The 135,575-nt window shown below is 38.5% G+C and overlaps 9 protein-coding genes and 2 long non-coding RNA genes across 18 annotated transcripts; 5 read left to right on the forward strand and 6 right to left on the reverse strand.

The window, feature by feature from the left end:
* Positions 1–529: 529 nt before the first annotated feature.
* On the forward strand, positions 530–3,141 carry LOC148699787 (uncharacterized). The gene is made up of 3 exons (XR_015973965.2): positions 530–985; positions 1,091–2,362; positions 3,004–3,141. It is a non-coding gene; the product is annotated as an uncharacterized LOC148699787 (long non-coding RNA).
* On the reverse strand, positions 1,735–16,245 carry LOC103717824 (MLO-like protein 9). 3 transcript variants are annotated; one of them, XM_008806358.5, is made up of 15 exons: positions 15,483–16,245; positions 14,374–14,431; positions 13,874–14,115; positions 12,476–12,592; positions 12,266–12,326; positions 11,548–11,636; positions 11,077–11,151; positions 10,910–10,998; positions 7,641–7,690; positions 7,514–7,554; positions 7,261–7,434; positions 3,908–3,943; positions 3,733–3,800; positions 2,590–2,650; positions 1,735–2,289 (listed from the first exon to the last, which is right to left on the reverse strand). In XM_008806358.5, the coding sequence occupies exons 1-15, from the start codon at positions 15,618–15,620 to the stop codon at positions 1,912–1,914; spliced, it is 1,677 nt and encodes a 558-aa protein (XP_008804580.3). In that variant the 5' UTR covers positions 15,621–16,245; the 3' UTR covers positions 1,735–1,911. The 3 variants fall into 3 exon arrangements, with proteins under 3 accessions (XP_008804580.3, XP_008804596.2, XP_026664792.2); XM_026808991.4 differs by lacking the exons at positions 1,735–2,289; positions 2,590–2,650 and adding an exon at positions 3,141–3,347 and having other exon boundaries at positions 15,483–15,845; XM_008806374.5 differs by lacking the exons at positions 3,733–3,800; positions 3,908–3,943 and having other exon boundaries at positions 15,483–15,845.
* An 8,245-nt stretch (positions 16,246–24,490) lies between these two features.
* Positions 24,491–30,014, forward strand: LOC103717732 (protein PIN-LIKES 7-like). Of its 3 annotated transcripts, none has more exons than XM_088712940.2 (11): positions 24,491–24,507; positions 26,702–26,941; positions 27,032–27,111; positions 27,306–27,430; positions 27,563–27,684; positions 27,819–28,034; positions 28,327–28,446; positions 28,571–28,671; positions 28,824–28,876; positions 28,979–29,164; positions 29,473–30,014. In XM_088712940.2, exons 2-11 carry the CDS (start codon positions 26,807–26,809, stop codon positions 29,595–29,597), a joined length of 1,263 nt encoding a protein of 420 aa, XP_088569066.2. In that variant the 5' UTR covers positions 24,491–24,507; positions 26,702–26,806; the 3' UTR covers positions 29,598–30,014. The 3 variants fall into 3 exon arrangements, with proteins under 3 accessions (XP_088569066.2, XP_008804451.4, XP_089783780.1); XM_008806229.6 differs by lacking the exon at positions 24,491–24,507 and adding an exon at positions 25,270–25,566; XM_089927654.1 differs by lacking the exon at positions 24,491–24,507 and having other exon boundaries at positions 26,671–26,941.
* Positions 30,015–32,634: 2,620 nt separating this feature from the next.
* On the reverse strand, positions 32,635–34,956 carry LOC149751152 (uncharacterized). Its single transcript, XR_016398597.1, has 2 exons — positions 34,818–34,956; positions 32,635–32,832 (listed from the first exon to the last, which is right to left on the reverse strand). It is a non-coding gene; the product is annotated as an uncharacterized LOC149751152 (long non-coding RNA).
* Positions 34,957–35,921: 965 nt separating this feature from the next.
* On the reverse strand, positions 35,922–44,326 carry LOC103717756 (glutamate receptor 3.1-like). 2 transcript variants are annotated; one of them, XM_008806262.6, is made up of 7 exons: positions 44,003–44,326; positions 42,893–43,191; positions 41,443–42,791; positions 41,053–41,330; positions 40,485–40,516; positions 39,988–40,394; positions 35,922–36,639 (listed from the first exon to the last, which is right to left on the reverse strand). In XM_008806262.6, exons 2-7 carry the CDS (start codon positions 43,152–43,154, stop codon positions 36,217–36,219), a joined length of 2,751 nt encoding a protein of 916 aa, XP_008804484.4. In that variant the 5' UTR covers positions 43,155–43,191; positions 44,003–44,326; the 3' UTR covers positions 35,922–36,216. The 2 variants fall into 2 exon arrangements, with proteins under 2 accessions (XP_008804484.4, XP_008804475.4); XM_008806253.6 differs by having other exon boundaries at positions 35,982–36,639; positions 43,983–44,165.
* Positions 44,327–51,022: 6,696 nt separating this feature from the next.
* On the forward strand, positions 51,023–55,647 carry LOC103717718 (putative phospholipase A2 homolog 1). 2 transcript variants are annotated; one of them, XM_089927902.1, is made up of 5 exons: positions 51,023–51,693; positions 51,779–51,838; positions 51,960–52,079; positions 55,034–55,184; positions 55,291–55,647. In XM_089927902.1, exons 1-5 carry the CDS (start codon positions 51,474–51,476, stop codon positions 55,469–55,471), a joined length of 732 nt encoding a protein of 243 aa, XP_089784028.1. In that variant the 5' UTR covers positions 51,023–51,473; the 3' UTR covers positions 55,472–55,647. The 2 variants fall into 2 exon arrangements, with proteins under 2 accessions (XP_089784028.1, XP_008804440.4); XM_008806218.6 differs by having other exon boundaries at positions 51,533–51,693; positions 51,799–51,838.
* Positions 55,648–58,594: 2,947 nt separating this feature from the next.
* Positions 58,595–74,384, forward strand: LOC103717710 (uncharacterized). The gene is made up of 3 exons (XM_039115075.3): positions 58,595–61,923; positions 70,752–73,973; positions 74,101–74,384. Exons 1-2 carry the CDS (start codon positions 58,863–58,865, stop codon positions 73,934–73,936), a joined length of 6,246 nt encoding a protein of 2,081 aa, XP_038971003.3. The 5' UTR covers positions 58,595–58,862; the 3' UTR covers positions 73,937–73,973; positions 74,101–74,384.
* Positions 74,385–77,112: 2,728 nt separating this feature from the next.
* LOC120104242 (phytoene synthase 1, chloroplastic-like) lies at positions 77,113–78,821 on the reverse strand. The gene is made up of 4 exons (XM_089927689.1): positions 78,644–78,821; positions 78,385–78,551; positions 77,437–77,670; positions 77,113–77,127 (listed from the first exon to the last, which is right to left on the reverse strand). Exons 1-4 carry the CDS (start codon positions 78,819–78,821, stop codon positions 77,113–77,115), a joined length of 594 nt encoding a protein of 197 aa, XP_089783815.1.
* An 11,633-nt stretch (positions 78,822–90,454) lies between these two features.
* LOC103717704 (myb family transcription factor MOF1-like) lies at positions 90,455–98,313 on the reverse strand. The gene is made up of 7 exons (XM_008806186.5): positions 98,175–98,313; positions 93,333–93,498; positions 93,087–93,163; positions 92,965–93,001; positions 92,044–92,191; positions 91,694–91,931; positions 90,455–90,849 (listed from the first exon to the last, which is right to left on the reverse strand). The coding sequence occupies exons 2-7, from the start codon at positions 93,457–93,459 to the stop codon at positions 90,529–90,531; spliced, it is 948 nt and encodes a 315-aa protein (XP_008804408.2). The 5' UTR covers positions 93,460–93,498; positions 98,175–98,313; the 3' UTR covers positions 90,455–90,528.
* A 15,901-nt stretch (positions 98,314–114,214) lies between these two features.
* LOC103717693 (protein argonaute 1A-like) lies at positions 114,215–126,041 on the forward strand. Of its 2 annotated transcripts, XM_008806176.5 has the most exons (23): positions 114,215–114,409; positions 117,866–118,566; positions 118,658–118,866; positions 118,963–119,112; positions 119,203–119,336; positions 120,613–120,722; positions 121,098–121,204; positions 121,329–121,467; positions 121,627–121,743; positions 122,677–122,784; positions 122,906–122,977; positions 123,272–123,394; positions 123,513–123,678; positions 123,854–123,975; positions 124,057–124,194; positions 124,313–124,455; positions 124,572–124,634; positions 124,706–124,769; positions 124,867–125,002; positions 125,160–125,233; positions 125,354–125,448; positions 125,535–125,566; positions 125,675–126,041. In XM_008806176.5, exons 2-23 carry the CDS (start codon positions 117,874–117,876, stop codon positions 125,887–125,889), a joined length of 3,210 nt encoding a protein of 1,069 aa, XP_008804398.1. In that variant the 5' UTR covers positions 114,215–114,409; positions 117,866–117,873; the 3' UTR covers positions 125,890–126,041. The 2 variants fall into 2 exon arrangements, with proteins under 2 accessions (XP_008804398.1, XP_088568742.1); XM_088712616.1 differs by having other exon boundaries at positions 114,220–114,409; positions 118,658–119,112.
* Positions 126,042–126,298: 257 nt separating this feature from the next.
* On the reverse strand, positions 126,299–130,836 carry LOC103717684 (sucrose synthase 7-like). Its single transcript, XM_039115077.3, has 17 exons — positions 130,554–130,836; positions 130,306–130,438; positions 130,061–130,215; positions 129,778–129,970; positions 129,560–129,678; positions 129,244–129,460; positions 129,068–129,163; positions 128,790–128,963; positions 128,577–128,693; positions 128,253–128,419; positions 127,940–128,164; positions 127,479–127,800; positions 127,138–127,382; positions 126,912–127,050; positions 126,736–126,824; positions 126,629–126,652; positions 126,299–126,519 (listed from the first exon to the last, which is right to left on the reverse strand). Exons 1-17 carry the CDS (start codon positions 130,655–130,657, stop codon positions 126,456–126,458), a joined length of 2,583 nt encoding a protein of 860 aa, XP_038971005.3. The 5' UTR covers positions 130,658–130,836; the 3' UTR covers positions 126,299–126,455.
* Positions 130,837–135,575: the final 4,739 nt, after the last annotated feature.

Genomic DNA, 135,575 nt, shown 5'->3' on the forward strand with positions numbered 1-135,575 from the left:
CACCCATTTCTATCGAAACAGAAATGCATTAATACGACTCACTAGTGCTAGCATACGCATAAAACTATTGTGCGGAAAATCTTTATAGAACAATAATGCGGACATTTTCACCTAATATGTCCTGGAAAGTGGAAAAGCGGCTAACTTTGGTGCGGTCACCACGCATAAAAGTTATATGCAGACGTAAATCGGCATTAAGTATAACGGAACAGTTTTCTCCAAGATAGGGCATGAGTGTACGGAAGCCCGCATATAGTTTATATGCGGGTCAAATCCGTGTAGAAAACTATATGGGGCCGTTCGTCTAAAACTGTCCTGGGAAAACTGCTCCCAGTGAGGTGGCTCCGCATAAACATACTATGCGGACGCAAATCCGCACAAAAATAACGGAACTGTCGTTTACAAGATGGTGAACCAGTGTACGGATGTCAGCATATAGGTTATATACGGAAGTAATTCCGCATAGAAAGGTATATGCGGATCTACGCACTTCAGATCTACACAGGGAAGCAGAAGCTTATACCGTGGTAGCGAAAGCAGTTGGCAAGCTGGTTTCTTTCTACGCGTGCAGCCGCTCCGCATATCCTAATCATCCGGCGGCCGTGCCGGATCTCCGGCGAACTCCACCTCCCTCACTGCTGTCGTCCTCGCTTGCCAGGATGCAATATTCTCAGGCTCTCTGCCTGTGAGAAGAGTGGTAGGCAGCGAAGCACGACATCTATTCGATGGAATGCTGAAGAGAGACATAGTCTTTTTGATTTCGACGGTCTCGCGTCTTATACCAAGCGGCATTCAAAAATGAGGGACGAGGTTGAGACGAAGAACGAGAGGAGAATCATAGTGACACCAAGACCGAACCTAGTCATGCTTTGGATCGAACTTTGCAGCGGTGGCAACTCCCCATCTCAGACGTGCTGAGAAGTCTTGTTTCTTTCTTCCACTTGGTCAGTCAGGGACACAAGACTTTGTATTATACTAAAGAGAGGTTTCAGCTCTTATTATCTTATTCCATTCAAATTGATATGTCCCACTATATTAATCTCTATAAATTCAATATTTAGTTTGTAACATTTATATATTTTTTCTGTAGGTATAGGTATCTTAATTACTAAACAAGTCATTCAGCCAATCATCACTAAAGAAGAACAGGGGCAAGGTGATTCCACCAATCATTATCACAAAAGAATGCAGGCAAAGAACCTAACATCGATGCTTATAATGTTAATGCTGCAGAAGATTTAAGATCCGAGCTCATAAGAAACAAAACTTTTTAGCAAGGGAATTTCCCCAGCTAATGGCTCGGTGCTGTCAACAAAAAAAGTTATCAGGCAAGGAATGTATGTGAAAATTGATTCTATTTACTTTAGCCAGCTGGTGGCTGAGCCAGTGAATCAATATCTCAAGGTTGTGGACATGCTAATTTGTATTTCCCCTTAATGTTTGTAAATTTAAGCCTAAAAAGAAAGCTGATCAACAAGATCATGGACAACTCGTAATCAGCCACACCTTTGATGCCAGGCCTATCAGCCACCACAACCATATCTCTTTGTCGAACAAATTGAGGATACCGATTTCCTTGAAGTCTCAACCCTTTTTCCAGTTTAGTCAGTTATGCTCTTTTTATCTGCACATCAATGGTAGGGTTGAACTTCCTAATGGCTGCCCAACCTTACCCTTCTGAGCTAGTTTTGTATGGCAAACACCTAGGATTTCAATTGATTATACTCAGACAGATTAAACTACCAAAGAATCTCTCCAATTCAACTTCAAAATTCTGTGAAATGTATTCTATTACACCAGTCAGTATGTCCAAATAAATACACATTTCTCTTACAAGCATCAAACACCAAAACTTATCTAACAAATCATAGGAAACCTAGAAAGCACAAAATCACTGTATTACATGCACCATTATGGATCCGTAAGATTTACCAATGAGAACTCATCTTGCTTGCCGTTCTGATGGTGTTCGGTTGATCCAGTTAGCAGGTCAGTATTATTTACAGTTGAAACCATGGTGGTGGTTGATGACGAGTACAGTGCTTCAGCTTTAGCAGCTAATGCATCTGGGTCTGAGTACTGCCTCCTCCCAGAAGGAGTTAGGGAGATGCTCCTCATAGTTTTGCAGGCTGGATTTTGGCTTGCTCTTGGACTTGTAGATGGGGACCTCGAGGGGGAGTTTGGTGAGTTCTTTGGTGGGTTCTTCTTCTTCACTGCCTCGTGGTGCCATTTCTTGAGGGCCTTGGATGTCTGCTCATCGAAAATGGACTTCTTCATGTGGGAACCCATCTGGAGCAAGAAGAAAATGTTCCATGTCAGAATTTAAAGCCTTCATTGTTTCTGAGATGTGCATTTAACAATGGTATTGCTTAACATGCAGACTACTTCATTTTCATCAGATTAACTCTGTTAAAGCAATAGTTAATATCTTCATGAGCAACCCACATGAAGAACGATAGTAAATTGCCAGTTTCTCCTTCAACCATTTCATGAATTTAAGTAGGAGAATGTATATACTTAGTATATGGTATCCAGCCATTCCTGAAATTGAAAAATGATACAAGGAAAAATAAATGTATAAAAGAATACCTGAGATACAAGTGCATAAAGAGGAAGCGTAACGTAGCTGCATACAAATTGAACTCCCACTCTGCACAAAACCCCCAAAACAATCATAATTCAACAATATGCAGACTCAGCAGGCCACACCTTACCTTGCTGCTGTACATGTCAATATCATGCCTATCATCACAGGAAGCATCTTATAATCATTTGTTTAACACATCTAAATCCTTCATATGGTTTAAATACTTGCTATTTAGACCAGAGTCTGACCCTTACTCAGGCTGGCTACGAAATTTTATGAATATATCCAACTATCTTAATCTAATTTATAACACTCCATTGTTTACCAATGTCACGAGCTTGTTTCCTATTCCACATTACATTGTTCAGCATGACATTTGTTCTAACAGATTTTTGCTTTATGTTCATTTTCTACAGAAAATGGATCTTACAGCTCGAGGTTACAAAAGTTGTTACTACCGAATCTTTCTGCTAAGTTTCAAAGTGCACACACTGACACAAGAACCATGCAGTGGTTAATCAGTGCATAGAGGATTCACCCACCCTCTCTAATTCAATTATAAACACTAAAAATATCTCAGGTATCTTTTATCTTACAGAGCCTTACTAACTTGAGCATATTGGTAGGCCAAAGACATCAACATCAAGTTTATTGAGCCACAATCATAAATAGATAACTTGTTGCGCTTTATTTCTGAGAGACAAGATAAAGCCAGCTGCTCTTTTTAAGCATCTGAAGCATCCTATGTGCCCGCAGGTACCTACATGCATTAAATACAGTCACAAATACACACAAGCACACAAACTCTATGAAATGACCTACATGCATTAATGAGTAGTGCTAAATAGTCATTGAATGTTAGTGAAAATATTCTTTTCAAGTATTCCATTAAGATAATACTTAGAACATCCTTTTAAAATTGCTGGACACTCTATTATATAATTCCGAATTATATTATTTATGCAAACACCAAATAAATAAAACTTATAGATGTTTCTAAAATTATACAATGACAAGTCATTCTGTATTAGCAGTCCCATATAAAGCAAACAATTGCTTTATCCTTCAGGAGAAAAATGGCAACTAAAATAAAGTTTAAGTTCAATTATGGCCAGGGAAAAGAAAAACATTTGTATCAAACTTACCCAAGACACACTCTTACAGCGATGACCTTATTATTTTCATGGAAGCAGGAATTCAACCCAAACTCATACTGCCAAGGACAGATTGAGCATTAGCTTGAAGAAAGCTAAAGTAAATATAATAATCACCACATGCAAAACGGAGAAACACTAAAAAAGTGAGGAAGCAAAGCCTTACCCAAATCCAAAGAAAATATATTAATTCGAATGCATTCTGCATCAATGTAAAAAAGGACACACTTCAAATGCTTTTCGAAGACATTATAACAAATTTATCAAAATGCTTTTCAATTCATCTCATAGGCAAAAAAAAAAAAGGTTAGGACAACAGTGTATTCACTGAAGAAATAGTATCAAAGTTAAGGTCTGATTTATATGATGGAAAGCGATTAAAATTTGTTTCTTCAATATTTCCTTTAACCTATAGGACATCAGAGTTAAAGCATATTTTATTTACAATGTTTGCATTAGAGTTCAGTAGAGATAATTAACATAGTAGCTTGTAAAAGCAAATAAATATCAAACTCATAATATACATCTTTGTACTTGCGCAAAAACCCAGTCTTAAGTATGAACATATATGGATTGCATAGCCAGAAGTTTGCATATCTACACAGACACCTTTTAACTTGGTATCATGCTCATAGGGCAAGTTCTTTGTAATCACATGCCACCTGTATAATACGCTTAAGAAATGTTATCCACCCCCCTACTCAATGTTTATGGTATCGGAGTACAGTCCCAATATTTTTAACCTTACAATCAAACAAGGAGACTAACCACAGAAGATCTTTTCGTCTACTACCAAGTTCCACCATCTGATTACAATGCCATTTCCATCTTTGTTTATATTCTGCAGATTCACCTCTGGAATTTCTTCATAAACAAGCAAATCATAGGTGCTCTATTCGGTTTGTAAGCCTAATCGGAGCACTAGCTAAATGTGAAGCTAAGACAATCCAGGGGGACCAGATTTGAAGGCCAATCTTTAGCAAGTATTTTAAGTTGATCCAATAACAGATAGCAAAATCCAATTACTTCATATAACAATGGACCACTAACAGTAGGTGGATCAAAGGCTAAAATCTGAAAAATGAGGAGATGAAAGATACCCTGATTGCTCTGTCAAGCAGAAATACATCAAAGCTGACTCAAGAAAAGTGAGATGCAAAACAGGAACAACAGACATGGTTAGTGTCTCACCTTGAATAAGCCTAAGTGGGAAAGAGTACCCAAGGAAAGCTCTGATGGAGAAGCCTGAACTCTGAAGACAAGTAAGATGATGTAGGGTCTAAAGAAACTAAGGAGAATATAAGGGCTTCTTTGGCTAGATCCAGTGGGATAGGGTAGGATTGGAGTGCTAGGTGAAGGGAGGGAATGGGAAAGGAGGAAGGGAGGGCTGGATGTTAGGCAGTCCGCTCCCTGGGTATCAAGAAAAAGATGACTCTCGAAGACTTTTTTGTTTTCTTTTGATCCTGTGGGACCCTATTTTCTCCTGTCCTGCTCTCGCGCTCCCTCCCTTCCTTCCCCACACTCTCTCTCTAGCCGATCCTACCAAATCCAGCAAGAAGTTCCGAAACAGGTCCTAAAAGGGAAAAATTAGCAGAGGGAGTTCAGGAATGGGGTGAGATGAACTTGAAGAGGTACACTGAATTGAGTTGCAGAATCAGCTGAAAATGAATATTGCGAAAGTAGGTGCCAAAACTGTGTAAACATACAAAAGCATTATAAAACCCAGAAAAATTTAAAAAAATGCAATGAGATATGAATACCAAGGGAGAAATTAAAATTTAATGGGGTAAAGAAACAAAATTAGCTCGAATAAGTGAGAAGATCATACAACATGTACATTTATTATTTCTACAGCTAGAAAACAATAGGATTGACTAAAAGACGTCAAAGTTTCCAAGTCCAAAAACAAAAATCAAATCATGGCTAATTATTTCCCACGTTTTCACTTTTCGGTTTTCTCCTTCGTCGTAATGTGAATTCCAAAAATCTAATGCCTTAAGTAACGTATTCCTCATCAATTTGATAACGTAAACACCTTTGTATTACACCATGCTATTGTAAACATTTGCTGTAAGGATGCATGAAATCAAGAAAAAATCCCAAGTTTATACCCTCAGGATCTATAAGTAATGACGAAAAATCAAGAAAAAATCCCAAGTTTATACTCTCAGAATCTATAAGTAACGAAGAAAAGTTAAAAGAAAGACTTTCAACCACTATATATCCATCAAGAAGTGGTTTGAATTGTTATAATCTAGCAAGTTTCAAATGCAACCATAACTGGAGTCTTGGATCTGAAAACTAAACCAAAACACTATGGTATTGATCTAGTGGCAAGGCTTGTCCAACAATCAGACAGCAATATGTCATCAGTTTTTAAAGATGGTCAATGATATCTATCTGACAAAATACATGATTTTTAGTTTCTAAGCATTTTTACTACTGTTTACGCCCCATCTCAACAACTTAGCTAGAGACCGTGAGTAAACACGATGTGGATAAGGTTTGACAAGGTAAAAGCAGATGGAAATCATGCAACCCTTGCTGGGCGAGATAAGGTCTGGCCATGATAAACCTTACCGATGGTGGTACAGACCAAAGAGGTAAAATTCAGCCATGATGCTGATGAGCTGGACGATAGCTCAATTACAATACAAGGTGTATTTAGTTGGATGGCTAGCAAAAGTAGACCGAGGTGACCAAATCGACTCCTAAGATATTTCCAAAGTGTAGAAGACCATATTATGGCCAAATAAAAGAGAGATGGCCAATATAAAACGTCTGAGTAGATCAAGACCGAAAAGATAGGATTATCGGCCTGACAGTTGATGCAAAATAACTATGCTAACGAACATACATAGTGGGAGAATGGCTGGTGTCAATTACCAGAACCGCCAGAAGTAGAGGCCCGATGTAAGTAGCAACCGTCAAAATGGGCAATTATTATCTTTTAGTAAAATAAGTGGAATTGTACTTTGTAAGACACTTCGACAATTCAAATCAATGTATTTTATCTTATTTTAGCTTACTAGTAGCTTTCTATCTTAAAATAGTGTTAACCTAGATTTCTACTACTATAGCTCAAGCTACATTACTATCCCTATCCAGATCCATCTTCTTCAAATGGTGGTGTGATGGTAGTGAAAGTCCTTGAAGGTCAAGGCACTAAGACCCACGCTACTCTCGTATATCCTCCTTTCGATCATTATATTTCCAGCTGCTCTAAGGTGGCATGCCCGCACATATGGCTACCCCTTGCCATCTGATTTATGCAAACAAGTTTTCTAGCATACCCATCCCCTTGGATGGTGCCATACAAATACTATGGATCATGATCAGTAGTATGGACTTTCAATTTGGATGCTCCATTATTTATTTTGGACTTGAGAGGAGAAGATACCCTCTCCTCTCTAGAAGAGCAAAGTCCACACTCTCTCATAAATATATGTATGTGTATGTATGTATGTAATGTGATGAGTAGAAACAAAACTTAGAAAACATAGGAGATGAATCATGTACCTGAAATAATGTAAAATGAATTAGAAACAGAACAAGCTGAGGACGACCAAACCAAAAATGATGGTCACTGAGGTGCACAAGAGGAATTCCCTGAATCACTGCATGTCTCTCTTGGATTTCAACAGCCATTCTTGTGATGATAGCCTGCAGCTTTGTCCCAATTGCCAATATTATCTGCATAAACAATCACATGATAAGAAAACTGGGTCTATGGAAAATGGGGAAAATCAATTTTATTCATTAAGTTCCTTACAATCAGGGGCATAACGGAAATGATGAACATTGTGTGCCATCCTGTGAGCAAAATAACGTTGTTAATGCAAAAAACTGAAATATATGTGGGTCAATAAAGATGATTAAACACTCTGAGAGTGACTCACCCTTGACATTAAAAAGTAAAAAGAGCACAGCAGAACCCCACAAAACATGACTGCTCAGACATAAGAAGAAACAGGTTAATATTCACAGACCAAGACAAACCTTAGTGAAGATTTATGACCAAGAAATACGAAGAAAGAAGAATCCAGAGACTAAGCAAAACAAGTAAATAGAACCATAAGCATCTTAATTTTGTAACAGCAAAAGACAATGTATCTCTTGTTGAACGCAAAGAATGCTGCAACTATGAAAGATATCATTGTGTTTGCTGCTTGCTTCATAGAAAGTAAGCACGAGCTTATAACCAACAGTCCAACATCCATTGCAATTGGATAAATGTTTTCAGAACATGACGAGATTTGAAGAAAATGAAACTAGCAAATGCTACATGACATGAAAATTGAGACATGACCTCGAGGTTAAAGAGCTATTTGTCACTAACATATTTGACGTATTCATACAAGTATGACCATATATTCCAATTACATTAGTTTGGACAGATCACACTTCGCATTGTATCAATTTACAGAGATCATAGTCTTCGCAATTCAGAATGGCTGAAAAAGATCAATAAATCTCAAAGTGAGATGAGACAGGTACTTCGTGATTGGTTATGGTTAAAAATTTGATAGCACGTGTTGTCTTAAAAAAAATTCTTGATGATGAGTTTAAGAGAGATGGAAGAGTTCAAAAAAATGTGTGTGTGGGTAAGAGAGGGGTTTTAAGGAGAGGATCTAATCAACCTATGGACCAGCACAGCACTTGGGTCTCTACCACGGTCAAGTGGGTGGTCCACTCCCCAGCCAAAGACCAAACCATAGGCAAAGATGACAAACAAGAGATTTCGAGCATATTGGTTCATTTATTTATTTTATCTTGCTGAATGTATGTGAAGCTGATATATCTTAAGCATTCCAGGCTTCACTTTTTTATCCCTAAGCTCCTATCAATTGACATGTGGCTGAAGATGCAATTTAAGACCCTGAAGCTATGCATGTGTGACTACAACACCTTCATTTTCATTTTATTAAATTTTTACTTAACAAACTTCAAGTTCACAGAGTCAGCTGCAGAACTTTAGAATTCCAGGATGTCTCCAAATGTTAAGTTTCCATAACGGGTCAGATTTTTATTTATTAAGTTAGAAAATTGCTAGAACAGTGAATAGCTTTCATTTCACACTAAAACGAAAAATCATATATCTTGTACTAAATAACAAGGTTTATAGTACAGGTTTCGGTACCTGTACAAGTACCCAACTGATATAGTATTGGTACAGTCTGGTTCTTGGTACCAACACTCAGTATGAGTGGTGTACCAAGCATCAGTTCCCTATCACTGAGTTGGAAAGCCCGCAATAGACCGGCATTGTTTGGTGCTAAAAACCATTCTAAATATTATGTCCTAACTTCACTTAATTTACTGATAGGTTTTGGGTGTGATTAGAGTGAGTAGTTTACCTATGATTAGAGTGACCATCAACATATGAGGTACAAAATTTTAGTAACTTCTGCCCTAAGTCCTTAGCCTACTATTGTAAGATGCATGCCCCATGAATGTGGTATTTCCTCTTCAAATCCTCTGTTTTCTTTTTTGATCAAAAAAATCACCATTTCCTTCTTCCTCCTCTTGTATTATTTCTCTTCAATATTCACTCTAAGCCTTCTTTAATGACCCCAGGGTAAAGCTTGATGGTTATGGTTATTCTCTATAAATCTTCTATATTTCTTGTCTAGCTGTTTCTTTTCTTCAACATTTTATCATCTTTGGGAACTGAGACCAGCTATAGATAAACTGGTATATGCCCCTTAAATAGGACCTTGAGGTTCATTTGCGAGTATAGAAGACCCAGGTTCTTGAAGCATAACATGGTAGCAAATTATCATTTCATTCTTGTTGTGTTGGTTTCGTCTCTTTTTGAAAGCAGACAAGCATAGACGACATATCTCTAGTTTTACCTTTCCAATTGTCTTGAATTCACATGGATCTTATAGTGTACAATGTGGCATTGAACACGCCAGAGTAGCAGGCCAGCAGAGGCTGCTGTGAATGAATAGTTCATTTTCAAACCTCATCTGCCATGATGATATGTGCAAAGTATCTAAAGATTAAATGGAGACTAAAGGTCTTTTTATGTTTCTTGTGCTATATAGTTGACATATTTAATTCCCTAGCCTCCATGGAGGCTTACGGTGGTCTTGTGAATCTGCAGATCGTGCCCTCTACTCTGTCACAAAAGGAGCTTGTTGTATTTCCTCGTAATATTTCCTTTTTGTGTGGACTCAGAGATTGCTGCATAGCCGATAGGGCTGCTATCCCTGATTAAATAGATGGAAATTTATGGGGAGGGAGGCAGGGAAGAAGGATAAGTATCTCAATTCTTCTCTCAAAATGGTGGCTTTATGTCTATGATGGGGCTGGAATGATGTCGCAACCTGAGTTGATTTGTGTAAGAATAAGGCAATATTAGCTACAGTATGATGAGACTTTATAAAAGGGAAACTTTGGATGTCAAAGAAATTGTATATTCTGATAATCATATGAAAGGAGTGTTCAAGTACATCTGCAAAATACATAAAATACAAGAACAGAAGCAATAATGAGTATATTGGTACACCAGGCGGACACTTCGAGTAGTAATTAATGTAGATGTGCGGGTTATGTAAAACCATGAAAAGCGTTCTCCAAAGTTGCAAGAAGTCTCCCGTGTCAATGAGTCTTCTTTTCTCCTTGACATAATCTTACTGACTAATCATAGTGAGTTAACTGATGCAAATTTATGAAAATTACAAGGTGCATTCTCCTGTCAACAGTTCTCTCTTCTCCTTGTATATCAACTGATAGACTAATTCTAATGAAAGACCAACTCCTCCTAGTGAATAATGGTCATGGTGAAAGAGGTAGAAATTGACTAGGTTGTGGTGGCTGAGATTAAGGTTGTGAAAATGTTGGTGGCCACAGAAGGTAAAACAAAATAAGAGAAAATCATTCTTACTCTTGAAGTTCTTTTCATGCTGAGACAAGAACACAGGTTGATGCAATTATGGAATTATTAGACATAACAGTCTAGGAATACCACTATCAGGTGCTATTTGAATAGCAGAACTAACCATAGCAGTAAAAGTAGAAATATAAGTAAAAAAGAACAGTTTCTTCCAGCATGGATGATGTGAATAATAAAAAATCACTCTACTTCTTTGGTGCGGTGAAACATGATAGACCTGTCTTACTACATGAGTTGATAAGGACTGCAAATGATATCTTCATGTACCTGATTCCCACAATGATTTTGAAGTCATCCTCTAGTGACCTCTTTATGTACTTTTGAAAATCAAACTTGCTGCCAGGAGCTAAATGAACCTAGAAAAATTATATAGTCAACAAAGTTCACAACAACTTCTCTTGAAATATTTACATTTCTCAGTTGAGAAAACTCACGGTGATGAAACCGTGGCGCATGGCCAAGTAATCAGCCTTACGGACAGATCTGAAAAATTGACGAAAGAAGCTCACCTGCAAGAGATGGACAATACAAGATGCCACAAACACAGTATCAAGAAAAATATGCACACTTAAATGCAAAAGATGAGCTGCTGAATCAATTTAAACAAGTGCTTATTTGTTGCTTGTACCATCTAAGCAAAACGTCATGGATTTTAGGTATCTAAACACAAGCATTTTTGCTAAATCATAAGGAAGAAACTTCAGATGCAAGAATATTTGCACAGAGGTCATTTTTAAGTCTGCAATGTGGAATCCATGAGGATACAAGAGTAGGTATTAGAAACTTGTGATATGTTGTGTTATAGTGCAGGTATGTTGGTATCTATAAAATAGCATGACCAAAACTAACATAAATGCAGTATAAATGCTTTTCTGACAAACTTAAAATAACAAAACATATCTTACTGCATAAAATAAGATGGGGCTCCTATTCCAGAAACTTGCATGTTGTCTCACAAAAGATATCTCATGAGTTAATCTGAATCTTGAAGGATCTGCATTGTTTAAACACGATAAATGAAGCCATAGTGAGTAAAAAAAAATGATGAAAAAAGTAAAGGATGAAATCTCAAAGCCTGGAAAAGTAATAACTACGTTCAAACAAATTACACTATAAATAGCCAAAATCCTACTCATTTTGACTGTAGCTAACATGTTAACTGTAGTTAGCCATTTTATTGGTTACAAATCAACTTTGATAAAGAAGTAGAAGAAAGCATAAAAATAAGAAAAGATGGCTAACATTCAAAGTCAATGAAGTCTCATTAGTGCTGATCGGCCAAGCTGGGAGTGAATTATATATGAACAACAACATTCTGAATTGAGAATGTGGAGCAATCTTAGCTAGGCTAGCAAGAGCCGAGAGACCAGTAATTACTGAAAGAAATTCCATTCAAATGGTAAAACCAAGAACATGATATAAGTAGCACATAAAGTAATTTCATACTGCTCTGATATGTTATCGACTAAGATTTCTGGCTAACCAAAGTTTAGCTTAAACTTAGGATACACCCTCAGCTGGCCCAATAAGATTTCAGGACTCAGTTTACTATTTAGTGTAAAGGAAGCTACCCTATAGAATATCTAATGAAAGAATGAGACATAGCAAGATGCAACAAAATACCATTGAAGAATTCATAATCTGTGGATAAAGTTTCCTTCTCCCACTCCTTCCACCTGCGGATCTACAAAAAAAAGAGGTTGTTCATCAAGCAACAATATATACTTCTTCATTAAATACTTTTAGTGTAGGTGCATATTTGAAGCAACACACATTATAGAGGTGAATGAAACCAACACCACAAAGTAACAATATACTCAAGTTCCTACAAACCTTCGCTCTTCCCAAGGCCATTGTAACAACACTACTTAATACATGAAAGACTGCCAAGAAAAATATGAATATGTGCAACTGATGCAGTCCATTTGTCGAAATAAGTGGTACCTTTCCCTGTGTATAGAAAGCACAAAGAAACACAAAAAAGGCAGAAAATAAATAAGTCAATTTGCAGTGCATTGAAAAGAAATCCAAAGTTTTGAGCAATATATAACTAAAATGGCCTAAGCAACAAATTAATATAAACAAAAAAAAGTAGGTGCAGTCTTCCAAAAATGTTGAAAAAAGACATTGCATGAAATTTTTCAGCTAGTTATGTACTTGACAACAATGAAATCAGGTGAAAAAGTGCAGAGAGTTAATCATCAAAAGAAGGCTAGAAAGTTTCAATATGAGCTCCAGCTCGTTGTCATGATAGCAAATGCCAAGAAACTATATCATCCACAACATGCAGCTACATAAAGATATGCAACTACATGATAAGCCAGATTCAATGGAGTAATCTTACCAATTCTGGATTGCCATCTAGAACAGGGGAAAGGCAGGATCCTGTGATTGGGGAATTCTTTCAAATGTGTCCCACAATCAGCAACTGCCATGACTCGTAATTGCTAAAAGTGGACTCTCATGGTGAAAGATGTTCCTTGGAAATGTCAATTCATGAACAAGGGCCTGTATAAGGTCTTGAATTATTCATCCCATGTTACTTGCCCCATGCAGCTAACCTTCTACTTTCTGTTTTTTTCTGTAATTTCCTAGTCAGAGATTTTGCATTATGAGTAGGGAACGATATAACATTATGGCATCCTCACTTGCTGTCTATTCTTTTTCATCTCAGCTTTCATTATTAACCTATCAGTGATGGTGATGCAGTGCACTATAGCCTGTGGTTAACCTACTGATAAAGTTCAAGAGACAGGTGATGAGAAGGTACACTATCATTTATTTTTCTAACAAACTGCAGATTAAATATTTGTTCCATAATTTACTCAGCATATTTCAAGGCAGACATCAGGATACGTTACAAGGTCCTATCCTGACAATATTCCATCCTTGTCAGAAATTCTGTTGACACCTGTATATTCGAGTTTATAAAGCATTAATATGTATTCTGGTTGGCCATTCAAAAGGTGGAAAGAACATAAAAAAGCACAATCACGATAACCTATGGAGACAAATATTGGCCAAGGGAGGAAAAATCTTTTGAATTTTTCATAAAATATGGAGTGGAAACAGGAATCCCCATCAAACTTCATAAAGATGGCAATATCTTGTGTTTTTTTATGGAGTGGCATTTGTACATGTTTTCACCAACAGACCCAATTTAGTTCTAAAAATCAGCAAAACCAAAAGCAATTCAAGTTTATAAGCACAGCATTGTGTTAATTTACTCACTTGGGGACACCTAGAAACAGATGAAGCCTCACTTAAGAACCTATGCTTTGGATATAAATCCATTATTGCATCCCACAAAAGCCTCCTGTGATGACCACCCTCTGCTAATTCTGCCTCTACTTGATCCTCGTCGAGCTGGCATGGTAACATGGTATCCGCAGCTTTTTCTGGTATGCAAATCTTGGAAATGTAGTTTTGTCCAAATGTCAGCAGTAAGGAGATGAAACCAAGAATCATCAACTCTGCATGAATTGCCAAACAATGGAGACATAAATTAGCAAGATATCTATAGAAACTATAAACGGTGTGTGATGCTGTTCGCAAATACGCTTCAAAAAGAGGCCACAAAGAAATCAAAGAGGAACAAGCTTTAGTAACCAATGAATGATGATTACAACTCAGAAAATATAATAGTATGAGCTACAGTAAAAGAAAATTCAAGTTTAAGGAGGAAATTCAAGTTCATCTAATTAGAAAGGTTATACACTCTTAGCTCATACCAGCTTTAACTTTCTCTAGAGCTTCAAACAGAGCTTTCTTGCGTCTCTCTCTAAACCACTGCAATTGAAATACAGGTCAACAGTGAAGAAATATTCCAACTATGCCAACAAAAGAATACAAAACAAATAAGTCCTAGCAAACCAAAAGCATTGATCTTTCCTACTAAGACCAAACAAAGATTGGCATGATGCTCTACAATACATGTGATCCATGAAGAGATATAATCATGACTGTGATAGAAGAGAGAGAATTGAAGTTGGTAGAACAAAAAATTGAGAGCAATCGATACATAAAAAGTGGAATTTTTTTTAAATATTAAACACTGTTTACCTAAAACAAATATATACAAAGAACCATTATGTAAACCACAAACTAACCAAAAGAAAACCATGAAAAGAAAAACAGTCGGCAAAAAGCAATAGAACATCAGATTATAGAGGTTATATATTTCCCTTATTGCTCCAGAAGAACAGAGAAAATTCAAGAAAAGTGGGAAAACTTTTTTTTAGAGAAAGATGGACAAATACATCAGAAAACCTGGGAAAACTTTTAAAAGATGAAAGGAAAAAACATTTGTCATTATTATCTTTAATCTAGAAAACCTAAAACTCTTAATAGATACAAAATGGAGAAAAGAAGAGCAAATTTTATCTGATAAATAACAAATTAGAAAATTACCCGCACAATATGAGGATACCAGCAAAAAAAAAAACACAAATTTAGAAAAACGGTCCCTTCCTTCAGGAACCCACGTTAGGAAACGCAAAAGATACAGAACGAATTCAAGTAAACTAGAAACACGTTTCGAACAATTAAAAATTGAATCTTCATTGAATGTTTGCACACCAAGCCCCAAAAAATTCAAGAATCCACGTTAAAACCCCCCCCAAAAAGATCCAGAACAAATTCAAATAAAATAGAAACATATTTCAGAAAAGTTAAAAAAATCGGATCTTTATTTTAAATGCGCTAACCAAACCCCACAAAATTCAAGAACCAGAACAAAACCAACACAGAAGGAAACCAATGTCGTCCTCCCCATCGAAAATCCATTCCAGAAACAAATAGAAAGCCATAAAAGACCAAGAAGCAAAAGGTGGCGGATTACTTCTCCAATGTGATGGAGAACCTTCTCCAAAAGAATGGAGATTATAATGATAATGGAGCAGACGGAGGCGACGGCCCACGTCGGTGTCTGGTCGAGCTCTCTCGGAGGCGCTCCTCCTCCACCTCCTCCCCCAGCCATTGCCACCACCTCGTGGCACCACCCAAAGGAAAAGAACAGAGAAAAAAAAAAAGATAGAGATGAGAGGAAGAAAAGAACGACAAATGGCTCAGCGAGAGCGAAGGTACAAATCTCCGAGCCGGAAATTCTTGGAAAGAAAAATCTTTTTCCTTTAATGAAGGGTTGGGAGACAGACTCCCAGGGCCTGTAACGGTACGAGGGAAATTATGCCAATTAATAACGAACAAGATAATGGTATAAGAGACGTTTAATTAAAGCCCAAAACAGAGGTGTCAGTCACGTATATCGGGGTTTGATATCATCCTGAAAGATCAGAACAGGGTCATGTTTATACATAGTTAGAGCACGCATCCTACAAAGTTTGGAGAATTTTTTGGCAATAAATGCTTGATGTTCACAAGCTGATCATAAATTAGGTTTGTGAGTAAAATATGGTCCCAATGAAATAAGATTAGTTGCAAGATGCATAATTAAATTAAATCATGCTTTTTTGATGATCGACTTAAAGGTAAAGAAACACTATTAGAAAACTGAGAATGTAGGTCCATGTTTATTGAGTAAATCAATATGGTCTAAAATTCAAATATTAAGATTTGCATCCACTTTTCATGCTAATTTGGGCCATGCTTAAGTTAGACTCAGATGTATTATATACCTAGCTAGACCTAGATGGAGAGATGCTTGCAAAGTGAATTAAAGAATTGTCCACTATTTTGGCTATTGCAAGAAATTAATCTTGTCTCAAGAAGTAGTATTTATGATATTAAACGAGAAAGTCTGAACAGGATATAGGAGCAAAACTATTAAAACTTCAAAAAGCCATAACATCTGTTGGTGCTTTTTTCTCCCTTCTCCTTAGGATGGGAACAGAAAGGAGAGATTGGATGGGAGGTTGTGTGCCAGCCGACTAAGGTTGGAGGATTGGAAGTGCAATCCTTGGTGGTGAGGCGTGAGGCTCTAGCGGCGCGTCACATAGCTAGATTTATGCTAGAGCTTAATAGCTTGTGGTCCTCATTGATGAGGGCCAAGTATGGAGCTTTGATGCCTGGGACACGGGCAGAATGGCACCACTCACCGGTTTGGAGGAAAATGTGTGCCAGAGCCATGTTAGTGCTTCCGGAGATTAGATGGTCCATTGGGGACGGACGTTTGATTGATATTTTGGCAGACAGTTGGGTGACTGAGCAGCCGATCAGTCGTCTGTCGACCTTGGTGGACTTGGCGAGATTGGATGGATACAGAGTCTGTGATCTATTGGACCCTGCTGAGGGTCAGGGGAGGGAGGGGCTGATTCGGGAGGCTTTCAGAGAGCAGTTGACAGAGTTGGTTCTGGCTCTACCGGTTCCATCTCGGGAGGAGTCTGACAGGCTAGTGTGGAGGCCATCGGGCCGGATGCAAGTACGAACCAGATATCTTCTTCCTCTGTTTAGCAGGGAGTCAGGCCGGCAGATTGAGGGAGGATGGATTTCGAGGATGCGGGTTCACCCGCGTGTGGCGCTCTTCATCTGAAAGGTGGCATGGGGATGCCTACCCACCATAAGTTTGCTAGCCCGGTGAGTGCGGGTCATGCAGTGATGTGTGGTGTGCACGGAGATGGAGGAGACCATTGTCATGTTTTTTACAGTGCTCTAGGGCGAGAGAGACATGGAGCAGATCACCAGCCCCCTTGCCCCAGTCGGTGGAGTCAGCATAGGACTTGATTCTTTTATTGAGAGTATCTATTCGGAGCCACAGATTCTGAGAGGAGGGCATCTTCAGAGCATACCCGGCTTATCATATTTGGTTGGACAGGAATGCTGGCATATTTGAGGGTAGGAGGCTATCACCGAGGATGATGGTTGACAGAGCTATACTGCAGTCGGGGGAGGATACTGCAGCTTCCGCGATGTTCACTGCTGAGATGGCCAAGAACATCTGGGGCACTTTATCCGCTATCACAACACCCAGGTTCGCCCTCGTTTCTTAGGTGCCCCCATCCCTTGATCATCTCAAAGTGAATTTCGACAGAAGAATGTCGGTAGATGATATATCTGGGGGTGTTGGATTTGTGATCAGAGATTCTTGGGGCAGGCTGGTGGCAGCCGGGGGTCAGCGCACACCGGGACTCACAGTTGTAGGGGCAGAGCTTCGGGCTGCATGGTAGGAGTTGTCATATGCGAGGAGGGTACTCGGTGCCGAGTGGGTGCTTCTTGAGGGGGATTCTTCTGTGGTGATTGACTGGATCCGAGGTGTGGATAGATATGGTGATGGCCATCCCCTCATTAGAGAGACTCGGAGACTGGCTTAGGAGTTGGGTGGTTTCCAAATAGTACACGTATTTCAGAAGGCGAACAGGGCAGCAGACTGGGTCGCCTCCTTCGTCGTCCGATACTCTGGGGAGTTCCTCGGGACATCTATAGGAGTTATTCCCTCCTCTCTGTACTCTTTACTTTTTCATGATCTCGCAGAATGTACACACTTTAAAGCTATATAATTTGCCGTTTTTATCAAAAAAAAAAAAAAAAAAAGGAGAGCATGCCACTTGACATGACTGGATAAATGCGCAGCCGCCAATCTCCAAACTAGAAAGAGGATAGATAACAATGGATCCTACTTTTTTTATTTTCAAAAACTTTTGCTATCAGGAAGCCGTCTTCTTGGGGAAGGGAGCGGTGACTAAGATCTACAAACTATGAACTAAGAGCTACGGATAAAAACAGTAAAGATTAATCGAAAAGATAAACTGATAAAGATAAACTAGTAGTTGATTCCATGAGTGAATGAAGGGCCTTTTTCCATGATTATAATTTAATAGTTTTACCTGCTTTCCTTCATTGCTAGACAATTATTTTCTCCCAATATTGACATCTATCTCTACCGATAATTGCTACTTTGTCTACTTTCTTCTGATGGTTACTACAGTCGATTTTACCCATTTGTCCTACAACAGTTACTGTTCTTGAGCAGCAAAGTACTGGCCGGGGCTGATAGAAAAGATCTCATGAGGAAGTTGCCAAAATTCATATATGACAAGGAAAAGGATTTGGAGGTAATTCATATTGTCTGTACAGGGAGATATTTTCTTTTTCCGCTGCAATTGCATGTTTTTATCATTGTTTCTTCCTTTTTGCATCAGGCAATTGTTATGACATGTTTTTCCACTAATCTCTAATATATCTTTTCCTGTACCTTTTTTAAAGTAGACTGTAATTATCATAGCTGTTTTAAATTTTAAAACTTTTAGATCATGATTCGAATTCTTTGCAATTAATTCTGTTCCTCTCAGTTTGTTCTTCTTTTCTTGTCTCCTGAATAGAATTATTCAAAACTTGTGCCTTTCATTATTGTTTTCACACTAAATATACGACAAGACATTCTATGCCCATATTCTCTGCTTTATCATTCCCTAGCTGACGGATGATGGGCTTTATCATCAAAGATTTCTAATTAAGGCCGGAAGGAGCTTACTTAATCACTTGCGTTACAACTCGCCTCGTGCACTTGCTCTATTTATAACTCTTACAACCGTGGCCTCTTCCCCACTATCAACACTTTCATTGTGATTGGCTTGGAATCACCCATACCCCTGCACTGCTTATTTTGACTGGTTTAACACTTTGTTCTTGTTATTAGTAGTGCTGCTCCTTGTTTTCAAATACAAGATTACTTTTGTCATATGATGTTTTTAAGCATTCTCTTTGCACCTTAGGGCTCGTTTGGTTCGCGGGAAAAGAAGGGGGGAAAGTGTGGTCAACGGGAAAGTAATGAAATGCCTCTTGTTTGGTTGGAGTTTTCAAAGGAGAGAGAAGGGAAAGTTGTATTTCCATGGAAATGTGATTCCCACATTTCATGGGAAAGTCTTTCCCATGAGAAACATGGGAAAGTTACTTTCCCATGAGGTGGGAATCACTCCATTTTTACTTTTTTCCAAAAAGTCCCTTCAGCATTAAAGAAGCATTAAAGAGGCATTAAAAACCTAATTTTTATTAAGGGCATAATAGGAATTATATATAACTTTCCTAGGAAAGTGGATGGCCAACCAAACATAAGCACCTTGGAAATTTGTCACTTTCCCATGGTCAACCAAACATGCCAAAAGTACTTTCCTAGGCATCCTCTTCCTAGGAATTTGTTTCCCAGGAATCATATTCCTAGAAAAGAAAATGCTTCCCGTGAACCAAACGAGCCCTTACTGTGTTGTTCGCTAACCACTTTAAAAGTGCTATTATTGAGTTTTACTGTCATTGGACTCCATTTGTCTCTAGTTAATGAGGAGACATGCCTGTGAAGATATGTTATGAAGCATCATATATCCTCTCTTAATTTGGTTTCTTGGTCAGCTATAAGTTTCTACTGAAGCCTCCTCCAGTCTTTCCACATTATGCTTGATCTGACTAATTCTTAGGCCTTATATCTTGGTCATTCCTCTTCTGTAATTTCGTTAAGCTAGCGATTTCTTCAAAATATTGTAACTCAAGGGACTTCATCCTGAAAATTAGTGGTTGATTTGTTTTACATGCACAAAGAGGGAAAAGCTCAACCCCTGCTTTGTTGGGGACACTAAAATCAGAAGACATTAGTCTCATAGCAATTGTCTCCCAAGATTATTGATTTATTCATGCAATAAAGCAATGCCAGTGGTATATAAGAATGTAATAATCTCTATTGGGTTGCATACCATAAGATTTGCCGTATCGGTCAATACGATACCATATCAGGCATACCATATCATACCGATACCGAATCAGTATGCAATCTTGTACTATGCTGAATCTCTACTGGTATGTAAACTTAATATAGGAATTATTTGCTTTTCATTTTGCCTATAAATTCTGACCTAATGAGCCAGGCTTCTTTCATTCATTCCTTCATCTTGATCTAATTTGTTGCTTATTTATGAGCTGTCCTAACAATGTAATCTGATTGGTGAACTTCAGAAGACCCAAAAGATAGTGGCAGAGAAGATTGAGCAGCTGAACTCAGCTACAGATGATGTTTCTTCTCAGCTCCGAGCACATGATGATCCAAATGGGGTGGCTGTGACATCTGATGAAGTTGAAGCTGCAATTTAAAGTCAACCTGGTAACATGTTAGTTTGGCGCATTTACCTTCAATGTTTTGACTTAATAGAACTTGGATCTGTAAGCCTTCCGTTCTGCAGTATTTCTTAGCAAAAATGTTCAGGAAGCTACTTGACGAACTAGAAATAATATTCATTGATTACATGCAAGTCACAGTGTTGATATGTCTGATATGTGAGATGGAGAACACATTTTAGGAGCTAATCTTTGCAAATGCCACAATGCTATCAAAATCAAGGAGTAAAGCCAAAGACACGAACAGCGTGTCATAGCTTTTCTAATTTTTTATCGCTATTCCCCATCCCATTTTGCAGTTTTCAACTTCCAGCTTACATTCAGGAATCTTAAGCCATTTCAAGTACCGTGTCCCAACTTTGTTTCTCACCATATCCTGTATATTTCCGAGGTGAGAGAGGTTTCCTACAAGCATCTTTACTCTTTCAACCAATCAAATGGGAGGGCTGACGTCAACGTTAGAAATGCGTATACAAGATTACTTTAGATTATGCTGTCTATGAGCCTTTGCAGAGGTTAGCTCTTTGGAAAACTAATATTCATTTGTAGGGTTGGTGTTTTCAAGTACTGTATTATTGTTTTATAGGCCTCGTTTGGACTGTGGGAACAAAAATCATATGGGGTGGGCACTGACGAAAAAAATAGAGGCTGAGATTCCTATTTTACCATATTTTTTCTAGTGCTTATTTTAAAGAAGAAACTTAAAAGACAAAATTTTCTACTAATAGAGATGTCAATTATATGATTAAAAAGAAAAAGATCCAAAGAAGAAAAGGAAATTGCGCATAGCATCCTCCTTCTACCTTGTCAAACCTCTCTATCTTGCTTTCATCAAGCCATCATTTATGTCTGTGAGGTCTTCCTTCTTCTTTTTGTGTTCCTTTCTACTTTAAATCTCTCTCTTTTTCGGGATCTTTGCATATAAGAGTCTATCAAATCTAAAGAATGGTATGTATATAATTTCTTATGTTAGAAATTGTGTATCGATATTGATAAACATCATCTTCGGAAAGTTGTGCATTGATTTACTTAGAGGTGCATATTGGCTTGCTAGTGTACTGGTAAAAAGCATGTTGTAGAAAATATATATCAATTTATCTAGAGACATGTTGGATCATTGCGAGGTATGTAAAAAAAAACTTAAAGTATTTATCAGAAAATTGACGAGTGCATGTCATCTGGCCATATAATGTGTATTGATGAACATGATATTCAGAAAAACGACTGTATCAATTTGCTTGGAGATATATATTGAGTTGCTAGATAATTAATTTGCTAAATGTATATTATCTGTCCATATATTATGTATCGGTGAATATCATGTTTTCGAAATTATATATTGATTTATCTAAAAATATACTTATAACTAATTTGTTGGTGTGTTTTATGGCCATATAGTATTTACTTTTTTTTTTAATTATAAGATTCGCAACTCTTTTAGTAGGAGGAGCTTTTGATTTTTAGATTACTTTCTTAATATAGGCAAAAAAAATATGGTAAAATAGGGGGCTTGCCACGTATTTTCCTTTCTTGCGCTCGTCTCATATAATTTTTGTTCGACTGTAGGCCCTCTTTAGAACCTTTCAATGTGGTTGGTTGAGGTGGAGCAATCCTAAAGGAGCCTCCTTTGTTGAAAAAAAGAGAGGAAAAGGAAAGAAAAAAAAAGTGACGTGTAAACGCCAAACAAATGATGTATTAAAAGTTTCCGTTTTCCTGGAATTCGTGATGGGTGATGGGTATGTTCCACCAACCAATATCTTTGCAGCTGCCCGTATTCATTCTTGTGAAATAGATACGATCGATGACACGTTATCTATCTATAGATCGAGGCTCAGGCGTCACCACGGTGGCAGGATCATATCGTTAACCTGGCACAAGAGATCTCCAAAATGAATTCCAAATGGCATCATATATACAATATTAGCTGATCTGAAACGTGCAAACTGCGACCATTTCGTTAGATCATGGTTGGCATCTTGGACCAGGGTGTAGTCAACGCTACATTATGCCTCAAATAGCACTTTTGATTTGACCCATCCCAAGATGTTAGGATTGGGACCAGCAATAGTGGTCTCATTTCCGTAATGAACTCCGGATCATGATCTATATCTACGCTCTCCACGATGGGGAAGCAATTCAAATGAACGTCAGCAATCTTCGAGCGTTCTTTGCAATTAGATCATTCTGAATTCAAGTGATCAACAAGTCCTAGTCAAGATGGTTAGAATCCTTAAATTGTTAGCTGACTTTGGAAGTATGTATTTCCATTATGATGTTTTTTATTTTTTTGCGTGTGCGCGTGTTACTACAATATTGTAAGAAACATTGAATACCAATTTGTGTTTCACATTCTCATCTTGCTTGCGTCCCGTCCTCTCATAGCCGTGAAGCGGGTCAATTTTGTCTGCTGTTGGAGACCAGAAGGCTCAATTGATCACAAACGTCATCCAATTATTATTATTATTATTTTTTTTTGAGAGATGTCAAGCATGCCATCCAACGTTGATTTTGAAATATAATTTGGTGCGTATCTTAACGCAAATAAAAACGTCGGCAGCAACTAGAGGCTTACTATTCTCGCAGACCTCGCAGCCTCCTGATCATTGGTCCAGGTGGCAAGGCAAGGCCACGTGTAGTCCCACATGGACCACCAGGTATGGGGTCCACAGGCAGTGATAGGAACTCAGCCTCATGTCCGCATCACCAACCGCTGGAAACTTTTCACACAGTTGCAGCTTATTCGTCATGGCTGACACAATGCTAGCTGTCACCACTCAGTATGATTAATTTAAGGAGAAGCAGACGAAGATGGCCATCTAATCTTTAGCAAAAAAAAAAAAAAAAAAAAAGGCCATCTAACGCCACGAGGAGTTGAGACAAGCGGACAAGCATAGGGGGGAAGGTTTGCCACGTAACCAGACTTTTGCCTTTTGGGCGGCCGCATGAAGGATATGAGCCACGTTCTTGGCATCCCTTCTTAACCTCGCGACAGCAGTCAACTTTCCAAGTCATTAAAACGATCATAATGTAATGTAAGAAAATCCTAAAAATTTACAACAAATATATATATATATATATATAATAAATAAAATAGAGGTTTTTGTGCAGAGCTCTTCAACCACTTAATGATATGGTTAATATAATCTTTATTTTTGATGATAAATAAAAATATTTTGTTTATTCTATTTCATTATATAACTTATTAATTATTGTACATATTATATAATCACCGCATCAACCTATATATTAATAATATTATTAATACCACTGTTATTTTAGAAAATAATTAGATTTTATATCTATTATATTCTATGATATTTGTGTTATCTATTATATATTATATTTTAGGAATGAGTGAAGAAAAAGAGAAAAAACTGTACTCATGCTGCGGTGTGGTTTATATGCTAGTTATTTTTCTATAACCATGTCCAATTTTATCATAAGTTTATTTTTCGTCATGAAAGCTATGTTATTAACCGTCTAATGAAAAATTATATAAGAGATCACCAAAAAAAGAAATATATATAAAATTACGTTACATCACAAATGGCACATGATCCAAAATACAAGTCCTGTAAGGTGGGAGGAAGCAGCTACGCCTGAGTAACTCGGAGGCTAGGTGAATGAATCCAACATGAAAAGGACACGGTGACTTTACGGCATACCTTTGGGAATATAAAAAGCCAAGCAGCTGTTGGAAGGATTTTTTACAAAATAACATGCCACTGAGGGAAAGAGATTCAACGGTTCTTCTGGTCTATCGAGAGGGACACAACTTATCAATTCCAGACACCGAATCTACAAAAATTGCAGTATTTTTCATGTCCATCTCCAATTTTGTTGGACAAGGCTTAATTTCCTGCTCTTACATAAAAATTTTGATATAGCTGCTCGCGGAAGATACTATCTTTTGGATAGATGCAAATATTTTCCAAACCAAGCTTGATGTACTCAATCGAAGTTGAAATGCCTTAGCTTAGGTGTTGCTTTTCTTTGATATGACACCAGATATAAGAATCTTATGTGGTAGGTCATTGGCCTTTGCATAAAAGATTTTTTGCTTGTGTATCCAGGTAGATCATGGGGTGATATCCGGTGGATCCTGCAAAACACTATACCTTTTAACTCATGGACAGTAGATAAAGCATCATGGATCGCAATACACAATGATCCTAGCAATGATCCATGAGATATATAACAATATAGGAATATGGCAGCTCTAACATCAACTCGATTCATTTAATGTCTTGAGCCTATTTAATAACCATACATGCATATTAACAATTCTTTTATCGTGCAATGGAAATGGATTGGTGTAGTTTATAGAATTTGTTGCCATCTAATTGATTGGGACCAGGTTCCATCTTTTGCATAAAAATAGGGTTTATCTTTGTTTGCACAAAACCACCATCGGATCACCCATCACAAAGATCTTAAAGCACTTCTCCATCATACATCTATGTGCACGAATCTCCCACAAGGATACACTCCTGACTCACTATCTATTTATCTTTAAGAAATTTAAGAGAATAATTAAAGCCCATTAAAGGAGTTTCTATTTATGTTTTCCATCCATGGTAAAGGTTTGACTCAATCTCTCGTCTATCTTCTGGCTGGCGAATCTGTTGACTCGTGGAGAAAAGGCTGGCAGGCTGCTTGTGTCCGGAACCGGCGACGGTGAAACCTCTCCATATAAAACGCCGCGTATTCCTCCCGAACATATCTGTCCTCTCCCGCGCTTCTCCATCTTTGTCTCCTATTACATTTTTTTTCCTTCTCTCTCTCATCTAATCCTTCTCTTTTCCTCCTCCTCCTCCTCCTCCGCGTTTTCTTCGATATATATCTCCGTCGTTCTACGTACCAGCTTCGAGGTCAGTCTCTCTCTCTCTCTCTCTCTCTGCCTCTCTCTCTGGTTCTCTGGTGTTTGGATTCCTTGGAGTTACCAAAAGCCAATGCTATGGCTTCATGGATTCAGATTTTTTCTTTTTTAAGAATCTTTTGAGAAAGATTTTTTATTATTATTATTTTCAAAAAAGATTTCTTCTTCATTTCCATGTTCCTCAATTGTATTAAATTGTGGTTACCAACGATATGAACATGATTTCTATTTTTATGACGTTTTCATTTAAAGAACGCATCGATTACCTTCTCTTATGACCTCATGGATCTCTATCTCTTTCTTCTTCTTTTTTTTGTTTGGTTTTTTCTGTTGCAATTTTCTCCCCTGGAGCAGTGTGGGGCATATATTTGTAAAGGATGTTTTGCAGTCATGGATACCATTCTTGCATCTTTAGCAAGCCTATAGGAAGCGCTTTTTCTTGAATCTTGATTCCTAGCTTGGTGGAAGAATCACACCCAAGAAACGACCTCCCGCCCCAAGTTGTAGCCAAATCATGCTCTAGAAGGAACCCAGCTAAAGTAATTTAATTAACAGTTTAACTTTACCAGGACCCTATCATTTGCTGTTATGTAGACCAGTGATAAGAATAACATTCAATATTGATTACTAAGCTGGGCCAAACACAATCAATTTATATTGGTGTTTGGTCTCAAGTTGTTGCATGACAATTAAAAGTTCTACCAAACCTCTGTCAACAAATTTATACAGAAGTAAATCAGAGATTATCTTATGTTACTCTATGTAAATTAAAAAGATAGATAATATAGAAACTAGAATAGGTAGGTCATGCTAACAATGGGATTTCAGAGATTGCATTGCCACACCTCAGTTAATACATTGCTATCAGTTTGATCTCTGTGCATGCTGAAGGATATATTGGATATCATCTTGATTACTGCCTATTCCATTGGCTATTAGATTTGTTGTCTGAATTTCTAAACTATATTAACGATTAAGGTTATATTCAGCCATACATTGAGTATCCTTTACCTTAACAAGATCATGACAGCCTCTTTTTTTCCACGCCAAAGAAAAAGAAGTATGTTAAAGAGATATTGGCTGAGCAATTGTTGGAACTCAACGGAGACAATTAACCATTTTGACAGGATATCCTTGATCTTCTAGCAGTCAACTGCCATAAAGATTGAGCTAAGACTGAGCATACAACAGCATCATAGCATTTAGAGTACAAATCGCAGAGAAGGAAGAAGATGGGGTTCTTGTCTCTGTTTCTGCTGGCATCTGAACCAATCATTCAAGTCCTACTCATTGGCTCTCTTGGAGCATATCTTGCGAGTGGTTACAGCAATATATTGACAGCATCTGCCCGGAAAGACATGAACAGGGTTTGATTATTAACCGACACTGGCCTACTTTCTGTGAATCTTGATCGAATATTTTGCAATTTCAGCTCATCTGCTTCAATAATGCAACAGGTTGTGTTTGCTGTCTTCACACCAGCTCTCATGTTTGCTAGCCTAGCCAAGACTGTCACGCTCAAAGACATCATCTCTTGGTAGGTGTTTCATGCTCCCTAATCTGGAAGCTGTTGTTAGATAGAACATGCATGCAGCACATTTTTCTTGTCACAAACCCAAGTTCTCTAGGATTTTTAAGTCAAGAGTGTGCACTTCAGTATGCAATATGATCTAGAGAGTCATTTATCAGACATTTTATGAACTAATGCATAAATTTCTTTCTCCTCTTAAGGTGGTTCATGCCTATCAACATTGGGATCACATTCTTAGTTGGTGGGATCCTTGGATGGATAACTGTGAAGATCTTGAGACCACCACGCCATCTCGAGAACCTTGTCATCGCTACCTGCTCTGCTGGTAATTTTTTGTAACTAAGTTTTAAAATTTAGATCATTTTAGTTTCTCTTCCTATCTCCATCTCTCTATATATGTGGTTGTATGGTTCTAAGGTCTTTCCTTATAATCTGATCTCCCACTGTCACAACGTAGGAAACTTGGGCAATCTTCTTTTGATAATTGTCCCAGCAGTTTGTGACGAGGAAGGCAATCCATTTGGGCAGCACAGTATTTGCAGGTCCCGGGGGCTCTCCTATGTGTCTTTCTCCATGGCGGTAAAGTGATTTTTACTAAATATAATGGCTTGCAACAGTGATGCAGCACTAAACTTTATGACAATGTATGGAAAAAATTTAGAGCTTCATTTCCTTCTCCTAAGCTCTAGTAGTGTTGTTCTATATTTATGCAGCTTGGAGGATTCTACATATGGACATATACCTACAGTCTTATGAAGAAGGCCGGTGGCCTGTATCACAAGATCCAGATGACGAATCATGGGGTCCCAGAGATAGAGGGTAAGGATTCAAATGTGAGCTTTCCCAACGTAGAGGAGGGTGAAGGAGCTTCCAGTGATTCCTTGCTTCCACCAGCCAAATCAATGGAAGAAACAGCGGAAAACCAAATTGTAAGTCACACTCTTCAATGTCTTGGAAATTATGTCACTTGAGGTGTTCAAGTTCAGGTTTCCTTTAGAAGTTTAAATCATTTATATGTCCAGATTACAGTTTAAATCCATGCAATCGGTATATTTTAACTTTCCATGGCGCAAATATTACTGAAAATCAAAAGCTGAACCAGTAGAGGAAACAGTTGTGCACTAAGAGAAGGACCTCTAAATCCTGCAGAGAGAAAAAGGAGCTCCAGATTTAGGCAAAACAATTCTCTTTTTAAGCAGTTCAATTTATGTTGCCATGCAGGCAGCCCCTCTCTTATCCAGTGGAAACCTAAGTGGCAACAAGGTTAGCTTCTGGGAAAAGCTCAAAAAAACCATATACCAAATTGTTGAGGAGTTAATGGCGCCTCCAACTCTTGCAGCGGTATGTTCTCATAAACAACTCATTTTTCAGGTTTAGTCAGTAGCATAGGATAAGATAAATGGGTAAATCTATATATGCTAACTAAGCACACTGAATGGAATAACTAATTCTTTATTTGTCTCAGATTATAGGCTTCATCGTTGGTGCAATAACATGGTTGAAATCATTAATTATCGGAGAGCAGGCCCCTCTTCGTGTTATCCAAGATTCACTCGAAATATTAGGGTGAGAATTGCCTAGTGCTTCTTTGTATGCTTTAATGATATGCATTGTTAATTATTCTTAATCATCAGTTGATACAACCCTTTGTTGCTGTTTCTTTTTATATATATGTTATTTCATGAAGTTCATTCTTTTGGTTTATTTCTTTCATTCAGAAATGGCACAATACCTAGCATCACCCTTATTCTAGGTGGAAACTTGACACAAGGTAAACCTACATAACATAAACTATGTGATCTCAAGACTCACTAAATTCACTTTTTCTTGGCATACATTCTATAATATTTATTTCTTACATGTCTGAAAGCAGGGTTTGGCAAGTCACTCTTAAGGCATGTGGTTATTCTAGCAATTATCTGTGTGAGGTATGTGATCCTTCCCATCATCGGGATTGGGGTTGTCAAAGCAGCATACGAAGTTGGATTTCTGCCACATGATCCGTTGTACCGTTACGTGCTAATGATACAGTTTACTCTCCCACCTGCCATGAATATTGGTAAAATTTTCAAAATTCCTTCTTCTTCTTCTCCCTCTTTTGCCTGTTAAATTTGATTGTTTATCAAGAATGGACTGATCCAACAATGAAGCCAACCCCATAAAAAAAGAACAAGGGTTTGATAGGATAATTGTAACTACTGAGTCTAAACTGTCAATTGGCTAATAAAAAAAAAAGTCCTTAAAAGCTTGATTATTGGATGAAGATAGTTTTTCTTTTTATTCTAATGCAAAATTGGAGCAATATCTTAAGTCAGTAATTGGTATTAAGACCAGAACTCTTACTTCTGATGATAAAATTTATTGCAGGTACAATGGCTCAACTGTTTCATGTTGGTCAGCAGGAGTGCTCTGTTATCTTCCTATGGACTTACTTAGCTGCAGCTGTCTCACTTACAGTCTGGTCAACAGTCTTCATGTGGATCTTAGCTTAGACTAATCAATTATTACATTGATGACAACCTTTCCATGCCCTGAGGGTTCTTGGGTGGAAGAATAAATTCAAGAGCCTCATTCTTTCATCAATGCCTATAAACAAGTTTTCATTGTTTGCGGTAGGAAAAAGGAAGATCATTTTTGGCAACTTATAATGAACCGAGATTGTCCCTCATAACCTTCTGCTAGCAACCAAAGGTTATTCCAAGTATCGGGACCTAGATAATTATAGTACTGGCAGTCTCCCTCCTCTCTTAAAGAAAACAAAAGTTAAGCTTATGTTTGAAGCAATGGCTTTTTGAATTTAAACTAGGGATGCCTACAAGAAGTTTGTCATTCTTTTTTGTATATCAAACTCTCAATCGCATATTTATATTGCATTCTTAAATATTTTATATAATTCATGGTTCCTTCCCCATCTAGTCCTTTGAATTCTTTAATATATTTTGCTGAACATATGGGAGAAACGCTCACAAATATTTATCTATGATTTATTTTTTTCGACATGGCTGGAGTACATTATCTGTACGTGGGATTAAAGCAAGCTCAATTTTTGTTATAAGAATGGCACTAATAATCCCGATTTTACAAAGTAAGAGGATATTGGAAGCATACGCAGGATGTATGTAAATTTGCTAGTATATGTGTCCCAAAAAATATACGAAGATGAAGGTGCAAAAGTTGGGAAACAACAGAAATGCAGGTTCTGTTACAATAAGCGGAATTGTTGTAGATAACTTTAAATCACTGCTTATGTAGAATTGCAATTTGTAAGAGCACAAAGTTTATTTCCGTCTTTTTTTTAAAAAAAAAATGAATTGGTAGTTCATGGCGTAAGAGTAATCATACCATCTACATAATTATTCATGATGATGTTTAAGACAGTATAGGGAAGTTATTTCTCCTATACGTACTGATGATCACTCCTTTTGCCTCTCCAATAATAAACTTGATGAGGAGTTGCTTAAGGGTTTCCTTCATAGCCACAAGAAATGAGACATGAACCTTTCTCGTAGAGCTTATTTACTTATACAATGTGACAGAGCCCTAGAACGAAATTTTATAAATATGACTTGTTGGTAGACCACCTGAAGCTTCCAAACCTAAAGCATATGGTTTCTAACATATTGCAGCATCTGTGACAGCCGTTTGATTTCATTAATGAAGTTGAAACATCTTGAGAGGACTGTCTGGGGGACCCTTAAATCAGCATGGAACCTATAAACATGGTTCACTTTGCTAACGCATATCGAACCAAAAAAAAGCGTAGTTTTAACCTATCTCCATATATTCATGGTGTTTATTATTCTCAAAAAATATCAATGGTGCTGATACTTGGCATGTCGGCGGACCATAAACCTTAGAGAAAAGGTGAATGGAACGGCATTGAATAACGACATGTACAGTATCAGCCATGCTAACTGCTTTGCCAAGAAGGAGTCAAACCCTGAGATGGTGTAAGTGGACTCCAACCTGGTGTGGAGTTGAAACACCGACAGCTCCTAAGACAGCAAATTTCTGGCATGTATGAGATGTTTGATTGCTGTCTATCACCTCGTTTCTGCTAAAAAATATGTTGCTATCAACCATTTATAAGCCCTGTGGTTCTGACAAGCTAATTGCAAAAAAATTTGAAGGTTTTAACGAGTATGAAACAATGCATCCAATCCCCTGTTGAATTTAAATTCTTATAGTCCAGCATATGATGTCCAATGCTAGCACACCATCACAAGCGGTTAAACGCCTAATTAACTTGTACCAAAAATGGTAGGATGACTGCCTGTACAAATTCTAAAATACTTTGAGCTACATTTTCATTTCATCTCATACCTCTTATATCATTCCATAAATAACAATTAAAAGTAATAAATTATTTAATATAAAAATAATATAATTTAAGCTTGATAGATCGAAAAATGAGCTAAGTCCTACTTGCATGCACCCAAGTGCCGAATAATTACTTTTTCTAAAGTGAGACTTCATACGTTTGATTTGTCAAGAAAGTGAATGCTGGAGAATTATAGTTTGAAATTTCTTACCATGAGAACTGGCTGGAAGTAATATAATGCAGTCAATCTAATTTCACTAATATGCTTGAGATATGAGGTGGAGTCGTCTATGGATCACGTGCTATTCCAGTGTGATCAAGCCGTGCGAATGTGGAGACCGCCAGAAGCTCTATATCAGTCTAGCTCCTTTATCCAGGCGCTTAAGAGGTGGTCTGATATGCCTCAGACCCGATATGTGATTATCAAGACAACTTATGTTGCCTATCATATTTGGCTGGTCATGAACGTTTGAATATTCGAAGAGAGCAACTCCACACCTAGACTTGTCATAGAGAGGGCCCAAGTGAGGGCCCAAGTGCAAACTACAAAAATCACTCATACGGGTACATCAAGCAAACCACTGACAACTCAAAACACCTAGAACTCTACCTCTACTCATGTAGCGTCTCAGACGGTGTACATCACCTAAGAGCTCCTATCCTTAAGCTTCTTCAAGGTCAACTTTGATGGATGTGTTTTGGATGGCGGCAGAAAGGGTGGTGCGAATTTCGTGATCAAAAATCCGAATTCTAGAGTGGTGGCAGCCAGAGAAAGTCTGATCTTCGACATCTCAGTTCCCAAAGCAAAGCTGAGGGCAGCTTGAGCAGATGTGTCATGCTCGGCATATATTGTGGGCCAATGCCATCATGCTCGAAGATGACTCGGCTACAATGATCAACTGGATCCAAGAGTATCCTGGCATAGTTGGGGGACACCACCCCTACTCCGAAGCATCTGGGGCATGATGATTGGTGACGTTATCTTCAAGGCAGAGCATGTCTTTATGAAGGCCAACGGAGCTGCGAACTGGGTGGCCTCCTTTGTGACGAATCACTCTAAGGGATTCTTTGGATTAGTAAGAAGGAGTTGCCTCAGGCGCTCCATGGCTTGTTGTATTTTGATCTTTTTGGATGTATTCATACTAGATTGATGTGAGTAGTCCGATGTAGCAAAAAAAAAAAAAAAAAGCCATCCAAACACAAGTATCACAAGCAACTACCCATGATAATAAACTAATGATCAACTCAGAATCTATTGGTGCCTCATCAGGTATTGGTGGTTGCATATCAGATGGGGTGCCCCTCACTAACACCCACTCATCATTATTGATTATCCTGTTTTTGCAGCAATTGGCCAACATTAAATCAATGGGCCATCCAATAACTACAGCCTCTAGGCATAATACCTGCATCAAAATATAATCAGTCATGGTCTACCAAATCTTTCAATACATATGCATAGGGAATGATAAATAATATACTACTATGGCTTTGTGCACCAACAGAAACTAAATCATGGCTTCGCAAAAAAAATTCTTCTCTTTAGTACTCCAAGGACAAGTTTTGTTTAGATAAATTTGGTGTAGATTATTTACAGAATAATTTCTACATACATATCGATCTCTTTAGAGCTACTAGATTCATGGATTACTAAAGAAAACACTGCTGTTGCACTATTGGAAATTATCCATGAAGTTAACAAATAATCACTAATTTTTGCAATTGTCACAAGTGAAACGCCCTTGATCATCCATATGACAGACATCAATATGTGTTGATATTTTTTCTTATTTGTTTTTTCGCTTCTGTTCTTTGGTTTTTGTGGCCAGAATCTTGACAAAAGCTTTTTGCTGTTTCTGTTACTGTTGCTTAATCTTTCCCATCATGCCAAGTACCACAATTTCTAGAATTCTAATAACTTTGTCACCTAAATACGCAGAATTTCTCGTAAATTGCTGTTTCCGTAAAACCTCACCCGTGTGAAGTGTGTGGTAGAAAGACTTTTCTTTATCAAAATATAATTAATTCTCATAGCAGGTTTTGTTATCCATATCTAGTTGGAAAACAGAAACCTGTAATCAACAGGTTAGGTGTGATCCCTCAATCTTCTCCATTTCAACATGACTAATCTATAGACAAGTTTTGTGTTATGTTCTTCTTTTCATTTCTTTTTTGAAAAAAATATAATGTTCTGTGTTATGTTGTTCTTTTCATTTCTTTTTTGAAAAAATATTGTTCTATTATATACTTGGACTTAGTTACATAAGGATTGATAATGACACATTGATCATTCTAACTTTAAAAAACTTTAATCACATTTGCATAATAACTAACAGCCACGTCTTAAAGACTTAAACTAGTAACATTTTTGAGCTGCTATGATATGTTCAAAAACCACATTCCCAAAAAATTGTCTATAGTTAATTCAGTGGGAACTGACCTTATATGGAGAGGCTTGGTTTAAAATAAGGTTCTTATCTTAACGTAAACTATTACCATCAGGCGTCAATTATAAGTTTGCTATGTTAGGCATATGTATTTGTAGTTATTTTTGACTTACCTGTTATAATTCAGCATAGGAATTCTGAGTATAAATATATGACTACAATTTTTATGAGTAATTAAAAAGTTTTTACCAGAATTTGGATACGGTTTGGGTTTAAATTTTCATTAAAAATCAAATTCAGGTCTAATACAAATATATCTTAAGATGTTTGGAGTTACTAAATACTGGCTGAATATGATTTGGGGCATAATATCCATCATTTACAGTATTATGTCTCACTGAGCTAAGTTTCTATTCTTCTATATTAGAATTATTTGTTACCCTCCAACCCTGATATCTTACCTTTCTGTTCTTTCTTTTGCCCAACAAATGCGAAGGTGTATTTTGATGGTAGATGAATTCATATTTATCAGAACACAGCCAATGGCTGGAGCCTGAAAAACGAGTTTTTCCCCCAATTGATCTCAAGATCAATATCTATTTTCTTCAGTTCATCTAGGCAACCATGTGGCCCTTCATTAATTTTCTTCAATTATACGAGAACATTCATGTAACCATGAACACAATTCATCAATGCAGCATCACATATAATTCCAAAAAAAATGGAAAGAAGTAAGAAATCGAGTAAAAGCTGGAATTCCGTCTCTTTTTTTGCCTGTTTAAATTTTTTTTTGACGTACATATACGCAAAATGCCTGGAAAAACCCTTTTTTTAAGGGAAGAAAACTATTTTTTTATCCCGGAAACCCTAGAAATCGATTAAAGAGAGCGAGAACACGTATACTCCTAAAGATCCATCTAAATCTGGGCATTCATTACCAAGAATATCACAAATCCGAGAATCAACATCAAAGAAATTAGAGATCTTTAAAGAGAGAAAAAAACCTTAATTGTTTTTAGGGTTCTTAGCCGTTATCTCTGAGGGATTTTTGAGAGGAGATTTGAGGACCGTGACGAAGGGGAAGGCGCTGACGAGCAACCACAGGGCACGGGAGAGCAGGGAGAAGACGCCAGCGAGTAGGAGACATCGGATCAGAAGAGATTGAGAGACGAGCGCAGATAGTGAGCTTTTTTCCCCTCTTGTGGCGATGAGATGATCAAGAGCCTTCGAGCGGGAACGGCCGGGGTTGTATCTTTCGCGCAAAAGAAGAATTCACCTTCCTTCGCACGATTCACCGTTGGATCTCGCAATTGTCGCTTCCAGATTTGTGCACGGCGCAATCCAATGGTCGACATTGCGAAAGAGGATCAGAAAACGGGAGCGCGCGCTACCGGCGGACTTCAGCCGAACTGGGTTTGGGGGACCACTTCGCGCATCCAAATAACCGAACTGCCACCCGGTTGGGTGCCACCGAAAATGCCCTAAATCTCCAAGTTGATACCTGTCTGAAGTTTACCTAAGCCTAAGCTGGATTCATTTTGCACCAAGAAAATTTTTTAAAGTGAACACAAGTTGCTTTCAAAGGACTTGCTCAACCCATTACTCTGTGGGGTCATGAAAGCATTAGCTGAAATCAGTGGATACTGGATAGGGATGTAATATCATCTTTGTGATCTAGCAGACATATTCTTTTTCTGCACTTTACTCTCTAGTTTTCAGATCGCGCACCCACCACACCTACCAACATGCTTGAATTTTGAATTTTAACCAGGCATGGTGCAACAAACATAGAATTGAAACAAGGAAACAATTCTTATACGTAAGTCAAGCATATTTAGCTTACAATAGTGCTTCTCCTACCCATCCAGTGGCCTGAGACCAGAGAGTTGGTGGACAAGAGCCTGCTGATATCAGCTTAATACTTGCCTGCTGCCATAGTTGATCTCGTATAGGAGTACTTCGAAGAAGAGGGAGCAGTTGAAGCTTACCAGCATACACGTTGTTCGATGTATATAGATGAACTTGAAACCTCAGAAGCATGATAACATAATAAAGTGCTCCGACTTAAGACAGCAACATTTATATGCAACAAAATACAGAGACTATCATGATTCTAGAGGAATTTTCTAATTGAAAACTATATGTGGCAGCCATCATTAGTGTACAGGTTTTCAATCGAAAATTTGTATCGGGACTGATATATTGATTAATCATTTATAGTATCCGTGTTACAACAGAACTACTGCCGGTTATTCTCCTTTAGCTAGTGCTTACTTTCCAAAGATCGGTTATTCTCCTTTAGCTAGAGCTTACTTTCCAAAGAAACTCTGTACTACACAATTGTGATCACAGAGTAGCGGTTGTACCATTGAAGATTATATATCAAGGGCTAACATGCTGAGACTAGCTTTCAATGTCAGCAGTTCCATTGTCTGTCGTCTTCTGCATCTGCCGCCGCTTGGACCTATTCTTCACGTCTTCTTCCTTATCATCAACAAAAGATAGAAACCTATGGAGACTACGGCCTGATCTTGAGTTTCCTTGACTTGAGGGCTCTGCTTCACCTTCGGATGCATGCTGGAGATATTGGCGTAGCATAAGCATGAAGAATATGAAGAGAGCAAGAAAGCATGCCACTCCACATATGAGAAACAAGCCCCAGAAGCTGTTCAGATGGAGCCGATCAGAGTCAAGCTCATCAGTTGCAGTACTGCATGTCCCTGTTGTTAGCCACTTGTCATGGATCCTTTGGAGATCCCCATTCTCGGACAGCGAAAGAATGGCAGTTGACAGATCCACAGCTAAAGGGGAGTCCCTTGGGAATATCTGAAATAGAGTAATTAGCATGTCAGGAAAGAGTTAGGACAAATTGTTGCATCATGTGACTCAAGAAGCAGCAGACTTTGAGAAATAAACTATGAAGAGGTCTGATGGCATAAGGGGATAGAAATAAACATACTCTTCTGAGTTAGGGAAAGAATCTAAATTACAAGATGACCTATCTTCATTTCATAATACAGATAAACCTTGTAAAGTTCAGAAACTATTCTAGAAGAATGAAATTTATGCAGATGCAAGAATGCTAACCCAATAAGCCGAACTATTGTTATATTTTTACATATCCAGTGAGTTTGAAATGCTTATTTTCTTTCTTCCTTGCGAACAGGTGAGGCACCCAAAAAGAAGAAAAAGAAGATGTGTCTCCCGCGAAATGTTCAAGAGTTGAGGCACCATCAACTCACTCACAATACACCATGGGACACAGCGGGTTTTGAACATGTGCAAGCTTTGGCAATGTTTCTAGGTACTCTGGTGAGATATTTTTCTGGTAAGATTTAGCTGGTATGAATGCTTTGTTGTTTGTATGGATGTTACATGCTGCTTTTGTTTTTGTGTAGTATCGGGTTTCAGGTTGGATCTCTATGTTTTTATGTTATGGGGGACCTGGGTGGCTTTTGCTGTTGGTTGGGTAGCGCATGAGGTTGGTTGTTAGCTTCATTGGCCAAGGGCCCACCTTTGTGCTTGTTTCAGGAATATCTGAATCCTTGTAGAAGATTTCCCTGCTAATGTTCTTTGGGTGTCTGTTTCAACCCCTTCCTGGTACGCATTTCATTATTTAAACAAAATGCAAAGTGGGTTTGCACCACTTTATGCTCGTCTTTTCATGAAAAATAAGGAAAAGGAAAGAAATTCACCTAGACACCTACTATAAACAGTAGCATAGGATTGTAAAACTAAGATGGCAGTTAGCACCAAGAGCTAGTATGGAAATGATCAGTTGCTTCCTGATTAGTAACTGTCTCAGATTTTCCAAATGATAAGGTACACATGTACCATCATCTTCATTGGGGGGAAATTCAGAACACAGCTTCAAAAGAAAATTCTTTGGTGCACAACATCAGTAATTATATCTCCTTGTATATTAATGCATCTTTAGTAGAGAATTGATGTACATACCAATAAGAAGTTGCTTTTGATTTCTTTTCAATCTTATCAAAATTTTCTGTTATCAGTTTTCCTCATACAACTCGCAATCTTAAGATGGAGATTTTTCTACTTCGCATGCATAGGCAGGGTGGGGTGGGTTAATTGTTGGGGGCCTGGCTGCCAAACTTTGTTCCATCAGTTCAAACTTGGGTTTACGAATTCCACTTCATCATTATTTGCTACCTGACATTGTAACTAACTTTCTGAAATCCAAAGTGCACAATCTTGGTACCGAGTACCGTATCAGTACCTTACTGGTTCAGTATGGTACAGTCGGTACAGTATGGTACGCACTCCATCTTGAAATAGCCTCCAAGGCTCCAACCATTTTTTTTTATCACTTTTTATCTCAATATGTCTCTGTATGGATTGGTACATAAGTCAGTACACCTCAGTATGCCTTGGTATAGGGCGGTATGGACCAGTACAAGATGGTACAAGATATGTACCGACCCAAACTTGAGTTTCACAGGTTCCCATCCGATATAGTATGGTACACCCCGTACTAGGCAATATGGAGCTGTATGGCAAACTATGCTGAAACCCATCAATCCATGATCACCAGTCACATCTAAATTCTCCTCCTTCTGCTCCTTTTGAACCCTTTAAACTAGGTCTTGGTGCCATACCTAGTGGGCCAAACTTATAATTGATGGTTCAATATTTGGATTTTCCATTAGTATTGCAGTCTCTTCATGTTCTGCACTAAGATTTGGCTCCTCGTCTTCCCACAAGTCCACCTCAACATGCAGGTCTTCATCTGTTTTTTCATTCCCTTCTCAAGGAAGTTCTGCATCTCATTATATCCCAACACCTAGATATACAATGCACAGCCTTTCTAGTATCTGAAAAATGAATATCTAAGCCTCACTATCATGCAGACTGCAAGAACTATTTCACGACATTAACGTCAGTGATTTAAAAGATGAACCTACATGTTATATCTCAACTATATGGAAGGACAAAGTCTCATCTCTAGATCTCTTTAAGTTACATCTGGAGTATTCTTTTATGACTCAAAGTTTGAAATCCTTCTTTAAAAAATTTTCACTGTGACATAAGATTAGCAGTCATCCACCGACTGACACTCTTAAGTCCTGCAAACAATATAGTTCCATGTCTCCTTTAATATCACTATAAATTTATGAAAAGGATAAGGTACTGCCAATCTTAGTACCAAACCATGATGTAAGTACAAAATAATGGGAGATACACCTGTCAGATTTCCCTCATCCAACTTAATAAAGAAGGCCTATTAACCATTTTCTCCAAAGCCTCTCATCTGGTCCTAAATTGACTGAATAGTAGATGGTCCATGGAGTTGGAGAAATGGTGCTCTACAAAATTTAGAAACTATAAGGATCTAGGAAGTGTTTGTATCAAATGATACAGATTTAAAACACCATTAAGATTATGTAATTTTAGTTTTTATAAGGGAATATAGCTATACTATATGATTTACAAAACTATAATAATGTTTGTAGTTGAATGCAGGAGAGCAATCATAGAATATGTTAGTAACAGTAGCTGTTTGAAACAAAGGGGTTTGGGTGTTTAGCAAAATTAGCGAGTGGGAGAACAGGAGCAAGAGTCCACTGCAAACAGAGACGCAACCATAGAAGATAAGCAGCTGGTAAGTTCTATGAAAATTTTTTACAGATTTCTTCCAAAGAACCCTTCTACTCTTTCTTTGAGCTTCACTTTCATCTTGCCCATAAAGAACACACCATCTTTTTTTTTTTTGAAGTATTAACAGGATAAATATAATCGAACAATGTCATTTTGTTTTCTTTTATTTTATTTTTTTTTCAAAATATCAAGTAGAGTGAAATTTGGCTACGACCTGACAGGTTGGGATAAGGGACAGTTAACAAACCTAGTGGCCTGCCATAATATTAACATGGCATAGATTTACTTTTTGTCAGGAATGTATAGCATAATGAATATTCAGAGTAATATTAGGTAGGAAATCCCTGAGAAGATTTTGTTTAAAGAACCTTATAGTACTCATCTATTCAATGTAATAGGGCAAAGAAAAGTAGTCAACTTTCCTACTTTGAGGAGGAAAAAGAAATCTCCGTCTTTTCCTATTTTCACCTTGATGGCATACATATTCTGAATTTGGTGCAAGAATTGAAAAGATAGAGAAGCAGTGATTTGAACCTTTAAGATACATAAGATACTTACAAATCCCCAGCCGCTTTTGGTAAATTCTGAGCCAATAATGGAAAATTTGCAATTTGCTTCTAGAAACATTTCAATATAGGGGCGCTCATCGACCACAGCAGCAACACCTCCATTGTCAGGTCCCAGTTCAAGGGCTCTAGCATACTCTTCTGGAGAACCGAGGGCTTTGAGTCTGGATCTTGAAATGTTGAGCTCCTCGACCATATAATTTTCTGCAAATGAACCCACTTGAAACCCAATAGGCTCATTAGTAGTTCTTAAGCTATCAATCCCCCTTATAGGAGACGAGAGTTGTTGCACCGTGAGGATTGAAGTCAGGCTCGCTGTGTAGCTTGATTGAATAATCAAAACCACAAAAAGCCATATTATTAGCACTGCACGCCCCAGAGTACTCACGGTATTCTCTCCTGCATGAAAAAGAATTATGGACTAACATGAATCAGATGGTAGAACTTCTTCATTTGGATGGAATAGAATTCCTAAGCAATCTAACTTACTGTGAGCAAAAAACAAAGTTGAAAAGCTGAACCTGCAACGAAAAACACAATATAAAATTATAATCAAATACAGACTGAGTAGTTCAATAAATATTAATAAGAAAGGCTGCATGTGTATAATCAACATGCTTTTTGATAAGTTAAACTCATATCCTACTACATGTTCTGACCCATGGAGAATGTGGACATATTAATAGCAGCAGCCTGAACATGTTATACCGCAATCTCCCAATTCCTTGATAAATTGGAAGATTTAGCTGGATGTTGTCTTTAAAACTAATTATCATATAATAAAATAGCATTAGCAAGTTTTGCGCCATATATTGGAATAATAACAAAAAAGTAAACATGCATGTTCTAGACAGATTAATTTATATGGTGGATAAATAGGCAAATTACATGTTACGTCCATGTAAAATTAAGTATCTAATGCTAAAAGGTAGAGATATGCTGATTATCAAAATGCCAGTGAGCAGGTTGGTCCATATGGTGGCAACTGACATAACAACACAAGAGCAGATGTTAGTGGTGTATATATATAGGTGTGCTCATTTTCCTGCGAACATACCAAAAGACAGTAGCTAGTTGTTTCCTTGGTGGACCACGGAATTCATCATTGATCCTGTGCTCAAGAATCCAAACAACTGCTCCTACAACAAGAAAGAACAACCCTGTGACACACCACATCTCCACGGTAAATGGTTGCAGGAAGGCCCAAGCATTTGAGTGATGTCTCTTAACAGGGGCCAGCACAACAAGCCCAGACTCAATATATGGCTGCGTGTAATCAACAATCTTGGTTCTATTTGTAACAATGGCAATGTCACCTACAGCAGCATCAAAGACCTAGAAAGACAAAAACCACAGAATCAGTAAAATCAACCAAGTCCATTTTTTGAATTTGCAAAGTGGCCTATATTGGCATGGTTTCACAGGAACAGTTATTTATGGGACCTACATTTGAGGCAACCATGTTTGCTAGCCCAGCATAACTAGGGTTCTCACGGCCATTCCCAAAAGGTATGAGCTTATATGGAACAGCATATGGCAGCAAGCTGACAGCAGCAGTAAACACATCAATGCAGTAGCCTTTCACTGTGCCTGTAACTGGATCTTTTGAGACAAATTGTTTATAGCTTACTCTGTTAGGAACACCAATTCTCAATTCTTTTCCACTGTTGGGGAAAACCCATCCACGAGGTTTTGTAGTCGTTTCCCCAGGCCATATAACACTGTAGAGTTGTTGATTTGCAGCAGAATGATTAGGTGGCTTTGAGTAGAGTGTTTCAGGAGGCACAACTGACAAGCCAGAATAATTTGACCAATAACCGACTGTCCGCATTCCAGTTCCTACTACATTAATGATATCATAAGCAGGATGAATGAGGTTCCCATCAGAATCAAACTGCACTTGACCAGTTATCCCTGTGAAATTTGTTTTTCGTATCTCATCCAGCAGAAGCTTCCCTCCATCGAACACACTCATTGCCTCAAGGTGTAGAGCCCCTCCCTTTACATCATGCAACCTCGAATCATTTGAAAATGAAATCCTTCCACCATCATTGAAAAATGCATCTATAGCCCGAGCTATCATCCATACAGTATCATAAGCATATAGACCATAAGAATTGAGTTGAAAGTTTCCACTGTTCTCTTTCTTGGTTAACATCCTCCACTTAGAGACTAAGGCACTCTTCCTTTTCGAATCTGGTGTGTGCTGCCGCAGTGTAAGAACTCCTTGCATTGTGCTCATGGTTTCAGGAGCAAGAGGTGCAAAAGAATCTAATCGAGAAGCAAGCCAATCTGTCGCTATCCAAACATATCCATTTCCCATCATTTCAAGAAAATGAGCCACATAGAGAACTTCAAGACCAGTGGTTGGATTCGCATGTAGAACGATAACATGAGACTCCATCAAAGCAACCTTGACCAATAATTCAGTGATGTCGCTCCTGGTGGCTTCAGGTGGCAGTGCAGCTTTATAGGAGATTCTGCAACGCCTCTCTGCAAGTTCATCACCCAAGGCAGCTATTCCATTTCTACCATAATCATCATCAAAGAACACAGCAATCACCTGTTTCCACTGGTAATATTCGAGCATTTCGGCTATAGCAGCCATCTGGAATGCATCGCTTTGGGTGGTCCGAACAAAGAAGGGAAACTGAAGGGAAGAAAGTGAAGGGTCAGTAGCAGCAAAGGATAGCATTGGAACTTGGAGCTCATTGCCAACATGACAAAGGATATGAGCAATTGTAGAACATTGCGGGCCAACAATCGCAATAATATCAACCTCCATAAATTGTAGAGCTGCAGCAGACAATTGTGTGCATAATCAAAACATTGGGCAATTTCATGAATAGAATGGTTACTTGAAAAACAGATGGAAGGTTACAGGAGGTGAGGGGTACCCTCAACGATGCCAAGGAAGCCATTGCAATTGGAATCTTGCATTGTGATAGCCAACTTCGTGCCCTGAAGAACACTTGAATCGGCATTAACATCATCCATTGCTGCATTGATGGCGACCTTTGCCGCTCTCCCAATGGTGGAGTTGAACGTGAAAACAGCTCCGATGTTTACAACAGCAGGCCTTGAGGAGACATTCCTACTGGCTTCACCTGAGATAAAACCTAAATAGAGAGCCAGCAAGGGAAGCAAAGCCAATTTCATGGTGATCCTTGCACGAGAGGAGCCCCAGTTATTCCCTCTGTTTCAAAAGTAGAACATAGCCCACCAGACAAAGAAATAAGGGGAAAAGCTCAATATTCCGGAACCATAGGCACATGTCCAACCAATTAAATTGAGAACCAGAAAACCAACATAAAAACAACCAACCGAGGGATGAAAATATATAAAACAAAAAAATTGAAACAAAAAATCGATCTTTTAACAATGGAATGGTACGCCGTACCAGCCCGGAACAGGACGGAACGTTCCGTATTATACGGATTTGATATGGATAGTGTACCGACACTCGTATGCAAAAAAAAAAAAAAAAAAAAAAAAGGTACCTATACTCAGAAGCAAATCCCACAAAATCTATCAAAGATTTGCTGTAAACTAATACCCCAAACAATTCATAAAAAAAGATGAAATTGAAAACCCAAAAGTCAGACAAGGAAACATGACATATCATCAGTTTCCCAGGGTAAATTAACAAAACAAAAACAAAAAAACTCGAATGCCTACATTTGAAAAGAATACAGAAATCATGGAAATGATGTTTTAGGCTTTAAAGCTTAAAAAAAGAAACATTTTTTCCCTTTTCAAAACTCGCCTGTCAAAAACAGGTGATTTTTGGGCAAAAGAGGGCACACCCTGCCCCAAAGATAGAGAAATCTTTGAGGATTTGAGCTCAAAAAACACTTCCAATCAGCAGAAAGATGGACCTTCCCAAACGAACCAGAGGGCATCGTCATGTGCCCCAGATACTATACATGAGTTGGGAAATCTTGATGAGAAGATAAGAGAAACCAAATCCAGCGGAGAAAAGCTTACAGGAAGAGCATTGCCCTCACTTGTTGGTTAGTGGAATGGAGAGGCTCCAAAATGGGTGGCTTTGGGTCTGCAATGACACAACGTTTGCACCTCTTATCCAGGCCGAACGCCGAAGTGGGAAAAAAAAGGAGCGCGCTGGCGTTGCTGGCGAGGAGGAAATTGGTGGGAAAAGCGGCTGGTCGCGTCTCCTTAGGGCTTGGATCGTGCTACGGGGGGGAACAGGCGGAGGGTGTCCCACCACTTACCTGCCACGTCAGTAGATACCCGGTGGGCCCTTCGTTTACTGCAATTGGTCAAGCAAGTTGTGTCACGTGGTATGTAAGAAACGGAAAGATTGATGGGCTGAAGGAAGGAATGTTAGGTCCCGGAGCCGCCTTTTGATGGCCGTCCCCAAAGCTGCTTGGCCGGGAGTTTTTGCCGGCGAGCACTGGATGCAAAGGCTAAAGAGTTCATTGCGGAGTGGGGCCCCACTTTGTGCGTCTGCTTTAGTTATTCTCGCCTGCTTTGGGTATGTTTAGATATTTTTATCTGGATTCTGGATTTGCTGAGCTGCAACGCAATGCAGCAAATGAGACAAACGTATAGGTGTGGAAATTTGGAGCTTTAGATGGATGGATGTAAGAGAGCATGAGCACTACTATTCCTCAACCCTTTTTCTCATGTATAAAGCTTGAAGGATGGAATCCAGAAGGAGGAAATATGAAATAAGAGATGACACATGAATTGATAAGCAGAAGCATGGAGATTTCGGTAGGCAAGAAGAATCATTGAGTTTTGATATTGTGTGAAAAATAATTGAATGATATGATTTTTTGAGTGATTCATGGTGAGTGTTGCATGAGAATGCTAACATGGTTCCATAAGCATGGATATCTAACTTGTGCTTGAATTTGCTGTCCGCCTTACCGTTTGACCTTTGAATTTACCATATAATGAATCTGGTGTTACCATTTTGGTGTACAAGACATGGTTGAGGGCATAAGGTATGATAAAATTCAGAATTCTTATAATTTATATATACCATGCATGAGTAGGCTAGCTCCAAATGGAGGCATAGGTGTGACAAATTCAAAGTTTATATAAAAATTTAAATAGACTAGCCAATCTAAACTAGTTAAGACTTAGTTGAGCTCATACCATTAGCTAATTATATACATGCTGACTTTGGCTACATGGATTGCTTTCTCCAATTGAAGATTTGGTTTTGTATTTAAAGTCCAAAATGGCGAGCTTGTCTAGGCATTTTTAATAGTCATGTAGCTTACAAAATGTTTTCTTATGAAAATGTCAACTAAATGTAATAGAGAATCACATCTTTATAGGATTTTTTTTTTTGATAGAATTATAGGAATTGTTTTCACTAATCCAACAAACAAGATTGAGAATTTATTGTCAATTAAGTTTCCTTCCTAGTATACAGCTAGTACTACTCAAGACTTCATGGAAAAATTACTTTCATCTAGCAGTGTAAAATTTATGAAAGTTTTGTTTGGATACAAAATAAACCCAGAAGAAGGCTTAGTTAACTAGGCTAGCTTTTCAACCACTGAATGCCACTTCCCAAATATGAAGGCATGATTCTTGAAACCAAAATAAGAAAAGGACGAGAAAAAAACATGAGGAGAAAAAGGCATTGCCTTTTAACCGGCATTTTCACAAAATGATGATTATAACATATAGATAAAGGATACCAACGATGACTTAGGCTAAAACAAAACAAACAAGTAACATTTTTAAGTTGATAAGGACATGCGACACATAACATATCTACATGGGTTTACATATATTTTTCTTTCTTTTTTAAGAAAATAATGACAACAACAACATCGTAAAATTTTCAAGAAAATAATATAAAAACACCGTCTTACAATTTGGAGTGAGAATATTTCTCCAATGCAAACATTAATTGGTAAGAGATGCCAAATGGCAGACCAAAATCTACTGTTGAAATTATTTTCATTAAAAATATTAAAATAATTTAAATCCTCTTTTAAGAAGGAGAGATTTTGATATGTCCAAAGATTTATTCTTTGAAAAAACAAAAAAAAAAATTGATCTTCTTTATTTCTCCACATTTCTTCTTTGTTATGTTTGAATCATGCCAAATTTGAAACTAGACATTTCAGTATTTACCCTTTTAACTAATTTAAAAATGAGATTGGTCCTAACGGTGTCGTGCAAATAATAAGATTGACATCAGAGTGATATCATGAAGGCACATTACGACCACCACAATCTCGTCTCTCACTATCCGGAAAAAATATTAATTATACTCTATCTTGGAACTGGAGGGTGTAATGCAACAAGCATTAGATGCTTTCTTTTTCTGGTAATCAATGTTGACGGGAATTATTGAGCATGGAATATAAAATATGATGCAATCCGCACTAGATTACATCACAATGAGTCGTCAAAATGCAACTACTTCATCATGATAGCATTTCCTTATCTCGAAATAAAGTCAAGCACCAGCATCAAAGAAATCTCTCAAGAGTTTATGCTGTCAATTTGGAGGAGCGAAATGCTCCATTAATTTGTTTCGATGATATGTGGCCCAATAGTCCCACATCGAAAAGGCTCGTTCCAGAGCCTAGGCATATGAGACGGGTGTCTCCTAATCCTGCAGACGTATTTTGGGTGGAAAATAAAACCGAAGAGGGATGAAGGACGCTTGCGTGAAGCCTTGGAACCGGACAATAACTGGCAGGAGGGCCTGTGTTCCCCCTCATGTGGCCCCCATATGGGCATTGGGTGCCTCACGTGCCCCGCGCAACGGGGGCGTGTCTGATGACACTCGAGAAAAAAAAAAGGGTTTTGATATATTTTGTATGATATTTCGGTCCCACACTTACTGGATATAATCTTCATGGTTAATACATATGTTTTTTATGAGTATTGCTATGGTTCTCAATGTCTTTTGCTTAAAAAAAAGAAATAAAATCAACCTCAAATGGCACATAGTATTCTAGGTTATTCACAAGGTCATTGACATAAATCAACAATCCCTTTGGACACCAAGATTGTAGCCCGCAGCAAGTCTCAATGGCCCTATTCCATTGTTATGATGACTGATGAGTTCCACCAAAACTATTATTAACCAATATAATACCTGACGACCATTATTTATTTTATCCTACATGATATAAGTTTTTAATATGAAAATAATTTATTATAATAGTCATTGTATAATATAACATTAATTTATTATGTTTCAAATAACTATTTGCTTAATCAAAAATTACATTCAAAAGGTAGATATTTTGAAGGAAAATTTTGAATTTATAAAATATATTTTTAGACATTATTTTTAGTGAAGAAAAAAATGTAAATGTGAAATAATAGAATTTTTTTTGTATGGTGATAGACTATCATAATATTAAAGAGATATTATACTTATTATTATCTTTATCTAATGTAACATAATGTAATGTAATGTAACATGATACAGTATGGAGTGTTTGGAAGTACTATAATAATCATTGTAATTTATATAATCACCATTAAACACTTCTTTAGGTGGTAGAAATCTCCTGTCTGCGTGAGTGACCGAGGGACGTGGTTCAAATCTACCGAGCATCGACTCGCATTTTTATCCCCGTCTATTCTTATGTCCAACGCTCCTGTCTCGGACTGCGTGGGGTGGGGTGCCAAGTGGCGGTGGGTGGTGGGCATGCAAGGTCCCTAAGCTCAATAAGGATCTAGACTTGGCCGGCTTGTTACCTTGGAAGTCATCTTCCTAAAATAATCGCATGTTGGAAGTCTGGCTCCATCAAGCGACTACAAATATTCCAAGACATCGAGGTTGAAGAGTTTGAAGATGCTGCAGCACATAACTCCCAAATGTGGGTGACAATCGAGGACAGGCGACTGTTGATGGATAGGGCTGCAAATGTGTCGGGTCGACCCATGATCCAACCCGACCTGACCCGCATAAGACTCGATCCGAATTTTAGGACCTGCGAGGCTGGGTCGGGTCCAAAATTTGGGCTCGTTCTATTTTTCGGATCGGGTCCACCCAATCTCGACCCGGATCCAATCCGGACCCGACCCGATTTATTTTAGGACACCATCATTTGGGCCTCGGAAGTTAGAGAGTGACATCATTATTTGAGCCTACTTTTTGAGTCAGGTCTGGGTTATACATGGATCCGATCCGACCCAAATGATCCGTCAGATTAAAATTTGTATGCATGGACCCGACCCGATTTTCCACCGAGCCGGATCTGGGTCTAAAATTAGGACTCAAATAAAAAATCGGATCGGAACAGGGTCACTTAAGATCCGAACCGACCCAACCTATTTACAGCCCTATTGGTGGGCAAGTTCATGGTGGGCAAGGCGACACTGAATACTGGGTGCAAACCGCCTTTTTCTCGAAAAAGACTCGGCCACAATAATTGAGTAGATCTGGAATTGGGGCTGCTCAGTCGAGAATCGGCCGTTGCTCTACGATATTCGTAGATTACTGAGGAGTGCGACTCCTATCAAGCTATGCACGTATATCAGAAGGCGAATGGTGTTGCAGATTAGATGACTTTTTTTTATGGCTCACCACTCTGGAGGCTTCATCTGGACATACCACTGGTTTGTGCCAGAGCTCTTATGTAGTATTTTATTTTCTGACTTTATTAACTACATTCACACCCGTCATATGTGGGCCCTCAAAAAAAAAAAAAAAAATCTTGTCCTCAACAATAGTAAGCAGTTTGTAGAAGCCAGCCATGATCGAAATTGGGCACAGGACTGACATTGCAGAATTTTGGAATGCCGGAGAGGATTTAAAATTTCAAGCAAAATAGAGGGAGGTTTCCTTTTGGCCTAAGAAAAAAAAAGAAGTCTGCATTAGCATGTTGTTATGCCCCAAGACACACGGCCGGGCCCCACAACGCGACCAGCTTCCGATGCATCACCGTCACCATATATTGTCAAGGGGTTGCAGATTCGAGCACCGAGACTTAATGCAGTTTTAAAAGAAGGACTCCCACGAACCAGTGGAGATAAAGCCAAATAGTCAGTGCTTCCGCGTGCTAAAGTAAAGTTGGCTAGACGTAAAGAAATATTATAACATTATCGTAAAATTTTAAACGCAACTACCACGAACCAGTGATTCCCAATGCTAAAGAAAAGGTCACAGCTTCGACGTGAAGGAAAAAGTTGGCTAGACGTAAAGAAATATTATAAGATTATCGTAAAATTTTAAACGAAACTACCGCGAACCAGTGATTCCCAATGCTGAAGAAAGGCCACAGCTTCGACGTGGAGGAAAAAGTTGGCTAGACGTAAGGAAGTAGAACTCATAGAAGGTTATTAAAAAAAAGAATTGGTAATATTTATGTAAGTCATCCACTTTAACAAGGGACTACCCGGATCTTCTGACTTACAGAAAAGCATGACAAATATAGAGTTGAAATATTTTTATATTTATTCGAGGCAACAGGTTGTTCAGAAGCAAATGTGATAAACGATAGCAACGGCGATGTGACATGATCAAAAATGGTAGTAAAGGAGAAGGAAGTGATTTGGGTTGGTTGTTTTGCTTCATCATGCTTTTCTTCATCCCCTAATGCTATGTCATTTTCAGCTCAAGTGGATCGCATACATTCACAAAATATGGATAAATATTTGGTGGACAGAAACTATGGAATCAATTCTGGCAAACTAATAGTTTTCTTTGTATTGGCATCAAATTGAAATGTTTGGTGCATCAAATTTCATGATTATGCTTCTCTATGCTCCCCGGAATATGTTTGCAGAGCATCCCATAATGTGACATTTGAAACATGCTATTGAGGAAACCTGCAATTCCATCCTTCGAGAGAAAGATTGGAGAGTTCATTAATAAATGGGGATAATTTAAAGTTATGAATTATCTACATAATCTAACCTTTGATATGATTAGTGGCAGGTGGTCGTGGTTTTTGAATCCTGTTTGAGGACCGTCGAAATATTTGAGAGCAAGTGCTATTGAAGACTTTGATATGATTGCTCTGTTATTGGAACAAGTATAATTTTGAAAAGATTTTTGTTGTGGCATCCTTAAAAGTCATGCTTGAGACATCTTATTAGATGCTTTCTGTATGCTAGCTTCAATTATCAAATCCAGCATCTGAACAAAAGCTTCCACCATGAGCTATGTGACATAAAGCAAATCTTTGAAAATTGGAGCTGGAAGGGGGAAAGAATCGCCTCCTGAGAGTATAGTCATGGTGTGATATTTATGTTATAATCTAAGCTTCAATTATTGTTTAACATTATTCGTTTCTTTCTTACCTGATCGGAAAGAGCTAGATGTAGAGGTCTTGCGGTAGATAAGATCCCAAGAACCACATCACCACAATATCCATGCACATCACATCGCAAACGTTTTAAAAAAAGCTCTCGAACAGCTGCTAGTGAGAAATTCCTTGGGCCAGCACAAGCCTAGCTTCAGGAGCAAGCTGCAAGGAATCACCCTGCATCAATCTCATGACTTAACGCTAGTTTTCTAGTGCCATTTGGCATAACAACCTTCCTAATAGCTACAAAAATATAGATTACGAATGTACCCAATAGTCGAGCACTTGCAATAATGTACCAAAAGTCGAGAACTCTTGTGCTTTGAAAAACAAAAGGGGGCTTGATTTAAATATTAGATGGTAAAATTTGGACCTGGATAATTATTATAACATGAATAGGTTTTTCTCCTTAAAAAAAAAATCATGAACATCTCGGTTGGAGTCAGTCCCATAATCATCTCTAAACAGAGGGCATGTCACATAATACGTAATAATGTTGCATTTTTTTCTCCTTCATTAACAAAAGAAATATAGAGTAAAGAAAGAAGCACCGTTTGCAAGGGTTGATATCAACTTGCATCGCATGTTCCATATTTATTCAGCTATCAACAAGAGCATGACTATAGTAAATGAAAACTTGAGAATAAATTAGTAATTCCAAAAACATAACTTGGACAGATTAATTAGAAAATTTAAATAATTGTGAATTTTTTTGTCTACGATGCATACATAAAAGGAAAAGATATAAATAATAGGCAATGCCATTGACATCAACCACAATAAAAGTACAAACGACAAAAGGATATTTATTAGCCCAAACTTGCAACTACTTCAAGTCATCTTCTACCCACATATTATTAATCCCTTTCCACCTTTACTCTCTATGCTTCAATCCTTCTCATGGCTTCTGCAATTCAGTAAAAGCGGCTGAATTCTCTAATAAACATGGAACAGTCTCGATCCACTGCTATCTTGGATGATGAAACCAACAGCAGCATGCCCATCTGCCTTGTAAGAACTTCTATTTACTTCAGTTAGGTTGACGGGAGACCAACAAATAATGGAAGAGAATGGACATGGCTTTTTCTCATAAGTTTCCATGTCTGCGAGCCAAATGTTGAGCCCATGACGCTAGCTGGGCGAACGTTGTCCCACGAGCTGGTTCTAATAAATTCCAGGTACAAACCGGGCGGGGCGGAGTACCGGAAAACGCGCTATGGTCAACTCAAAACACGCAGCGGTGACCATACCCCGTTTACCGCGAGGGAGAGCCCATGGCTGCGGCGACGGATCCCGTTCGTCGTCGTCGCGGAGGATTGGAGCGGAGAATGCCGGGCGATCCCGGACGGTCGCGCGTCTCGCCGGCTCTTGCCGTCGTCCTCCTCGTCGTCATTTTTTCCTCCTTCGTGCGCGGCGGCGCCGCTGCCAATCCCGAGGTTCCGATCATCTCGCTTCATTGAACCGAAGAGAACCATAGTTTTCACAGAACCCTAATTTATTTTTTTTCCCTGGATTTCTTAGACTTGACTTTGGCCTTGCAGGTGAGATGCAGCAGATCATGCGTCGCGCAGAATTGCAATTGTGAGTCCGTTAGGGTTAAAAATTGGATTTTTTTTGTGTGTTAAAGAAAATTTTGAATGGAAATTTCATCGACTGAGTTTTTTTTTAATCATTTTTGTTTGGTTTTTGGCAAACTTTTCAGCTATAGGCATTCGATATGGGAAGTTTTGTGGAGTGGGATGGACAGGGTGCCCTGGAGAGAAGCCCTGCGATGAACTTGACGGATGTTGCAAGGCTCACGATGAATGTGTCGAGCAAAAAGGTGGGTTCTTCAGCATTGATTCCGTGTTTCTTGAAAGAATCAACCTTAGTTATGTATGTCTGCGTTTTCATGTTTAAATTGTCTATTATTTGGAGTAATTAGTACATTTCCAATGTTTTTCGATTGGATTGTTACGAGCAAGTTGTCTCAGAACTTTGTTTTAATGGGAATGGGTTGCATGTGATCTATGTAACATGATTAGATGCTACGACCCCCTTGCAAATGCTACCAACTAGATAAGTGCTTGCTCTGATCATTGACATATGTCCACTATAAACTTAGGAAACTAATTAACAGTTTGTGGCTTATAATTTAGGGGCACATGCCACCTATTGATGCATCTGATGTCGAAACGATTGCACTGCATGAGGGGTAGTATTATGATTGTACTAGGTGGGAAGTATCTAAACCTTATTTTGTCATAATTGGCTCCTGAATATAGCTGCATGAAATAGCTATTAACCCAACTACTCACATTGCAGTTGATTCTCTTAAAGAGCTCACCTAATATAAAGTCCCAATTGCCATATTAATTGGTGAGATAGTTGCAATTGTTTGTGATGATGTGATTGGTCACAATTGTTAACCAAGAAGTTAGGCATCACGAAGGGCAGAAAAATATTGATCATTTATACTAGATCTAAATCTAGGTACCAAATGCGACTACAGTTGCTATGCGAACAGGTTACTTTGGGGTCTGGGCCAAAATACAAGCTGACCTATGATTGTTCTATCTGAACCTGACTAAACTATCGGAAGAAGCTGAGCTCCCTAGCCTGCTTTGGACTTGTTCAAGTTGAGTCTGGTTATTCTGGGTGGTTAGAGAAGGATGAAAGGAGCTCTTTTGTCATCCTAATGCCACCAATGATGGTAAAAAAAAGGCAAAGGTACTAATGAAGGGGACCGTTGCATTTCCATTGGTAGCTAATTGGAAAAAATATGGGCTAAGTACATTAGATAAGTGAAGGAACTATTGACAAGGGTGAGTTCACTACTACTATTGTGAGAAGAGAGGAAGAAAGAGTTTTTTGGAATGAAGGGAATGAAGGGAATGAGGGATTGTAAAGGAGAAAAACGATAAAATTAGTCAACTTAATGTTGATACTTTGGAATAAGTATCATGGTATATGTTTCTGTTTCCCCCCCTGGGTTATACCATGTTTATTCATATAACAGGGAGACATAGATGCTAATTCGGACCCGTGTAGAGAAGACTAAGACAATAATGATTTAAAGTTTACAAAGTAGAACATACGTGGGAGACTCTAAATGAGAATCAAGTCTCATTCAAAGTTTATGACCAAGATAGAACCACAATGTGCTCATTTTCATTATATTGAATCTATTGCAAAAAAGGACATATAGGTAAAGGCATGTAATGTAAGGTACCTTCAGGGTTAATTCGATATAAAGACTCCTTATCAGGTTGCAAATAAGTTATTCATAAAATAGAATAAGATTGCATTACTTTCTCTAGATGCCTCGAGCCAGTCTTCCACTATATCTTGTTCCTGCACTTCCCATTTTAAATTTGGTCATTTTTCTAGTGATCTGATCAAAGAACTCAACTTGGAATCAGATCTGAACCATTTTCTAATCCTTAAATGTATCTCCACGTCCTCAAAAGTATGCATCTAGTTGTCATATAACTTATCGTCCTAAAGTGAAAAATCTGTATAACCTTGAATCTCTTCTTGTCAAAGCTGAGAAATTACTGTCTTGGTAATTCCCAAATTTGATGCATCAAACATGTAGATCCTGCTTTTATTTACTGTTCCTAACTTTCGGTCCTAAAGTTTGCCTTTTTCTCTTAAAAAAAAAACTATATATGTTTTGGCTACCTGAGATACCTACGCAGCAACCTAGGTTTAGGCTTCGCTTGGGCTCCAAAATGCGAGCATGTCAGGTTTGCTTAGGAATAAGGCTGACCCCTGGACTGACTATCATGTTGCATATAATCGATGTTGACTGAAATTTCATGCCCAGTCTTACTTTGGATGGCCATTTTATATTTAATTCATGGCCCATTTATAAGTGTGTAGGAAATACGGATACCTTGAACAAAAGCAGGCCTAACTGTTAGCAGGGAATAGGGTCCTGTTTGGATGTTGGTTAGGGGGTGGTCAAGTGGTTGTAATCCACTTAACCCATAAAATGCTGTTTATGGGTTAAGCAAACAAATGGCAGTGAAACAAAGAACCAGGTGTTAAGTACCATGTAACCCCCTCGCACCTTCCCTTCCTCCCTCCCATCATCTTTGCTTAGTTTTGTGTGTAATTTTTTTCTTGTCTCATATCTGAATATTTCTAATGATTTTTATGTAGGCTCAGTGTAGTACCTTGAATGCTTCCATACTATAAAGCCCCTTGTTAGAACGTCGGTTAGCAGGGCGGAAAAAGCCTCCTGATTCTAAGATCACTTGTATCCTAATCAACTCCCTAACCTACCTTCGGTTGCTCCATGTTCTGGTAACTCTAAGTATGAAAAAATTAATTGAAATTATGAATATGTTTATCCTGTTTAGGTAAATCATTGTGGAAATTGATGAGACAATTATAAGATGGGTATGCCACACTGGTAAGATGAGAGTGAAGAGGTAACATGACCATTAAAAAACAGAAAAGGCTAGAAGGTTCCTGTAGATTAATGCTGAATCAAAATGGAGTTGGAACCAAGTATGATGAAGCTGCCCTGTGAAGAAGAACGCATACGACTGACCCAAGGCAAATCCAGGACAAAGCTTGTTGTCGATTATGTTATTACTTTTCATTGTGATGCATCCTCTCGAGACTCGAGCTGCGGCATGTGATCATTAGACATGATTGTCACTTTACTACTTGAAATATATTTATAATACTAGTTGCAGAGCATTAAAAGAACAACTTATGATGTATCATAGAATTTGCATTAGTTAGCTGGATGCTGACTCCTGTCATTGTTGGTAACTGTTTCAGGTTTGATGAGTGTGAAATGTCATGAGAAGTTCAAAAACTGCATCAGGAAGGTGAAGAAGTCCGGGAAGGATGGATTCTCTGAGGAGTGTCCTTATGAAACAGCAATACCTACTATGATACAGGGCATGGATATGGCCATCTTATTTAGCCAGTTGGGTGGCCAGCATGCCGAATTATAGTTACGTCTAAAATTTGCTACAGTCATGCAGTTTTATATTTTAACAAACCAATACCACTTTCATTGTTCACAAATCTAGTTTTTGGAGAAATGATCTGTATCCTGGCCAACCATTGCTGCTGCCAAAGATTCTACCAACCGCAGATCTGCCGTTCGTCAACATGGCGATGGTAACTCAATATCCCTCTGATGTTCAAGCCATTTTACTTGTTAGAAGATCATTTGCTTTTGCAACTCCGATTGTAAAATCCCACACATGATCATTAATCATCGATCACTACTTCGACTTTTAGTTCTCACCATATTTTTTTCATGTGAAGTGATGTAAAGGTAAATTCAACGAAATCAAGGATCTGTGCTGGTGTATAAGGCATTCATTCTTTTGTTCTTGGGCTTTACAGAAGAATCTATATCACAGTATTTATCTTAACTTTCATGAAATTCTCCGATAATTTCTTATTTTATTATTGGCTGATGGATTCATCTAGTAGTGTCTGCATGGTTGAATTTTCCACCAACTATTCTCATGGATTGTGGAAATTGTTCTTAAAGTATGAACAAATTGTTCGTTTTTCATAAATTATTCTTAAAGTGTGGACAAGTTGTTCCTGTTGAAACAAGCATGGATCATAAAAGGGTCCTATTGATAACCTTGCTCCCTCCTTTTTCATAAATTCATAACATCTGCTCTTTGTTTGGCCGAAGGATAGCCATGCTTCCTTCTTTTGATATCGTTTCATTAGTTTAGTTTAAGATGGATCTAAATGGAGATAATATAATTAGGAATTTGATAAATATAAGGAAGACACGTCTTGCTCCCAAATCAAATAACTTCTATATGAAATTCAGAGAAACACGGCTGAAACAAATACATCTAAACCTCCTATTTTTCCCCTTATTAAAAAAAAAAACAACCTATTTTTCCATATAAAGAGTGAGGATTGTATTAGAAACTTTCATATTTGTGAGGTAGAAGCATGTACTCTTAGATTTATTTATGTTTTAAATGAATAAAGATGCACATGCATGGCCAGTTGCCCGGTTGCAGCATGCACGACTAAAGCTGCAAATGGGTCGGGTCGATCCATGACCTAGCCCGACCCAACCCGTGTAGACATGACCCGATCCGAATTTTAGGACCCGCGGATCCAGGTCGGGTCCTAAAATTGGACCTGAATCATTTTTTGGATCGGGCCTGAGTTTACCGAATAGACCCAACCCAATCTGAATGGACTCAGAGAGAGAGAGAGAGAGAGAGAGAGAGAGAGAGAGAGAGAGAGAGAGAGAGAGGAGAGAAAACTCTAAGGGGAGTAGGGTTCAAGCGTGCAAGGATAGCAACAAGCATAGATTCACAGAATCCAAAGAAACCTCAGCCCGTCAGGATTCTCTCTCGATCTATTACATTGTTGATACCTCTGGTGTCTCGGTAGCTGGCTTTTTTTTTTTTCCTTCTGTTTTTCGGTTTTTGTTTCTTTTAACTTTTGAAGGGAGAAAGTGAGGGGATGCTGAACTGAATATGGGTCATGTGCCTGTTTTCTGCAATGGAATTGGATTTTGGAAGAAGGTCTGGGATTTTTTTTGTCCTCGTGAAAGGGGAGCTGGGAGACACCAAGTTCCGTCCGATCAGTCATTTAGATAAAAAATAGTGTGATATGAAATTTGGCTTGTAGACCGACTTGGTTGGTAAGTCATGGGTCATCTGTTCTGAGTGAAGGTCAATTGCACGTTTTTCAAAGTCATGGGTCACCCAGCACCTCATAATCATGATATGATCAAATTAGATTTGCCTAAATTCTTTTCCAAAAGCACAAAGAAAGTGGACCTAATTCGAACCCGAACCCAATCTGACTTGGATCCGGATCCGATCCGACCGATCTTCACTCGGGTCGGATCTGGGTTCAAAATTAAGACCCGAATAAAAAACTGAGCCGGATTGGATTCATTCAGGACTCGACCCAATCTATTTGCACCCTTATGCACGGGCATAGGGCCGCGGCTGCAGAGAAACCATCCTCAATGAATGCATGCCACGCATTCAAATACAATGAAAGGATGCAGGCAAAGGGGATCCTGTTGGCTTGTAAAATAATACTGAGGCGTGAGCCCGTGATGGCTACTCGTGGCATCCTCGTGTTAACCCGCAACGATTATCCATAATACACATGCATAAGCTAGGAGCAACTATTCATAATTTTATGTATTATTCTATGACGACTATCGTCTATCTATAGTATTCACATATAAACTCATGATGGCTATCCATAACATATATGTGTAAATCCTTATCTATCCATATCGAAATACCTCTTTCTCAACTATCAAATTATTTAATTTTATTCTCACAAAACAAAACAAAAATTTAATATTATATTTTTTGCCAAATTTTAGAGCAACCGGTATTATATTCCAAGCAACCAAAATCATAGACATTTGATACATGTGCGCAATAAAAATACATATATTTATATATTTATACCGGCAATCACACAATGAACGATGATCGCATCATGTGCAAAACCAAAAATTATATATATATATATATATATATATATATATATATATATATATATATAGGTGATTATGTACCAAGGTGTTTGCATCATATCTCAATAATTTAGGTAGCAGCCAAAAAAAAAGCTGAACAAATAAAATTCTATTGTGATATGGATAAGCTAGCTGAAAGATCGAGTTTAGGCCATTGATCGGTAGAAGACCGGCCAGAGATCTCAAATTTTCAGAATATATAAAAATAAATTGGTTAGCAAGGCTTAGCTAATTCCTTGTTTAGACTAGATAAGAGATGTATGGTGCTATTTCCAGTCGAAAATATTGTGCCAACTACACTTACCTTCGACTCAGTTTGGGGAGGAGTGATCTCGGGAGATTAAAAAGCCAAAACGCCATGATTCCACTTGTTTTGGATTAAATCCTCGTTTAACTAAAAGGAATCCGAGGGAAGATACAAAAGAAACAGGTTGGCAGCGCTGGTAAAATAAATAAATAAATAACTAAAATAGCTGGCTGGTTGGGAACCGCGTCGGGTGTTCAACGTACACAGCCGCCTAGGGACGTTGCAAGATGCATTCCTTCTCCAGTACGCAACTGAAGAAAATGGCAAATGAAGTGGGTTGTTTTTTATTATTTCCTAGCCACCTTCATGGCAAGTTCCAGGATAAAATAATGTCACAAATTTGGATTTGTTTATTTTTAAGAAATAATGATACCTTTTGTTATAATGTGTATTATCTGTATAAAATGAGTTGAACAAAGCAAATGGTGGTTGGATGAGCTGGACACAACTAATGTAAAATGTCAAATGATGATGGCATCGTAGCTCGACCTAACCATATAAAACTATTTTCTATAGACATGTTAAGGAGGCAGGGCCATGGAGACCGCTGCAACTTGCAGGGACCGTTTGTTCAAAGCATCCAACGCAAACATAAATATTGCTATCTACCAAGAATCATCCACCTACCACGTGATGGATGCCTGTTCTGTCTCCATTTTTTTTTACTCTTTTCTGTAACATTTCCGCAAGCCAAGTTGCAGGGATCTTTATACATAGGCTTTGAACGATCCGTAGTGCCTCACAGCTTTTCCTTCTTCCTGAGTGTCGAGAGTTCCGTCCCCCTCTGATAGTCTCAAAAAATGGCAATGATCCTTGATGCCTTTGTGGGAAGATCCATTGACAAGCTTTTAGAATTTATGGCGGAAGAGACATCCATGGTGCTGGGCGTGAAGGATGAGCTCAAGAAGCTTCAGAGAACGATGGAGAGGATAAGAGGCTTCCTCGAATCCGCAGAGCGGAAGAGGCATGCAGATCCGAATATCAATACGTGGATGACGGAGTTGAAAGATATCATGTATGATGCGGATGATATCATCGACCTCTGTATGATCGAGGGCGGGAAATTGTTGGAAGATGATACGTCTAAATCAGCGGTACGCCATCCCTTATCTGTATTTTCTTGCTTTAGCTGTGTCAAGTTCCGGCATGAAATTGGTAGCAAAATTAAAGAACTTAATGACAGGCTAAAAGAGATGAATGAGGATAGATCAATATTGTCTAAACTAGATCACACTGAGAAAGATGTTCGAGTGAGAGGAGTAAATCATCGCCAGACTTCTCCTATTGAGGTTGAGTCTGATATTGTAGGGACAGAAATTGAAGAGGCTGTCCAGAGTCTTGTGGAGTCGTTAATTAAAGAAGATAATAAAAAATACCGAATTTTGGGGATTGTTGGGATGGGTGGAATAGGCAAGACCACTCTTGCTTCTCACATATACAATGACGAAAGGATAAAAGAGAACTTTTCTATACGAGTATGGGCATGTGTTTCTCAGGAATTTTCGGAGACTGAATTGTTGAAAGAGATAATTAGGGGTGCAGGTGAAAATTGTGGGGAGGCTAAAACCAAGGCGGAGCTCGGAGCCCTTTTGAGCTCTGTACTTTCAAAAAGTTTCTTGATTGTGTTAGATGATGTATGGAGGACAGATGTATGGGAGGATTTGCTTAGATCTCCTCTTAAAAGTGCAAGAGCTAGCGGGAGGATAGTGATCACCACTCGAATTACAAAAGTGGCTACAGATACGACAAAAGAGATCCACAGTGTTAATAAAATGGATAATGACAATGGCTGGAAATTGCTCCGCAAGAAAGTCTGTCGAGATTATGATGATGAGGATGAGGAGGAGATCTCTAGCTTAGAAGAAATCGGGGTACAAATTGTTGAAAAATGTGACGGTCTTCCTCTTGCAATCAAGGTCATTGCAGCGGTTTTAAGGTCGAAGGATAGAAGCCCCATAGAATGGAATAAGGTTCTCAAAAGTGATGCCTGGTCCATGAGCCAACTTCATCAAGAACTCCCAGGAGCTCTATTTTTGAGTTATGAAAATTTACCATCTAATCTTAAACAGTGTTTTCTTTATTGCTCGTTGTTTCCTGAGGATTATATCATGCATCGCGATGAGCTTATTCGTTACTGGGTGGCCGAAGGTTTTATACAACCAGCACAAGAGGATACTCTTATAGAAGATCTAGCAGAGGACTGTTATAGAGAATTAATTGGGAGGAACCTTTTGCAACCATATAATGATTATGGCTGGGGTGACCTACCAGGGAATCGGTGCAAGATGCATGATCTGCTACGTTCCCTTGCTCTCTTTTTGACACGTGATGAGAGCATTTTTCTTGGTAGCGAGCAATCATCTAACATAAACCCATTGACTAAAATTCGTCGCTTGTCAATGGCAAACATGGGAGAGAGAGTAGAAGTCGCTCATGCAATAAAACAGCAAAAGTGCTTGAGGACTCTAATGCTCCGAAGCAGTCCCGAGACAAAGATGATAGAGAATGAACTTCTTGAGAGACTGCAGTTTCTACGAATCATAGCGATGAATGGCACACAAATTGAGAGGCTTCCAGATTCTGTAGGAGATCTTTTGCACCTGAGACATTTAAATCTTGATGCATCAAACATCAGATATTTACCAGAGTCTATCGGATGCCTCGTAAATCTACAGATATTGATGCTCTCGGGTTGTAGCTCCTTACATGCTCTCCCTAAGGCCATCACAAAATTGTGCAATCTAAGATGCCTTTGTCTCGGAGGAACTTCATTGAGTCATGTACCAAAGGGAATAGGCAAATTAAAACATCTTAACCATCTTCAAGGATTTGTGGTCGGCACGCAAGATGACGAGGGATGCGATCTGGAGGAGCTACAATCTCTATCCCAGCTGAGATTCCTGTCGATAATGCAGTTGCAGAGGGCACAACCAGTGGGAGCTCCGGTACTCGCAAACACCCACTCTCTAAGGACACTGATTTTGAATTATTGTCAAGAAAAAATAACGATACGAACTCTCGCTGGCAACATAATTTGTAAAGATGCACCTCAGAGAATTGACAAGATTTACAATGAGCTCTCTCTTCAATCCATCCACCTGCAAAGACTTGAGATCAATAACTTCTATGGTAGTGGATTTCCCAGCTGGATGATGTTACCTTCATTGAATGTCTCTTTTCCTAACCTGACATCCATAAGTCTCCATTATTGTACATCCTGTCCGCAGCTTCCTCCACTGGGCCTGCTGCCCCAACTGAAATTCCTTCGCATTGAGAAAGCAGATGCAATCAAATCCATCGGACCTGAATTTCTTGGCCCCCGTGCATTAGCGGCAGTAGGGACTGCATTCCTCAATCTTGAAGAGCTGGAATTTCACGGCATGAACAACTGGGAAGAATGGTCGTTTGGTATGGTGGAGGAGGTTGGTGAAGAAAGAAGAGGAGCCCCCAAGTTGCTGCCTCGTCTTAAGAAGCTGCGACTTAATTACTGTCCCAAACTCAGAGCTCTTCCAGAAGAACTACGGCATGCCACCAGTTTACAGGAATTGTTTATCGAGGATTCTGTCGAGCTAATGGAAAGGGCAGTCTACCTTCCCCCATTAAAATATCTGGAAATAGTATATTGCCCGTGGTATGCGGACGTGGGGAATCTTGATAAGTTACTGGAGCTACTCGGGCAGCATCAAAATTTAAAAAGGCTTTTTCTAGTATTAAGATTACGAGTCCTTACGGCCTTCCTCAAGGACGGCCCCTACTGGCCCATCATTCAGCGGATCCCCCACGTCAGGATCCAAGAATATCGCGGCGGCTCATATATTGAGTATACCAAGGACCCTCCCGCCTTCAAAAGCCACATGTTGTAATCAGAAGAATGAGTGGATTGATAAAGCAAGTGCCCGGAAGCATCCTCTCTTCATCGAGGTGATTTCTCCTTCCATTACTTTTTTTTTGTTGCTGTTGTTTCTATTTTTATTCACTCTAGCACCTTTAAACTGGCTACCTGTTATGTCGCTAATCTTATGGTAATCTTATCCTTTCCAGATACCACTGTTCGTGCTTCCTTCTCCAGGACAGCGGATCACTGGCTGCTCAGCATTTTCCCTATCTTTCGCTTCATGTTTCCCTCCACCCCCCGCGCATTTCGTGGTTCTGTCGTTTGATTTAAACCTTTCTATTGGGCTTTATTTTGCCTTCTGCAATTTCTGTTTCCTAGTCTTTTTGATACATCTGTAACTTCTGTTTCCTCTTGTTTTAATGACATGATCATTTGCTGGAGTGTAACTTTTCGAATTTATATGACATAAATCATCATTTCTCTCACCCTGTCTGTCTCTGATGTCTGTTTCTCCTTAATCCCGGAGGCCAACTTGAATTCCTGAATTTTGATACGAGTATTCCAGCAGAAACAGCTTAGCTTATGATTGTTTTGAGATTGAAGATGGGTCGGATTTGAAAGAGCCTGTCAATGTTACAGCAGACGGGGAATCAAATTACCTCATGTATTAGATCTTTTACTAGGCCATCAACAGTGGTGGTTTATTCCATCTGATAGGTCAGGAAACCATAGAGAAGTGATACCACTGTACGACGCTATAGATGGTCGATGGGAATGCGTTGGAAGCAAATACATGAGGAAGGATGGGCATACAAACTTGTGTGTTCATGCTTGTCCTTTGATTGCGTGTGAATGGATAAACAGCCAAAAGGTTGGAGTAGATTTGCAAACAAGCTGACGTTATGCACGGTTATCGTGACCTTAATTATTTGCAAGTCATAGAGAAAATCCCTACTCAGAAGAGGACTTCCGTTTTGCTTCGTGTTTTGCTTCTGTTCCTTTTGTTGAAGCAAGCCAATCTTAAACCTATTTCTGAGGGCCAGCAATCAAACTTTTTGAAATATAACAATAAATAGGTCAAGTATAACAATAAAAGGAACAGTAGGGAATTAATATAAGAAAAAGTACGTAGTCATAAGATGAATCCACTGATTTAAGCAAAATCAGAATTTAGTGAAGCAATCTTTCTGATCAAAATCTATTGGAGTGCCGTCAAGGTGGTAGCACAATTGGAATGGAGTTTTGTTTTCACCGGTGTGGTCTAGATTCGAAATGCACGAGCGTCGATTAAATATAGAGATCGGATGCCTCCCGCCTGAACGCGCTCGGTGGGAGCACTTCTGGTCCTCTGGTACTGAGGTAGCGCTGGAGTGACGTACTCATACGTGGGTAACCACGGGTCGGAGAGGATATGAGTGTATTGTCTACCCGCATCGAACATTCTCTGGGGGCTGCTATGCAGGTGGGGTTAATTCCCCTCCCTTCCCCCTCCTATTGTCTAGAAAAAAAAAATCTATTGGAGTTATGAAGACTTGTTGGATTTTCTGTACTGTTTTCTCAGCAGGAGAAAAGACAAAAAGCTCTGATGTCATCCAATTTTTTTCAGTAATTTAACTTGTGATACAGAGGTTTTTTTTGGAGCCCGTCCTCGTAGAGGCCGGTTATTAAGCTCGCTTTTTTGTTCTTTTTCAGTAAAACAGCAGGAACCATTGCCGACTGTCATTGATGAATTAAACAAAACCAAGAGAAGAAAAGATAAATAAAGTAGGAAGAAAGAGAAAAATAAAGGGAAGAGGATCTCTGCAGAACCCAAAATCTCATCCAAAAAAATAAAAATAAAAATTATTATTTGGATCTCCTAGCTGTGCAGATACCTAAGATCAACCTGGCAGCTTCTCGCATGATCTCACCCAAAAAAATTAGCTATATAAATATTCAAGATCTATTCAGTTTATAAGCAATGTAGAATTAAACATATGGCCCCATGGTTCTAGCAGTCTCTTCGCCCCCAACAATCCTACCATGACCACCTTTCCAAAACAAAGGAAACATATCCAACACCTTCCCAGCTACAGATGCAACAGCTATGCTCCGCCATAGCCCTTCCACGAACTTCCACCAGTGAGTACAATTTACAACAGAGCAGGAAAAAACCAAGGCAAGATGAAAGTAATCCAAAAGCACCCTAAAACTAGCTTGATCTCCCAGATTAGTCAGTGGTGTAAGTACAGTATCAGGCTTTTGCTGTGGATGTTTTCTTCTAGAACACCTAGCTGCTTGCGGCCTTTCCCTTGAAACCCTAGGCAAGTCTCCAGCCCAATCACAGATAAGTCTTCACTTTTCAAAGGTGACTGATCTGCCATAGAAGCTTAACAAAGGGACACAGCACTCCACAATTGTTCAAGAACCGAGAACAACTCCGGTCTCCCACTTCCAAGGAGCAAAATTCTTTGAAACAAATCCATCTTTAAAACAAAAACTTTCTCATCCATCTAATCTTCGATCCACCCTTTCAATCACCCAACAATTACTCAAAAGAATAACAAAAAAATCAACTTCTCTTATAGTAGAATATACCCGTCTCCATTATTATGCATGGCTATGTAGCAGCAACTAAAAAAAGGTGGAGTAAGCTGCTGCATTTTCTAATTTGAGGATGCCACTTGTGTTAATCTCCGCACTTATGTTATAAAGTTCGCTTTGGAGAAGACGGACTCATAAGCGATCCTCCATAGGCAAAACGCAGAGCCATTATCTTCTTTGCTTTGCTGACATAAGCCCTCTTTGTGAAGTTATTATAGTCATTTGCTTCAATCTCATCAAGGATCTGCTGGTACAATAACAGAGAAGCCGACACCTGCAACAAGCAATGCACGAGTGCTGTTTTTTTTTTGGGGGTCGGTTTTAAATATTAAAGGTAGAACGGTGAGTGATCTGTGGGCTACTTCCTAACTTTTATGGTGTTGGATGTAACTGGTCTATGTTTTTTACTAGTACAAGTGCCCGAAGGTAGCTCCGTTTAATGAGATAAAAGGATTCACAAGACGAGCCTCTGTAACAATGGCCACATCACAAGGATTCTTCCAAAAAAAAAAAGCTACATCACATGGTTGGTGACTAGTGTTTTGACAGTTATAGATGGCTAAGATATCATTTAACATAACTTACATCTTTTCTATTTTTATAAAATAAAAAATAAAAAAATTATTTCAATTTATTTTTCTCATTTAATTATAATATAAATATAACTGGAAATCTTAAACTGATAGGCAAAATGTTTTTTTGCTAATTGTATAAGCAATGTGAACTTGGAGCCGTTATTAAGAGGTGGAAATATGTAGATGTTCCTTAGGATAATTTATTGGCATCAAGACAAAAAGAAGTGAAATACTGAACTTCAACATTCTCAAGCCTCAAAACTTCTTTCTTTTGGCCACTAGAAAATAGGTCGAATGTCATGCGTAAGGACTCCTGACTGTCATGAGCGCCAAAGATATATGTAAGTTTTGAATTTCAGAGCTATCTAAAGCGCCTAGGAGTCGAAATGAAGGAATTTATTTATTTATTCATTTATTGTTACTTTAAGATAAGTTGAAGATCAGAATAAAGCCAAAAAAAAAACTCAAAAAAAGGATAAAAAGTTTGCTTCTATCAAAAACATTCAAAGACATGCCTGAATGTCAACAGGGAATTTTGAAACAGTCTCTGATAGAGCGGCATCAAGCGTGTCATAGGGGCGACCAGCAACAAGATCCTCCAACCTCGCTTCCCACCTATCCAGAGCTGAAGGTGTAATGTGAGAGGCATTGGGTCCATCCACAAGCTCGTCTGTCCTCCTGCACCACACTGAACATATAGTGCACTAGTGAGTTTCATTAACCATGAGTAGAAGAAACATTAAAGGTCCGATTAGTACAAGAAAATGGCAGTACAAGTCATGTAACCAGAACTAGAATTATGAACCAATTCAGAATTATTATCTATATTTTCCAACTTTCAAGCATCCCTTAACATTAAGAATAGTCATGGTTATGATTATCTAAGAACTAGCACCTTTTAACATTATGAGACAAGAATACAGAAAGGATCATTAGTTTTTCATCAGTTCAATCCGTCCAGGACTTATGTATTTAGTGCCATGTATGAAGTTCTTTGGGCCAGTAGCAGGTTCAGTTTTTTTTTTCTTTTCAAACTGGTCGTGGATTAAGATCTAAGCAAATCCTTGAAGTGGCTTCAGTAATGAGAATTTGAATAAAAATTGACTTTAACCAGCTAGACACAGCTCGAGCATGGCTCTTGGTGTTTATTTACCAAATGGTAGAGGATCGGCTGAAAGCATAGCAGCAGCAGCATGCTGCTGTTGGCTTTTGCCTCAAGCCACCCCAATCTAATTCGATGTTAAAGTTTGGGTTTTCCAGCTTGGAATCACCACTTCTTTTGCAAGTCAGGATAGCCTGACTCCAATAGCAACCCGATATACATAAAGGTAAATAAAACAAGGAGAAAATGCTCATTTTAACTTGATTCGAACATATGCAACAAATTAGTCTTAAACAGGGGAAATAATCTTGATGACCTTCAGTTGTTCTATCCTTGAATGAATATCTCGAGTTTCTAATAAAGACTTACGATTCGAGCATCATGATGTTTAAGCCTTTAGTGCTCCATAAGTTGATCCAAAAGTTCAATATATATCTTTTATTACTCGCTCTTCTTTCAAATTCTCTGAAATAAACAACAAAAGGTCACTATAACATTCATATAGACTCATGGCAATAGACTAGTTAATTTATAGCAATCAATTTCAGAATGTGCTTCAGGCTTTCAGCCTCATGGCCCAAAACCTACCATGTGCCTTTTCATACCTTTTCTTTTCCCGCATTTGTTAACAAAAGAGGTGTCTAGGCAGCAGGTTAGACAACTGGGAAGGAGTAGCTCTCCAGAAAACTGATGAAGGCTGGATTCAGATCCAGGTCTCTAGCACAAGTGTGCAAGTACTAAGAGGCTTTAGCATCAAAGGAAGCTGGCACCTTCCTTTTGTAAGCAAGAAATGGAGAATGATTGAACTACTCTGCATTACATTCATTCAACCAGTTGTAGGTTAACCTTAAAATTTTCTTAGGCATACTTTTAGGATTGATATTGTTAGAATTTTTGGGCCCTTAATGCTTGTACGTTTGCAATCTTGGTTTCGAAATTGGATTTTCCAGCTTTGCTTTTACTTGAATTTGTGTTTTCTTTTTCAAAATACTGTTATGTACGGTTTTCACATCATTGCTAATTTCCTACAGCTGTGGTTTAGGTTTCTTTTCATAAGCAAGTAAAGCAACCATAACGAACATTAATGGTTAGTCCACAGAAATTCTTGATTATCAGTGCATTTTCTGCAAACCACTTTTAGGCTGATAATTTCCTCATACGCAGTTCATCAGCCACTTTTTTGTTAGATTAATTGCATGGCTGAGGTCTCACAGGTACCTTCAGGGTTAATTCGATATAAAGAGTCCTTATCAGTTGCAAATAAATTATTCATAAAATAGAATAAGATTGCATTACTTTCTCTAGATGCCTCGAGCCAGTCTTCCACTATATCTTGTTCCTGCACTTCCCATTTTAAATTTAGTCATTTTTCTAGTTGATCTGATCAAAGAACTCAACTTGGAATCAGATCTGAACCATTTTCTAATCAGATCTCGGGAGATTAAAAAGCCAAAACGCCACGATTCCACTTGTTCTGGATTAAATCCTCGTTTAACTAAAAGAAATCCGAGGGAAGTTACAAAAGAAACAGGTTGACAGCGCTGGTAAAATAAAAAAAAAAAATAACTAAAATAGCCGGCCGGTTTGGAACCGCGTCAGGTGTTCAATGTACACAGCCGCCTCGGCCTAGGGAGGGTAAAAGTTGTGTTGCTCCCCCAGTACGCAACTCTTGTTTTTTATTATTTTCCAACCATCTTCGTGGCAAGTTTCAGGATAAAATAATGTCACAAATATGGATGAGCTGGACATAGCTATATAAAATATCAAATTATGACATCTTAGTTGGACATAAGCATATAAAATTACTTTTTATGCACATGTTAGGTAGGAAAGGCATCACGACTCTTGCAACTTGCAGGGAGCATTTTGAACAAAGGGTCCAATGCAACTAATTGCATGTATGACTTCTTATTCTCCTTTCTTTTACTTTATAATTGACTTATATTTCAATTTTTGTATTTTTTATATTCAAAAAATTCTAGAAGCAATTAGAAAAGTCCTATGATTTACGATTCGATCCACAATCCGATCTGATTAATTAGTCTCCTCTTCGATTTATGACTCAATCCCGATCTTAATGATATTGGTTTCGTTTAATCTTGTATAAAAAGAATACTTTATATAAAGTGTTGCTTCTTAAGGAACCAAGACAAACATTGTTGAGCAGTTATTTAATGTGATAGCTTTCTAAATCAATTTAGATATAGAGGAATTAATCTTAGCTTCTACAAATATCAACTTCATTCTTGCAAGACCATGCTAGAAATCAAATAACAAATGGAGCGAGCCATTTCTTATTTCTAGTGGCAACGCCAAGGGGCATAGCAACATGGGCTGAAGATGGGTTTATTCGACCCACAGCCCAATCGGGTCCTGACTTGATCGGACCTACTATTGAAGACTTGTAGTTTAAGTTGCCATTGAACGCCAAAACAAAATCAGGTATGGCTTTTGTAATTTCTGACCTAATCTAGTCTAACATAATCGATTAAGTTCTATAAATGCGGGTCGATCTGGAATATATTGATTTGGCTCGAACTAACATCGACCAAATTTAAAAAAACCTGAACTATATAGAATCCTCCTTGACCTCTGCTTTCGGGCCACAAGATGCAACTTGATCGGGCCTCAATCAAACATGCCCAATCCCACGCCAACACATTTGGGGCCTTGATAACGGCCCCATTTGGTGGGGTTAGGCAATCGATCAGTGGCTGGCGAAGAGTTCTTTCAATATTGAAGGGCTAGAGTGCTCCTAATAATTGCATGAACATATAAAAATTTTCAACTATCAACAAGAAGCAGCTTCATTTTCACATTTGAGAATCCTTAGGTCATGCACCGAATGCTCTAGAATGTTGTGCCATCTGAAACAATGAATAAATGGATCCGCTTAAAATTCTAAGCGAGCTTGGACATAACTATATATAAGGTCAAATGATGGCATCGTAGCTGGACATAATTGTTTATAGTATCCACGTGTAAGCTCGTGGTGGATATCCATAATACAGGTGTAAATTCGTGCCTATCCATATCCAAATACCTTTTTCTCAACGATCAAGTTATTCAATTTTATTTTTACAAAATAAGATATAATTTAATATTATATTTTTTGCCAAATTTTAGAGCAATTAGAATCATATTCCAAGCAATCAAAACCATAGACGTGCACAATAAAAATACATATATTTATATATTCATATTGGCGATCACACAATGGATACTGATCCTATCATGTGCAAAATCAAAAATTATCAATATATAACACATAAATATGCAAGAATATATATATATATATATATATATATATATATATATATATATATATATATATATATATATATATATATATATATATATATATATATATATATATATATATATATATATAGGTGATTGTGCATAAGCGTGTTTACATCATATCTCAACAATCTAGTTAGCGGCCAAAAAAAACACCATATGGATTAAGTTTAATAGAATCAAAGCAATCATGTGACTCATGCTACGACTGGATAGAGTCTGGCTGAGAAATCACATTAAGGATGGAGAGCCAGACTGAACAAATAAAATTCTACTATAATATAGATAAGCTAGGTGAAAGATCGAGTTTTGGCCATTGATCAGTAGAAGATCAAGATGATGGTACTGGTCTCAAAATTTCGGAATATATAAAAAGTATTGATGAGCAAGCCTTAGCTAATTTCTTGTCTAAGAGTAGATGAGAGATTAAAAATGGGATGGTACGGTCACATGAGATGAATGAATTTTTATCTTTTATGATATACTTGATCCAATGATACCTCGCATATCGCACGAGCTATATGCTAATTCCAGTCTAAAAAATATTGTGCCAACTAGACTTACCTCGACAGAATTTGGGCAGGGGGAGATCTCGACTTATAACTAGAATAGCGGCAATTTACCATTTAAATTATATCTGTCTGTTAGTTAAACCATCCGGGAGATTAGAAAGCCACAAGGCCACGATTCGACTTGTTCTAGATTAAATCCTCGTTTAACTAAAAGGAATCCGAGGGAAGTTACAAAAGAAACAGGTTGGCAGCGCTGGTAAAATAAATAAGAAAATAACTAAAATAGCCGGCTGGTTCCGCGTCTAGGGAAGCTGAAAGTTGCGTTCCTTCTCCTGTACGCAACTGAAGAAACTTCGTGGCAGGTTCCAGGATAAAATGACTGGTATGCAGGAATCAGGAAATGCTGAAGAGAACAAGAGGAGATTGGATGAGCATCGTATTCGGACATAAGCATATAAAAGCATATTAGGTAGGAAAGGCCATCAAGACCATTGCAACTTGCAGGGACCATTTGTTCAAAGCATCGCATGCAGACATAAATATCGCTATCTAACAAGAACCATCCACCTACCACCTGATGGATGCCCGTCCTGGACGATGAACCAGTCAAGGCTTATCCCTCGCGCGGCACTTGGAGCCGCGGGTTCTCTCTCCTTTCTTTCCTTTTTCTGTAGCATTTCCGCGTGCCATCTTCATGTCAACGTTAGGGCATGTTCACTGGGATCTTTATACATAGGCTTTGAATGATCCGTAGTGCCTCACAGCTTTTCCTTCTTCCTGAGTGTCGAGAGTTTCGTCCCCCTCTGTAAGTCTCAAAAAAATGGCAATGATCCTTGATGCCTTTGTGGGAAGATCCATTGACAAGCTTTTAGAATTTATGGCGGAAGAGACATCCATGGTGCTGGGCGTGAAGGATGAGCTCAAGAAGCTTCAGAGAACGATGGAGAGGATAAGACGCTTTCTCAAATCCGCAGAGCGGAAGAGGCATGCAGATCCGAATATCAATACATGGGTGACGGAGTTGAAAGATATCATGTATGATGCGGATGATGTCATCGACCTCTATATGCTCGAGGGCAGGAAATTGTTGGAAGATGATACGTCTAAATCAGCGGTACGCCATCCCTCATGTTTATTTTCTTGCTTTAGCTGTGTCAAGTTCCGGCATGAAATTGGTAGCAAAATTAGAGAACTTAATGACAGGCTAAAAGAGATGGAAGAGGGTAGATCAAAATTACCTACTTTAGAATACACTGAGAAAGATGTTCAAGTGAGAGGAGTAAATCATCGCCAGACTTCTCCTATTGAGGTTGAGTCTGATATTGTAGGGACACAAATTGAAGAGGCTACCCAGAGTCTCGTGGAGTCGTTAATTAAAGAAGATAATAAAAAATATCGAATTTTGGGGATTGTTGGGATGGGTGGAATAGGCAAGACCACTCTTGCTTCTCACATATACAATGACGAAAGGATAAAAGAGAACTTTCCTATACGAGTATGGGCGTGTGTTTCTCAGGAATTTTCGGAGACTGAATTGTTGCAACAGATAATTAGGGGTGCAGGTGGAAATTGTGGGGAAGCTAAAACCAAGGCGGAGCTCGCACCCTATCTTTCCTCTATGCTTTTAAAAAGATTCCTTATTGTATTAGATGATGTATGGAAGACGGATGTATGGGAGGATTTGCTTAGATCTCCCCTTAAAAGTGCAAGAGCTAGTGGTAGGATAGTGATCACCACTCGAGATACAAGTGTGGCTAGAAATATGAGAGCAGAGATCCACCCAGTTGATAAAATGGACAAAGACAGTGGCTGGAAATTGCTCCGTAATAAAGTTTTTGAAGATGATGAGGAGGAGGGGGAGGAGGAGATCTCTAGATTAAAACAAATCGGGGTTCAAATTGTTGAAAAATGTGACGGTCTTCCTCTTGCAATCAAGGTCATTGGAGGGGTTTTAAGGTCGAAGGATAGAAGCCCTATAGAATGGAATAAGGTTCTCAAAAGTGATGCCTGGTCTATGAGCCAACTTCATGAACAACTCCCAGGAGCTCTATTTTTGAGTTATGAAAATTTACCATCTGATCTTAAACAGTGTTTTCTTTATTGCTCGTTGTTTCCTGAGGATTATATCATGGGTTGTGATGAGCTTATTCGTTACTGGGTAGCTGAAGGTTTTATGCAACCAGCACAAGAGGATAAACATATGGAAGATCTAGCAGAGAACTGCTATTGGGAGTTAATTGGGAGGAACCTTTTACAGCCATATGATGATGATTACTGGAGTATCCTTCCTAGTGAATGGGGTCTACCTAGGAATCGGTGCAAGATGCATGATATGCTACGTTCCCTTGCTCTGTTTTTGACATGTGATGAGAGCATTGTTCTTGGCGGCGAGCAACCACCTAACATAAACCCCTTGATTAAAATTCGTCGCTTGTCAATGGGAGAGAGGGTAGAAGTCCCTGATGTAATAAAACAGCAAAAGTGCTTGAGGACTCTAATGCTCCGAAAGAGTCCCCGGACAAATGAACTTCTTGAGAGACTGCGGTTTCTACGAATCATAACAATTAACGACTCACAGCTTGAGAGGCTTCCAGACTCTATAGGAGATCTTTTGCACCTGAGACATTTAGATCTTGATGGGACGGGCATCAATAATTTGCCAGAGTCCATCGGATGCCTCGTAAACCTACAGATATTGAAGCTCTCAGATTGTAGGTCCTTGCATGCTCTCCCTAAGGCTATCACAAAATTGACCAATCTAAGATGCCTTTGTCTCGAAGGAGAAACTCAATTGAGTCATGTACCAAAGGGAATAGGCAAATTAGAATATCTTAACCATCTTGAAGGATTTGTGATCGGCATGCAAGATGACGAGGGGTGCGATCTGGAGGAGCTACAATCTTTGTCCCAGCTGAGATCCCTGTTGATAATGAAGTTGGAGAGGGCACAACCAGTTGGAGCTCCGGTATTCGCAAAAATCCGCTCTCTGAGGACACTGATTCTGACTTCCAACCAACTTGAAGATGCGGAAGAAGCAATTGCAACTCGGAGAATTGAGGAGATTTACAATGAGCTCTCTCCTCAATCCACCGACCTAGAAACACTTGGGATCAATTCCTTCTTTGGTACTGGATTTCCCAGCTGGATGATGTCACCTTCCTTGGATGTCTCCTTTCCTAACCTGACATCCATACAACTCTATCATTGTAAATCATGTCCGCGGCTTCCACCACTGGGCCTGCTGCCCCAGCTGAAATATCTTCGCATTGATGGAGCACGTGCAATCAAAACCATTGGACCTGAATTTCTTGGCCCTCGTGCATTAGCAGGAGCAGGGACTGCATTTCTCAAGCTTAAAGTGCTGGAATTTTGCTCGATGAACAATTGGGAAGAATGGTCGTTTGGTATGGTGGAGGAGGTTGGTGAAGAAAGAAGAGGAGCCTCCAAGTTGCTGCCTTGTCTCAAGAAGCTGGTACTTTGGTTCTGTTCCAAGCTGAGAGCTCTTCCAGAAGGACTACGGCATGCCACCAGTTTACAGGAATTGCATCTCTATGATGCCGACAACCTAATAGAAATCGGCAACCTTCCCGCATTAAAGTCTCTACATATAGCATGTTGTCCGAGGTTGGAGCACGTGAAGAATCTTGATAAGTTGCAATACCTAGAGGTCCGAGGCATGGGGACATCCGCCACCGATGCTGATGAAGAGACAGAGCACCTCTCACAGTGGTTACTGGAGCTACTTCAAAATGCGCCAGCTGCTCTACAAAATTTAAAACAGTTTACACTAATATGCGACCTACCGGTCTTTAAGACCTTCCTCAAGGACGGCCCCAACTGGCCCATCATTCAGCGGATCCCCCACGTCCGGATCGAAGCATATAGCGAAAGCTCATATATTGAGTATACCAAGGACCCTCCCTCCTTCAAAACCAACGTGGTGGAATCAGAAGAATCGGTGGATTGATAGAGCAAGTGTCCGGAAGCATCCTCTCTTTATCGAGGTGATCAATTTCTCCTTCCATTACTTTTTTTTTTTTTTTGTCTGTTTCTATTTTTATTCACTCTAGCACCTTTAAACTCCCTGGCTGTTATGTCGCTAAACTTATGGTAAATCTCATCCTTCCCCAGATACCACTGCTCGTGCTTCCTTCTTGATCGAGGACAGCGGATCACTGGCTGCTCAGCATTTTCCCTATCTTTCGCTTCATGTTTTCCTCCCCCTCCGTTTCGCGGTTCTTTCGCTTGATTTAAACCTTTCTGTTTGGTTTTATTTTGCATGCCTTCTGTAATTTCTGTTTCCTGGTATTTTTGATACATATGTAATTTCTGTTTCCTCTTGTTTTGATGACATGATCATTTGCTGGAGTGTAACTTCTAGAATTTATATGAAATCAATCATCATTTCGCTCAAACTCTCTGTCTCTGAAGTTTGTTTCTCCTTATTCTTGGAGACCAACAGGAATTCCTAAATTTTGATACGAGTATTCTAGCAGAAACTGCTTAGCCTATGATTGTTTTGCGATCGAAGATTGGTCGCATCTGGAAGAACCTGTCAATGTTACAGCAGATGGGGAGATTCAAGCAATCAAATTACCTCATCTATCAGATCTTTTGCTAGGCCATCAATGGTGGTGGTTTCTTACACCTGGTAGGTCAGGAAACCATAGAGAAGTGATGCTATACATGGTGGATGGGAATGCGTTGGAAGCAAATACATGAGGACGGATGGGACTTTTGCGTTCATGCTTGCCCTTTGATTGTGTGAATGGATAAACAACCAAAAGATTGGAGTAGATTGGACTTATGCACGGTTATCGTGACCTTAATTATTTACAAGTCATTGAGAAAATCCCTACTCAGAAGAGGAGTCTGTGTTTTCAAGACTCCTCTCTCTTAAAATGACCAGTTCTGCACTTGCATGCTATAGTTTTGGTTGAAGTCCTTCGGAAAAAAAAAAAATACGAGAGCCAAACATATTTATCTATCATGAAATCGAAAGATTTGCGGTTGCTTCTTTTGAGGGTGAAAGCGTTATGCACTGAAAATTTATTAAAATCAGAAAAAGACACAAAGCAACAACAAAAAGAGGAAAGACAAAGGAGAGGAGTATAAAAAGCAGTTAGGTTGTATAAGATTTTCGGCACTCGATGACAGATGAAAACAAATGCACTCTAACTCCAATTTCTGATATGCGGAAAGAAAAAGGGGGGAAATGTGGTCAACCGAAAATACATAAAAATCTCTTATTTGGTTGGAATTTTTAAAGAAAAGAGATAAAAAAAAAGTAGCATTCCCATAAAAATAAAATTTTCATATGTAATAGAAAAGAAAAATTCATGAAGAACATAGAAAAGTTACTTTTCCATCGGTTGGGAATTAGATTCTTTTTTTTTCAAAACTACTTTTAAGCCATCAAAATTTATGGATAAAGTCTTCTCCTTTATTAAGAATATAATATATGCTTTACAAAACTTTCTCAAAGTAGACACACAACCAAAGATAAGTCATTTTGGAATGTACCACTTTCTCATGGTCTATCAAACATGCCAAAACTAATTTTTCAAACATCATGTTTCACGGAATCAGCTTCCCTGAAATTTTGTTGAGCAAAAATTCTCCCTGCGAACCAAGTCCTTAGAGTTTTTTTACCCACCCACCCCCTCCAAAAAAAAAAAAACATCTCATCTTGATTACAAAATTAGAGAAATTATTACATGGACCAGTCTAATAGTCACTGGCCTCATTACATAGACCGGTATATTATATGTACCATGCACGCGAAAAATCTTTCAATCTATATCCTACCTTATAAAAAATAATCACTCATGGAGTGTGTGGCATAAAAGGAATCTTGTGGGGCCAAGATAATATTTTTAAAAAAAAAGATTTCACCAGTGCTACTGGCTAGAGGGCTTTATAATAGTAGTAGAAAAAGAAGAGGTGGCAATTAATCTACGTTCACTTATTACATTTACATATCCTGATATCCACCATAATGTTGATCTTTTTTTAAAAGCATAACGACTGATGCTATGGATCTTGTGCATTAAATAATTTTATTATGAATGTAATTGTGTTCACCTATTCTGTTCTCAGAATCACGTGCCATTGTGAGGTACCACGCGGCCACGTATGCGGGCCGTGGGCCAAACCTTCTGGCGGGACGCCGGCGGACGAGGCCCGGGTGGATGTGGTGAGACCTTGAGGCCCAGGCCGCCGTGGAGAAGCTTGACAAGCTGCTCGAAGTTTACGAGAGACAGCTCTCCAAGAACAAGAAAAGAATTCCCATGGGTTGCGGCCCACCTTACCAACACAAGGGGCATGGGAAGGCCTAGTGGGCCGACATCACCAGCCGGTCTGCGTGGAAGAAAATGATGGCAAGGCATTAAGCTACTCTCCCAAAGGAAGTTAGTAAGTGTCTAGAAAGCTAGGGATATCTGGGTACCTTTTCTGCTATTGCAGCGCCTAGATATGCTTCTCTCTCTTAGGTACCCCCACCTCCTAGTTATCTTAAGGTAAATTTTGATGGTGGTATGGCGATGGATAGAGCTTCTGGTAGAGTAGGCTTTGTTGTTAGGGACCATTATGGTAAATTGATTGCAACTGGTGGTCGGAGCTCACCTGGCTTGACTGTTGTTGGGGCGGAGCTACGAGCTACTTGGGAGGGCATCCGGTATGCAAGATGTGTGCTGGGTGTCGACAGATTATGTATCGAGGGAGACTCTGTCATGGTGATTGATTGAATATGGGGAGTGGATAGGTATGGCGACGGTCAACCGTTGATTCGGAATATTCGCAGATTGGTTCAGGAGATGTTCGCCGTCCAGATTGGTCATATATTTCGTGAGATGAGCAGAGCTGCGGACTGGGTAGCCTCATACGTGGCACGTCACTCTGGACGAGTTTAGCAGGTGTTCCCCATCTGTTGCATTGTTTACTTTTTTTTGATTTGGCGGGATGTACTCAAACTTGATTTAATGAAAATGGAATGCCGTTTTGACAAAAAAAAAAAAAAAAAAAAGCCAGCCTTTGGTCATGCGTGGGAATGCACGTGAGAGAGGTCTGGCATCGAACAAACTAGGATGGTTATGATGTTTTAGATAGTTGCAGTTGCATGTGGAGCTCCCGTCGGACTGTTTCTCATTGTTCAAGAACCTGTAAATTAAAAAAAGAACGAACCGAGAACAACTCCAGACTCCCACTTCCAAGAAGCAAAATTCTTTGAAACAAATCCATCTTTAAAACAAAAACTTTCTCATCCATCTAATCTTCGATCCACCCTTTGAATCACCCAACAATTACTCAAAAGAATAACAAAAAAATTTACTTTTCTTATAGTGGAATATACTCGTTTCCATTATTATACCTGGCTACGTAGCAGCAAATAAAAAGGTGGAGTAAGCTGGTGCATTTTCTAATTTGAGGATGCCAGTATGAAAGCAACACTCGTGGATTTTCACATACTCTTCTCCTACATCCCTGAGTATATTGGTGAGCTGGTTTGCTATTCCAAAATGCCAAAGCAGCACTGTATACGCTCTCTGTTGTTGCGTTCGACTCTGGATCAATGCCCATAGGCACACTCATTAGTCCAACAGTCCCAGCTACATAGTAACAATACAGATAGAGCTCATCAAAGTTCTTGTATCTCGACTTCTTGAGATCCATCCGCATCCCTTCAATGATGTCCTTGAACGGCTGAAATGTGCAAAGAAACTCAGAATCTGGATCAGCAATCAATGGAAAACTTGTATTGCTAGCATCCTTCAAAGTAGAGTTCCATGCATACATCGATAATATATGTTTATGTGCTTATCAATTGGCTGAAAATTAAACTGGAAATGTTAAAGTGGTAGGCAAAATGTTTTTTTGCTAATTGTATAAGTAATGTGAACTTGGAGCCTTTATTGAGAGATGTAAATATGTAGATGTTCCTTGAGATAATTGATTGGCATCAAGACAAACAAGTGAAATGCTGAACTTCAACATTCTCAAGCCTCAAAACTCCCTTCTTTTGGCCACTAGAAAATAGGTCGAATGTCATGCATGAGGACTCCTGACTGTCATGAGCGCCAAGGAAAAATGTAAGTTTTGAATTTCGGAGCTATCTAAAACGCCTAGGAGAAACATAAATGAGCTCTCAACATAATTTCAGGCTCATTGATTGAAATCTGACAAATGGAAACTACATATACTGGTAATTATTTCGATCCATTACCATATATTGCCCAGATAGCTCTCATATCTTTTCAGGGGTCATGAGCAGCGTTCCTGGGAGGAAGGCAAAATTAAAATCAGATGCATGAGAAATTCATGTCCGAACTAACCAAAATATAAGTAACCAAATAGAAGATGAAACATTGGATATGAGAGCCAACCAAGGTAAAAGATCTTGGCATACTCTGCGCAAACTTCTCCACAACGATCATAAGCCTCGTTCCACAAGGTTGTAGCTCCTGGAATAGCCATGTCTGGCTTCACGTCGAGCGCCGTATCCGGTCTCAACTGCTTCCTCACCAATGCCGCCTGCTTCAGCACCACATCATAAACCTTCTGCTCTGAAGATATCGCAACCTCGCCTGCCGGGTTTGCTACTAAACTCGACAATATTGGGAAATTGCGGTTCTTCTCAGGCTCAAACACCACGCATGCATACTTTGAATCGGCATACAGTGCGCACAAACTCCATCTGCGCGTCTTCCTCTGCCGCCTCCAATCATAACTTGGATCAGAACCTTTCCAACAGGCCTTGAACAGCCTGAAAGTTGACCTTCTCGAATTGCCTCGAACCACCCGAGGCTAGCTGAGGTATCTACTGGAGACACAACCCGTAGCATCAAAATTGCCATCCCAGAGGGCCCGAAGAGTTCTGTGTTTTTTTTTTTTTGTTATTGTCAAGTCAATCCTCTATATATCATATCCACAACCAAAATAACCTTGCTTTAGAACAGCGATATCAAGAGGACTCTCTAATAGGATTCAAAGAATAACTTGCTAGATCCGTAAACGCCTTTCAAGTTGCATGTTTGTAATCTGGATTACCTGAAAAATGCATTTGCACTCAAGCCCTTTTCTTTAAAAAACTAAGCTTTGTTCAGGGTGTTCTCATAAAGACCTACATTCCTAGAAGCAATCCTTTTAGAAAGCATGCAACAAGAAAGACTTTGAAACCAAAGACTAAGTCAACGAACCAAATCCCATTTACAAAAACCTTATAAAACTCCCATATTTCTTGAACGAAGTGCCAGATAAACAAAATATGAGCAGAAACGGAATCCCAAAACAGCAGAAAGAAAACTGGAACAGGTGCTCTGTTTTCAAATTTCTAATGAAAATTTCCACCACTCCAATAACATGAAATGCCCCACCACCACCACCACCACTTTATAGTTTATACATACCGAGACTCCATGAACTAAAATGCTTATTCTATAGAACGTACCCAGAAATCCCAAAGACACTACGAGACTAAACGGAAGCATTACCACCAGTACCACTCACTATTTATCACTTTCCACCAGCTAGATAAGACTTCAGCTGTCCCTTCCACAATCAAAACACTACAAACATGAGCCAGAATCAACTCCCCTTCAATCAACTTCACCAGAAGCCCATGAAGACCAAAAGCAACGGCCTCCCTTCACCCTTGGAAACTCTTCTTGCTCTCTCTCTCTCTCTCTCTCTTATACGTTCTTTGCTGGGGAAGAGGGAACACGTGGAGGACGGAGGACCCAAGGGGACGGGAACGGGATAAAGCTATCACATGGGTGCTACGAGAGTTGCCAGAGGGCGAGTGTGACGACGACACGTGGCGGGGAGATCCGAGTGCTCGGGGGCGGGGGAGTGGCGGGTCCCGCAAGAAGGTCTCTTGTCAATTGACATGGTAGAAAATTAGAAATTGCTTCCAATCACAAGCTTTGTTTTAGAAGTTGATGTCATTCACGTCGATTGCTACCACATCAAGTCATAACACATGAGTAATATTATATTATAAAATATAATTTTTCAAAAACTTGGGCTGACGTTACATGCTTTGTAGACTTTACTATATTATCCACGGGACATTTGATATACATACACGTATGCAGATATATTATTGTAGCAGACAGAGAATAATGAAAAAAAAATGCAAAAGTTTCAATAAAGAAAATCGGAGATTCTAGAGTATGAGGGTTTTTTAAGAATCAGAGTAGAAGGTTTCGTACCGCTCATTGTGCTACATTCTACTCCAACAAAAAGATTCATTTTTTTTTTTTGGCCTATGTAAAGCTTATAAACTAAAGGCATATTCAGCATATACATACACTCATACATATAGATATATCTGTATGTATTGATGTATATATTATATTTATTTATATATATACATACATATATATAGATATATATATATAGATTCCTTTTTCATGCTCGAAAAGTTTGACGAGAAAAAATTATTATTTAGATTCTCTATTCTTATATAAGTACATAATATTTTCAATACCCAATCAATGCAGCTAAACGCATTTTCGCACTAATCCTCGTAGATGAGGTACCCCAATCAAGTGTGGTAATAATTGTTGAGTCAGACATTCGATAATTCAGATTTTTCAAAGCAAATTTTATTGTCTTAGTGAAGCATGCCAGGAAGCGTACGAGGCCCAGAACTTCCTGCCATATATATTGCATCACGGATTGGTATTGAAATATAGGATCAATGCAATACAAGGTGGGATTACGGTGCGAAGCACCTATCCAACGTCGCATGCGGCCCTGTGGTACGAGGAAGGAGTAGTTCTACGGGATCCAACAGTGGCACTAGAGAAGAGCTCTGTGCCATATGGCTTCATTGGTCGGTATTTATATACAAAATCAATGCAATACAAGTTGGGATCGTGGTGTGAAGCACCAATCCCACGTCCCTCGTGGCCATGGAGCCCTTCATTTTTTTTTTTTTTTTTTTTGTCAAAGGTTGGACCTGAAGCATTTTTTTATGAGAAAAATATCTCTCATGTTTCTTCAACAAATAAGAAAAAATAGCGCACACAAATAATGTGAGACTAAACAAAGCAAGTTGGTGACTTAGATATTTGATATATAAGCGCTCTCCACGTTTTCCTTCTGAGAGATTTATTAGTAACATCAATTTCCCAAGTGAATCATCTAAAATAAGTAAATAGATCAATCACATTCATAAGTTTAACGAGTTGGTAAGTGCAGATCAAATCCACTGTTGCAGAGTGAGAAAAATTTTCCACTACGGACCTCAGAAGTGAGAATAAGTTTTGGAGCTCGTGTTTGGAAGATGATGCAGGCATTATTATTCCCAGAAAAAACCTATCATGTCTAATGCAGCAAAAATAAGGGCAATTCTGATGCTTGCATAAATTGTCTACTAGATACATTATGGCCAAAATTTAGATAGGGGATGGTAACAATGGAGAAGAAAAGATAGCTAAATTTGATGACCAAATTGCAAAATTTTGAAAGTACGGTGCTAAATTCATTGTAGAGTGCTGCTTCTTGACACTACTTCCTTGTTCGGCTCATCAATCCTCTATGGTAGTCAGAATTTGGTCTTGTATACAAGGATTACATGGATGATAAGCAAGCTCCATGTGCTAGTCCACCAATCACCACGTAGTAGTATTTTAAACGCGCAAGGAAATGGTATGGTGAAACATTTTTGATTTTTGATGAATTGTGATTTCCAGATTTCTAATTTTTATTTTAAAGTTGTATTATTGATGATGTCTTATTAGAAAAAAAGATTAGTCCTCTCTAAGGGTACCCTAGTCCTACAATGGCCATATAAGAAGTGGGTAAGCTGTCCAAGCACTCAAATAGCCTGTAAGAGTTCACCATGTTAATATATTGCAGGGACTTAATTGGCCTTCTCCCTTAGCAAGGTATTAACAATACTAAAAGGTGTTGATTAGTCTACTGGTATAGTTTTAACATATTTTGTTAAGTTGGAGAAAGTGATAAAGCAAACAACCATCTGGCTATGAATCTAAATTAGACCATTAACAAGATCTCTCGATCATTATAACAAGACCTAGAACTAAATTTGGCATCTTTCATAATAGGATGGACTTGGAGTCTTTTTGTTATATGCATAATAAGAAAGGTACCTACAACCTCACCCACTAAAAGGTCAAAAAATAATAATAATAAAAGGTGAGTACCAATTTAACAGGAAGTAGAAGCTGAACACGTAAAGTTTCCTTGGAGCTTTTGATGCAATTAATATAACTCAAACATTGATGAAAACAATGGACACGATGTCACTAGTTATAGCCGTGATTTCCATGCTGCTGCTATAATTATAGAATATCCCTATCTTATTTCCTTCTATAATATAGTAAAAGATTTACCAAGTTAAATCCATTTCAAAAATCTTATTTCTTATTGCAGTCTCGGTATAACAAGATGATAAGGTTTATAACTCATGTACCGGTAAATAATTGCACGTTCATACAGGAACCAAGCTCCCCAAATCTCCAGTTCAAAACTTGCGTAGCATAGGAAACGGAAAATAATATTCTCATCTTTTGGGGATCTGATGATAATTTTCTCTTTGACGTTGTTTCGCAGTGAAACTGTTGATTGACGGACTTCTAAGCAATTGAAATATGTGACCAGGGACCGATAAGTAATTTCGTCCTGCGCACGTTCTCCACCTCGCTCGCTCACTCCCTCCATTAGCCTTCTTCTCAAATCGAATCCATAGCGATCTCAGCTTCTCGAATCGAATCCATTGCTCCAGCTTGGCCTCTCCTCGGGAGCAGGTATATCCAATCTGAACCCTAACTTTCTCCGATTCCACTCTGCGTCTTCTTTCTTCTTCGTCTCATAAACCCTAGCCGGTCCGAACCCTAACTCTCATCAATTCTATCACGATCTTGGCTTCCGCATAAAGAGTTGAGGAGGAAGAGAGAGAGAGCGAGATGTTCTAAATCGCCGCATTGGGTCATGGTTGTCCAAATATTAGTATGCTTCCTCTGTTTACTTTCTTTTGCTCGGATCAATTTATCTTTTTGGTACATACGGATCAACTTATCTTTATTTATATATGAATAGGTGATTTTTTCCTTTAAGTGGAAAAGTTGGTTCTTCTTTGGTATGGTTTGGTACTTATTATGATGGAATTTAAGATCGGGTGATGCGAAAAGAACCGAATTTGATTAAGGAAACATGATGCCTTTGGAAGCAATACTATTCTAGATGACACCGTGGAGCATAGTTATGTTTGTATTGGACTCTGGGGAAAATGTGCTTGGTTTAATCTTCGAGAAGATCTTTAGAAGTCCAACATAGGAGTTTCTATTAGAATTTCTTAATCCTCAGGTATATAGGTGTGACTGGAAATCGATTGGTTGGATTTAACTATGGATGTCCTTCACAAGGTTCTTTCACCTTTTCAATGATTCCACACATAGTCTATGCGGGAGCGGGAGGGTCTGCTGTAACCTGTAAGGAGATTCTTTACGCCTTTTTTGTTGGTTATTGAGGTCTGAGATTAATTGCCCAGGTCTTTTTGTACATTTCATTTTCTGGATGGAAGTGGATTAGGTTGTGCCTCTCTCTCTCTCTCTCTCTTTCTTGTGCGCGCGCGCTTGCTCGGTGGGAAAAGGAAAAAGGAAGCAACTTGAAGAATGCCAATTGCACAATATCATTAGAAGGATTAGAATCTAGCAGCAAAACAAAAAGAGGAGGCAGGTCTTTGTTGGCTGTTGTGTGCTTAGAAGAACACAAGCTTTCCCAAGAATCAAACAGTCTGACACAATCTCTGCATGACTGTTTCTTGAAAAAAGATATTGATTGCTCAATTGTGCAAGAAGGGTTGGACCTGGTGGTGGAAAAGCGGGAGAACAGATCATGGCTAGCTTAACAACTTGACTGACCCAAACTTGAACAACTGCCTGACTATCAAAGTCAACAACTAATTGAGCCATGCTCTCCACTGGGCAACTCAAGGGAAGAGTCTGCATATAGAACTGAGGGAATCTTATTTGTGAAATCTTGTGACAGGCTTTTTGAAAGTGATGGGTTTTGGTGTTAGCTCATGTCTGCCATATTGGAGATTGTTGTCCCTCCTTATTCTTAGAGTCAGCTACTTATCTTCTCAATATGGGATGGTAGGCATGGGGTAAATTTGTGTTTTGTGATGGCATTACAAAAACTATCAGTAATTTGTTTCTTGTTGAAAATTTTTAGATCCTACAGTTTCATTTGAACATGTCTTTTAGTTAAGAGGGTGGTCAGGGTATTTTTGTAGCTTGTCAAGTTGATTGGTGGTCAAGCCTTCTAAGACACCCTCCTGGGCACATTGTACTTATACATTCTATTAGTCCCCAGATTATGAAGAAATGTGCCCAATTTATCTGTTTTGTAATTCTATAAGCATGTTTATGAATGTATATCCTTGGGTTTAGCTCAAAGAGTAACATGATCTGCTGGAGTTGTTAGATAGGGAAATCTTTATTTGCTTTTTCTGCTTTTTAAAATTTTGAATACTCTTGACTTTGTATTCTCTAAACCCCTTGATAAATGTTTTTGTTCTTTTTGTTCATTAGGTGATTTGGAGGTCGATCACTGCCTGGGAGACCTTGAATGTCCCAATCCTTTTGGGCCTCTTTTTTGTCTCTGTTTATTGCATGTGTGTTTTTCACACTCTAAACAATCACCAAATGCCTGTATAATCACTATATTGTAGTTCATATAATATAATGCTGCACATATGCATGCATTAAAATATGCTGCACATATAAAATATACTCTACATTTGCATCTCGACATCATCTTGAGTGCGTTGTTATTATCAAATAAAGTTTAGACTCGGGAAAAAGATGGATCAAATCATACTTTTTCTCTTGTTCGAGGAAAAATATAGAAGGATGCTTATATGGATCAAAATTGTTGGTGACTAAGTTGGCATGTGATCTTTAATGCAGCAGAGTTCAGAATGTTTAACTGCCTGAGATTTGGATGAAGCATTACACCTTTTGTGGACAAATTGAGGGAAACTTATTAAAGAGGGTTTGATCATTTTGGCAATAGTCGGTCCCAGCGAGAAGTCAGTCTGGAATACGAATTAAAGGGCCATAGGACAGGTTAGAGGAAAGATTGCTGAATTACAAGTTCAAGGGTCATAAAAAACTGGGGAAAGAACTTGTTCAGATGTTTTATGTCTGCATGCATCAGGTCGAGTTAGAAAGGTTGTATTATATTGCATGCTAGAGTTTTATCTCAGTCTCCTTAATATCAACTTATGCCTCATATTTGTGTCAACCCAGGCCCAGCCTGCTAGATTGCTTCTCTTGATTGCCTGTGAAGCTTGATTGATGACTTTTATCATGGGCTGTCATGGCCCATATTGCACCTCTGTGTAGCACAAGCCCGAAAGCTCATATGACAAGCCAATCCGTATAGAATTTTTATTTGCTAAACTCTAAAATACAGAGTAGAATTTATCACTTCATGATCAAGAGGTGCCTACAGTCAAGATCTTGAACCAATAGACCTCTATCATTGACGTTATGGTCATCTATTAGGTTCCTTTTTTTCAGTCAGCTCTAAGTTACAAAATCTGTAAAGGAAATGGTAGCCTTTCCTCTCTCTTTTTTTTAATATCAAAACATTTTGGTGTAAAATTACCAGGGTAGATTTTCTTACAGATTGCAGCACAGTTAACAAAATTTTAAAATGCAAATTTGAGGAAACTTTCAAGAATTTGATATGAAGTGGATATAACTCAATTGAGGGGTCAGGGATTTGCCAGAAGTGCCACCAGAATCCCTTCTATGTCATGCAACATATAATCTTATACGTGTAGAAAAATGATTCAGCTTAGGTGCAGGTTATGTAGTAACTTGTGGAGCTGTGAGTTATTTCTACCTGTAAAGAAGGTATAAATTAAGCTATGACGCTAAGGCCTTGATTATGCTTGTTAATGAAGGATGAAAATTTAGAAAAGAAGAAAGGAAGAAACATGCTTTGACCCAAATTTACTCCGGATCAACTTAATACCTCTATTGTCTGAATAATGGCCTGTCTCTTCTTTTTTCTTTTCCCTTTTTTTTCAGGTACAGAATGTAAGACCTGGCATTAAGCACTCTAAAACACATATTCCCTCGAAGCACTCTAAAACAAACATGCACTCATATCCATGTTCACTAAGTGAATCAAATTAAAGGAAAAAAATCATTTGTCGAGAACAAACATTGCCAATACTGGCAAGTCCTTCCTTTAAGAGCCAATATGTGGGTTGATTGGCCTCTCAGGAAATATGAGAGATATTAAAGTGTAGCACATTCCTGCGATAGGTTGGCAGCAGCAAGGACTGGCTAAGAAATTGCAGCCAGCATCCCTTGCACGCTTTCTGCGACCTTCCGATAGCCCTCAATGAATCCTCAACCCAAATTGTTGGAGGTTGAAGATAATCCGTTGCTGCTTTAATAACTTCCCGTGCTCCTTGGAGTTTGGCATCTACAATAGACTCAATTGACAAACGAACCCAACCTCTCACCTTCAGTGTTTGTTTTGAGGCCATAAGCAACTTATGTGGAACTTAATGACACCAAAGTTTAAAAGAAAAGTGAAACTTGCATAAGTATCAAGAGACTAATTTCGACTGAGTTGACAAGTAATCCTTGTCATGCATCTTCTTGAACTAAACTATAGTACTATTGTTACTTGTGCCCATTAATCATCTTCCCCTGTTTTTGTTGTTTTCTATTTATAGTTTGCTTAGGTTCTGTTGGACAAACTAGCCTAGTTTCAGTGACTTATCCACTTCTTGGTACAAGAAATATTATGAAATAAGTAAAAAAGAATGTATATATGCGAGAAATAATTATTGCCATCCATTGGCCTATTGTGTTAACTTCACAAATGCCTAAGCTTACTATCCTTATTCTCTAGTTTCACAAGATTATAATTGACATGAATTTTGATAACTTCGAAATATCTGATCTCCAGTCTCTTTTTTTCCCTATAGAGGACACAAAATCTTTGCAAAACTGTTTGTAATGAATAAAAAAGTTCTTCATACTTGTTTTTACATGGTTGGATACTTCAATCCATCATGTACCATTCAGTGTCATCTTTGCTTAAAAAGAAGATGGCTAACATGGTTTAACATAGCATGGTGGTTACTCATGTTCCTGTCAGCGACTGCATTTACCTCCCTATGGATTTTTGGCTTTCTCCATATCCAGGAATATGTCTAATGAGACCTCTCCCCACATATTTGATTATTATTTGTTCAAAAGACCTTCTTTATCATCTAAACGTCATTATTCCTTCCTTAGTTTTTGTGTTGTCATGCCAGTTATTGTCATCAAATCCTTATTGGTACGTTGGTTTGTTCTTCCTGGTGCAATCTGCCACTTTGTGCTAGTAATCATTCTGTTTCCGCATTGAATGCCATTTATTCTAGCAGGGTCTTGGTATTTAATTCCTACATGAATAAGAGCTCCCTTTTCCTCCCCCACTGTCGGGTAAGAAGAGGCATTAATGAGATAGAGGTGGAAATTTCGGACAGCAACTGTAGGGAATGACTCGATGAATTGAAACAATTGGCTTCCAGGTTGTGGCTGGAGCAGTTAAAGCTGTTGCAACTCATCACATGAGGATCCGAAATTCCCCTGAAGTAATTCTCATCTCTTTAGCTGGCAGTAGCAATTAGCAAAAGCAGAGATGAGATTTTCACCAACTTTGAGTGGATAAAGTGTACCAACCTCAGGTGTTTTTCTCATCTTGAACACAAACCCAACTTACAATACCTCAAGGGGATGCACGTACTCTTATTCAATCACCTCACATTTAATCTCACAAGCATTCAGAAACATCTCTCAGATTCTTTATGTTCATGACATCAATGCATGCATTGATTCATCATTAATTTTTTTCCAACTAGACGCACTTGCAGCATTGTTTCTCCTTGCAGGTGCACCACATGGATCACTTTTGGTTTGGGTGTCAGTTCTTCCACATGATTTCATCACTACCATGCTACATCTCTGTGTCGACAAGTAGAAAGGGTTAATAGTCAGGCGATATCTTCCCTGTCAACAAAAATTCTTCTTTGATGTGAGGACAGTGGATCAATTCCAGTGCCAAACACACTGATAAAGTTGCATGGCAGTATTTATTATTGCATGTGTATGGAAAAAAGGCAGGTCACGGGTCACATTTCACTTCCTGCTTACTGCCACCACCGTTGGATGAATGATCTCATGGTGCTAAGTATCGGAAGGAGAACGAAGAGGACAGCAGTGATGATGGTGTCTTAAATTTTTTTTTTCTTTCAGGTACCAGTCAGAAAAGAGAACATCTTTGTTCAATGACTCGCCAGCAGCTGGCCATGGTAAATGTTAATCTTGACACTGTTGCTGCCTGGAGGCCCTGCTTTGGCTTTTATTGAATGCAATGATGACTTTGTAACTTTCTACTTGGTTGATCTCAAATAATTGAGCTGAGCTAGGTTAGGTTCATTCTGAACTTTGTGGTGCCTCTACTCATTCATGGCCCCTTTTTAGACTAGGCAGTACCAAAAATCTGGCCCATCATAGTACTCCTCTGAATTCTACTGTTCGATTGATTGAAAATGCTTATCATGGCTTTTATTTTTTTCCTGGAGCAAGTCTTCCATTCAATTACATGTTCAACTTTAAGTCAGGTCATTGCAATGCTGCTTTCGAAATTATAAATTGGATGACAGAGACATAGTCTTATCAAACTCAATAAATTTTAGGTTCTTAAGCCTGGCCATTGCAATGCTCAATGGCACGTATCGTATCATTTTTGTTCACAAGAAAACGTTTTAGTCAGCCTTCATTCAAGGTGATTGATGAAAAATGTGGTTAGGTTCTTGTAATATTTGCTATGTTAATATTGGTTCAGCCGGTCATTCAAAGTAGGCTCTAGGTGGACCAGGAGCTTTTATTTGCTTCTCAGGATTGGCCTCAATGCTTGGGACCTCATGACGCCATTCTTTTGCAGAAGATTTTTTAATACAATATTTTCTCACATCCAATGGAAGGCTAGACGTGCAGCAGATTGGATGGCTGGCTCTAGCTCCCCCAAGAGGCAAGAGCTTGGCACCTATGGATGTTTCCAATTACGAGTTATAGAAACGGTAAGTATGCCACAAACTGCATATGATCCTGCCTGTCAATAGATGTTCCACAGGTAAAACACTTGGTATGACTTCTAAACAGATGAAGCAGACCATTTACAGAGATTTATACGTTCAGAGTCTTTATAAACAAAATTTAAGGTAAATTTACCTTCGTGATGTAACTAAAGGAACGGTTTTTCAATAGCATAACACTGAAAAAATAAGATAATACTTTGGTTGCATGGAACTTCTTTCCAACTTGATCACCCAGCAATACCATACATTTTGACACGAGGAGTAACAAATGTAATTATACCTCGAAAACATTACAGCGTTTCCTATATATACATAAGGTTACTTGAAGGGATATATGTGCTATATGTGTAAAATTCCTAAAAAGATATATGTCATTTTTTATTGCAGGTTTTATAACAATATTGTGAAACTCTATACTTATTTTTTTAGACGAGAAAAAAAAATGGAGAGAGATCCTAATTATGCTGTAAAATGACATTATTTAATTAGTTAAATAGTTCATTGACAAACAAATGTACTCAGACATACCTGGACAATTCTCGCATCATGCAACTATGCCTACAATATTTTTAAGCAAGCACGCGCGCTCCCACACACACACACACACACACACACACACACACACACATATATATATATATATAGGGAAAAAATATAATACATTTCTAATGCACAAGCGCCACCAAATCCGTTCATGCCCACTGTGCTTTGCCAACACAGAATCTGAATGCGTTGTAGCCCATTTTAATAACAGGAGTGAAACAATCCAGAATTTCATCCAAAATAGCTAGCCGGAAGGTATTATTTGGATTCTTTGATCATGTATAAGTACCCACGATCTACCCGGCAAATAACCGATGTGGGATTAAACACACGCCTGCACGAGTCCTCACATGCTCCCACCCATTTAAGCCTTGACGCCCTCGTTAAGCTAAGGGTTCAAATCTATTCAGATCTAATCACAAACACCACGACCGGCCCGTGGTCAGTTTTAATGGATCCGTACTGCAGTGTCCTCTAATCCACATAGGTTATGAGCCACGTCCACTCTGATACCATATGAAAGAACCCAGGACCTTATCTAAAATGGCTAGCCGGAAGGTAATATTTGGGTTCCTTGATCCTATATAAGTACCCAAGATCTATCCGGCAAATAACCAATGTGGAACTAAATACACACGCACGAGTCCTCACAAGGAGACTGCTTCATGCTCTTTCTATTGCATGTTGACCCGACCATGTATTATTCTTTGCCTCACTCCCTTCATATATTAACTCAAAGTTTTTTTTAGCCAAACAACTGTAGACAACCACATATTTGAATGAAAGATTCCAAGGACATAGAGTATGAAACAGTATCAAAATCTCTCATTACAACAAAAAATGAAAAGAAAAGAAATTACAATGATCCGAGTCTAAGAACCACATATTGACATGGAGAGATCCAAATTTAAGCCCCGCCCGTTTAAGAAAACTGAGCACTCCTCAGAATTTCTAGCTAAAGATGATGAGATGATGGATCTGCTTTCGCTTGCAGATGAAGCATTAGTCTTGTGATTGTGATGCATGGGTAAGGATAACGTCAATGAGCAATCATCCACTTCCTCATTCTTCATGCCATGATCATCACAAGATGATAGTGACACACAAGATTGGCATCTTTTCTCATCATTCTCCTTGGACTTGAGCTTTCTGGTATTATGAGGCATGAGAAGTTGGTCATCTAGTTTGAATACCTGTCATGGATATAAAATGGAAAGTTTTGAGTCAGTTCCATTTTGGAATGATAACCTACACTTGGATGCACATGGGGAATTGTTCGGTTGAGACTCCAAAGTGAAATCCCATGCAGTTGTTATCTCCCTTTATATTTTGCAACAGGAAAAAAAAACAACTAATATTTGATACCACAATAGAGCAATACAGAAGCAATTTTTGATTAATTATTGGAATGGAGCAGATTTTTCATCTCATAAGATATACTACAACAAAAATTACTTGAGACTTTGTATGAGAAATACTTCTTTACTATGCCCTTAGAACTTACGAGAAATTACTGATTCTTTGATTCTTTCCTCATCTTGTCACAATTTATCTTTCGTTAAATCTTAATCTTTTTGAAAAAAAAAAAAAGTAGCTTTCCTCTGCAGTGTATCTTTACTGCATGACCTAAAAGCCAGTGTTCATCAATCAGCAATGGTAGAAGATGTATAGGAATGCATCTGTGTTCTGGAAGTGGAAGATAATGCGATGGTACTATGTTGGTATGACATTTAATTCTTTTTACTACATGGGAAACAAAAACGATATTAGTCATGAAAAATTAAAGTGCATATGGTGTTAAAAATTTAAATCTACATTTATATATGAACTTTAGACTTAAAAATAAAGTGTGTTTTCCCACATCCATTCAATCTTATCAAAATTCACCTAGGTATCGAAACTATGAAAGTTGGTCTAGATGGTGAACACAACAGAAAAAGAAGAATAACAACAGAGGCAAAAGACACCAGAGAGGATAGAAAGTCTGAAGGGAGAATAGGGAAGGGGAGAAGGGTCCTCTTTGCCTTTATGTTGTACCTTAAAAGGGTCAGTGTCTTCTTCCATATGCCCCTGCGTTTTGTCCTCGGAAAGCTGATCACCTGCCAAGAACCCTGTTTCCATGCCATCTTTCTGCCATCTTAAGTCCTCCTTTATTCCACTTTTCACTGCCATGGCTTGCAAATAATCATCAAAAGAGTACTGAGAGGTGACCGTCTCACAGATTCCTTTGCTGCATTGCAAGCTACTGGAGATGGCATGGGCCTCCATTCGGCTCCTATTTTTTTAATCGACAAAAGAAGGGATAAAGAAAGAGCAAAAGATGGTGAAAAGTGAGGAAGATATGGGAAATGCCTTCAAGCATTCCAGATGCAAATTAGATAGCTAACCTTTTCATGGGAAGAGGAGAGAACATCAACTCAGGCTGGAATTCCTTTTGAGGTTTCAAAGAAGAGAAAAGAGTATCATCATTTTGCTCACGAGCACCACCATGAGAATCTTCACATGAATGTTTCTTCTCTTGAGTCTGTTGCAAACCTGGTGGTTAACGAGAAACTAATCTTGTTAAATTACCTTCTGCCATGATAGAACTTATAATTCTTCCATTTACTCAAAGAATAAAACTAAAAGAGTCTACCATTTAACAGGCAGGTCATTTTAATTCGTGCATTTTCCCCCCTCTTTGGAAAGCATTAAGTTTTTCTAACAAAAAAGGGCTGGAAATTATAAAAAAAAGTAGGCTGTTCTTTTTTTTCCCTGGTGAAGCGGGCTTTTTTTATCTGGTGGATTAGGAGAGGGACCATTTTGAAACGTGCGACTTTCATAGTTCATGCTTTTCTGCTTTTCTTTTAATCGTTTTTATTTTTTTCTTTGGACAAGTCACCTATGAGATTATGCACTAAAAAAAAAATGCGTCTTAGTGGATATAGTAGGATTAGTGGATAAGGCACATTTTCAAATTTAGCTACTGATTTGTAATTTATTTAAAGTAATAGTAACTAAGCAAAAATAATTTTCTGAGAAGAACAGAGAAAACAAGTTTTCTGAGATAAACAGAGAAAACAAGAAGAAAAATGATTTAGTTTACCGATGTTGGAAAGATGATACTTCTTGACTAGTTTGTCACAATCGTTCGGAGACAGAAGGGAGAGAAAGAGAGAGATCCTCGGGCTTCATAAGAAATATAAGAAATGACAACAAATGACGTACAAATAAAAATATGGCCTTGCGATTAAAGCGTATAAAAATTACTATCAGATAGACGTTCTTCGTTAGAACTAACAAACAGTTGGGGAGATATGTCTCCATACCTTGCTTGCCAATGTCATTCCTCATGCTTCTATACATCTGATAGTGAAAATACCATATCCTTGTTAGCCAGTAAAATTGAAGAAAAAAATGATGGAATACTAAACGGAAAGATCGTATATACCTGTAGATGACTCTTTACATGTGAAATAGTTAACCCTCTCACATCCATCAGCTGAAGAACAAGCTTAGGTGTGGCTTCTGCAAGAATAAGTGGAACTTAAAAGACCCATTTGGTAAGTAAGACCCCTATGGACAACGCTCATGAAAGCCTCAGGAGAAGACTCACAAGCCAACTAGGAGGAAGACAGTATCACAAGGAACCACACACACAGGGTTTACAAAAAGAACGGGGTGGGAGAAGACATACTGTCTTGGCCTCCAAGCCTTTCAATGGCATGAACAAAGCAGTGATGGAGATCCGGTGTCCACCTCAAGCGAGGAACTTTGGATCTTATGTACTGCCTCACTGCTCCATTCCTTCCACAAGTCCCCATTTTCCTTCCTCTCACCTTCTCAAGTGGGCTTCTCCTCTTCTGAAATATCAAAGAAAGAAGCTAAACAGTATCTGAGGATATGAAAACTTCCACCACCCTTGCCTAACCCTCAGCAGCTAGAGATCAAAATTCGCACTGCAGTCATAACTCAGCCTTCTCTCACTCCATCAGTCTGTCTCTCCCCTCCACGACCCCTCTCAAGGGTTCAATAAATATTGTTGGGAGACTGTAGAGTTTAAAGCAACACCAACACACACACACACACACGCAGAGAGAGAGAGAGAGAGAGAGAGAGAGAGAGGGAGGGAAAGTTCCCCTGGGTAAAAGCATAAGCGCTGGTCACGAGCCTAAGATCTTCTGGAAATAATAATGATTATTATTTGGACGGGTATGCGGATATAGGGGTGGCTTTTGACCCGCCCAACGTCGCCATGATCACAAAAAAACGGCTGTAGAATCTCTGAGGGCACGATTTCCCTTCACTCCCCTTTCTCTGCTGCTCCACAATCGCTAGTGTGTGTATATATATATAACATACGGATAAAGAATAATATGAATTGGCTGCATCTGATTACATTGATTTATTTAAAGTTTCTATGAGAAAATATTTTATTTTGTTTTGGGTTGCCTTGGGGTCAAACAGCTTGTGACTCCTATCACTGGCTTTCTTGTCGTAAAGTCAACCAGTTAGGAAGAACAGGAACAAAAGAGAGAGTCTACGCCCTATGAAGCATTTGGACTTCAGCTCGAGGCCCTAGTACTTGTGACGTATATCAAACCTAAGTTTATCCCTGGTGCTGGATGGGCTTTTCAAATCAATCACAAGAGGTTGTCCATATTTTTGGCAGAAGGAAAGGGAACAATTTGAAGCTATTACAGATATAGGGATTTGGAGAGAATGAGAGTTCTAGCCTGGACGCTTGAAAGGTAATATTATGCTCTTTATCAAAAGAAATATTATGCTGAATGCCCCTTAATACGTTGTACACAGCTTTTTTCATCATGTATGGTGCAAAAAGCTCAGGATTAACTCCACCTACAAAGAACAATGTAACTTTTAGCTAATCCAATAATACTACTTTCCAAACAACTCAAGATATCTACCTCTATTTCAACCATAGTGCGGATCCACAATAAACTTTTGACTGACATACTGGATCATTATTATCCATCTCTCACATTCCTTGCACTAAAGTCATCAGTTCCATATTTTTTAAAAAAAAATCACATATAATACTTTTTTATTTTTAAAATATACTTTTCATCGATACATACTATATGACCAAATAATGCACATTAAAGAAATTGTCATCTAGTAAACCAATATATATTTCTAAATAAATTGATACATAATTTTCAGAATATGGTATTCATCGGTACATAGTACACAGTCAAGTGGTGCAAACTTAATAAATTAATTATTTAGCAATCTAATGCATATTTTCAAAAAAAATGATACATAATTTCTGAACGTCATATTCACCAATACACACTACATGAACAGGGGATATATACTCATCAACTTGTTGATATATATTACAATATTTTTTGATACCCACCTAACAATAATCCAATACACCTAAAAATAAATCGATATACAGTTTCTAGAACATGCTTTTTACCGGTATACACTATATCATCAAGTGATACATACCAAACAAATTAGTCATTTAGCAAGCCAATACACACCTTTAAGTAAATCAATACCCAATTTTCAAAATATAGTGTTTGTCAATACCAATACATAGTACATAATTTTCTAGCTTTATCTAATATAAAAAAATTATATACATATAATTATTTAGATTCCATAATCTCTTAAGTGCAAAGATCCTTAAAAAAATAGAGAGATTTGGAGGAGAAGAAAGGATTCAAAAAGAAGAAGAAAAACCTCGCAGATAGGAGAGATGGTTTGATGAGGAAGATGACAAATGGAGAGGCTTGCTGAAGAAAAAAAAGGATAACGCATGCAGATTTGTTGTTCTTCTTTGGTTTTTTGTTTTTAATCATGGGATTGACAGCTTTATTGGAAGAAAAAACCTCCAATTTTTAAATTTCTTCTTTAAGATGGTCATATGTGGCAAAATAGGAAGCTTGTCTCATATTTTCTTCTCTAGCCCCGGGTCCATATATTTGATTTTTAATCCATTGCACTTGTATAGTTGTAATTATGGTTGAAAGTTTTGGTGCCACTATTTTTCAACAATTAGATCACTAGTCGGTCTAAGGAGGAGGTTCATATTTGCACCAAAAAAAAAAAAAAACAGAGAGAGGGAGAGAGATCCTTCAACTAAACAAGAAGCATAAGAACCCTAGTGCCATAAAAATACTAGAGATTCCTTTTTCGTCGTCGTAAGAACGTGTCTCCCGGTTCTAAAGCAATGTGAAAATGACAATCCACCAAAGTGAATGGAAAAGTTTAGCTCTTGGTCCCCCCGCCCTCTCTCTCTCTCTCTCTCTCTCTCTCATCTGAGAGTGAGTGAGAGAGAGAGAGAGTTGTTTAGGAGGCAGGAAATCTTCGGGGTGGACGACTGGAGACTATCCCCCACCTTGAGTACGACATTAAACACCGTAATGAATACTATTTAATTATTTAATAAATGATTACACAGAAAAGACGTACATTTATTAATATAGTAAGAGCTCATTATAAGTTAATACCTTTTTTTTCTTTATTTACTCTTTTATATCTTCTTCACTGATTTGGGTATGCATTGTTCCCCAGGCAAGGAGACAAGAGAATTTCATGTCTTAATGAGGAGGGTTGAAGAAAAGTACATAAAATTATTACATGCAGAAGGTTTGTTGCCGAAACTCGAGAGAAGAGGAGATCAGTGGGAATAGTAATGGCGATTAGATTTTCTCGGTCCGGTTTACGTTTAGCTGCACGTATCTAGTGTTTTTTTTTTTTTTTTTTGGTCAAAAATAGGAGGGGAGGGGGAGGGACCAGCCCACCCGCATAGCAGCCCCATTACTGGGCCCCCCTTCCACCAGGAAATGTTCGATACAGGTCGCAGGTTTTCGCGTGCCTTCTCCGACCCGTGGGCTCACCCCACTGGGTTCACCGCCTCACGTGTGGGTACGTCACCCCAGCGCCACCTTGGTACAAGTGGAAGGAAAGCATAACCGCCAACAAGCCAGCCGGGGCGTGGGGCATCCGGTCCCCTAATTTAATCGACGCCCGCGCGTTTCGAACCCGGGCAACTTGGGCGGAATTATCGCCCCCTTACCACCAGGCTACTAACTTGGGCGTATCCAGTGTTTGTAGGTATACGCCCGTACCACAATCTTCCTTGGTCCGGCACCCTACGGCTACTGCCCCGGGAGCACTCCATCAACTGTCAGCGGTCCCAAGATTTATATCAGAGTGACTTGACTTTGTTTTAGCTTTCAACTCTAATTATGAATTCCAAATATGTTGTCGCCACAAGTTCTGATCACGTTCTAAGTATATGTTAGTATTTTAATTTTCTTTCGTCATTTTTTTACTCAAGAGGAATGTTTTGATCATCCTATATCAACCAAGATATTAGGATGATTTAGTTCTTGCTATGGGCCCATGCATTTCCCACTGATTTGATTTAAATAAATTTGAGCAGCTAACACCCCCTTTACTAAAAAAAATTTAGTTTTGTGAGACCTATCCAGACATCATATCCATCTAATAATTTATTTGTGCCGCTATCCTTAAAATACATGCGCGAAGAGTTTTTCAAATACAGTTGGTTGATTTTATAGCTCTATATACAATTATATATAAATCTAACATTTCTTTGTGAAAAATTTATGATGAAAATAGGATTTGATTTACCTATTCTATTTATAATATTAGTGTGCTTTATATAGAAATTGAGCCCTCTGACCGAGAGATCAGATATAGTAGAATACGACAACAAAATTTTATGATTATAAAAAAGATACTAAGGACCAAATATAATATAATACAATAACAAAATTTTATGATTTAGTACAAATACTAAAATTAAATATTACAATTTGATCTCGTAATTTTTAGAGATTGCTCTGAGCTGATATACCAAGATTGTGCATATGATATATGGCGGCTGTGATATTCAAGATCATACATACTATAATGAACGAAAATTATGTATAAATCCGACTAACTGTTCTGTTAATATAAGTTGGAAGGAGATAAGGAAAGAAATAGATAGAGAAAGTTTGTCCTCGTTATTCAACCGATGCATCAAAAACTCTTAAGCTAATCATATCTTATATGAAATATGGGCTGATACTATGTACAAAGTAGATCTAGAAAGAGGCAATTTTTTTCTTAAAAAATTTTATTTCAAAGGATCCAAAACTCTCTAGAGTGACACCAAACCAAGTCTTTTCTACCAGTTTTTCCATCTTGGTCGAGATATAGTTGTATTTGTGCTCCATATCATCATAATATGTAAAATACCATTTATCTTAATTAAGTATTTATTATCTAAAAGACAATCAATACCTAACATTTAAATCAGCGATATACTTTGGTGTCTTGAAATACATATAAAACGATTGTGTATTTGTGTTTGCCCTAATAAGCAAACTAGCATCTATCTTAAACAAAATATTTTACTATCAAAACCTGAAAATAATTAAAAAAAAAAGTTAATACCTAAAATTCAAATCAGTGACATAAATGCCATATGGAGGTCTAGAAATATCTTTAAAAAAATTGGTTTTCCAAACTTCAAAAAGCTGAAGCAGACCTGAGTCTATCTCCTGAGCCACCAAGCAAAGTGACCGGTGCCTCAGCTTTTAAAAGCCTTGCTTCCCGCCGATAATCCAATTTGCATTCACGGCGAGGCCTAACGTGGATACCTCATCGGTAGTCGCCACCCGATCAGTGCTCTGCTTCTCCCGAGCACGAGTCGCAAAGAAGTTCCAGCGTCAACAGAGGAGAGCCCCCACCCTGAGGGAATGACACGTTAACAGTTAAAAACGTCATGATTTGTGGAAGAAGAATAAAGCTCTTATTCTTTTGGCCTTTTGCCTTGGAATAATTTTTTTCTTCTCCTTTTGGTACAATTTGCCTTGGCATTTAGTGGGGGGGGGGACAGAATAGAAGCAATGATGGGAATTCCTGCACCAAGGAATGATGGTGGCGAGGACGGGACGGCAGATGATAGCTCGTGCCCACCGAGCCCATCCAGAACAAAGAAATAAATAAATAGATTAAATAACAATTTATAAAACTGGATTTTGATGTCTTAAATTTTTTTTAGAGTATTTGTTTGGTGGGAATAATCAAATGTTGGAGACTTCGAGGCCGCCGGATATTCTTGGCGTTTGCGGACAGAACTGGAAAGATGTGCGAAAAGGCGTGAAAAAATGAGCTCAAAATACGTACGGATGCTTGAATTGTGGCTTTGCCTTTCGTAACGTCCCCTGTCGACTATGTAATAATTAGACCGTGACTTCGATTTTTTTTAAAAAAAAATTAAAATATCTATTCTGATATTAGTATTAGTTTTTATATATATAATTTATTATATACCTACTATCCGGAAATTATTAATTGTATTATATATCTCTTCATTTATTCTATTTTTAAAGTTTTGGTTGAGAGTGTAAAAATAATCCTTTTGAGTTTTATTTGACATTGTTATCTTTTTTTTTTACATTAATAACTATAAAAAGTTAACAGCAGATTTGTATTTAAAAAGTGCTATAATTTTTATATAATTTTATCAAAGTATCAATGTCAAATTCTGATAATATTATTCAATATTTAAGAATTAAGTTTGTATTATCATCAGCCAAAAATTGAACAAAAGGGTATGCATGTAAAAATAGGATGATTTGAGAACACACACGAAGATAAACCTATAATAAGCTATATTTATAAAATATATATATAGAAAAAAATCTATTATTACTTAACATGCTTGTATCTAGAAGAATGGTTTTTGACGACATGCATGCAAAAAAATCTAATAATAATCATTATTTGTCCAAAAGATAGTAATCGAAATTGATATATTAAATCAAAAAATATTATAATAATTACTATAATCATATTACAGTAGATAAAATGATAAAAAAATGGTTTTTAATTATGTTAAAAAAAAGTTGCACCATATCCTCTCTCATATTAAGGGAGCCCCTATGTTTTTTTCTTTAAAATTATTTATCCTAATTATTATCTTAAGGCTTCACCCTCTAAGCCCAATTTGGCCTCTAAGATCCCTCATTATATGTAAATAAACATATATAGTTAAACTTTTATAATATATATACCCTTGTAAAAATTATTTATTATATTTTTACCATCCAAAAGTTATTATCTATATATATATAGATATTCTCAAACCATTATGTTTCTGGGACGATGCAACTTAGATATTTAACTAATGATTTTAAATATGCAACTCTTTTCTTTCTAAAATAATATTTTTGAAAAATTTTAAGATTCAATTTATATTGAAAAGACCTATACCTTTTTTACAAATATTAAAAAATATTAATATAAAAATAATAAAAGTTACTTAATATTTAAAGTAATCATTTATTGACACAATTTATTACAAATCTAGCCGAAGGGGTAAAAGGGGATGCCAGAATCATTATAGAAGTTGTTACAGCAGTTATAACACCATTATTTAATATTTTATTTAAAAGTTACAACATTCGGATTCACTTTGAAACAGAGATGGTACCATGATCGGTTGTTTCTTGGAAAACAAAAAAAGAGGGGGTCGTTTTATTAATAAATAAATAAATAAATAAAAGAAGCTCCTCAAATCCAAGGTAGATATGAAAATTTTATATTAGGAACGCCGCAAAATCGAACGAGCATGATTCAGTTGTGCCTTTCTCCCAGTCTTATTACTCCCAACCACCCATGCACAAAAATGCGTTCCTAATCAACAGAGGAAGAAGTGGAGTGCGAGATCAAGAACATAGAACTATTCTTATGAATAAAAAAAAATACTGGACCAATGTGTGCTAGTCCAACAGATGGGCCTCCATTCTAATTCACAGAAGCCCGCATCTAAAATGGGGAGCATAGGCTTAGCATTTTGAAAAATAAATGACATGTTTCCAGATTGGATTGGTACTTCATGCATCACAAGCAATTTGATTCCACATTGCATGATTCGCTCGGTTAAGAGGAAAGACTAGAAATATGACAATCTCGACATACTGCAAATCTTGTTCTAAAATTATGCAAAAAAAAATGTACTAGATGACTAAGGTTTTTAAATCTCCATATATCATGTCGGCGAGCGGCCCAGACCGAGATGAACCAAGATCTTGGTTTGGGTATATAACAATTACCAAGGTCCGATCCCTAAGTTTCACCGCAGGCATGAATGAATTGTAACTTGATGAAACTTGGCCCAGAATGAAGGATCCATCATGGCAACTGTGATAACATCCATGTCACCAGAAGCTGAAATCGAAAATGGTATAGCTGGATCATTCAGGCATTAACTATAAAACAGAATGCTGCTGCTACCTGGTTTCATAAATCCAGTATACATGTATATGTGAAATTTGACAGGTTCAAATAGGACTCAGAGGTGTTCAATGGCTTGCAGCTTTTGGGCATTCACATGCAATGAATTGGGCAGTAACCTGAGGAAATGATGTTTCAGTAATGGTTCTCTGGTTCCTCTCCTCTCTGCTGTATGAAACACCATATCAAATAATGAATCAGAGATTCCTTGAAATAGGTAGTGAATGCAAAACTAGCTTCTGCAGGGGAGGAAAGGAAAGCAAATCCTACATGCAAGCTATGACCAGGTGTAAGTATCCTGAGATATAATGGGGACAAAAAAAAGAGGTTTCGTTACTTAAGCATCTAGAGTAGCATGCTAATTTCAGCTTCGTTACTTAAGTTTGATATAATGGGAAGTTGATTCCCGAGTTGAATACAGTTTATAACTAATAAAAGAAAGTTGTTCACATGCGATGATGCGAAGTGCAAACATTGTACTGTGAATGCAGAGCTACTTCTCTCCCAAGTCCCATGACTGCATCCACAGCCAAAGAATTTCTCAGAAATGAAACCGAAAAGGCTTTTCATAAACATGACCTTAATTAATTATGTTTTCACATTTTCATGATTTGAACAATTGAGACATACCACCACCCTTCCACAGCAAATTCTATGCCTATCATTGTTGTTCAATTATTTTGTGCTTATTGTATAAGGATATTGGTCTCATTAGTGAACTCAGCATTGAAGTTGTTTGACACGTAGGTTTCTAGGGTGGAGTTTCGGATTGCTTGGGCAGGGCTACGACATGCGCGGCAAGTGTTGCAGGGCAGTTCGATTGTTCTGGAGGGCGATTCAGCCACGATTATTGGATGGATTTAGAAGGGGCTGAGGGGCGAAAGTACGGACCACCCCCTGATCCGGGACATAAGCATTATGATGAGGGATGGGGTGGCCTTCCAGGCCAAATATATATTCAGAGAGGCTAACGTGGCAGCCGACTGGATGGATGCCTACGCGGCTCACCACTCAGGATATATCCTATGGTCAAGAGAGGGGAACTGCCACAGACACTCCGCGAGCTTGTGTTTTTTTAATTTTATTGGGTGTATTCGTACACGCATTGTATGAAGTACCCGTCAAAAAAAAAAAAAAAAACTCAGCATTGAAATAAGAATCCAAGAATTCAGCATCAAAAATTATATCAACAGATTATCATCGAAAAAGGTACCATAAACCCACATAACCAATAGATTTCAACGAGACGCAACTTATTATCGAAAGGGCTCATTGTTGGCAGTGAGGGTCGCACTTCCATGAGTTGGTCTGGCCTGGTTGATGGCAGGCTTTTGCATGCATCTTGGGCTCACAAGGCGGACCAAATTAGTGGCTAAGAATGAGCTTCATCAAGTAGTCTGCAACGTAATGCTTCTTCATTGCTTGCTTTAGTATTACTTTTGTCATTCCAAAGAACGAATCCCAGATTCTCAATCCAATCTTACACCCTAGCTGACCTATATATTTCCCTTTTCTGAGAAAAAGTAGCTGAGCTATATATTTACAAACAAAACTCTCTATGAGAAAGATTTCTGATTCAGTGAATTTATATATATATTGGAGAAATGTGGCAGATGATAGAATTTGTCAGGAGCAAAAATGGTATTGGAGTGCGGGTTGGTCAGATGATGGAACCTGTACCAATTCTTATTGGGCCATGTGGAAGGGGAAATGTTTCGCGACTTAATATAAGGATGTAATCCGGCCCAGCCCACCCCAGGAGCAAGTCCTCGTGTGCCTCACTCTTATAAGGAAAAGGTTTCAAAATTCAAATAGGGGAAGTTAACATTGTTTTACGGTTTCATGGAAACTACTTATTAGATCACCAATCATAAGATAGCAAACATGATTTCAAATTCTGCTTGATATATTTTACACATCCCAATAGAGTGGTTCGTGTTTTATACCCCAAAAAAATCAATTTTGAGTATCATAAAAGTTTTCAAATGTCAATGATAAGGGGTTAATTATCGCTCCCCCTTTACATTTAAATTGGAGTATGAGGAGCCAAGAGTTGATTTTTGGAAGCACACCGTGACAAATTGATGAGGAAACTAAGCTAGATAAAAGTTTCGAAATCTCAAGCATCAAATTCGAGAATTCAAAACTCAAACTCAACAATTTGAAAATTTGAATTCTGATTCTTTCAGGTTATTGATAAGGAAACCAAGCTAATCAAGATTCGATAATTCTGGTTCTCTCGAGTGATTGATACGGAAATCAAACCGGATCAAAACTTGAGAGTATAAAATCAAATTTAAAAAATTCAAAATTTGAACTTTTTGAGTTTGACTTCTGAATTTTTGAATTTGATTTTTGAATTTTCAAATCTTCAATGTAGCTCGGTCTCTAATCATGAACGTCCTCAGGCAGGGCATCTCTCAAGAATATTGCCCTAATTATTTTAAATGATGTTCAAATTTGTTTGGGTGTCAATGTCAATAGATCAGACTCCTCGAATTGTTTATATGTCGTATTTCCTAATATAAGCCATGAAACCTTTTTTTTTATAGTCGAGCATTTATACTTTACAGAACAATTCCCAACTACTAATAACTTGATATGTTAGGAAAACAAGACCATGTGATAAGATATTTAATAGCTAAAAAGTTTTAGATACCCGGGGAAATGGCCACCTTAGCTTGATGACCTTGACCATATAAAAGCACCATGAAATAGTTGTTGGCCCTTAATACCAAATTGGGTTACATGGAGGAACCAAAACATCTACTTTTAGATACTGATACTGTTGCATCATTAACTTGATATGGTCGTTATCATACTTGTGCATGCCATTACTTCCATTAGTGAGGGTATGTATCATTCATCCGAGTTGAATGCGATTTTATGACGAATAGGTGTAATCCCAATCTCTGAAGTTATCTAGAAGCTGAATCATTTTCCAGAAATTGAATGTTTCAACTGGTTATGATTTTACAATAAGATGATGATTGTAGGGAACTTAAAAAAGAGAAAATAGAAAGAACCTTTGGCATGTCCTTTATGACTTGCAGCCGGCAACATTCATGTTGGGCTGAAAAGAAACAAGAGTCCAAGTTTACTGATTCCGAAGAAGTATAAATTCGAGATCCATAACACGTCTCCGCTCTGAATATTTTAAAGTTTGTGTATAATATGTTGGCTCAATGGGATAGAACATGGTTGGACAAAAACGCCCATACTTTTTAGGGCAGCAGGTCAGCGCCGAGAACGGTGGTGGATATAGCTTTTCGGCATGCTGCGGAAATCATTATGGTTGCCACTTCGAGATTCTTTGGGATGGCTGGGGACATCTGGGATACCCATTTCGCTGTCATATCGTCCAGATTTGCCTTTTTCTCATGGGTACCCCCACCTCTTGGTCATCTCAAAGTTAATTTTGATGGTAGTAAGTCGGCGGATGGTGTGCACAGAGGAGTGGAATTTGTGATCAGGGACCATCAGGGTGGAGTGATTGTGGCCGGGGTCGTCGCACCATTGGCATGACGGCCATTGAGACAGAGTTTCGAACAGTCTGAGAGGGCGTCTCATATGCACGGAGAGTGCTCAGAGCAAAGCAGGCATATCTTGAACGAGACTCCTCCACGGTGATTGATTGAATTCGGGGAGTAGACCGTTACGGGGATGGTCACCTGCTGATTGGTGACATTCGCAGACTGGTCAGGAAGATAGAGTCTTTTCAGGCAGCGGACGTCTTCAGGGAGGTAAATAGAGCTGCAGATTGGGTTGCTTCTTTCGTGGCTCGGCACTTCGGTGATTTTATTTGGACGAGGACTGCTGACACCTCTCTTCCATTGCTCCATTTTCTTTTTTTTTTGACTTATCTGGCTGTACTCATGTGAGGATTATATAAAATGCCGCTTTTACCAAAAATAAATAAATAAATAAATTCACCTGCTTCCGCTTACGGTGCATGAGCGTTGATTTGCTTGGAGAGCGAAGATAAAAGTAAAAGAGAAGAAGACGTCGTGGGAGTGCCTATTTTCTACATTGAGTTGGTGTTTGTGAAAAGAAAGCAACCAGAGAATGTTTCCACTCGAAGCTTTGATACCATGGCTGCTATTTTTTAAGGCAACTTCTTTACTTTTGGACTTGATGTGGTCTTAACAGGGCATAGCAACGAAAGAGATCCACGATCTTTGCTGCAACATCACGAAGGACTCAAACTCGCATAGTGTACCGAACGTACCTGGGAGCTCAACTTGACCTAATTAGGACCTCACTTGTTTGTTAACGAAAACTAGTCTTAAACACCACTTTTTTCCCTACTTTGCTTCCAAGCATGTTGGTGCATTGTAATAAGCCTAGGATGTATTTGAATTGATGTAGAAAAATTCCATCACTCAACCAATCTACTTAGATGCCAAGAAAATATGACAATGAGCCTGTATCTTTCATCTTAAATGAATTAGCAAGTTTCTTGGATAAAGCTCTTTGCCATAAAGCTTCTTCAAGCACGTTTCTTTGCATTTCTTTTGGCAAACATTATCGAGTTAGGGAGAAGATGCAAGTGGATATGGAACAGTTTTATCCACCTTTCTCGTGCTAGTCGGTGCACATGAAAGGAATAACTGTAGGTGTCCGGATGCACTTGAAATAAAAGGTAGTTTGTATCTTATTCTCTCTTACAATATTTGGAAGAAAGCTTGAGAATAAAGAAGTATATACACCAAATAAATGAAAAAGGTTATCCACTCAGACTTTTTTTTTACTAAACATCTTTTCATGTAATTAAAATTGAATTAAATGCAGTAGTATGCAGACCAAATGGGATCTGGGATTTTGTTTGTAGACAATCTAGTTTTTTTGGCAACATAGTGGAACAATCCTTTTATTTCTCTTTTTCATTAAGAGAAGGAAATAAAAGCACTAATGGAAAATTTTTATTAAATCCGAATAATTAAAGTTAAAAAATAAAATTGCAAGTGTTGATTTTATGGTTAGGAGTAGATGAACCGGTTTGAATAGCATTTTCATTAAAAAAACTATTGGTAATATTTTTTTTATAACTCTTAACAATAAAGTTTACTCTTTTATCCCCTCCATTCTTACAAGATTACAGAATCACCGTCAAATAGTCTATGACGGTTTATATTATAAACCAACTCTTTTCCCTTTATCAGCATTTTTCTTTAGAAAAAAAAGGCTCCACCTCTGCTAAATGAAATGTAGATTTTTTTATTTTTGAGCAAATTACAAAAAATTTCTTAAGGTTTATATTTGTTATACTTACACCTACTATTTTGTAAAACCTATACTTACGCCCAGTTAAATTAACGGTATTATTCAATCTGTTTATCTTATATAAAAAGTCAAAATTGTCCCCGAATAATAAGAAAATTAGACTTACTGATCTGAATTCTTTAGATGATAAGCTGCTAGAGCTATTATAGGTTTATATATAGATATAAAAATCCTCATTCACAACGATAATGTTAAGAAATCATGTTTACAATATTGGACAAGTAGAATTCAAAATCAACAAAAAATACATCCACATCCCGATCTCTATGATATGGTGGGTGAGAAAGCAATAACAAAATCTGATAAAAAAGGATGGATGCCAGTCGGGAAGGATGCTCGTTGTCGGATGTTGGTTAGAAAAGAAGTCTATTGTTGGTCGCTCGTCCGGCAAGAAACATATTATCCTCCTCCTCTAAAAAAATAAATAATAAACTGCAGATTAAATACCCCATTCTCCCGGACCGGTCACGTGCATTCTGAATAAATTTTATATATAATTCCCAGCGAATCCAGTTACATGCGGTGTATTAAATGATAGTCGAGACTTCTAGAACTCTCTCTTACCTATTTTATCCAATGATTAATTAATAAAAAATATAAGAGCTTCCCGCGTGGGCTACATTAATCCCCGCGCAGCGCTCCCAGCATACAAACTTCAATGGGATCCCGTCGACAAAACCCCATCCCATCCGGCCCCTACGACGCTACAAACCAACGGGTTAGATGGATCCCCGCGGACCAAACCGACGGCCGATTCATCGCTCGCATAGGGCTCGACAGGTCGTTTCCACGAAGATAGATTGACCCCCCCGGGGTACGTCTTTTGAGACCTTCGGAGTACGGACACCTCTCGCGGGCCCCACCTCTCGTGGCGCCGACAATGCTCTCCCGCCATGCCGAGCCCTTACCGTTACCACATTGGTGGTAGCGGTGGTCCCCACCGTCCCATCCCGGTCGGGACCTATCATTGCAACTTAATTTTTTTTTTTTTTTTTTTTTGCTAAAGAACAAGGGGTAGGGGGAGGAAGGGACAAGCCCACCCCCGCGTAGCAGCCCCCAACTGGGCCCCCGCCCCGCCAGAAGAATATTCGATGCGGGCAGAAATGGCCGTGTGTTGGGCACCCCGACCGGTTTTACTCATACCCTCCCCACCCGTGGGCCCGGCTCAGCTACTCCTCTGAGCTCTGGCTCGAGTCCCACGTGTGAGTACGTCACACCCGGCACCACCCCGGCTACTAGCGGTTCAAGAGCGGTCCTACACCACAAGTCCAAGCAATGGCCAAAGTAGTAAGCTCCGGTCCACAATTTAATCGTCGCCGCAGCGATTCGAACTTGGGACCTTGTGGTTAGAATTGCTGCTGAGTACCACTAGGCTACCACCTTGGTGGCTTGCAACTTATTTTTTCGCCGAAGAAACGCTCCACGCGAGCCCCGAAAAGTTATCATTTCCCGGTATTTTCCAGACCGTCAATTTATCAAAACTCCGTAAATCATCCGTCAAGTCTCACGGTGACTGGGCCCAGAATCCCCCCCGGGGACCAACGTACGCTCCTCGTTTGCCGTTATCCGACGGCAATAAAATAGGTATCGTGTCGGATTGATATAAATGGGCTGTAAAGGAGAAAAGCAAAAGCTTCCTCCATGCTTCTTCGACGAAGTGCTTTTAAGGATGTAACAGGACAAATCAAGGAGGGAAAAGTAATAAAGATAAAATAATTGCTATTATAATCAATTATTTGGTGTATGAAATGCATAAAAAAGAAATAAATAATGAGAAGCTACCATCATGGTGATGGGGACCGAGTGGTTTTGGTCTACTTTCTTTTGGAGGCTTTCTTTTGGGTTGATCAAGCGGTCAAATTAATGGTCCCCAAGCGGTGGGTGGCACTCTGGGACCAAATCAAATCAGATCCGTGATGGCGATCAGCCAAGGATCTGGTCATCACGGCACCAGCAACGAGGCATGGCTTGCAGGCCCGCTGTCCTTTGGTTGAGTTGATCGGATGCCAATTTTCGGGTGTTATGTCACCTCAATGGTTGTTGCATTCTTCCAACGTGCATACGGTTCCTGTTAAGGTACTGCTTGGAAGAATAAAATTATGTTAACATCTCTGATGAGAAAAGTTTCCATGAAGCATCAAATTTTTCTTCACTGTCAGTACTTTTTTTGAATCATTTATCTGTATGAATACCTTGTGACAAGAACTAGAAGAATTATTAAAAGGTTAGATTGCAGCCAAATTTGTAATACGACATAAGAAATCTATCCTAAGTTTCTTTTGAGAATTGGCTTATTGTTTTTAAAGCCATTCTGAATTTTGTCGCTTGGGGTGGGACATAATATTTCACATTTTTACTTTTGATGATGTGTCGGCATAATGCACTCCCTTGGTTTTGAGTGATTCTAATAATTTATTCTATTTACATAGAATATATATTAAGAATGCCCGTCAAACATATCCATGTTCAATAATATTATGATTCTTAAGATAGCACGAGAAAATAAATAAGGATCCTACTGGATATAATTTCAGATGTCACCAACGTTTTTCATTGTTATTTGTATGGGGTGCATAATATTTAGTTTTGTCATCTCTCTTTGTTACCCGGCCACAAAATGTAGAAAATTTTCAAACAATGCCGATGTGCTGCATTCGGAGACATTGAAAGCAAAACCGCCTTCTGATTTGACCTAGAAATTTTCATGAACCATGATTGAAGTTCCAATTTTTGCATTCCCCGAAGAGAAGATGCTTTCTTACGTACACCGTGGGAGATTTATTGACCTTGCACATGTTAGACCAACATATATTTGTCTTGAAAGCTAGGTTTCCGTATGATTCCCTTGCATGAATCAGACCAAAGTGCTACTGAATAATAAAACTAATCAGTTCTCTGGAAAAGTAATGGTGGCCTTTATTAATCATAACTAGATAAGGCCCAAACCATCATATATTCCATATGTGCCACCCACCAAAAGAATTCATCTGCATAAGTTGAGAGCTAAAAGCCTTGCAGGACGCTCTTCCATGCAACCTTCATATATGCCACTTTAATTAGAATGCAAGCTAAAGCACCTAACACTCTGTCCTTTTCCATGAACCACAACTTATTCTTCTAAGTTCAGCCAGCCTTTTCTGTCCTTATTTTGTAGCACATGATTTATTTTAATTAAAAACCCCACGCAAGACTACAAAACAACCTTGTTTTGGCAACTGTTGCACTATTTCATAAATATTTGCCTAGTAGAAAATCCACATGACGACATGCACCACCATCCTTTGGGCTTATCTCCTAAGTCGTAAGGGCTAAGAACACCTCGCCTGGGCTTTCCTTCATATATATTGATCTTTTCTCATCATAATTCTCTTGTTGAAGATTGTGAGCAGAAGCCTTCGGAATAGCTGCAGGCCACCTTCTTTCCATGGCTTGTGAGTTAGAAGGGCACAACTCATTTCGAGGTATGCAGATCTATCACTTTCTTAATTACCAGACTTTTCATGGAACGACAGCTTGGAACTGTATTTACTTGTGTTATTAGAACATCTAATGTAGCAGAGAACTCGATCCATTCACTCCATCATATGTCCATTTTTGCCATGGTATTCATTGTGCAGTCATACTATGGTAGCTACAACAGAGCACTTTACAATAACCCTGAGTATATAAAGCGGCACTGATAAGTATATATATGCCTATTAGGTAAGCATGGCGATGACAACGAATGTTGGGTTTCTCAGGATCAAACCTTAATGTTTGTAGAACACATAAACAATTATCGATTCACTAAGAATAATGCCTAAATACGCCTACTTTTTGCAACACCCAAATAATATGATCGAATCTTGTCTCGAGCATTCTAAGTTTGCTTTATCAGCACGAGGTCTCGTTGCAACTAGCACAGCACCATTTTATTTCTCAAGTTTAAACCTTTATGATTGTAGAACATATAAACAACTATCAATTCAATAATAGTAATGCCTAAATACACCCACTTTTGGCAACACTCAAATAATATGATCAAATCTAGTGTCGGGTATTTGAGGTTTGCTTTATTAGGGCAAGGTTGAGATGCAAGTCGCGTAGTACTATTATGTTACTTTCCTTTGTTAATTGTGCTTGCTTTATACAGATGACAGAGATCGTAATATTATCTCAAACATTTGAGAAACACTGTGAAAAATAAATATTTAGATACAATTAGAATAGCACTATTATGCCACTTCTTGTCACTAATTGCACTTTCTTTACAGTAAAAAAGCTCAAATAAATGGCATGCATCTTATCCTTGTCTTGAAAATTAGAGTTCCACTTTGCAAGGGCAAGGTTTAGATGCAATAGAGCAGTACCATCATGCTACTTCCTTTTGTTAACTGCACTTGCTTTACAATGAAAAAGCTTTACTAAGTGACATGTGTCTTCTAGATTTTAAGCCGGCAGTTTTAAAATTTGTCCTAAGTTTCAATAATATAGTGGTGATCAATGCTAGCATATGCTTAGCCGCGATCGACTTAAAAGTAAAATTATATAAGGCTATTACAAAGATAGCATGCAATTTATTTTCACTTGATAAATCATCATTTTAAATATTCTTATTTTGATGCTTTCTTTCAATTTACATCCTTATATTAATATGTGTGACCTATTTGCCTATCTATGAAACTCGTGTGCATGAGTCCTAACATATTTCAACCTTTGGGCACTTTTGTAGATCATATATTTGCATTTTACCTAGCAGCAAACCATATTTCATGCCAATTTGAAACCATGGGGGAATTCTTGTGTGGATCACATTTCCTACTATTTGCATGAAATTAACGGATGGCAAGAAAATGATATCTAGAAAGTGAGCATAGTAGGTATTCGCTTTATCATAATAAAAATAAAGAATATTTAATTACAAGTTTAAAGTGGTAAACATAGGTTTGATCGGATCAATTTCATAAGTACCATGTATTTATCATATAATAATATATACTTGTGCAATCTTTTTGATCCGATCGAAAAGAACAAATATTTTTCTCAAGTCGTTTAGCTCGAATCTCTTAAAAGAAATTTAGAAAAAGATGGAAGAATTACAAAAGTAGAGCTTAAGTCTCATTTCTTTCATTGATGATCTAAAACCAAGGTACACATCATTTATTTATAATGGTGAGGTCAGTTCTTGTACAATTTGGGTCAGATTCTTCTTCCTAGCTCTAATAGGATTATCTTTCTTAAATTAAATATGGCTAGCAGAAATAAACTCGAAAAACTAAAATTCTTCAGGAGGTATATCTCGACTTCTACACTAACTGTTCTTGCTGTCGCTCTGTCTAATTCTTCTCGGACTGGACGATACATTCGATTAAAATGTTACACCAAAATAAAAGTTTTGGTTTGATCGGCCCATTTCAGGCCCCAAATGATATAATTTGGGCTTGATTCCTAGAGACACCATCCCCTATTAAGTGTGGATTCATATTCTAGATCTCAAAAAAAATATCTGATTTTAGAAAAAAGTTCATCTTTACCGGACGTTGTATAACCAAGTTATAGCCTTTGAAAATTTGGTTCATAACTTAACTTGTCGATATGATAGATCTTGCTTCTAGATCTTGTCCGGCCCTATCTATAGTGGTCAAAATAGTCCCCATCGAGTATGGTGAGTGAGAAAATATTATATAGAGGTGACAATTTGCTCCATCTCATTGGGCACTCGAATCAATCATAATAGGATGGATTTTGACCAAACTTTTTAGAGTCAATGGCAGGTGCAGGTTTTGATATCAAAACCCGAAGCTGAGCCAAGGTAGGAGCAAGTAATGGTAAAACCCATCTTGAACAAGACCTCAATATACATTACCACTCCCCTCCATGCCCTTTGCCCTAGTCACTTCACTCACTTGTCCCATGACTCTCATTATCTGGTCGTTCCCTCTCATTCTAATTAGACCTTAACCCTAGTGTCGCACCCACTTTCCTCTCCAAGCCAATCAAATGCCAGCCAATCTACTACTCCCTGTCTACGCCACATTTCTATCCACCAACTTAATATAAATTCGATCTTTTATTTTTTGTATTTTGTTTTTCCTTATATATTACGATCACATATTCTTGCTCTAGTTCCCATGGAATTTTTTGATACGATTACAAATTATTGCCTCAATTTCTAAAGATTTGAGCAACTTCAATTTGTATTCTATCAATTTTTGACTTCATAAAAAACAATATTTTCATATGTTGTATTTCTATCATCGTTGAAAATTTGATTTATCATATTCTATTTGTTAGACTCTTATTTTGCGTATTTTTATATTTTTTATTTATTTGATTTGTAGGAAAAAAAATGACCTTTACAATTTTACCTGATTCGGCCTGTCTAACCTAACCCGTTCAACTCTACCTAACCTGCACTACCCCAAGACACATACAAGATGGGTATGGTTATATAGTTTCCAATTGCCTATCCAATCTATACTCAGTTTGTTACCATCCCTAATATTATGCTAGCACCTAATCTTAGCTTCTTTTTTTTTTAAAAAAAAAAATATTGTTGAAAGCAAGAATACAAACCATGGTGAGTGAGGTTCATTAATAAACAAAGTTTTCTTTTAAAACTGGATTTTTCATTTTTCTTCTTAGTTATGAGAAAGTCAATGTATAAATTTTCAGTATTATTTTTCTGAATCAATGCATAAAATAATTTTTTTTTTTTTTTTTGGGCAAACAACCTACCATTGTTTCAAAACTATTTTGACATAGCAACTCTTTTACACATCATCATCCTAAGTTACTAGCACCAATCTGAATCCCACCTTTCCAATACCAATCACATTTATGTGGTAAAAATGGTTCCCATGCAATCATAAAACACCAGGCCAATCCTACCACTCAAAAAACAAAAAGGGTCATATTTCATTTGCTAAAAAAGTCAGATTCTTATCTAAAACAGAGTAGTGATAAGATAAAAATGGCAAAAGTTAAAAAGACCACACCGACCCTAGCCTCTTGGCTAATCGAACTGACCCAAAGTGCTCCACTACCCTCACCTAGTGCCCTCTCCATCCCTAACCCTTTTTGAGCCATGGAGGGCCTCTCCCACCCTTATCTTTTTTTTTTTTTTTTCTATTTTTTTAAATTTTATTTTTTTCTCATTTAAGATATTTCTTTTTTTGGGGTAATCGTGTCGAAATCTGAGCTGCCTTGTAGGGTGTGGACCAATGGCTTTTGGCCAGCTCGTTGGAAGAAGCACCGGTACGGGTCCATGTGTCATTTAGGTAAAAATAAGATGATAAACAAATAGATAAATAAATAAATAAATAAATATGATATGATGTGATATTAGGCTCGTTTCTCGAGTGGGGGCGCAGCGGCCGGTCACGTCCGGGCGATATCAGCGACGTGGGCCCACCACGTCTCGCTTCCACGAGGCAGCGTGGACCCCACTTTACGTCCGACGTGGCGATCCGTCCATCCGCAACGCGACGCCTTCGCGTCAGCTCCGTGGTACCGCAGCCGAGACTTCCTGCCTCCCTTAACGCTAGCCGTCAGATCAGTGGAACCCGCTCCTCCCCTGGGCTCATCCAATGGTCCGTCCCAACTCCCAGCCCACTAATCACCGTCCGTCCATCTACCGACGCTCGAAATCAAGAGAGGGAAATGTTGCAAGTCCTTGGACCGCGCCACCTCGTTGTCTGCGCCGTGTATCCGTAAACCCTCCATCCGGAAATACCATTTACAAATGATTTTGCGGTGGAGAAGAGAGCGGATCCGGTGCAAGCCAGGGTAGCAAGGGACAGCTCACGGGGGGCCCATGCGGGGCGCCACGTGGCTTCCGGTTCAGACCGGGAATACGGACCGACGCCGCGGTCGGCCCGAACCGGGTAGTGGAAGCCATGGTGGAGAGGGAAAGCTCGGACCGGGAATCCGGAGAGACTCGGCGGTCGGTCCGGTCCGCAGGGGCTCGTTGGGTTGCGGAACGCCCTAGCGTCAGTTTTAAATACCGGACGCGACGCTCTCCTCGCTTTGGCATTTTCTCGGCATCCCCGTGGGGGCGGAATCCTATTTGGACTCTCCCTTTCCTTTTCGCTCTACACCTACTGCTTTAGGTTAGAGTTCTTACGGAAAGAGAGGGGAGGGACAGAGAGCGGTTTTCCGAGGCGGTTTTCGGGGGAAGAAGCGGTTTCTGGCCTCCAGCACCCCGTTTGCCGGTACAAGGTATAGCCGTTTTCTCACTCTACTTCGCTCTTCTTCTTCGATTTCTCTGGTTTAGGGTTCATCGGATTATCGTAGATCGGTTGCATCTGCTTTATTCCTTTTTTTTAGCTCTTTTATTCGATCTAGCTGCATATCCTTGTGTTATTTTTTTGAGCTTTTCGGAGACATTTTGGAAGGAAATATTGGTTTTGAGAAATGCATGCTTATTGGCTTCGCTTATTTTGTTTTGATTTTTGCGATTTTTTTGTTTAATTTGGTGTTGAAATGGCGGAGGGTAGGAGGAGACTGAGATCGAGCTCGTTTTCGCTTTCTTGGAGCCCTAGCGGGTGAGATTGAGCTTTTATTGTGATCGATGGTGTTTATCCTGGTTATTTATAGTGTTTTTTTAGTGCGATCAGTTGTTTTGATTTGCTTTCGAACTATTTGATGGCAGGGCCTAGTTTGGTATTTTGTTTCTAATTCAGAGGACTGTAGATCCACCGATTTTTTTCCCTGTTTCGTGGCCTCTGATCTTTGGCCTCGTTTCCTCTTATTTTTGTATTTCCGGTTTGATTTTACTTCTCCCTAGGGTTTTAGACGATCAAGTATATCTACGCTGTTATCCTTTATACTTTTTAGACGTGCCTTTGGGGTTGAGGATTTGGATGTATCTGTCCTTAGTCCCCTCTTTGTAATCGGTTAACAAGAGGCATTCGTTATTTCTCTCGGTTTTACAACCTTTTCCCTGTTGTCTTTTTTGCTCTTTGTTCTTTTTTTTTTCTGGGTGGGGTTCTTGTGAATTGGTTATCGATAGATAAAAGATTAGAGAACAATGTAGCTTTGCACTTTCTTGTGATTTGGTTATGGTTAGATACAAGATTAGAGAACGGTGTAGCTTGGCCCTGTCTCTGATTTCGCTGAGTTTTTATCTGTGTTTCTTTTTTTTAAAGAAAAAATAAAGCTACCTTGTTAAGACTCACCTTTCTGTCATCATTTCTTCTATTTTTTTCTTCTCCCTCCCAAATTAATGTTTCATCTCGACGCATTTTCCTATATTCTATGCATGTTGTTTCTACTTCTATGTGTGCTTTTTCATCAAATTCATTTTTGTGTACAATAAAGGAATTTTATTTATTAGGCGGATGTATTACTTCAGTAGAACCTGATTATGATAGTTTTGGAGCTTGCTTGGCTTTCTTTTAAGTGTTACGATATTTGTTCTGTAGTTCTAGTGGAGCCATCATATCTAGATTACCAACGTAAGAAATGATTATCCTTTCTGTATCAATTTTTGGTTTCAGATATTGAAATTTCCATAATTTGATTGTATAGGAGTTATAACATTTACAGAGTTTTGTGGGATGCATTACTTTTTGCCAAATGTATTATTTCAGTTGTTTCATAACCAGTTATTGATGTTTTTGAAATCTCTTTGGTTGCCTTCCATGTTTTGTAGTTTATGTCCTTAGTGTTTAATAGAGCTGTCCCACTTGGATTACCAATAAAGAAGTGAATATCTTCTTTGGAATATTTTTGATATCAAACTATACCTGTTGCTCCCTCCCTGCCCGTGTTTGAATTAACTGTGGATGGTTCGTGAATGTTCTTGCTAACCTTCGCCAATAAATTTTCTTCTGTGAAACCTGCTGTTATATCCTGTGAAATTTTGTGGTAAAATCTTGCAGTTGGTGTATCAGATGTGCTGTTTTGGAAATTTGAGGCACTTATCATCTATTATGCTGTTTCATGTTTTAATTGTTGATTTTAATCATTTACATTTATGCATTGACACATTTGCAGTGTTGCAGGTAACTCTATATTTTACTACTTGTGTTTGTTTCAGTTGCTTTTAAGAACAATTTTAATGATGGTTTTGAACATCTCCAGTTGTTGTGATTTATGCCTGTTGATTTTGTTTGATCATCCTATTTGGATTACTGAGATATCTTCTGCATATCTTTTTGTGAATCAGAAAAGGATTTGGTTCATATGCGCTTTACTTCAGTGTACCTAGGAATGTTCATGAACTTATGTAGGGTTACCCTCTGTGCAGCAAATTTTCTTTAAGGTGGAATATGCAAATCTCTTTAAAATCTGCTGGTGTATCCTGGACAGTCTTTTCAAATCTTGCCAAGAACGTATCATATTTGCTATTTTGGAAAACAATTTATAGGGTTTTATGTGTATGTCCCTAGGCATTTGTATTATTTCATGTTATATACAAATGTATTTTATTATTCTTAATTGCTGGCACTGAATATTGCCAGTTGTGCTCAGTAATGATTCTATTCTGCAGATCTTTTCGGTTTGCATTGTCTTTGGTTCTTTGTATCTATGATGCACCTTGGCACGAACTCTTATTATAAATAGACTCACGTCAGGTCATTTCATCTAGCTTGCAAAACGATCAGGGATATCTGCCTATGGGTGCTCATGGAGGTGCGACACAATATTTATGGAGGTTTTTGTTCATTAGATAGGGCTTTGTTATTTCCAGTTTTTCAACTATTTAGGCCGCGTTTGGTATCATCTCTACTTTTTTTTAAATAATTGGAAATGGGAAATCTATTTCCATTTGATTTTCAGATTTCCAACAATAGAAAATGTTTGGGGCTCTCTCTCTATTTCTCTCTTTAATGATATCACCATCGGCGGAAGGCCATGGTGGAAGACGGAAGCATGGAACCGAGCAAGCATTGAGAGGGTGGGGAGTGGGAGAGGTGGGGCAATTGGGGAAAATGCAACGGGAGCCGCTCAAATGGGAGATTGCTCGACTAGACTGACTAATGCTGGGAATGGATGGCTACGACCATTCCTAAGGGAATGAACAAACGGACGGGTGCCAACAATGAATGAACGGATGTCGGAAACAAACTAAATAAATGTCGACTCCTCCGATCCTATGGCATGTGCAGGTCTCTAGGCCCTAGTGGAGGAGGAAGTGGTGGTGGGATTGAGGATGGTGGCGAGGTGGAGTCACCAAAGAGGCTGGTGGCGGCGGGGTGGAGGAAGAGGGCGGTGAAGGCCTTGAGGAGGCGAAAGGGCGGCACTGAGATCGCGAGGTCAAGCGGCAGGATGAGAAAGGGGTGAAAACCCACTTTTTTTTAAAAAGTGGAAGTGAATAAATTTTCACGTCCACTTTTTCTAGAAATAATGAAATTTATTATATAAAAAATAGAAACATAGTAACCAAACATGTTTTCTGTATTCGATTCTGTGTTTCTGTTTAAAAGAAAACATGAAAAAAAGGATGCCAAACAGGGTGTTGGTGTAGATTATTGTATTAGACTACAGTTGTTGGATAGGGCTTTGTTATTTCCTATTTTTGCAACTGCTTGGTGTAGGCTATTGTAGTAGTTTTTGATTATTTTGCTGTCATTCTTGTCAAGGTTCATATGCATGTGTCTATATGTTCATACTTTGTTCTATTAGGTTTATATGCATGTGTATATATATTTATAAGTTCTTCTATTGCAGTTGCCAACATGGTGAGGAAGAGAAGAACTGAACCTTTGGATTCTGGGGAGAGCTCACAATCTGCAGAGTCTAGTGGCAGCGGTGGGCGAGGTGGGCCCCAGCATCCAGCTGAAAGGGCTCCAACTCAGCAGCATGGAGGAGGAGGGCGGGGTTGGGGTCCAGCACCTCAACAGCCCCAGCAAGGAGGTCGTGGCAGGGGATACTATCAGGGACGAGGTGGTGGAGCGCAGCCTCGTGGTGGAATGGCATCACAGCAGCAAGGTGCCCCAGCATCTGAATACCAGGGACGTGGCGGGCCATTTTCTAGAGGTAGAGTGCAGCCTCAGCAGCATTATGGTGGCCGCAGGGGAGGTGGAAGTATGGCTGGTGGACATGGGGTTGGCCCCTCTGCGGGTCCGTCAAGACCACCAGCACCCGAGCTGCACCAAGCAATGCAAGCTCCATATCAAGCATCGCAGGCAAGTTCATCTAGGCAGCCAGAGATGTCTGCTTCTCAGATGACTCAACAGTTCCAAGAGCTCTCTGTTGAGGGTGAAACTACACCTAGTCAAGCAAGCCAACCTGTGGTTCCACTGGCATCATCAAGCAAGTCTCTGAGGTTTCCACTGCGCCCCGGGAAAGGGAGCTCTGGTGACAGATGCGTGGTGAAGGCGAATCATTTCTTTGCTGAGCTACCTGACAAGGATCTTCATCAGTATGATGTGAGTTTGCCTGTAAAATATCGTGTAAATCTATTATAGTTCGTATCCACATTTTTTCCACTGACTAGTCATTTTTGTCATATTCAATCAGGTCTCCATCAAGCCAGAAGTTACGTCGCGTGGTGTAAACCGTGCTGTGATGGAACAGCTAGTAAGACTCTATAGGCAGTCTTATTTAGGAGGCCGTCTTCCGGCCTATGATGGCAGGAAGAGCCTTTATACAGCTGGTCCACTGCCGTTTACCTCTAGGGAGTTTCAAATTACTTTAATAGATGAGGATGATGGTTCGGGCACTGAAAGGTCTATTGTTCTGAGCACTAATATATCTTTTGAAGATATGTTTATTTCTAATTTTATGTGGCTGACTGAATCATTAAATGTATTCCTATTCTGCAGGCGACAGAGGGCTTTTAATGTTGTTATCAAATTAGCTGCACGCGCAGATCTTCATCACCTAGAAATGTTTTTAGCTGGGAGGCAAGCAGATGCTCCCCAAGAAGCTCTTCAAGTGCTCGATATTGTGCTACGTGAGTTGCCTACTACGAGGTATCTTCCATGTGCTTGATGTCCCACATATTGCTGCTTTTGTATTTGCTGAGTGTTGAAAATGATGGCACACATTGCTGTCATTTACAGATATTCACCTGTTGGTCGGTCGTTCTATTCACCTCATCTAGGGAGAAGGCAACCACTTGGTGAGGGATTGGAGAGTTGGCGTGGTTTTTACCAGAGCATTCGCCCTACTCAGATGGGCTTGTCACTAAACATTGGTACCAACGCTCCCTTTTTCTGTCAGTATGTGCCTTAATGCTTTTGAGATTCAAACATGTCGTTTGACAATCCAAATGAACTGTAATTCAGACTTATATTAATACAAAGTAAAATTTTTGTTTTGATCTGTAAAATTGTGTTGATGCTTAAAAGATAATTACTGTTTTAGAAGAAATTTGCAACATCATAGCATGCATTCAGTGTGTTGGTCATATCAAGTGAGGCAAGCATGACATGCATACCTAGTACTTTCTGTTCAGTAGTTTTATCATGAAGTACATGGGAGCCTTCTTATGTCGGGGATTGCATATTTGAACTTCTGCAGCATGTATTGCAGCATGAGATTTCTTTATTACTTATTTACAATAAGAGAGTTTCTTTATAATTTCACTTTAGATGAAGTGTTAACAGTTTGCCTGTACCAAGCAACTTAAATGTGAAGGATGGGAAGACTGCTGACAATTTATATGAATTGCCTCTACTTCAAATGATATTTTGTTTTTCTATGACCAACAAAAATATGCTTTTCTTATAAGTAGTGCTTGCTGTTCTATTATGGACATCTGACCCCTTCCCTCACGTTAGTTGAGCTTTTTTATGTTGCTTTATTTATATGTATGTATGTATGTATATATATATATATGTGTGTGTACTTCCAATATCCTGAACACTTTATCCATTTCATGTGCATTGCAACATTATTCATCCTCTGAATGTAATGAACCTTATGAATCTTACAAAATGTGTTTTGCATAGCACAGAGAAAGCACCACATTGTGTGTTCAATAAGCTTCTAAGGGAAAGCAGGATGTATGCTATGTAGCATACCCTGTTTCTCACCATGGCATCTGTAGGCTTTGTTTTGTGGGTGCGTGCTTAATTTCTAATTTGAAGTTGAAGGCATCACAAATCTTGTTATTGGAGAGTAATTTGTATGAGATAGTTGTGTTAATATGTATATGATGCTTTCTCAATAATAAATAGTCTCTGAGTGCAGAAATTTTATGTTCAATAGGCTTCTAAGAAAACGTAGAATGAATAGCATGCAGTACGCTGTGTCCACAGAGCATGCATTATTTTCAAAGGGTTCATTTTTACCGTCTACTTTGAAGTTCAAAATATCACAGATCTTGTTATGGCGAGTTATTTGTATTTTGTTAATGTGTATAGTATGTTTTCTTAAGAATAAACTATATAGTGCATATGAATTTATTTCTTTAAACTGCCCTATCATTGCAGATTTTTTCACTCCAGTTAATTTACTCTCTTTTCCAGATATGTCATCTACTGCATTCATTGAACCACTGCCTGTCATTGACTTCGTCACCCAGCTTCTAAATAGGGATGTCCAAGCGAGGCCACTGTCTGATGCTGACCGTGTGAAGGTCCTTTTCTGAGCCTTTATTTTCTGTTTTCTTGAAATTATGCTCTTTTACTTTCTTCTTGATGTGCAAAGACGTTTCAAAATAAGATTTTTTGGGATTTGCAAAATTATTGCAGGTTGTTTTTACCTATTTTTACTTGAAAGCGAAGCTTACACTAGTTGACCGAACCCGAACATTTTGATATTCAAGTTTAGGCTGATACTGTTTTTCCCTTTGTTCAGATAGAATTTGTTATTGATTTATTCAACTCAGTGGATTTTAATTATATCAATAATTAAGAGTAGGTGGCATTCCCTTCAAAAAAAGAGTTAGTGGTGTTCGATTTCATGTTATGGTGACATGTTAAAATGCCACTGTTCTCTATACATTTACCAGATCAAGAAGGCTCTAAGAGGAGTGAAGGTTGAGGTCACTCATCGTGGGAATATGCGCAGAAAATATCGCATATCTGGTTTAACATCGCAGGCAACTAGAGAACTAACGTATGGAGTTTCTCTCTTTCAGCTTTTTTTTTACTGCTGCTATTAGTGTTCTTGAGAATGCCATTATAGCTAACCTGAGTTTTCTATGTTCTATCTATTTATCATGGAAACACATGAACAACAGCTTCCCAGTTGATGAAAGAGGTACTATGAAGTCTGTTGTGCAGTATTTTCAGGAGACCTATGGTTTTACCATCCAACACACCAATTTGCCTTGCCTGCAAGTTGGTAACCAGCAGAGGCCAAATTATCTGCCTATGGAGGTGAGTTTGCATATGCTTTTATATTGTATGGATAATACTTCTTCTTCTTTTTTTTGGCTTATGATTATTTTTTTGTTTAAAAAAACGTTTTCAATCTCCTTGTTATAGATTTCATGCTAATCTTTTCTTTTTCTTTCTTTCACTGGGTAATGTTTTTAGGTTTGTAAGATAGTGGAAGGGCAGAGATATTCAAAGAGGTTGAATGAGAGGCAAATAACTGCTCTTCTGAAGGTTACATGTCAACGTCCTCAAGAGCGTGAGCGTGATATTATACAGGTGATGCTTCTGGCTTAATTTCATCGATCATTTTCAAAAGCCCTCCCTTGGTTTTGTTTTTGATAAAAATGCCTCATTTTATTTTAGCATAGTTATATTCTAGGAAGCAGGGATACTTGCAAAATCATATGCCTTCATACTGTATGTGTATCAGATATTGATATTCATTGGATGCTTCTTCGATACATGTCCTAGACTAATATTAAGTATCTTATTTTTTTAAATAAAAAAAGACATTTCACAGATTTCTTGGTTACAATTTAGATGCTTCCCCACCTCCAAACATGAGGGGAAGGATGTTTTCTTTCTTTTTCTAATGTTGACTTTCTAAATGTGAATGATCAAATTTGAAGGTTATGCTGTTTCCTTTAAAATATGAATTATGGATTGTGGTTGTGTTTGAATGATAACTAAGTGATCAGCTTGTAAAAGTTGATGCTATTGTATAAAGTATGGATTATGTTATTTTGATAGCCTTATGTGCTTTCTAGATGCTATGCACACACACGTCTATGTATGTATGTATCTGCGCTCGTGCGCATATTAAGATTTGCCATATTGATAATCTATATCATGTTGTTCCGTAGCTTTTATCCGTATCCATGCTTCATTTGTTGTAGTATCTTTTATATTTGAGTTTGTAATTAGACTTGCTGTTGAATTTCATTTTACTATGGAGCTTTTCGCATTTGTATTTCCACATTGCTATGCTGCTGTTTTATTTCCTTGTTTCCACTTTCACTTCAATTTGACCTATAATATCTATACCTTTTGATTATCATGATATTCACATTGTATCCTATTGATACAGGGTACAATACATGTTGGTTTTGTTTCCTTCTGTTGTGTTTTTCTTCAAATGTTGATGTAAACATGGAATAGAATAATTATAAGAAAAAAATTATCATGTTAAAACATCTCTTTTGCCCTCAGACGGTTCATCACAATGCTTACCATGATGACCCTTATGCAAAAGAATTTGGCATCAAGATCAGCGAGAAACTTGCATCAGTTGAAGCACGGGTTTTACCTGCTCCCTGGGTGCGTGGAACAAGCAAATTAAGTTCTTGTTGGAATAACTCTTTGGCAATGCTACAATGCAATCTTTCTGATTTTGATAACTATTCCATCTATTATTGATTGCATTTTGTTTGATCTGCAGCTTAAATACCACGACACTGGTAAAGAGAAGAATTGCTTGCCAAGGATTGGCCAGTGGAATATGATGAATAAGGTATTGTATATAAAGATTTCACCAACATGAAATGGTTTTGGTGCATGTTAATCATGACTGCTGTTCCTTTGATGGTTTAGATATATCATTCATTAATGAACATGACCTTAGTAACTAACTTTTCCTTGTACATTACCCCCTCTATCAATCCGAACTGAGCGCTGCCATGAGACTTTATGGCTTGTGCTGTAGCCATGCCTTCTTTCATGCAGTAATTTAAGCATGCCACCATAACTATATTATATGATTTTATTATTGGACTGCCTTTTGCCTTACAATCCCAGTCTAATGTAGAAAATGGTGAATGGCGGGAGAGTGCAATATTGGGCATGTATCAATTTTGCACGTAATGTGCAAGAAAGTGTTGCCCGTGGATTCTGTCATGAGCTTGCTCAGATGTGCCAGATATCTGGGATGGTATGTCTCCTTGATTATCCTGTTTGATTACATATTTTGGATACCTTTAATCGGTCACCTATTCCGATGTCATGTAAATAATATTCTACATCGATACTGCCATTGGAACTTCATACAGGAATTTTCTATAGAACCTGTGCTTCCTCCATTAAGTGCAAGGCCTGATCAAGTGGAAAGAGCTCTAAAAGAACGATATCATGATGCAATGAGCACACTTCATCCCCAGGGCAAAGAACTTGATCTACTTATTGTAATATTGCCTGACAATAATGGTTCTCTGTATGGTATTCATCCCACTCTGTCCATCTTTTTTGAATTGACTCATATACACCTGTTTGTTTGTCAACTTTGAGATTTTAATTATCTTGGTCCCATGATACAGATTCTTTTAATTAGTTCCCAGATTATCAAGTTTTTATCAGGATGCTATATTTGGCTGTTGCTTTGCCTTCATGTCAGGTGATCTAAAACGGATCTGTGAGACCGATCTTGGATTAGTGTCTCAGTGTTGTTTGACCAAACATGTTTTCAGAATGAGCAAGCAGTACCTGGCAAATGTTGCTCTCAAGATAAATGTGAAGGTGCGAATGCTCTCAGGCTTCTTTTCCTTCCTTTTTACCCTCAATCTTTTCCACAACTTGACAAGAATGTTTTGATTAAAGGTTGGGGGAAGGAACACAGTCCTTATGGATGCATTGACAAGGCGGATACCTCTGGTTAGTGACAGGCCTACCATTATTTTTGGTGCTGATGTGACACATCCTCATCCTGGGGAGGACTCCAGTCCCTCTATTGCAGCTGTAAGATGATCCATCTTCATGCAGGAGACATGTGTTAACTTTTTATTTTTTTTTAAGAAAAAATATGTTTTGGTTATATGACTATATGCTCATTTGATTTCTCTTTGTTATCCTGCAGGTTGTAGCTTCTCAAGACTGGCCAGAGGTGACAAAGTATGCTGGATTAGTTAGTGCTCAGGCCCATCGTCAAGAATTGATTCAAGATTTGTTTAAAGTTTGGCAAGATCCTCAACGTGGAACTGTCACTGGTGGCATGATAAAGTATGGATTGATTGTGTTGATTTACATGATTTCTTGTCACTTAGGATTGGTTGATTGTATCGTTGGCATCCGGAAGTTCATTTGAGAGGACTCATATAACATCACTAAATGTGCAGGGAGCTTCTAATTTCCTTTAAGAAGGCTACTGGGCAAAAGCCACAGCGAATCATATTTTACAGGTGGGATCCTTGGATAATTTTCCTTAATGCTTTTCTGTTGTGCAGAATTACTGATGGTGTTTTCTTTGTAGGGATGGAGTTAGTGAAGGGCAATTTTATCAAGTTTTACTGTATGAGCTCGATGCAATTCGGAAGGTGTTGCATTTGGACGTAGCTGTAGTCAGATCTTTATTCAATATTGCTGATGCATTGGTTGTCTAATGTGATTCATTTCTTTTTAAAATTGTCTCAGGCATGTTTCTCTCTAGAACAAAACTATCAGCCACCTGTAACCTTTGTTGTGGTCCAGAAACGCCACCACACCAGGCTGTTTGCAAATAACCATCGTGATCCCTACTCAGTTGATAAGAGTGGAAACATACTACCCGGTTAGTCCCTTGCTTAAACTACAAATGATTGAGCTAAATGATGCCATCCTGACTTTTCCCCCAACTTTTTTTTTTTTGTTGTGTTTTCCAAGTGCTTTATTTGTTTTGTTATTATAATCAATGTTGATCTGATTGTTGTCATCCTTGTAAATTGCAGGTACTGTTGTTGATTCTAAGATTTGCCACCCAACTGAGTTTGATTTTTACTTGTGCAGTCATGCTGGCATCCAAGTATATTTTCTCCTATCTTTGCAACTGTTCCTTATTGTTTGTTTATTCATGTTTTTATGTATTTTCAATCCTCCTGATTGGTATTGAAATATTAACTTTATGCGGTGTTATATTTATAAGGGTACAAGCCGTCCTGCTCATTACCATGTCTTGTGGGATGAAAACAAATTCACTGCTGATGGTTTGCAAACTCTTACGAACAACCTTTGCTACACGTAAATCTCTCCTTATTCCTGGTGTTTCCTCGGACCATGCTGTCAGCTCTTAATCTGTTTTACTAAATTCTGGATTGTTTTTGCAGCTATGCAAGGTGCACGCGCTCTGTATCCATTGGTAAGTTGCTAGTTTCCAGTCCTTACCATTGGTTTATTCTTCCCTAGGGGCTAGGGATGAGCTTGTAGCCTCCCATGTGTGATGATTGTTTTATCTTTTCTTCGACAGTGCCACCTGCATACTATGCTCATCTGGCTGCTTTCCGGGCCCGCTTTTATATGGAACCAGAGACATCAGATAGTGGTTCTTTGGCAAGTGCAGCTGCAGCTGGTCGTGGGTTTCCAGCTGGTGGACCACGCAGTACTCGGGTCCCTGGTAGCACATCTGTGAGACCCCTCCCCGCGCTAAAAGAAAATGTCAAGAGAGTCATGTTTTATTGCTGAGCCATGTAAAACGCTTGGCCTCCTACTGTTACTGCTTAATTAAAGTTGACTAGTACCCTTCTGTTTGTAGGATGTTGTTAAATTTCATGGTCATTCATGTGAGATGTGACTTGGAGACGTAATGCTTAATGCATATTTGAGATTCTTGTTGAGTTTTATGGTCCTTCTGGGGGCATAAAATATATGCTAAATATTGCAACCCTTTGCACCCGGAATGAGCATCACGATGGCTGGACTGCTGAGGGTTTGTCCTGGCAACTGTTTTTGGGGACCGGATTCTGTTTTTTCATCTTGGGGCCTGAAAGACACTCTCCTGCTTTATAGAACTGATGAGTCTGCTTAATGTTTGGTGCCGTGTTCCTGCAGAAACGTTTGGGCACTGCTGCTTTGAAATGACTCACTGCTTATATGGATAGTATTTTTGATCTGGTCTCATTGCTCATAAATCTTGTTACTACAACATGTCATTCGTTTACAGGGGTCTATTTCAAACAACAGGGTGAGGTACAGATTCAATCGTTCAAATATAAAACATACGTTTGGCAGGTATTTTGCTGCTACTTTGTTCAAGAAGCACTTTCGGTGGCTCTCTCGGACGGTGCTTTTGGCGTGAGGCAATCCGTTATAACCCTGAGAGCACGCAGAATTCGGTGATCAACTGAGCAACCTATAATATTTCATCGTTTAAGAAAAGCGAGATCAGCGAAAGCATTGAGATAAAAGGAACCTAGAGTCTCACCTTATCAAACGTGGTTGCTTGCGTCTGCAGTAGTTCCAAGATCAAGTTGTTAGTGACTGCTGCGCTTGAATATCCATTGTAAAATTCTAGAGAGTAGGCAAACTTGCCTTTCTCCTGGCAGTGGCTCAGGTTTTGTTACAGCCTTTGATGGGGCCTGCAGCTGAGCTTGATCACTTGCTAAGAGAACCATTTTGGCCTGCCAGCAGGGGAAAAATTGTATTACCAATAGCAAAAATTTTATCAATCTATTTATTTATTTGCTGAACGCTCCTTTCTAACTCACCAAATTTCTGAACTGGAGATTGTAGAGCAGCTGAATATATCGCTGTTTGGCTTGCTTCTCATCCTTGTTCTGTTGCCTCCAGAAGCCGTAGACCGATCCCATGTTCAATACCTTGGTTGCATAAATCTTCCATGTGTAGCTGTCATAACATAAGTCGTTTGTCAATTACTACATCATGTTCGCCAAGATATTGTTCTCATCTAGTCATCTTGCTGATTGATATTACCATTCATATATCCGTTGGAGCCCAGCTGTTGACACCTTATTCCAGTAAGTGCTGTCCTCCCGGCATTTCTCAAAGAAATCTGCAATCTTGTTGCTAGATTCCTCTCCGTTATTAGGATCAATATGGAAACCAGAAACTTCATCAACAATGATCTCTGCCGGTCCTCCTTTGTTTGTAGCAAAGGTCGGCAGGCCACAGTTCATCGCCTCTATGACTGTAAGTCCAAATGCTTCATACAAAGCAGGCTGAAACAAAGGAAGGCAGCAGATAATTCTCATTTTCATAGATAAATTAGGTATAATTTAGGTGATGGTAGCAAGTTTGGAAAGTATAATTCAAACCTGAATGAAAGCTCCCTTGGTATCAGCAATGCAACGGTATAGCTCACCATTCCGAACCCGATCATTCTGTGCCTTTATCCATCTTATCTGACCTGTCAATTTGTATTTTAAAATCAGCGAATGCATCTTGTTGATCTCGTTGATCTCTTCCCTGTCTTTTGATTTTGAGGGGTCAAAGAAACCTCCGACCACAACGAGGTTCACGAGCTCCCTCAGCCTCTTGTTATTCCCATACCATTCAACTAGCCCAGTTATGTTCTTGACTGTGTCGAGCCTTGCCATCGAGAATATGATTGGCTTATTTCTGTCTGCAAGGTGTCCTCTGTTTCCGCTCATAAAAGTATGTAACATTAGAATTTAATCTTCCTTTCAGAAAAAAAGAAAGAAAGAAAATTGAATTCATGTCTGGAGGAACTACTTCTGCTCTTCCTAGAAAATTACAGGTTGATTTTGAAACTTACATATGTTCCTCATTATCCACTTTGCTATACAGCAGCTCCTCGATGGCAGGATGAAACAAAGTCATGCGCTTCTGTTTCTGTGTGTAGGGGAAGTAGAGGGATTGATCGGCTCCCGGAGAAGCTATATTAAACTTAGGATCAAACACATTGATGCCCGAGGCAAATCGACAGAGCCCTGGAAGTGTAAATGCATAATGGCTCTCATACTGCCCAGGCCTATCCTTGCTGCACCATGAAAACATTCTATGCTGTTGATTCACAAGCACCCGTAATTTGGAGCACATAAAGAATCACTGATTGATTATATACTTACCTTCCAGCGATTTCTTGGAATGTACTTGTTATGATGAAATCAGTAGTATTCATCGAAATCATGTCGGCAGTGAATTGGCATGAGAAGTGGTACTTTGCGTCGAATTTCTTCCACTTGACATCAGAATCTTCATACTTCGTCTTTTCAAGAGCATGTGCAATGGTTCCCTAGTTTGTCAACCATATCAGTAACAATCCTTTGAAGCAGAATAAAATCACATTCTACACTGTGAGATCCTTTCCCTCTATATTTAGTAAGTAGTTTTAAAGCTCATTCTGATGTTGCATGGAGTGAAAGAGATGATAATAGCATCACCATCAGTACCTGAGTTACTCCTAGTTTGGTGGCCACCAGAGAAGCCACCAAGTTTCCATCAGTGTAGTTCCCAATGATCAGGTCTGGTTTCCCTTCCAAGTGGTCAAGAATTTTGGCAGCAGCATCCTGAGAACCCACAAACTTGATGACTTATTAATCAAATCATGCCCTTTTAAGGAAGCTACGGATCCTAAGATAAAAAAAACAGGATCAATTACATGCCTGAGCATATCTCTCGAGGTAAGGATAGATATCAAAACGAGAAACCCACTGTTGTAAAACTCGATCATCTCTCTTGAATGGCACCCGAAGGATGTGCGAGTGCTTGGTGTTGAGAATTGGCTCTAGTTCCTGGTTGCATTTAGTTCCCCGGGCTTCTGGTATCAGCCTGGTCACCTGCAATCACCTCCATTTGTTGCTTTTCCTTCGCTCACTAATTGTCATTCTATAGTTTTTCACTCGAATGAATCCTATCACAATGTTAACATTCTTAAGCTTACCACAAGAATTTGAGGCTGTGCACTCAACCCTTGTTGCTTGATTCTGAGGAGCAGTTCCTCTTCGAAGGCTTTTACCTGATCTAGGATGTAAACAACCTGCAGAAAAAGAAGAGTTCGGGAAATTATCATTCAGATTTTCTAGTTTGTTCCCTTCATTTGTGGATTGAATTCTATACCTGCCCACCAGTATCCGGCAAACCAAGAACATCTGCCTGTCCGAAATAGCCATGGGGAGAGAAGATCACAATGCTAAAGATGGTAGGGACTCTACTGAAAAATTTCTCCATGTTCGCAGGATCTGGTGCTTGAAGAACCTCAGACAGGCAGTGCAGGCTCCCCTTAACCCTTTCAGCAGTATCACCCCATCCCTTCTCCAGTCCCCACTCCTGAAATCTGTGGGACAAAAAAAGGAGCAAGTGAAAATTAGAGCGGACTTTTGAACCTTCTTCTCCAACGTTTGAAGCCTTTGTTAAGGAGAAACAGCAGAATCACCTTTGTTCGAACTTTTGGAATGGTGTGTTATTGGGAAGCGCACTGACAAACACTTCAGCCAAAAGCAGAGCTGTCTGGAGTTTGTTCACGGTGTCTAGCGTGTTATTAATCATTAACTTCTGCAGAGTTATTAGAAATGGTAATCGGTCAGATCTTTAAACTACTTGGTCGTCATAAGTTGTTAGCACAAACTTTTCTTTTGCTTCCAAAATTCTCACTTCTCCGCGGTGATTAAGGGCGAGCAAGTAGTCCAATAATGTTTTCATGCTCTCGGACTTCTCGTTCAGCTTGGATGATAAGAATTTGCATATAAACTGTGCCCCATTCCCTATGGATGATGGTAAGGTGAGGTGAGGTGTCAACAAATCAAAGGCTCCAAAATCCACTTCTAGAGCATGCTCATCCGTCGCCCTGCAATTTCCATGAATTACATGATTGTGAAACCTTTTAAGGACCAAATCCAGATTTATGTTTGGATCCGCTGATGATTAAGAATGATACCATTTCTCATCATATATTATTTCCTTGGATTTCAGGTATTCCGAAGGAGTGATTGCTTCGACTGTTAGATCCTCCGAATGGACCTTGACATACTCCCATATTCCAGGATGCGGCCTGACGGCGAATGCTACGATCGGAGGAAGGACGACGGCTTCCTGCCATTATGACATCACAGATTGAATTTACTTTGTTTAGATCCAAAAAACTGACAGTATCTGCAGCAAAAAATAGAATGAGCAGGCAACCTGGGTGCAACAAATGATGTAACCAAGGAAGCCTTCCATAAGCCTGTCCTTCTCCAGCTTATCGTCCACCGACTTCTCCAACTCTGCTACCAATTCCTGGTTCTTCATAAGCCTCCTACCCTTGGCGACATACCTGAGTTCCCAGTCGGGAGATGAAGATATTATCAAAAGTCGATATAGGATGCGAGGATGGGAAAACTTAATGGAAGATTATTTGATCAATGGATGGAGAGTATATGCATGCATACCTTGAAAAGCATCGTTTCATCTGGTACCGGCTCTGCCTCAAAGCTTCAGGCATGCTCTCAGCTATGCTGTCTGATCTCTTGAAGCTAAGAGAAGCTGCAGCCATTGTGGAAATTTGGGTGCTGCCCAAAGAATTCAGCTGGATTCAAGCTCCAAAGCCTGCAAAGAAAGCTAGGGTCTGGTTTGCGTAGAGTGCTGAAGGCAGCAATTTATAGCAAATTGGTTGCAGTTTACAATTGTATTGATTTGGATTGCAGACATGGATTTCTTTTACTTCACCGGCAGAAAGTCGGAATATGAGATTTCCTGGCTGGAGAAAATGTGGCCAGAGAGAAGCTCAAACCAGAGGACAAAGCACATTGCCTAGAGAGAAGTGATGCCAAAGAAAGATGGAAGGCAAGAAAGGCATATATCACAAGCTGGGAGATTCCTTGTTTGGTTCTCGAAATCTTTGACTCCCTGGTAATCTAGTTCGCTGAAAAGGAATAAAGCTTTTGGGATTGCCGAGGTTTGGAATTTTTCGATTTTTTTAATTCTATATTGTCTGTGATTCTATGTGTGTCAATATATATCTATATATTATTTCAACAAGTTCGCCAAGATTTCTTTGCTTACGTCACCGTTAGTTCTATAGCTTTTCGACCGTTGCATTGTTAAACATTTAAAAGAGAACCAACGGGAAACACCCGCCAAGAAAAGAAACTAAAAAGGCTGCGTTCGTTGAAGTTAACCAGATTCGATGATGTAGAGTTGGATCATGTCTCTGGCGGCCAACTCAACACACGGTAAAGTCAGCTAGTTTATTGATTAGATGGGTTTTATAAATGGACTAGTTATACTGTTTCCTAGCCCATGGAACTCAAATGAGTGCCCTCTCTTCCTATCAAGGATAGAGAAAAATCCTTTCGAGATTTTTTTTTTTTTCTCGCGATGATTTGTACTACGGATCCATTGAATAAAATCACAAAATAATAAATTCTAAAACGCTTTAGCCAGCTCCTCTTTTTCAACCCACAAAGTGCCTTGGAAGTGCTAGCCACATACCAAGCTATTCAGTCTGCGGTCCCGTTTGTCTTTTAAAAATATATTTGGCCTGAAAGGCCACGCCATCACTTAACATAGCCCAAATATTTTCAAACAGAGGGTGGCCGTTTTTCGAGATCCATTGAAGTCTAAGGTCCTTTTTTCGAGATCCATTGAAGTCTAAGGTTGTAATAGCAGCATTATTCCCTTGTGGGTTACGACATAACTCTGCAGAAACTGATATTAACTAACTCGCGGAATATAGCAGAATAGCGAGCTAACTCGCGGAGGCGTACTTTGTCTTGTGTCTGAGACCGTTGACCACGAGACTTAATATAGTCTCAATCCAGGCAATGTTCGGAGAGGCTCATGGTGGTCTCAATTGCCATCTCAAAAAAGATGTCAATGGCTTGCTTTTGCTAACGCCGCATAAAAGCCCGACAACACGTGCAGGCCGTAACACTTGACAGATATGAAAGCCAAAATAGGTTGGAGCATGCGGCCAAATTGATACCATCGACATGCATGCCACAACATGACATGCACACGATGCCTCGCCGCATGCATGGCACGGCCGAGCTGGGCGAGCGCACGCGTGCCAAAAACTAGAAGGCAGACTTCAATAAATATATCCTATATAAGATTATTAAATATAGGATTTAAATTTTAAACATTTTCAAAACCAAAACCAATAAAATTTCTAACAATAACAACAAATTTCAGAAAAAAAGGAAGCATAGTGCCATCATTTTCCAGATCACTATTCATTTAACATAAAATATTTTTGCTGGTACAGTTTTGGGAAAAAGATTAATAAGAAAGTTTGAGTTTTGAAGAAAGTATTGCACTCAGGAAATGGGTACTGGGACAAATAACAGCTGCTACTTAAATATTAAAACAGCAATATGTATAATAACATGATGACTCCCCTCTGAAATTGTTACAATGGTACGAAGGCCCGTTATTTCAGCTCTCAAGGCAGAAATTAAGTGAGAGCCGCATACATAAGGATGAAAGCGGGTCAGATTTTATTCGACCGTATTCGTTTTCGCATCTGATTCAGATCGGATTCAAATACTAATTTTTTGATCCGATCAGTTTCGGATACAAATTCGGATCCTTCAATTGATTCAGCCGGTTCCTCATCCGATTACCCTTTTTGGCTTTTTCTCTTCTTCATCTTCGAGCAACCAGCTAGGGTTCCAACGACCGAACGAAGCCCGACAATTGCAACCGACTGCTGGCGATGATTGGATTCAACCCTCTTTTCCTTCGACTCAGCCGACCTGCTTGCACCCTTTACGTCTTCTTCATCTTCAAATCTTAGTCTTCAAGCAACTAAGGTTCGGAAGGACCGAATGAAGCCCGACGATTGCAACCAGCTGCCAGCGACGGCTAGATTCAGCCTCTTTTTCCTTCGACTCGGCCAACCCGCTTTCACCCCTTTCCTCTTCTTCGTTATCAACACTTAGCGTTTGAGCAGCTAGGGTTTGGAGGGACCGAACGAAGCCCGGCAATTGCAATTGGCTATTGGCGACGACCGTGAGATTCCAGTGGAGGTGCCATTGAACTAGGTTTTGTTCATTTTTTTGGCTTTGGTTTGTCACGGTTTTTGCATCTGGGTTTCCTCTAATCAATTGAACCAAGCTTGATTTTTAATCATCTGGCTTTCATATTTTAGTGACTTGAAGAGACATGGTGATACAGAACTTTATGCATACACCCCATTTGGAGTAAATTAGCGACTATTTTGATTCACAATGTTGTCTGTGTTTTAGATTCATAAGACCAATTTTATAGAAAATGGTTGCACATTTCACTGCTTGGTCTTTACAAGTCACATATTCAACCTCTTTCTGACGAGAAATAGCTTTAGTAATACTCCGTTGTTCTGGATGTGCTAGAGGGCAGATGGTCCTAGGTGTTCTTGCATGTTTTGCCTTGGTGCATGTATTAATGGAATATGATTTTTTGATTGCAAGGAAACTAAGATTTAATATGATGAGCATCCTTAGATGTTAGTTAATCTTGCATGCTGAAGCATCCAAAAGTATGCCTAGTTTCTTTTAATTTTGTTCTAATTTGTTCTTGATTTTTGTGTTTTTCAGGACAAGGGAGATTCTTTAAATCATCGGGTTGCCTGATCTTATAGAAAAGGTTGAGGTTAAAGGTAAAGTGTAATCTATGTTTTCTGCCTACCATCCAAGGTTCTTGTTGGGTGCTCTGTCTCAATCTCCATGCCTCTAACTAGCAGACAAACTATCATCTAAGTTCATGTTTCTAATTCTATTTGAAGAGTCAAGTAGATAAAATTTCAACCTTTTGCATCAGTTACATCAAGTGCTTTAAATCTTGGCATCTCTACTTCCCTACACGTTCTCTTTCTCCATACTTGTGATCCAATTACTGATAGCATCTTGAAGCTCAATAGGTTCTTTTTGTTGAGACCATTCTGCTCCCTTTGACATGCCTTTAGCCTTAGGATTTCTCCACTCTAGCTTATATTTACATCTGCGTGCAATTCTGCCATGTCGTCTAAATATGGATAATATGCTCTAAGAAAGCAAGCTCTAGTATTCCACAGATTAAAAAAAAAAACAAATAACTTGGCATATATTTCCGAAAATATATATTAGATCCCGACAATGATGGTTGAATTTTAATTATTTTTGTCTTGTGGAACAATGATGTTTGTTAAAATTTCTTGCATCATTATACTATTTTGTATACTAGTAAATATATTTTTAATTATCATATATTTCATTTTTTTTAATTTGAATGTAGTTGTTATTAATCATGTCTTTTAGTGGGATTGTTGAAGATGCAAATAGTAAATCAGTTGAGCCTAGAAATCAGACAGAGGAGCAAAGAAAAAAGAAAAAGCTAGCATCTAAAATTTGAGCTAATTTTACAAAGTATGAAGTAGAAAAGGAAGCTATTCATCTCCGTGAAGCTATTCTGCTACTGTGTCGGATAGCTATTCTATCTCCATTGAAGATTCAAACAAATGAACATCAATTTATATACTATAATAAGGTAAATGAATATGATACAATTTTTTTTTAAAAAATAACCTATTATTTTTGTTTATATATGTTGAAACTGTTATACTAATATCATCATTTTTATTGTAGGGTGATTGGAGCATTGAAGATTGTCACATGATGTCATTCCATTACATTGAGCTATTCTACTTATTAGTTTTTGAAACTTTGCTAAAGATATTTTTGTTGCGATGTATTTGAAGTTTATCTTTGAATGAGATTAACTATGGTAGATGATGGTTATGTTTTTGATACTATTTATACATCTACATCCTTGCTCTTATATCATTTATCTTATGGGCATTATGCTACTTATTTGAATAATTTATCATCTAGGAGCTGTATTGAGAAAGCAAGTATACATTAATTTCTTGAATGATTTTTGTTTAGGAATATTCATACTTTTTAATTGATTTTCTTATTTTCTCATATTTGTATTTAGGTACTTCTGTTGCGAGTATGAACGAGCATACACTCATATTAACTAGGGAGAGTGTTCGTGATCATTTGGATTCTCAATATAAAATTCTTCTTATCTCTTTTTCCTAAATATCTTAGAGTTCTATGATCTAATTCTTACTTTAAATAGAGCTTTGAATTATTATTATCTCTTTTGCATGTACTAAATATTTACTAAAATTATAATTTTATAATAAAATCTATCTTTTATGAATATGTCATTATGATTTTTATTTTTGAATTCTTGCTTTCATTAAAATTTCGTTTCTTGCTTTTGATGAATGCTTGTTAAAATTATAATTTTTCATCGATATATCATTTATGATTATATGATTATTGTTAATTTTTATTATTGATAAATGCTTGTTAAAATTCTACTTTTTTAATTAATTTTTTTTTTATGATCATGTTTTATTGCTAGTTTTCATTATTGAATTTTGATCAAAATTTGATTAATATCCAAAACAATATCCAATTTATCCGTTTATAACAAATATG

This window comes from Phoenix dactylifera, chromosome 16 (assembly GCF_051530095.1).
Source record: "Phoenix dactylifera cultivar Ajwa chromosome 16, Ajwa_hap1_PhDact_Kaust_v1.1, whole genome shotgun sequence".
In the NCBI taxonomy this organism is placed as follows: domain Eukaryota; kingdom Viridiplantae; phylum Streptophyta; class Magnoliopsida; order Arecales; family Arecaceae; genus Phoenix; species Phoenix dactylifera.

Coding starts and splice junctions, on each gene's coding strand:
- LOC103717756 (XM_008806253.6), bottom strand. Junction 40,517..41,052: donor CAACTAGCTACTGTCTTTTG/GTATGTTCGCAG, acceptor TTTTCGTTGCAG/GTTCAGCTTTTCAACTTTGT. Junction 40,395..40,484: donor AACTTTGTTTTTTGCTCACA/GTAAGTTAGATT, acceptor TTTTTCATGCAG/GAGAGAATACCGTGAGTACT.
- LOC103717710 (XM_039115075.3), top strand. CDS start 58,863: ATGGCAATGATCCTTGATGCCTTTGTGGGAAGATCCATTGACAAGCTT. Junction 61,924..70,751: donor CTTCAAAAGCCACATGTTGT/AATCAGAAGAAT, acceptor CTTCTTCCTGAG/TGTCGAGAGTTTCGTCCCCC.
- LOC103717684 (XM_039115077.3), bottom strand. CDS start 130,657: ATGGCTGCAGCTTCTCTTAGCTTCAAGAGATCAGACAGCATAGCTGAG. Junction 129,679..129,777: donor CCCTTAATCACCGCGGAGAA/GTGAGAATTTTG, acceptor ATAACTCTGCAG/AAGTTAATGATTAATAACAC. Junction 128,694..128,789: donor ACCTCGAGAGATATGCTCAG/GCATGTAATTGA, acceptor GTGGGTTCTCAG/GATGCTGCTGCCAAAATTCT.
- LOC120104242 (XM_089927689.1), bottom strand. CDS start 78,821: ATGGCAATTTTGATGCTACGGGTTGTGTCTCCAGTAGATACCTCAGCT. Junction 78,552..78,643: donor AGATGGAGTTTGTGCGCACT/GTATGCCGATTC, acceptor CAAACCCGGCAG/GCGAGGTTGCGATATCTTCA. Junction 77,671..78,384: donor CTTATGATCGTTGTGGAGAA/GTTTGCGCAGAG, acceptor TGCACATTTCAG/CCGTTCAAGGACATCATTGA.
- LOC103717693 (XM_088712616.1), top strand. CDS start 117,874: ATGGTGAGGAAGAGAAGAACTGAACCTTTGGATTCTGGGGAGAGCTCA. Junction 123,976..124,056: donor CTCTCAAGATAAATGTGAAG/GTGCGAATGCTC, acceptor TTTTGATTAAAG/GTTGGGGGAAGGAACACAGT. Junction 124,456..124,571: donor GTCACTGGTGGCATGATAAA/GTATGGATTGAT, acceptor CTAAATGTGCAG/GGAGCTTCTAATTTCCTTTA.
- LOC103717824 (XM_008806358.5), bottom strand. CDS start 15,620: ATGGCTGGGGGAGGAGGTGGAGGAGGAGCGCCTCCGAGAGAGCTCGAC. Junction 3,801..3,907: donor TATATTTTCTTTGGATTTGG/GTAAGGCTTTGC, acceptor TGTCCTTGGCAG/TATGAGTTTGGGTTGAATTC. Junction 2,290..2,589: donor TTTATGCACTTGTATCTCAG/GTATTCTTTTAT, acceptor TTCTTGCTCCAG/ATGGGTTCCCACATGAAGAA.
- LOC103717718 (XM_089927902.1), top strand. CDS start 51,474: ATGGTCAACTCAAAACACGCAGCGGTGACCATACCCCGTTTACCGCGA. Junction 51,694..51,778: donor GCGCCGCTGCCAATCCCGAG/GTTCCGATCATC, acceptor TGGATTTCTTAG/ACTTGACTTTGGCCTTGCAG. Junction 55,185..55,290: donor ATGGCCATCTTATTTAGCCA/GTTGGGTGGCCA, acceptor TCACAAATCTAG/TTTTTGGAGAAATGATCTGT.
- LOC103717704 (XM_008806186.5), bottom strand. CDS start 93,459: ATGGGGACTTGTGGAAGGAATGGAGCAGTGAGGCAGTACATAAGATCC. Junction 93,002..93,086: donor ATGTAAAGAGTCATCTACAG/GTATATACGATC, acceptor TTTCACTATCAG/ATGTATAGAAGCATGAGGAA. Junction 92,192..92,964: donor GAATGACATTGGCAAGCAAG/GTATGGAGACAT, acceptor GTTAACCACCAG/GTTTGCAACAGACTCAAGAG.
- LOC103717732 (XM_088712940.2), top strand. CDS start 26,807: ATGGGGTTCTTGTCTCTGTTTCTGCTGGCATCTGAACCAATCATTCAA. Junction 27,431..27,562: donor CATCGCTACCTGCTCTGCTG/GTAATTTTTTGT, acceptor GTCACAACGTAG/GAAACTTGGGCAATCTTCTT. Junction 29,165..29,472: donor CCCACCTGCCATGAATATTG/GTAAAATTTTCA, acceptor AATTTATTGCAG/GTACAATGGCTCAACTGTTT.